General features: G+C 41.6%; 10 protein-coding genes across 15 annotated transcripts in view; 5 read left to right on the top strand and 5 right to left on the bottom strand.

Moving 5' to 3' along the window:
* LOC137613734 (protein LEG1 homolog) overlaps positions 1-4,731 on the top strand; it is a 6,899-nt gene extending 2,168 nt beyond the window's left edge. For both annotated transcript variants that reach the window (XM_068343146.1, XM_068343147.1), the window contains exons 2-9: positions 779-1,137; positions 1,274-1,357; positions 1,424-1,497; positions 3,460-3,564; positions 3,888-4,006; positions 4,093-4,234; positions 4,313-4,409; positions 4,550-4,731. In XM_068343146.1, coding sequence (XP_068199247.1) covers positions 779-1,137; positions 1,274-1,357; positions 1,424-1,497; positions 3,460-3,564; positions 3,888-4,006; positions 4,093-4,234; positions 4,313-4,409; positions 4,550-4,698 — 1,129 coding nt within the window. In that variant the 3' untranslated portion in view covers positions 4,699-4,731. The remainder of the gene's footprint in view (positions 1-778; positions 1,138-1,273; positions 1,358-1,423; positions 1,498-3,459; positions 3,565-3,887; positions 4,007-4,092; positions 4,235-4,312; positions 4,410-4,549) is intronic.
* Positions 4,732-5,700: 969 nt separating this feature from the next.
* On the bottom strand, positions 5,701-23,652 carry dpf3 (double PHD fingers 3). Of its 2 annotated transcripts, XM_068341845.1 has the most exons (12): positions 23,520-23,652; positions 16,841-17,001; positions 15,255-15,362; positions 13,339-13,472; positions 13,067-13,162; positions 12,067-12,139; positions 11,530-11,571; positions 10,328-10,468; positions 10,109-10,237; positions 9,658-9,770; positions 8,177-8,258; positions 5,701-8,048 (listed from the first exon to the last, which is right to left on the bottom strand). In XM_068341845.1, the coding sequence occupies exons 1-12, from the start codon at positions 23,627-23,629 to the stop codon at positions 7,981-7,983; spliced, it is 1,257 nt and encodes a 418-aa protein (XP_068197946.1). In that variant the 5' UTR covers positions 23,630-23,652; the 3' UTR covers positions 5,701-7,980. The 2 variants fall into 2 exon arrangements, with proteins under 2 accessions (XP_068197946.1, XP_068197947.1); XM_068341846.1 differs by lacking the exon at positions 11,530-11,571.
* A 654-nt stretch (positions 23,653-24,306) lies between these two features.
* wdr21 (WD repeat domain 21) lies at positions 24,307-30,608 on the top strand. The gene is made up of 14 exons (XM_068341844.1): positions 24,307-24,459; positions 24,557-24,718; positions 24,857-24,999; positions 26,168-26,325; positions 26,517-26,599; positions 26,936-27,038; positions 27,741-27,884; positions 28,000-28,049; positions 28,155-28,234; positions 28,368-28,460; positions 28,783-28,880; positions 29,025-29,201; positions 29,313-29,427; positions 29,693-30,608. The coding sequence occupies exons 2-14, from the start codon at positions 24,612-24,614 to the stop codon at positions 29,923-29,925; spliced, it is 1,584 nt and encodes a 527-aa protein (XP_068197945.1). The 5' UTR covers positions 24,307-24,459; positions 24,557-24,611; the 3' UTR covers positions 29,926-30,608.
* Positions 30,609-33,167: 2,559 nt separating this feature from the next.
* zfyve1 (zinc finger, FYVE domain containing 1) lies at positions 33,168-38,622 on the bottom strand. 2 transcript variants are annotated; one of them, XM_068341843.1, is made up of 14 exons: positions 38,468-38,622; positions 37,609-38,122; positions 37,273-37,516; positions 36,933-37,193; positions 36,630-36,844; positions 36,412-36,518; positions 35,787-35,895; positions 35,606-35,703; positions 35,381-35,498; positions 35,048-35,218; positions 34,754-34,934; positions 34,549-34,662; positions 33,899-34,120; positions 33,168-33,304 (listed from the first exon to the last, which is right to left on the bottom strand). In XM_068341843.1, the coding sequence occupies exons 2-14, from the start codon at positions 38,095-38,097 to the stop codon at positions 33,267-33,269; spliced, it is 2,367 nt and encodes a 788-aa protein (XP_068197944.1). In that variant the 5' UTR covers positions 38,098-38,122; positions 38,468-38,622; the 3' UTR covers positions 33,168-33,266. The 2 variants fall into 2 exon arrangements, with proteins under 2 accessions (XP_068197944.1, XP_068197943.1); XM_068341842.1 differs by having other exon boundaries at positions 37,609-38,622.
* Positions 38,623-39,300: 678 nt separating this feature from the next.
* pigh (phosphatidylinositol glycan anchor biosynthesis, class H) lies at positions 39,301-41,457 on the top strand. The gene is made up of 5 exons (XM_068341847.1): positions 39,301-39,435; positions 39,607-39,776; positions 40,204-40,413; positions 40,542-40,625; positions 40,792-41,457. Exons 1-5 carry the CDS (start codon positions 39,423-39,425, stop codon positions 40,864-40,866), a joined length of 552 nt encoding a protein of 183 aa, XP_068197948.1. The 5' UTR covers positions 39,301-39,422; the 3' UTR covers positions 40,867-41,457.
* Positions 41,458-50,622: 9,165 nt separating this feature from the next.
* Positions 50,623-54,624, bottom strand: rhov (ras homolog family member V). The gene is made up of 3 exons (XM_068341719.1): positions 53,949-54,624; positions 53,632-53,690; positions 50,623-53,286 (listed from the first exon to the last, which is right to left on the bottom strand). Exons 1-3 carry the CDS (start codon positions 54,433-54,435, stop codon positions 52,840-52,842), a joined length of 993 nt encoding a protein of 330 aa, XP_068197820.1. The 5' UTR covers positions 54,436-54,624; the 3' UTR covers positions 50,623-52,839.
* A 277-nt stretch (positions 54,625-54,901) lies between these two features.
* On the top strand, positions 54,902-59,890 carry vps18 (VPS18 core subunit of CORVET and HOPS complexes). Its single transcript, XM_068341718.1, has 9 exons — positions 54,902-55,332; positions 55,448-55,589; positions 55,819-55,910; positions 56,134-56,384; positions 56,556-56,909; positions 57,017-58,279; positions 58,386-58,595; positions 58,764-59,000; positions 59,088-59,890. Exons 1-9 carry the CDS (start codon positions 55,233-55,235, stop codon positions 59,382-59,384), a joined length of 2,946 nt encoding a protein of 981 aa, XP_068197819.1. The 5' UTR covers positions 54,902-55,232; the 3' UTR covers positions 59,385-59,890.
* A 432-nt stretch (positions 59,891-60,322) lies between these two features.
* ino80 (INO80 complex ATPase subunit) lies at positions 60,323-94,639 on the top strand. 2 transcript variants are annotated; one of them, XM_068341717.1, is made up of 37 exons: positions 60,323-60,727; positions 62,602-62,661; positions 63,035-63,219; positions 63,400-63,551; positions 63,703-63,770; positions 63,964-64,110; positions 65,339-65,459; positions 65,567-65,772; positions 65,896-65,949; positions 66,125-66,328; positions 66,466-66,670; positions 66,844-66,911; positions 66,994-67,215; positions 67,501-67,581; positions 67,979-68,074; positions 68,958-69,017; positions 69,144-69,286; positions 69,984-70,068; positions 70,185-70,302; positions 70,511-70,596; positions 71,875-72,042; positions 72,124-72,257; positions 72,460-72,527; positions 72,724-72,817; positions 72,939-73,140; positions 75,213-75,353; positions 75,869-76,094; positions 83,244-83,371; positions 88,471-88,565; positions 89,067-89,139; positions 89,424-89,582; positions 89,722-89,824; positions 89,941-90,029; positions 90,370-90,525; positions 90,838-91,009; positions 92,580-92,795; positions 93,014-94,639. In XM_068341717.1, the coding sequence occupies exons 3-37, from the start codon at positions 63,068-63,070 to the stop codon at positions 93,217-93,219; spliced, it is 4,698 nt and encodes a 1,565-aa protein (XP_068197818.1). In that variant the 5' UTR covers positions 60,323-60,727; positions 62,602-62,661; positions 63,035-63,067; the 3' UTR covers positions 93,220-94,639. The 2 variants fall into 2 exon arrangements, with proteins under 2 accessions (XP_068197818.1, XP_068197817.1); XM_068341716.1 differs by having other exon boundaries at positions 60,330-60,727; positions 93,011-94,633.
* A 1,724-nt stretch (positions 94,640-96,363) lies between these two features.
* chac1 (ChaC, cation transport regulator homolog 1 (E. coli)) lies at positions 96,364-98,014 on the bottom strand. 2 transcript variants are annotated; one of them, XM_068342356.1, is made up of 3 exons: positions 97,389-98,014; positions 97,203-97,238; positions 96,364-97,088 (listed from the first exon to the last, which is right to left on the bottom strand). In XM_068342356.1, the coding sequence occupies exons 1-3, from the start codon at positions 97,557-97,559 to the stop codon at positions 96,711-96,713; spliced, it is 585 nt and encodes a 194-aa protein (XP_068198457.1). In that variant the 5' UTR covers positions 97,560-98,014; the 3' UTR covers positions 96,364-96,710. The 2 variants fall into 2 exon arrangements, with proteins under 2 accessions (XP_068198457.1, XP_068198458.1); XM_068342357.1 differs by lacking the exon at positions 97,203-97,238.
* Positions 98,015-101,598: 3,584 nt separating this feature from the next.
* On the bottom strand, positions 101,599-110,768 carry dll4 (delta-like 4 (Drosophila)). The gene is made up of 11 exons (XM_068343150.1): positions 110,113-110,768; positions 109,703-109,963; positions 109,356-109,413; positions 108,438-108,701; positions 106,571-106,631; positions 105,395-105,525; positions 105,027-105,196; positions 104,698-104,917; positions 103,520-104,258; positions 103,219-103,327; positions 101,599-102,761 (listed from the first exon to the last, which is right to left on the bottom strand). Exons 1-11 carry the CDS (start codon positions 110,164-110,166, stop codon positions 102,756-102,758), a joined length of 2,073 nt encoding a protein of 690 aa, XP_068199251.1. The 5' UTR covers positions 110,167-110,768; the 3' UTR covers positions 101,599-102,755.
* Positions 110,769-140,903: the final 30,135 nt, after the last annotated feature.

Raw genomic sequence — 140,903 nt, 5'->3', positions numbered from 1 at the left:
TTTTAGATTAAAGAAAAAAACATTATAGGCTGAAAATACTTGATTTCTAGTAAATTTTTTTAGATAGAATCACATAACTTGATAATCAGCAAAACATAATATTCACTTAGATTGTGAGAACTGTACGACTGCTTTTATAAAATACAATGCTCTGTTTTTATTTCCCCAAAAATATATACATGTACATTTTACAGTTGTAGTCTGTCAATGTCAAGACAAATTCATTTGTGTATTGTGTACTAGAGGTGCTCTCCAGACCCACTGCTGGTGCATCGCTGAGTCACATGAAAGACAAACAACCAGTCAAGCTCACAGTCACCCCCAAGGACGATTTAGAACTGATCAATTCATCTGAAGAGAATTTTTCAGATGAATCTTTGTTTCCTCCACCTCCAGCTTGGCTTCCTGTCTTCTTTTCAGCACCACTGTCTCTTATCCATCCATCATGGCTGTCCTCACCACTGTCTCTAATCTGTACATCATGGCTGTAATCTCATCTGTCAGCCTATCCATTACCAATACCTAAATGTAGATTACTAAATCATGGTTCAAGATCAAGGTTGTTTTGGTTCAACATCATGTTTCCATTTTTCATTCTATGTATGTCAATATTTTGAGCACCAACTATAACATCATACAGTATCTGGGTGCTAGCAGGGTTTTTGCTGAACCAGCTTTCACTTGAGGCTGAACGGGTGGACCAGACTTTGTTTGTTTATGTGGGTCAGAACAGGTGAATGCCAACCAAGAGTACATGAACCTTGCATCTGTTTCACAGCTCCCATTTAAAAGTAGGTGCTCCTGACGGCATCCCACCCTGTGGTCCCTTCTGCTCAGTCATGCTGCATTCAAGAGTCGTCTGCCTCCTCCTGGCGTGTGTGGTGTCTCTCAGCAACTCTGCTGTTTTCCAAGAAAATAACTTGCCCCTCAAGTGGGCACAAACCACCAGCCAGGTCAGTGACATACCTATAGAAAATGGGAAGCGGACTGTTGACCCCTGGAATTTTGTCGAACTAATGAGTCTGTACCGTCTGGTAATAGACAGTGCAGCACCCTATATGCAAACCTTGTGGTTAAATGCTACAGATATCCCTATGTGGGGACCACCACTGCAACTTGGATGGTTTTATACATCAGGTAAGGTGCTTCATGGCATGTTTCCTTCCCCAAAAGTAACAAAAGTGAATCATTTAAGATCACTGACATGCTGTGGTTATAAAAATGGAATGCTCAGACATGACATCTTTTTTAAGTGACATTGTTAAATCTGCAGGACGCCTTGCTGACCCCACTGGTAATTCAAACTGTGGCCTGAAAGTCAACTCCATGTGTGTCTCTGCTCAAAGCTGGTGGGCATGTAAGAAAACACTCACAAAAACCCACAAATGCTCATGTGCACTTTAACAACCTGTGGGTCTCTCAGGTGTGAACTACTTCGGCATTGCGCTGTCTTTCATGTCTGCTGTTCAGCAAGGAATGTTCACGGACAATGTTCAGGTAATTGCTGAGACAGCAAAAACACACTAATGTAAAGCTTGTATGATTATAAATGTTTATAATTGATAAAAATATTAGTATGCTAACATTTTTCAGCAGCTGAGAAGGTATTTGGTAAAAAGCCAAAATATATGACAGCTTAAAACCTTTATCTGAGGGTGGTGCCAGATGAAGCCTGAAGGTAATTCAGCTTGATTGAATCAGTGTGTTTGTGCCAAGCATTCAGCTGTTGAGAGGTTCAGCCTGGATTGAAGTAGTTGACCAATTGACTGATAGTTTTCTCCTGTTCTTCTCCTTTTGGTTTTTGCCCTTCAGGGGTCACCACGGCTAATCAATTGCCTCCATGTAACCCTGTCTTCTGCATCCTCTTCTCACACCAACTACCTTCATGTCCTCTTTCACTACATCCATAAACCTCCTCTTTGGTCTTCCTCTAGGCCTCCTGCCTGGCAGTTCAAAGCTCAGCATCCTTCTACCAATATATTCACTATCTCTCCTCTGGACATGTCCAAACCATCTCAGTCTGGCCTCTCTGACTTTATCTCCAAAACTTCTGACATGTGCTGTCCCTCTGATGTACTCATTCCTGATCCTATCCTTCCTGGTCACTCCCAAAGAGAACCTCAGCATCTTCATCTCTGCTACCTCCAGCTCTGTCTCCTGTCTTTTCCTCAGTGACACTGTCTCTAGACCAAACAACATCGCTGGTCTCACCACAGTTTTGTTCACCTTTCCTTCCATTTTACCTGAAACTCTTCTATCACACATCACACCTGACACTTTCCTCCACCCGTTCCATCCTGCCTGGACACACTTCTTCACCTCTTTTCCACACTCTCCATTGCTCTGGACTGTTGACCCTCAGTACTTAAAATCCTCCACCTTCTTGATCTCTTCTCCCTGTAACCTCACTCTTCCACTTGGGTCCCTCTCATTCACACACATGTACTCTGTCTTACTGCGGCTAACCTTCATTCCTCTCCTTTCCAGGACAAACCTCCTCCTCTCTAGCTTCTCCTCCACCTGTTCCCTGCTCTCACTGCAGATCACAATGTCATCTGCAAACATCCTAGTCCATGGAGATTCCTGTCTAACCTCGTCTGTCAGCCTGTCCATCACCATAGCGAACAAGAAGGGGCTCAGAGCTGATCCCTGATGCAGTCCCACCTCCACCTTGAACTCCTCTGTCACACCTACAGCACACCTCACCACTGTCTTACAGTCCTCATACATGTCCTGCACCACTCTAACATACTTCTCTGCCACTCCAGACTTCCTCATACAATACCACAGTTCCTCTCTGGGCACCCTGTCATAATCTTTCTCCAGATCTACAAAAACACAATGCAGCTCCCTCTGGCCTTCTCTGTACTTCTCTATCAACATCCTCAAAGCAAATACTGCATCTGTAGTACTCTTTTTTGGCATGAAACCATACTGCTGCTCACAAATGCTCACTTCTGCTCTTAGTCTAGCTTCCACTACTCTCTCCCATAACTTCATTGTATTGCTCATCAGCTTTATTCCTCTGTAGTTGCTGCAACTCTACACATCTCCCTTGTTCTTAAAGATGGGCACCAGCACACTTCTCCTCCATTCCTCAGGCATCTTCTCACTATCTAAGATCCTGTTGAACAACCCAGTCAGAAACTCTACTGCCACCTCTCCTAGAGTGCCTTTCCACTCTTCATCCTCTTCAATGCCCTCCTCAGTTCATCCTGACTAATCTTTGTTACTTCCTGGTCCACAACAGCCACCTCTTCTAGTCTTTGTTCTCTATTTGTTCCCTGTTTTTTGCTGTTCTCATGGCTAAAATTAAGAAAATAAGAAATGAAATTGATAACTGCACAAATAGAACATTTGTGAGAGCAGTTATTTTAATGTCCTCACACAAATATGTAGCATGGCACTTATTATTTTAATATGTGTAATTTGAATGAGGATTTCTGTGGATGTTTTTAGGTTCAGATGCAGGTGCCTGAAGGTGAAGGGGACTATTGCGTCACATATGCTGACTGTGTCGCTCGCTACCCAGAAGCCATATCGAAGTGGGATGCCTTTTTTCAGGTACATGGAGGTACACACAAGCATACTGCAAAAAATATGACTGAAAAGTATTGAAATTCCCCCTCCTGCATTTCAGTACAGTTTAAATTAATTGAGGACTGTACTTTCACACGGATGAGGAAGTTAACAAAGGGGAAACAGGTGCTGTCACATTTATGCATTCACAAATGCAGGTCTGGAAATAATGGGTCGAGAACCCCACAGACTCTCCTATGTGATGTTTAAGAAAACAAAAAACACTTTGTAGAGTTGACACAATCTTCATGAAAGGGAAATATTAAACCTTCATAATATTCTAAGTGAATGTTCTTTTGTATTTAAAGGCTCTGAAGTCTCTGAGTGAGCTTGATCTTCCTGAAACTGAGAAGAAAGACTACATCCTTGGTTTCTACTGGGAAGCACAAACGGCTTCAAATCTAGCCTCTTCTGTTTGCAACTATAGGTGCAGTTCTATCTGTTCCTCTTTACACTGAGCTAAGCCAACACCTGCTGGTTGTACGTGTGTACATGTCCTCCTCTCTTCTTCAGGAGCAGCCACTACTCCTCTGTGGAGCAGATGTTTGCAACAACTTGGATGAATGCGGGCCATTGCGTCTCAGCATCCCGTTATGAATCCAGTTTACCTAAAGCTTCCATGTTCTTAGCCCCTATGCCCAGCAGACTTTTAAGGGTACGTATTCACACCTTCATCAATCCATTTAAGACATTGCATTTTATTTATTTTTCTGTGTCATATCTGTATAATTAGGAGGACGACAGTGCACCTAACATCGATGATCTGAGTGCAGAGGAGAACCACATACTCAAGACTTTCAGTTGGTTGAATTACATGGACAAAATATTTGGTAGACACACACACACACACACACACACACACACACACACACACACACACACACACACACACACACACACACACCTCATATTACAGTTTCATCTGCTGAATTAGTGAGCATACTCATAATAGTGATGATGCCTTCAACAGGGGGGAGGCTGCGGGCCATGTGGAACCGAGCCATGTGTTCAGTGACGACGAGGGAGAATGGCAAACAGATGTTGGAAGACCTTCTACTGAATCCCTCCTTCCCCGCATCCTCTTTATTAAACATTGTCAGTGGAATGAGAGACTGTTGATAACATCAGAAATAAATAATTGGTCTGGCATTACTTATTGGAAATTTTCATCAACACACTTTCAGTAGTAAAAGAAATAACTGATATGGGATGTTTTATTTAGAGACCATTTTGATTCCTCTCGTTTGATTGTCAATAAACTTAGTGGTAAAGTGAAGACATAAACAGTTCTCAAACTCAACAGCTTTTAAAGATTTTAAATATATTACTTCAAACTACAAAAATGTCTAGATATTTTAACTATTTCCCTTTAAATATAAAACTTAATCAAATGTTTTTTCCACCTTTTTCTGACAACAGTTGTTACAAGTTACAAACAAACAAGCAATCAGTTTCCAAAATTTGTCACAAATGAATGCATGTTCATTCTTTTTTTTTTTTTTTTAATTTCTTTGAAGGTGAGACAGTCAGTAATCTTCTCATATTCAGCTACTTCAAATAAAACAGGCAACTAATATCTGTCTTTAGAAATCTAACACAGTACAGTACTCAGGTACCGGTAACTGTATAACCTACTGTATAATGCAATCCAATAGCGCCCTCTAGTGGTAAAATTCATGTAAGTACTACTTTATCATGAGACGGAGCACAGCACAGGTTTCCACTTACATGATGACGTTGCATTTGAAATAAAAAATAAAAATCAGTGTATTTGGGCAAAAAGAATTTTACTGGCGTGTAACCTAATGTGATGCATTCTGAATCCCTGTTGGCGTCGCAGGAAAGAGCATCCACTCAGAGAGATGCTGGAAAACAAAAAGATAACTGAAATACTATACGATGGAGAAAATGGCTCGTCAAGCCATTAGACTATATTTGATTTCAATTTAACAGGAGTCTGCCTGGTCTTACTTACTTCTCTTATTACTCTTAATGCATTTTTTCAATGTGAGTAACTGATAGTAGACTTTACTGCTTGTGGATCACTGAAGACGATCACTGAGAAGTTCCAGAGTATTTCTGTGAACATGAGCAAAAAGACAGACACGTGGAGAAACAAAATGGAATGGAATAGTCTTTATTTCATCACAAAACGTATCTTTAACAAAATACAACACACAGTTTAACTCACTGTAGGTAATGACATCAAATATGAACAAAATTCAAAAAAGGGCACAATGGCTATTTTACGTTCCATGTAAAAGAACAAAAAAAAACCTGTGCAGAAGCTCATGATTGTCTGTGGAAAAATGAAATACAAACTCACAATAAAGAAAACACAAATGAACAGTGGAATATCCTGTCAAGGCCTGTGTACTCTGTGTACTTTAAGGGAGTTAGTTTTAGTTTATTGTGTTGGTTCCGAATCATGATAAACCTTGTGTTAAGAAAGAAGCTGGTGATTAACATAAAAGGTTTGCTCGACTTTGGGTAACATGATTTATCACCTTAAGTCATATTACAATACAGTCGCAGGACGCTGACAATATTTTCTGCAGTATAAAAGTCACAATTTATCTTAGATTAGGATGTAATCTAAGATAGTATGTAAGACTAGGATGTAAGATTTAAGTCCCACATTAACATGACGACAAAATGAATTTCATTTCTGACATTTAGCCCCCATGTCATTTATGAATCAAGGAGATGCTGATAATCTGATTCATGCCTTGATTTAAAATTATTAAAATACAAATAAAGTTCATTACAATTGCTGATTGATACCTCCATTTTAGGGTTTTGTACAAATGCTGAATAATGCCTGGGATGTTTAAAAAGCTCATAATCCATACGTGATAAACTTTGTCCTCTGATACAAGAATCCTGTTTCTTGATATTGAAGAAGAGGCTGACTTTGGCAAATGATGCTTTCACTGGATATTCACACATCCATCGTGCATATTTAGGATCTATTCATTGGTGTTTTATCAACTCACTGAATTTGGAGTATTTAGCAGATTAGCAATAGTTAATAAAGTGTCAGATCAAAAGTCTAGGAAATTAGAGGCCCATTCAAGGCCCACTGTTTTAATCATGTCTGAAGATTTTGAGTGATAAATATTCCATACAATTGTGAGCTCTATATGTTCTGTGAGAATGGAAACCTTGACAGATGTAGAAACAATATGAGGGGTAAAGAGGATATATAGATGCTGCCGAGGTTTTCATGATCCAGGTCAGTTTGATTTCATTAGAAAGCAAATCCGCGTCTAGAGTACAACCAGGATGAAATGAACTCAACGGGAAGAAGAGAATTAAGTCCAGAGTTTTATAGAGACAGATATTTTGTAAAGAGTTTGTAGAAATATCGTTTATAATTTTAGGAGCACCAAAACAGTATTTTTCAGATTCAATTTGTGCTCATATCAAAGTCATATTAATATATTTTACACTATGTTACCACTAGTTTCCCCATATTGTTACCAGCTGATACAAATGCATTAGGTACCCATGTTTAGGCATCATGGGAGAGAATCCTATCATTTGACCTCATAATCAAAGTGTGATTAAAAAGTCTGTTAATACATTTACAACAACAACATTATCCTTGACAGTAACACTGGACCATTATCAGCAATAAATAAATAAAGATTTTCATTGTATGAAAAAAAAAAAAGAAGAAGTAATACTTGTGTAAAGTGTCCAGTTGAGCTCCATGCTCCAACAGGAATGACAATAAGTCGTCCTGTTTCTTCTTCGCGCTGAATGGAAGTTTCTCTAAGCTGTGAGACGTGACATGAGTGAGTTTGTCCAGATATAAAATGGGAATGTGGCTGTGAAGCATAAATGTTGTACAGGGGCAGAGCTGGAAGGAGGAATTTAAACAAAAGTTAGTTAGACCCACCCAAGAGGAACAAGTGAAATAGCCTCAGCAAACACCAAGGGACTTCCTGAATCCTCCAAATCAAATCTGGGGAGAACATCCAGGGATTTCGGCTGCTCTGCTTAAAACAAGCATGTCTTTCACGTCCACATGTAGGAGACAGTGTCGGCTATTATTTTGCTTTGGCGTTGTGCCATCTGCTGTGTAGTGAGGTAGAGAGACGACTGAGAGGCAGGCCTGCTGTCAGCTGACTAATGGTCGAGATGGTGTTGGCATCTGGAGCCTTTTTTATCTGTATGAGAATTTGAAAATGTCTGTACTTCAGACAGGAAGCTGCCCTGAGCCTGCTAATACACTGGTGTGTGTGTGTGTGTGTGTGTGTGTGTGTGTTTTGCTGTGCATCTGTCTTTATAAGTGTGTTTCAGAGAGAGTGTATTTGCTAATGTGTATGCATGTTAATGTAAGGGTACAAACATATAATGGTGTGTCTATGTGTATGTGGAGAAGTGTTCAAGAAGTTATGCCTCTCCATAGGCTGAAGCCTTGTCCTTTAACAGGTCCAGACACAAGTGGCAGCTCCAACTCCCTGCGGAGAAACAAACATGTAAAAGCAAAGCTTATACATTTTTCCATGTATAAGCTTTTTTTAAAAGCAACACAACATATCTAGGATCGATCCTCTGCTATAGCAAAGGTTGGGGAAGGCTGTCGAACCTTCTGGAGGCTGGGTCATTGGAGGTTTCAGGCAGTACATGTGGTATCCTCTGTCGCAGTCATCACAGAACAGCAGTTGGTCCTGCATCGGCAAAAGGAAATCAACATCTTAAATGCATATCTCCAAAAACCGGGCTTAGGGATCAATATTAACTCGATTGGAAAAAGATTCAAATCCTGTTGGATGAAAGACAGAGCGTTTTGGCTATAAAAGTCTCCTGTTACGCAAGATTTTTGTGCCACAACTGTATCTGTGACAAATAGTCGGTAAAAGAAGGTATGTGCAATAAAAAATAGTATTACATAAGTAGCAGTATTTCCTATACGTAATATTTATTGCTGTGACAGTGATGAAATTTTAGCTAACAATAAAGTTGCATAAAATATGTTAATTAATGATATAGTTTCATTTCTTATTTTTATCAAGGATCAAATAAGAGATGCTCTGCACCAGATTTGGCAACACGTTAGTTTCCATTTATAGTTCCTGGGCAGGAGAACAAGAACATGTCGACAAAAAAAAAAAGGGAAACGCTCTAAATGTAGATTCATATATTTTATGATGGAAAAAAAGTTGTCAAGATGTAAAATTAATCTTGGAAAAGGAAACAATTTCTTAACCTCAACTGAGAGAAAGTGGAAATCAGGGAGAATAACCACATTTTAATAATTTTCTCTTCATCTCATCTCCTAATCACAGTTTAATAATACAAACACACCTCATGAAGGACACATTTATTGGCACCGGCAAATAGATATTTATATTGATCTGGAAACTTAAGAGTAAAGCCGGTTGGCTGGCCTCACAGTGAATCAGGTGGAGTGGTGTAGATGTTTTTAGTGTCTATGATATTATCAGGTCTGTCCGCTATAATTGTGCTGAAAATTCAATAAACGGCCTCCTTCAAGTTAATTGTCTCTTCTTTTTAAAATCTAAATGCATCCGCAGCGTCATCACTAAGTGGTCCAGTAAGTTTATTCAATCAAAGCTCATTGTAAAAGTTTATCATCTAGAGACATAAACAGTCGGCGTGTCCAAAGGCCGCTTTAATTCACTGCTAACAGCAAAATAAATGCAACCAGACGCCGTCAGAAAGAAGAAACAGTCAAACATCAAATGATGGAAAATCATGTGGAAATAGTGATGAAAGTTTCTGTTTGGCATTTCACGTTTAGACGCAAGGATGGAAACGATTTCAACAACTCTGCAAAATAATGGTGGTGAATTAAAAAAAACAACAAACAAAGGAAAACCACCTCTAGGAGATGATGAAATTGTTTACTACTAGAAAAAATGACATCCAGTGATAAATTAGAGGTAATTTATCAAGTATGCTTGGTTGGCACATATAGACATTAAACCATGTAGGTTGTTTTCTATGCTAGGCTGACGACAAGAAATTTAAACAAAGGCAAATCCATTTATCATGTCTGAATATGGACACACATCATGAAGGTTCCCTCTCTTCTGTAATACATACATCGTTCTCCGAGGTGCCGCAGATGCTGCAAGACTTGCACTCGATGCACTGCCACTGGTACGTCCTCACCGCCTGCATCATGTTGTCAGTGAACTGCAAACATGTGGGATGACCTGAGGGCAGGAGATGACCCATAATCATATCACACACGTAGGTATGTTCTCTTCACCTTTGTACAGGAACAGACCTTCTCACCCTTGTTGCAGTCTTTGTGCTAAGCTGAGCTAACAGCCTGCTATCTGTAGCTTCAATTTTGACCCTGCAGACTTGAATATTTGCTAGAATGTACAACTATTATCTATGAGGGTTTTTGTCTTGATGTGACTTTTGGAAACACAACAGTTCCTAGATTCCTCTCATTTGACTGGCAGGAAAGCAAAGCATGACTTGCGTCATTTTAAGAACCTCAATCTTTGATGGAGATCTTTTGTGTTTTGTAGTTTGGACTCACCGGAGCGTCCACAGTCTGAGCAGGACACCAGCTCCTCAGCCTGTCCTGTCTTCCTGTTGGAGTCCTGGTCTCCCAGGCAGAAGTCACAGTAGTCGTTGGGGATGATGACGCCATCTGGGCCTTTCTGAGCTGTCGGGAGGAACACATGGAAGACGAATCAATTGTTTTTCTTGGAACTTTCTGTTGACATGTGCAGTTAAATGCTCATTAGCATCTCACGTTTGTGGTTCTCTGAGCACCGTGGTGGGGGAGAGGGGGCCATCTCTGTCTCTTTTTCCTCCTCACCCTCCTCTTCTGCCAGGTGAGTGTGAGTGTAGTGGTAGCTCAAGCCAGGCCGGTTCTTGTAACGCTTTCCGCAGACTACACATGAAACATTACAGCTTTATTGGAAACACTGGAAACCTTGTGCAACATGTCACAGAACAGCTAGCACACACGAGTAAATCACAGTCAGCTGGATAAACTGGAATGGAACAGATTTCATGGAGGAGACTTGTTCTCACGGTTTGGAACCTTCACGGCTATTTTCTACAAATAAAAAATATATGACAAGAAAATGAAAAGATCCTTGAGGTTCTGTTTACATAAATGTGATTTTCTTCTTAAACATATGGGAACAGAAATTCTATTACTTTGTGTTGGGATAGTATAGAAGGATGTAAAATGTCTGTAATACAAGCTACAGAAAGACAATGTAAACTCAATTGGATAAATAGGTTCACATAGTTCACACTGCACCTACTGTACCTAACAGATTATAATGTGAAGACACCTCTACACCCTACTGTCGTTATAGAGACTTTGTGTACTAGTGATAGGAAAACTACAATCTAAAGCTACAGTGTTATAGCTGGGGTTATAAAGGAGCACACTAGAGTTGTAGCCATCATAGAAGTTTTATATATTGTATAATTCTGCTGCTTTCATTGCTTCAACTTCTTTTGTGGCCAATTCTGTCGAGCCAAAATTGCTAACTTTTACCACAATGCTGCAGAGCTCTGCCTTCTCAGTGTGAACCAAATGCCACATCAAATTAAAACTGATCCACATGGAGTATTTTGAGAAATTCCACCTAGCACTGGGACTTCTACCATGGCTACATCTGTGGATCACATCACAGCTAGTGAGGACTCTAAAAACATGCATCCGTCAGTGTTAGCAGCTGCTAGAGCAGTTTTTGGTGCATGCTTTGCAAAGAGGAAGCGTTAAGGCACACGGCCTAGCAGCGGGGTCATGCAATGCTCGCACTGAATTCAGGAACGGACCCCCGGACAAACATTAAGTCTTTAAAGCTTTAGATTGCATCAAGGGATTAGCATTCAAGTCAGCCATTCCCACACCAGATGCCCATGAGCAAAAATGCCAATCATAAAGACAGTTTGTTGGAGCCTCTAGAAAGACATGGTGACAGGATCAGATACCTTCTTCAGCCTTTTTTGAGTTATGCTTTTGTTTGTATCTATCTGGAACAGAGAAGACACAAAAGCAAATAATAAAGGAAAGACAGGACAAGACACAAAACGAGGATGAGATTCATTTGTTCGAGCACTGGTTATATCTATCCACAGCCCCGTGGCAATTCATTCCTGGGGGGGGGGGGGTTCCTGCCCAAGGATGTAACAAGCATGCTAGTCGGGTGTGGATTAACAGTAAACTCTGTCTTCATGCAGAAGAGGACTGCTCTGAGAACAGAAGGAGATGGTTTCTACACTGGATTTATTCATGTTTTCTTAACAGACATGACATTGGACATGTCAAGAGAGGCTTCCAAATAATTCATCATTAAGGAATAAAGGAAGTCTTTTGATAGGAGCCCATGATAAGGAGACTAGAGTTTGAGCTTCAGGAAAAACTGTGACTCTTGATTGTAGATAAACTAACACAGAAAGCACAAAACTTAAAGACATCGAAGACATGATGGCACACATGATGATGCACAAAGCACTGTTTTCCCTTACTGTCACAAACGTAAGGTTTGTCCTGGTCGTCCGTGTTGACGGGCTCCGTCCTTCTGCGATTGGACCCCCTGTTCTGAGAGGAAACACAAGCCTGACATTTAAACCTCCAACAGACAAATGTCTCAGGACAGATGTCATTTCAGATTGAATACCAAAGGGCATACGGTGTATTTTTATGGTACTTTTTAACTGATCATCAATCAATATATTTCAAAATCAACATTTATTGCGATCATTCCATAGGAAGCAAAGACTTGCAGCTCAGTGTTAAAAGTGCCATTAAGAATGTTTCGGTATATCTGTCATGGTTATCTTTACATATTCTGATATTTTGATGGGCGACAGCAGCCAGAGGAATTCAGTTTGAGGTTTTAACAGTGTGTCAGAACAAATATGGAGAACAAAAGGGATTAAGATGGAGCCATTCCCTTTATTATAGAGGACAGGGTTGGCAGACTTAAGTCGTAATCTTCCTGAGGTGAATTCTCATTTTTCAACATTTCTTTCTCCCAGTAGCAAGAGATTAACAGACCCATTAACACTGTTTCTCGATGTACAGAAACCTTCAGAAATTCCTTCTTCAATGATGACAGATGATGCAAGTTTATTTTCATTTCTGGTGAAAAGTCCCCTACACCTAGAAATTTCTACACATAAGAGTGGAGAAACTTGGTTTAATATATGTGTGATGTGCCAGGTTGTTTTAGAGGAAGAAAACTGATTTTATTAAAAAATATATGAATGCGTATTCTTTAGCATGTCTTATAACCAGACATGTGATCTAAAAGGATTAGAAATAATTTTTTTATTTCATTTAAAATGAAAATCCCTTAATAGATATTTTTCAAACGGTAAGACATTATCTCCGCTACATTCTGGCAATGAATGCCGTGTCCTGACCCCTCTCCATTATTTTACCGTAACCAAATACAAATACCGTCTATGTGTTTTAATCCACCAGGTCTGAGTCGCGATCTGGATAAGAGGTGAACACACTCACTTTGCCTCTGTTCCTGTACTTCCTCTTTGGAGTATCCAGTTCAAAGTCTTCATCATCGTGGAAACCGTCTCCATTTTCCTCGGCTTCAAGAACTCGCTGCAGAGGGCAAACACAGACGTACAGAGAGGTTTGCTAAAATAAAATCACCCTCTTGTGACATTCCTCATTTGCCAGCTCTTTTCTAGTTCTCTGTGTTTCTTTTGCCTCCACACAGAGGAGACCGACACACTCTACACAATAGCATGTATTTATATAACACTGCTATTAATTACCTGGATTTCCAACAATGTCTCTTCCTCTTTACAGAGGTTGTTTTTTTTATCCAGCAGGCTGTCGCCCCTTAGGAGGGCTTCCAATGCTGTGGCCTCCCCAGGAGGAGCCTCACGCTTTGGGGCCAGTTCGGCTTCTGATGAGGAGGCAGCACAGAGAACAACGGAAAGAAAATAATGTTTGACACAGCAGTGACATGTGTTTATTCTTTACAGTTTTATTAACAGTTGCAGGACAAGCCACAGGATTTAAAGTGAAATGAAACCATGAGCAAAAATAAAGACAAGAATACTGCTCATAGGCGTTCATTTTCCTGCCAGGACTAAACTGCAGCTCTCCATCCTCAGATGAAAATAGAATGAAAGAAGGGATTTGATAACAGGATACCATTCTTAATCCTCCTCCTCCTCCTCCTCCTCCTAGCTTTCTCTGCCTATGACAGATACACATTTCCTCCCTCACCATCCCTCCTCGTCCATCCTTCATTTGCCCTCACCCATTATCCTGTCTGTATATACTGTATACCCCCCCCTCACCTCTTCAGGGAAAACTGACTGGCCTGAATGCGCTCAGCCATTCAGGCCACTCCGCTGAATTTACCCATGGCATTCAGTAAAGTCTGTGGAAACAGTTGAGTAAAATCTATCACACCTCTGGATGGCTGTCTGTCAGATACGATATAATTACATGGTGAAAAAAATGGTGCATAAAATTTGACTCTTGCATCTTAAAAATTTGACCTCAAACAAACTACTACATCCAAATCTGTGCTAAAGCAACCATGAGGTGTTGTTAGGGTGTCAAAATTTTCTCTGCAACTAAAACATTTTCATAATTATGAGCATGTGCCTCTTCATAACTGTCATCAGATAAAACACAGATTTAACACAGATGACGAGCAGCGTAGTTGCTGAGGCAAAGCCTGCAGAGCTGTGATACGGAGACAAAGCAGATCTTCTTCAACAGACGGATTTAAATTCTGTTTTCCAAATGTTTCAAAGCTCCAGCCTGACAGAGCCACTGCGTATCTTCACACACACAGACAAACCTCTCTGCTCAGGAAGCATTAAATAAACATAAAGCCAGCCTGAAAGCGGAGCACTCACATTCCTCTGTCGTGTTATGATAGATATCTGGGCCAAATGGCAGAATTGGATCCCTGCAAAATAAAACTGGGGACTTCTACTCTCACTGCATTCTACAAAAGGCTTTCCTGCTCTTGTTAACTAAAGCATATCGGTAGTTTTGTGTCCCTTTTACGTGCTTTGGTTGGTTGTTTCTCTGGGGAGTTGGGTTTTTTTTCTCAGAAATGCCCTTTGCTTTAAGCAGAATCAGTCTTGATGGAAAGCACTGGAGTATTATATTGCATCTGGGAGACAGCGAGGGGGAAACAATGGTGTGGCAAAGTCGAAACAAAGACGTGCCTTTATTTCTCCCCCTTATCAGGTTGCTGGCGCACAACTTCGCAAAAAAAAAAAAATCCCCGATAACACACAAATGCACACTGGGACACAAAGACATATAAGAAATGCACGCACTTCTACCTCATATGACTCACTTACATTCTAATACTTCATGGACAAATGATTATAGAGGCCCTGTTAGGGTGCTTCTATGCTGCAAAAGAGGGCGAGAGTCATGTGTGCGTGTGCACTTATGTGAGAGTGTGTCTGCTGCCAGAGAACAGAGAGAGGGGGCATTGATTCAGAGGAGAGAATGAACCTGGAGACCTGGAAAGAGACGGGCTAACCAGAGCCAGATGGCCAGATAGCGAGCATTAACGTCAGAGAGCAAGCCTAAAGCTCTCTACAAGTATGTGTGACATCGGAGGGCACAAACACTACACATTTTAAACCAGCTTTTTGCCCTTAGATGAAGGGAACGGATGCACCAGTGTGCACTGTGTCGATGGCCTTACCTAGCCGGAGCTCACACAGGCGTAGCTGGGGATCCAGGGGCGGGTGGAGTCGCCTCTTCTTTCTCCAGCAACGGGCAGGGTAGGTGTACATCTGTCCTGCTCCCCGGCCTGGATACACACACAAACACACACAAAAACACACATATATATCTTAATATATAGTAGAGGCACGCACACACGCAGAGCCACAGGCACACTGGAAGAATTTTAACAACCAATGGCGAGCATACTATTCAGAGAACACTTTCATTAAGATCCCTGTATGCACAAACGTGCACACACACACACACGCACACACACACACACACACGCACACGCACACATACAGTGGACTGGGCTTGTTTTTTCCTGGCACTTCATATGTTCTGATTTTGTCCACGTATTCAGGAAACTTGGTTTCCAGAGTCCAGAAACTGTCACTGAATTGTTTGGTTATTTTATCAGATCAATGTGGAAACACTAATTAAAGGTCCAGATTGTAGATTATTAGCATTTAGAAGTGTGGTTGCAACCAGCTGATCACCACTCAGCTCACGTAAAACACTTGAATGGCCCTCTCTATTGGCAGTGTCAGATTAGTCCATTCTTGTCTACTGTACCAACATGCTAGCAGACAATTTAGCCCTTAGATCGTTAAAAAAAACAACCTCATTCCGAGGCAATCAAAACAAAGTTAGTTGTTTTAAGTGAGTTTTCACTAATGAAAACTTAACTGTGATGAATTTCCTGCTGAAACACTCTAAGTTAAATGTTGTAGTTTATGTTAAGTTCTGGACTTTAATTAATGTTCTTGGTCTCTTCCCTTGTGTTTCCTCATGTTCATTAAAGCTAATGGTAGAACAGAATGGCAAACTGGATGGGAAAGAAGATGTTTGGAAGAATAAACGCATACTCTATAATGTGTGTTAGGTCTGCCACAAAGTATAGGGTGTTGTCTGGATGGCTGTGCATACAAGATGGAGAGAAGTCTATTTGTGTCCAGCTCTAAGGAAAGAACAGATTGTTCCCTTCGGCTGTACAGTCGACCCAGATGAGCATAAAGCATTCTGACTCTCAGTCTCAGGGTAAATCAGCATGTGGTACCTCACACAGTATGCAGAGGAGAGGATCTTATAGAGGGAGGAGATTTATAAAGTCATCATCTCTATCAATGGAATTTATGTATTCCTGCTTATTCCCATTCCTGTTGAGAATTAGATGAGAAAATCGACCGCGTTCTGCTCGATCAATACAGGGCCTACCTAACAACACCTCTACAGCCAGCTAAATACAGTAATTACATTTCAAGGAGTCTGCATTGGTGGCTTGGCCAGTCGTAGCCTCCAAGACGACAGGAAATCACTCCTGCAAATGAAGCTCCAAGAAATTCTGGAAAGAAATGTATTCCCTCTTTTTCCCAACCTTATGCTCAACTAAAATAATCCAGTGAGAATGACAATGGCTGCAATCTTTTCATTAAACTCTGTGACAAATGTATTAACAATTAATGTCAAAGTGTTCCTTAAACTAAAGAGAAAAGGTGGCCTTTGGGCAAAAGAAAGATGTACAGTATTTCTACTGTCAGTATTGGCCTTTACACAGGTTACCTGGCTGGCGGTGACACTTCTCCATCCAGATGTAACAGTTGTTCTGTGCGACACCAGTTTGTGAGTCCAGGAAGGGCATTCGCACGCTGCGTTCAGCACAGAGCCTAGCGTTGTAGCTGCGACAGTGTTCAATGGCCTCCCTGTAGAACTGGTCGCCGAGCCTGAACACAGACAGAGGGTCAGTGATCACGGAAGACAGACAATGAGGGACAAAACGCAAAAGATCCCGAGAGGTATTCTTTCTTTATTAAAGAGATCTGGCTTGATTTGTTTGAAAAAAATGCACAAGCTCATTACTATATAACAGCTGCCTATTCACTCACGTTTGATGAACTTGCTGATGAGGGAGTATTAGCTAAATGTTAACATCCCTAAGCCAGTTAATGGAAATAACATATACTGAATGGCTGGTGAAATTCAAGTATGAGCAGGTCTGTTGATCTCTTCAACTAAATATAAGTTTCACCAGACTGTGGAGACTAAAAAGGATCATCTAAACAGGCTAAGCAGGGTAATGAACGACTGGAACAAATGCCATAAAAATAAAAGACATGCTGCCTCCTGACAGCATGATAAATAGGTGAGAGCACTGGATTGAAGGTCACACGACAGAAGAATGCAGAGATACATAAATCAACAAATGACTGACAAGACAACAAAAATCAGTATGCCAGTCATCAATAATCTCCACAATGTCAGTAAGGAGCTCATATTTATGTATATATATGACCAGCAGAGACAGAATAAAACACATTGGACTCAAAGATTATATCTGCAGCATGAGTGGGTCGATCCTGATTCCGTTCCATGAGGCGGTAGTTCTAATGGGGTCTGGTCTTCAGTAGATGAAGTTAACCTTTGGACATCTGAACTAATCAACCATCTTTGGCCACTTTCATTGATCTATTTGCCAGGACCGGATGTATGGTTAATAGAGGTCAGAAGAAGAAGGTAGGTGAATAAAGAGAGGAAACTACTTTAATAAAAAAAAAAGAAATAGACAAGAAATATGCAGGTGATTATTCTCCTCTGGGACATGTGTTATATGTGACGATTGGACTTCAACAGAAGTATGTGTGGTTGTGTTTGTTCTGCTGGACTAAAATCTGACACAATGAGACACTGCAGCTACCTTTCTCTTGACGTACAAGCCATCTGGAGAACAGGTTGAGCTACAAGAAGCAACAATAGGACAAATATTCAAGCACAAAAACCCCAAAAACCATAAACTCATTTTCAGAAGTTTTTTCCAGACACAAACACATCGATGGTACTTTTTTAATCCCTTGGGCTAATTTGTGGTGTACCTGCTAATGAACACAAACAGGCAGCTGAATCAGCAGTACAGTCCACGCCACATGTAGAAAAATAGTATAAAATACAGCAGATCTGCATTGTGTCTGTCCAGCAAATGTCTGAGCTTTAGTATATGTGGCATCTGCTGGCTCAGGGTTTACAGGAAAGCTACAGATGAGATACACAGCTGTGTGTTTGGAGTTTTTTGTTTAAATTTGAGTGTGTGTGTGATGATTCTGCTGTATGACAAACAAGGAGTCGCTGTGAATCTTACAAATCCAAGAGACTTCCTGTCACATACCTCACATTCCCAGAAGTGAGGCACGGTCTCTGGTTTCACTATTTGTTGCCTGGACTGGAGGCAGGTTTTCTCATCCGTCTGGCCCACTTCTCGTTCCTCTCTTCCTCCCTGTATCATCTGTATGTTTCTGCCCCACTTTCGACAACAAAGCCTCTGCATCACATCCCCAGGCGGCTCGGAATACTCTTACATAAGCAAGAGTGTCTTCTGCATGTTTGTGTTGATGTGTTTGTCTCCATAAGAGTAACGACAGTGTGTGTGTGTATGTGTGTGTGTGCGTGTGTGAGTGTGTGTGTGTGTGTGTGTGTCTGTAGCACTGCAAAGACCATCTGCATATGGGTTGCGTGTCCCGAGACTGCCTCCCCACCCCCCAGTGAACTCAGTTCAACCATCAGAAACCCAAGTGCATGTCTGCTCAGAGCACTGGTGCTTATGTAAGTTGAGTTTTGCATGTCACAGAACACATTCCTGTTGGTCAACAGCTTCCTGGATACTGATGGAATCTGTGTTACTCTGTGTTTGATTGTCTCAATCGCTCCCATAGCACAAGAGGAGCCTTGTGGACGACAGCCCCTCTGCCAACAAGCACAGAACACACGAGGATCAATGTTTCCAGGTGAAGCTGGTGGGCCTGATAAATATTCAGACTAAGCGGGGAGTAGAAGCAGCTCCATCAATCAGTCTTTTCTTTTTGGACATCTTCTGTCACTCCTCTCCATCGATCTTCCTGCTACCATTCATGTATTTCTGTCACTTGTACGTTACTCATCCACTACAGTACGTATAATGATTAATCATTGGAATAACCTAGCATTGGCATAATAAATGTCATTTTGAATTTCTCTACTGCGATCACTATTGTTGTGGGTTTTTTTCTTTGTGATGAAAAACCAACAAATTACCATTTGCGTACTGCTGAGTGTGTGTGTGTGTGTGTGTGGAGGGGGGGTCCCAGGCTGAGAATAATTACACCTTTGTCAATCATTTTAATGAGCCCTCTACTTTGAAGCAACATCCAGGCTGAGATTCATATACGTACCCTGGAGACCCCCAGACAAACAGGCATTACAGACGCAGAATATTAAAAATAAAAAACATATTCTATTTATGTTTTCTTCGTGTTATGTGAATCTTGAATGAGGGAGTGTAGCCTTCTACTTGTATCTATCACTTAAGTTGCACGATTTTAAGAGGTATGTTCATTTGGAAACCAGTAACTCCCATTTATGGGAAAAAAAGAATTTTTTGATGTTAATAATTCTGATCAGAGACGCTACGGCTGAGCTGTGTAACAGATTCTATTGTCACAACATTTCTCAGCACGCAGTACGCTAGAAACGTAGTTTGTTTGGTCTCATGTAGCTAACTAAGTCCAAGACAAGATGCATAAAAGACTAATTCATTCACATACAAGCCTGATTAATTTAGGCATCTTTCTAATAAAGCTTTCAATACATAAGAACTCAAAATAAAATAACCAAACCCTGTCAGAAAATGATGGGGCGAATGAAGTAGGCCAATGATCATTTTTAGCAATTGCTTATTAAAATGCCCCAGAGGTGATGCGGGGCAGGACATAGGGGCACATTGTAGGCTGAGCAGAGGGTAAATCAGAGAGGAGGGAAATGAAGATGAGGAGGAGCTAAGGTGGCAGGACGTGAGGGAAAAGGAGGGGACCAATATGTCCCGGGGCACACGTGTTCCTTTTCAAAGCCTGTCACAGTCATTCTCTCTCAAACACACCAATGTGTGTGTGTGTTTGCACGATAGCATACACACACACACACACACACACACACACACACACGCACACACACTTGTCCATGCACAAATAGACACACAAAAGGAATGGAAGGGAAAGGTGCAGAGTGCAGACGGAGGAGGGGGGTCGAGCAAGCAAAGAGGGAAACGGTATTGCAAAAAAGAAACCCACATTCACATGCTGTTGTTTTGTTCTAGTGGAAAGGTGGTGTTTGAAGGATGGGGGCGGGGGGTAAAGACTGGTGAGGTGAAGGAATGGAAGATGGAGACCTGGCCTGAAGTGAAAACTCACTTAGATTCAGTGTGGAATCACAGAGAAAATGTGTCTCCAGAGGAAAGGTTATGGTTTAATATGTGAAAAATAACACCCATGTCATTTCTCCACACGCATATGAAAACACATAAAGAAGGAAATGTGCCAGTTCCATCTGCGGAGCAAGGAAGAAAAGAACAGGATTGATGACTACATGAAGCTTTCTATTTAAAAAAAAAAAATGTTCCTGGCCATTTAACTCCCCGTGCCTGGAAACCATTCCCGGACATTCCCATTAACCAACCTCAGATAGACAAAGGCCAGAGTTCGCCCCTCTGCTGAGGGTGTAGTATAAATGTATGCAGTAAATGCAGCCAGACGGATACCCCCCCAACTTCCATCACTCACTCACGCTCCCTCTCATGCATAATGGGGGAAGGGCAGGAGGCTACACAACCAACCAATGCATACAACAAACATATAAACAACAAAAGCCTCACACATGTTGACCCCTTCACACACACACACACACGCACGCACGCACACACACACACACACACACACACACACACACACAGACACACACACACACATCTCCTTTAATCTCATCTCACATCCTTTCAATCATTTTGCAAATGCAGGGCACCACTTGGGCCTGTTCATAAGAATAAAATCCTACTACTTAAACAAGCTAACATGAACATGAACACATCTCTACACATGAATGACATCTTTCATTTAACAACTGCTCATATCAGCTGTTCATTAAGTCCGGCTGCATATGGCCAACCAGATTTCATGCACAAATCAACCTTTGTAGAAACAAGCATTGGAACAAATCAGATAAATAGGGACGATTAAAAACATGACTGGACATAACTTCTACAGTATGTACTTCTGGCTGATGATGGCTGTGATTCATCATTGGGAGATGAACACTGACAAAAAAAAAAGCAGGCATGATTATAACCACATCCTTATTGAGTGCATATGATTTACCATCCCCGTCCTGGAAACAGATGACAAGCTGGGCCTATTGTTTCAAACACACACTGCAGCCTGAAGACTAGACCTCAGCAGCATTTCCCACGGCAGTAACTCATATGTGACTTAGTATTAGCTCACCACTTCATATAAATGTCCTTACATTTGTAGGGTAGGCAGTGCCCTGCCTGTAATACAGATACAGGCATTATATCCCAGATATTGGATGGGGTTATGTGTGGCATCCAGCCATACATGATAAGCAGATGGGATTCCCCCCCTCTTCTATTCCCTCCCCCTGACCCAGGATCAGTCTGTCCATCTCTGCACCTTTTCCTCTATGAGCAGATGGACTCAGGAGAATACTGGGACGCTCTTAATCTGCTGCTACATGCTTAATGGCACACACACGCATGCACAAAATACACACTCAGCCTATCTGCATGCTCCACATTATAATCTGTTTTGGTGGAATACAGCAGCTAAGAGACTTTTCACAAGTGCTGGGTGTACAGTGAAGTATTTTTAGCTGTCAACACAGAGCTCTATAGAGAGAATCTCATTTTATTTTTCTTGACTTTTCTTTGAATCTCTAAAGACATAATTAATGTTTGAAATATTAGAGGATGAGTATGAGTTCATTACATGTCTAAGAGTGTACGTTGCTACTATTACACACTTACAAAGCACTTATAAGGCGCATTGGTCCTTCAACACTGTGGTGATATCACCATGATGATGTCACAAATTTACTTCCTAGTGAATCTGACAATTTATATTTTCATTAGTGATAGTAGTATTTGAAGTAAGTACCGCAATATTTTACAAGAAATTGGCAAAATTCTTTTTTAAGAGTTTTTTTTCAAGGCGTTTAAGAACATGGAAAAAGTAAAGAATCTCTAGATGGATATAGGTCAAGATTTAATCAACAGTTCTTCACCTCAAAAGAAGATTATCAAAAATTTGGACGGCTTGTCAAGATACCATGCAGACAAAAAGAAACATCCAACGGTGAGGACACAACTGTGCAAATACATGTTATATGCCTCATCTCTACAGAACATGACATAAAACTTTGTCAAGTTTCATTTATTCCTGTCAAAACATGCTCTGTTCCAAACTTTAATAGGACTTGTGAGCAGCAGATTTTGTGATGGTTAAATTGTCTCACTGTGCGTACATCCCATGACTAGTGGTAAACATCTACTGTCGGCCAGGGTGAGGACAGAGATTCATTCATCAGATCGAGCTGGAAGTTAATGGTGCACAAACAGAGGAGCCGTCTATATTGCTAACTGGTTAAAATGAGCACATCTCTGCTCGTCCCATTAACAATTTATGAGGCGTGTTTGCACTGCTTTCTTATTCAAAAAATGTTTCTTATATCCTAACAAAGGTAATAAATCTTTTCGTGCGTCTATTACTAAAATGATCCGTTTCCAAGTGTCACAATTGAATCATAACGCACGTCCCCTACTCTAGTATTGCATTGCAGTTTTCCGGAACATTAATGAAAATGATGAGTACTCCATTGATGCTACAGTATACAATAACCTCGTATGCACAGAGCAGCGTATTCAACATGCGCAGAAAAAAAGCACGAGAAGCACAACTGGAGACGCTCTTTCTATTTGTGCTTAGTGGTATTAATTGTATGATTATGATTTTGTTTTTCAAGTTCAGCCGTCGAGCAATGAAAAAACGTTTTGCTTAAAAAAAACCCCACACACACACACACACACACACACATGCAAACCGTGTTTGCATTTGGAAAATTGCAACTTTCTGCAAGTGCGGCCGTTTACACGCGGATTGGAAGCGCTTTATCTGCAGGTATTGCATGAATACATGGTTTAAACTGCAAATGCACAACACACGCAGTGAAACCAAATGCAGATATCACACACACACACACACACACACACACACACACACACGGGAAATGTCCGAGAACCTGATCAAAGTGTTATTTTTTTTTATTCACTGAAACTTACCGCTCTTTGGACACCGGTATACATTATACACATCAAAGCACGCAACAAGACGATTTAATAATTGCATAGAATGTTTTAAAATGTACTTACGATTTCAGAGGATTATGAATGACAGTCGCCATTTTACTGCTAGACTGATATGTAATATTCAAAATCTCGATGTAGTTTGGGACCCTTACAAAAAAAAAAAACCCACACATACACACGTACGTATACACACATACACACGTCCATGCACACACATAAGACACATAGCCAATACGGTCCTGGGCAATGTGCGTTTGACCAATCCCGCACCAGCATCAAGACCGTGGGCGTGGCGTCAAGGGAATCTGTCAAAATCAAAGTCGTAGTCCTGCAAATTTAATACAAAGCGAAGTATATAAAGTATAGCGTAGCATAGAAATAATTTAATGATCTAAAATCAATTGTGGAATTGATTGAAAGTGAAAGAATCACTGCTTGGATTACTTTCAAATGGTATCAGCCCTTCCGCGGTGCACTGGCGTCGCACGGGGAGTTTCCCCGCCTCACGCCCTAAGACAAGCTGGGATAGACTCCAGCTCCCCGCGACCTTCGCAAGCAGATGAAGCGGCTTGGAAAAATGAGTGAATGAATAGTATCAGCCCTTCAATGATGACCTAAATTGTGTTTTAATTCCTGGTGTCCGTCCATTAACATGTGAAAAAAAATGTTATTTTTAGTTACTGAGAGTTAATAATAATTTAAAATAGGTTAATTACATTAAATAAAACACCGTCATGCAATATTATAGTCAGGCGTGGCGGTTGCGTTCCTAAACATAACAACCAATGAACATCTGTGACGTCATACCCTTATTGTTAGGAATTAACCAATCACTGTTATCTAGAGGCGGGCCAACATGGCTAGTTACAGCTCGATTCTCATTGCTTTAAAACTTTAATTTTATATTAATTTAAAAAGAAATGTATCATTTTTTTCCGTAAGAGGAAACTTTTTATTATGAATATCAACACTTTAATTTATATTTACTAATGTTTAATACCAGGTAACTATAATAAAATGTCGAAAACGATTTGTAGCTTAAGCTAGCTCCACAATGCTATCAAGCGACTAAACAGTAAACACGTTGCCTGTGCTCATAGACGTGGATGAACGACAACGTGACGTGATTCTCACTTTGAGACCTAAACATCAGGAATGAAAAAGTGGAACTGGCGAGAGGGGCAGAGACCCTACCGGAGACATGGTGGTCAACGCACCTGGTATAGAAACAACCGGCATAGATCGACACAGGACGAACATTGGTACGTCCTATCAAAAATTAACGCATTTGGGAAACTTAGTTTAATCAGAGTACGGTAGTCTGGTTGGCAGTAGGGACATGCATAGACCATATATGTGAGTTATTCTGTTGGTTAATATCGTGTTGTGGTCTGTTCAAGGTCTGGACATAATGCAGAGCCATCTTCAAGAGCATCTCATTGGAGACATGACAAGCATACCACTTCTTCCCCCTCATCCTCCTCATCCTCGTACACAGCGTCTTCCTCGTCGTCATCTCAGTCCAGTAATTCTGTTGCACCAGGTCAGTATCAGACTCAATTCCTTCTCACATCAAAGCAATGGATGCTTTAGAGTTATAATGTATACTACATTAACACTGACTTGAAGAGCCAACATTAGATAGATAGATAGATAGATAGATAGATAGATAGATAGATAGATAGATAGATACTTACTTTATTAATCCCGGAGGAAATTGTATATATCCACATGCTCAGGCATTACATAGCAAATAATACTGAATAAACACCAGGAGAAAAAGAAACACTGACATCACAGGACATACCGCAAGACATACACTACACTAACAGACACATGCAGCAGTAACAGGACTTATATACTAAACTATAACTAAAATATAAACAGTATAAAATTAAAAAATAAAATAAACAGTATTAAATTTAAAAAATATAACCGTATTAAATTAAAATATGAACAGTATAAAATTAAAATATAAACAGTGTAAAATTAAATTAAAATATAAAACAGTATAAAATTTAAAAAAATATATAAACAGTGTAAAATTTAATTAAATTAAATCCATTCAACCCCGTGCTGACCTCGCCACCTCCCCCCCGCTCCTCCTGAGAGAGTCATTGTACCCCCTGATGGCACGGGGCACGAAGGAGGACCTCAGCCTCTCTGTGGAGGCGCTGTGTGACAGTAGTCTGCCGCTGAAGGTGCTTCTCTGCTGGGAGAAGGTGGTGTGTAGGGGGTGGCTGGTGTTGTTCATGATAGCCTTAACTTTAGACATGGTCCTGCTCTCCAGAAGCGTATCCACAGAGTCCAGGCTCAGCCCGACCACTGAGCCCGCTCTGCGGATGAGTCTGTTCAGATGGTCTATATCTCTTTTCCTGGCCCCCCCACCCCAACACACAATGGCGTATGACAGCACACTGGAGACTACGGACTGATAGAACATGAGAAGGAGCTTAGGACAGATGTTGAAGGAGGCCAGCCTCCTCAGAAAGTACATCCTGCTCTGCCCCTTCTTGTACACACAGTTGGAGTTGAGCGACCAGTCCAGTCTGCTGTCTAGCTGCAGTCCCAGATACTTATAGTTTTCTACCACCTCCACCTCATTGCCCTTGATGATCACTTGCTGTGGAAATCTTTATCATCTTCTTATTCCTAATGTACACAAGATCTTCATTTATTTTTTTTCAAACGATTACCTGTTTTGTGTCTAGAGTTGCCTGGTTTCTACTTTGACCCAGAGAAAAATCGTTATTTTCGTCTGCTGCCGGGACATAACAACTGCAATCCACTGACCACAGAACAGCTGCAAGAGAAAGAAAGAGAGAAAGAGCGAAACAAAATGCTTGCTGAGGATGAAAAACTCCAAAAAGTGAGTCTTTTATAACATCATTTATTAAGAGATGGTTTATATTTTGGTTGTTAAATGATTCCAGAAAAATAACAACTTTTGAATGACAAAAAATTAATGAATGATTGATCATTGATAAACTTGTTTTTACCTTAATTTGTCATTAAGCCAGAAAGTGTGATTAACATACACACATATTATTATCTTTCCAGAAAGCACCAAGAGCAGGATTGAACATTTCACTACTACTGCAGAAAAGACACCTTGGCTTGTTACCTGAAAACTCCTATTGCAGGTATTTTAATCAAACTGTATGTATGCATACATACATGGACAAAGAGTCGTTATCATTTTATACACGCACTGTATCAACAGCTGGAAAGACTAGTCAAACAGTGTCTACCTACTCAGAATCGGGTTGTTTGTGTGGAGTGCATCCTCTCTGGAAGGTTACTAGCTACAAATGAGGATTCTAATCACTTTGGTTTCAAAAGCATGCTTAGCTCCATGAGTAACCCAAATTATTTGTGTTCATTACCGTGGCAAACACACACTCTAACACATATAGTTTTGATTTTTTTCCCCAGATTGTTAGTAACTTCTGTTACCATGGTTACACTTTGATCTACAGGCGTGTCCACGAGGTTAAGGTCAGTGCAATGAGACGCCACAAACTAGAAATCCAGAGCACAGACAACAGCAGCCCCAACACCGACAACTTCAGACTCCTAGTGGTAAGAACACACACAATCAGCTTTCACCTAAATGCAAAGAACACAGCACAAAAGGCAGGTCATTATGGGTTTTAGGATTTTTTTTTAAATATATAACTCTCGATTCATTCTGACTTTGACACCTGTGACACCTTCCGAAGTAGTTGCAATGTGTCGCATCATCTTTTCTTGCAACACTCGGTAAGCATTTATGAACAGAAGACACCAATTGGCCGTTCACAAAACATTTTCAAAAAGTGCTCTGTCCCATCCTTGCTTAACATGTGACTTCAGTTATACATCAGTACCGGGTCTCCATTTTTGTATTTGTTACTTCATGTGTCACATTTTCAGTGGAAGATAAGTCTGAACAGTCGGCAGGCCAGTTTAAGATATTGTTATATGACTTGCTCTTGGCGTGGTGGTATTAATTTATTTTTACATACAGAAGCAAAGTGTGGTGAGAAAGACATTTTGATACTCACCTTTATATATGGATACAGACATGGGGAGAACATGCAAACTTTGCACAGAACAGGACTCGAACCCAGAATTGCCTTTCTGTGCGGCGACAGCACTACCCACTGAGCCACCCTCTTGCTTTATAGCTTCATCAAAGTATAGTCACATAGGTGTAATGTAATTGGTCCATTATGTGTTGACCAAAAAATACACAATGATGCCATGAATGCACACACAGAGCCACCCTCTTCTTCATCTCAGGGGGACTCAACATCTGAGCGAGTGTTCACAGTCAACGATGTGTCACACGGAGGCTGCAAGTATGGCATCATGAATTTCAGCAGCAGCAGCCGAGGATCTCTGTCTGTGGAAATGTGTGACAACCTCTACTTCACCAACCGCAAGGTAGAAGCGAATCAGGAGTTATAGCAATGAAGTTATCATTGTGCCATTTTTTGATGTAACTTAAAGAAAGCTGTGTTTGTGTATGACAGTAGTTGTCTGCTTACATATGTTTCAGGTGAATTCCATCTGCTGGGCCTCAGTCAACTACCCAGACTCCCATGTCTTGTATCCTTCAGCTTTAGCAGCACTCTTATTTTCAGTTCACCAGTCTTAATACTTCAACATTGTTCCGACCCCGTCTGTATTTCTCTTGACTGAGGTGACTGTCAGGCTGTGTCTGGTGGGCGTGGCAGACACCCCCGGCTGTGTTAGTTTACTTCCTGCTTCTCTTTTCAGCAACTCCAACCCAGGTTAGTTGGAGTACAATCTTCTCACGACTGTCTAAAACTGTCACATGGGCCTCCTATTTTATTACTATTCTTTAAGGAATGTAGCAGCGTTTGCTGTAACATTTGTTCTCTCTCATTTTTCCTCTGTTCTTAGATCAGCCTGGAATGCTGTGCAGCTTTAAGATATCCTCAGCATGGTCATGTGCTTGGTGTCTCAACCCCCAGTTTGACAAGACATTCAGCACTGGTTCGTCAAACTATCATCATTTGTCTCGCAAATCATGATTAAACATGATAATAAGACATTAGCTCTGGCCTCACTAGAGTGGTAGTAGTTTGACCTGTGCTTTTAAGTGTTTGACAGTCAAGTACTCTGAATCATAGTTGCATGATTTCAGTAGGTTCAAACACTACAGTTTCTATCAGGGTTTGTTTTTATCTTTTAATATAAAGCACAGAAAGCTAATTTTCAAACATAAACTATAAGTCTTAAATTTGGAAAAATAAACATTTTGTCCCGACTAACCTCTGTGGACAACATGTTATTGTGTTCTTGCATGTGTTGGCAGGCCTGTCCCGCAGGGTGATAGTGAAAGATGCAGAGACGGGCCGAACACAGACATATAGCACCGGCAGTGACGTCTTAGCTCAGCAGTTTGCTCAAAGGGTGAGTCATCTGTTCCGATCGGTTTCAAAGATTAAAGCACATACAACTTCACTTGAAACAGTTTTATGGATTTTTTCGACTAACAAAGTACCATGGATGGAGGAAAAGAGCATTCAGAAATTTAAGATGCCTTCCCCACCAAAGGTCCCTGTGCTATTCAATGGCTGCCGATCAGGGGAGATCTTCAGTCTTGACCTGCGACAGCGCGGTCGAAGGGATCAAAGCTGGAAGACGAGCCGCTTCCATCAAGAGTCAGCCATCACCTCCGTACGCGTCCTACAAGATGAGAATTACCTCCTAGCTGCTGATATGCTGGGCCAGGTCAGCACATCCACCTGTGTATTCAGTTTTTAAAAAAATGAATATTTCATTCTTGTTCATGCGATCAGATTTACTGGAGAATCTTTGTTTTTATTCAATATGTATGTGCAGATTAAGCTGTGGGACGTGAGAGCGATGAAGCCTGTGCAGGAGTACAAAGGCCACTATAATGAACACGCATACCTTCCAATGCACGTCAGTGAATCTGAGGGACTTATATTAGCAGGTACATTATCGATCTATTATCAGTCAATACTGTCAAACAAGTATGTTCCCTTTTAAAATGATTTCAAGCATTGTTCTGAGTACAGTTGCAATGTTCTGCCAGTGGAACATGACATGAGTTCCAATCACACAGGTGCAGATAAAATCACATTGTGGTCAGTTAAAGTGCCATGACAAAGATTTTCATGACTCTCCTACCTGAGGTGCTTTCTATCCATGAAAGGAAGAACTAAACACTCATTCTGCATTTCCTTTGCTATCCCCAGTTGGCCAAGATTGTTACACAAGATTATGGAGTCTTAAAGATGGCCACCTGCTAAGGACTATTCCGTCACCTCACCCAGTTGCAAACGACCTAATCCCAAGTGTTGTCTTCTCCTCCAAGTTGGGTGGCTGCAGGGGGCTCCCTGGCCTGCTCATGGCTGTCAAACACGACCTGTACTACTTCCCATACAACACTGATTACCAGGATGGAGGAGAGCAGCAGACTGACCTTTAGAAAAAGAATAAAATAATTTCTGTGAAATCACTCATGTTATACACAATATTGGAAATCAGGAGTTGTGTTTTTACACAGCTAATTTCTGCAAAATTGCACTGATCTTTAGATAAATTTCTGCAATTTCCTGAGCAGTTAATGTGTAATTGTTTATATATAACCAGATGTTGATGATATTCATTTACCATTCTAGGCCTATTCCTAAGTGGTCAGAGCTGTGAGCAGATTTAAATCTACACTCACCACTGTCAAACAAATAGGTTTACAATTAAAACAAGCTAAATACAAGGTTTGTAGTTGCATTGTTCTGACTGTATACATTCATTGGTTTCACAATGTAGCAAAAGCTACATAGAGGTATTTTAAGGAAATGCCAGCGTACACAAACTGCTTCCTGGGACATTTGTACTTAAGCTGTGCTTTTGTATATTTTACTGCACTATTTTTCAGTTGATAGTGAGTTACAAAAAAGATGCTACCCAAGAAAATTTACAAGTTAACACAGTGGTGCTTTTTAAGATATTTGAATGTTGCAGACATTTGTTTTTAAGATGATTAGAGAGGGCTTCTGATCAGTTTAGTTTATGTGAGTTAAAATATTACAATCTCAGGCTACAAGTGAATTATTTAAAATCTTTGTATTGTACAATTGTGCTCAAAATAAGTGTTTAAAAATGTGGGTCAAGTTCAAATTCCGTACAATACTTTTTATTTCCATGTATTGAGAACACTACAAATATTTGAAATCAAATCATGAAATACATTTTTTAACATTTTTTAATCCTTTTACAGAAAAAGGGAAAAAAATACCAATGTCAATTTTTCTTTACAAACTCATTTACTATATAAACTGAGAAGACTTAAGGATTTAGCTTTCCTGTGATTCGTTACAATTAATATGTAGCTGTATAACCTCCGTTTCTGAGAACTGCTTCACATTTGTGTTGCTTGGGCTGACCAACTTCTGGCACTTGTGAACAGATATTCCAGCCCAGGAAGATTTGACAACCTTCTACAATGCCCACATTTCTTGGTTTTGCCTCATGAACAGCATTTTTCATGTTACATCACAAGTTTCCTGTTATATGAAGGTCCAGGGATTGGGCTGGCCACTCCACAACTACTTTTGTTGGTGATGCTTCTTGCTGCTCGCTTACCGGCGTTTGTGGTCGTCTTGTTGAAATAAGGGCATTTCCTCTGCAGCATAACACATTCAAGAACATATGCAAACTGATCCACGACCCCTGATATGTAATAAATAGACGCAGCACCATAGTAAGAGAAACAACCCCATATCATCATGCTTGCATCACCACTGTCTTCAGACTACTGTAGCCTGAATTCAGTGTTTGGGGTCTTCTGACAAACTGGCCCTTGGACCCAAAAGGAACAATCGGACTTTCATCAGCCCACAAAATGTTTCTCCATTTTTCTTTGGGCCACTTGACGTTTGACGCAAATTGCATTCTCTTCAACACAACTTCTTTTTTTGACAGATATTTGCTGGGGCTTCTTGCCAATAGATGAGCTTCACTCAGATGACTTCTATGTCAGTACAGATAACATCAGATCTCTTCACCTTTCATCACCCTGGAGATGATCTTTGGCTTAGTCTTTGCCATTCTGGCTTTTCTAAATTGTTTTCTTCCACGTTTCTCTGGTTTTGATTTTCATTTTAAAGCATTGGAGACCATTTTAGCCGAGCAGCCCATAATTTTCTATACTTCTTTATACAGTACATTCTAATCAAAGTACACTTTTCTTTAGAATCAAGTCTGGAAGGACCCATTTTCTCCAGTTTTAAGGGAGAAATGCATGTACAACGTGCTGGCTTCATCCTAAAGTAAGGGGCCACCTAATCGACACGGTTTTTTTTCCCCATACAGTGAATGACCTCTAATTGAACTCCACACTGGTATTACATTTCTTTCAATCATTCAGTTGCACAAACTCAGGAGCATACATATCAAGAATGTTGTGTCTGTTGGTTTTCTGCGACTCCTTTACACCTACTGGTAAATTATTTACCATGTAATATAATTTCTAACAAAAACTGATCTGGTTACACATGTTGCTATTATTTTGAAACACAACTGTATGTACGTTACAGTATTAGTGTCAACACATATTTAGTATCTTGCACAAGGAGGAAATTGTTTTTCTCCAGTTTTCTATAATGACCGGGTGAATGTCATTTTGGGGTGACATTGATGTTCCATCCGTTGTCCTCTAACTCGAGTACCTTAGTGAACAAAGTGAAGATGTTAGCTTAATGATAGGCTATGGCACGACAGCACCAGCTGGTGTCGGGAGTATGGACTACACTGGTGTGCACCGGGTCACTGTCACCAAACAGATGGAAGATGTGGAATGACATGAATAAGCAGCAGTAGCAGACAAATTAGTTTGATCTTCTACTACATTAAATTGAAAGCTGTAATACCACACTAAATGTCTTATGAGGCAAACAGTACTGGAAATGTTTAGCAAAAAATATGCAAAATGGGACACTTATGCCAACTACAGTGAAGTTGTTTTTTGTTATTGTGCTTACATGTGAAATGGAATTGTAATTACACATTGTCTGAATATGAAAAGGTTTGTTTAAATCAACACAATAACTGATGAATGAAAAATCATTGAGTTTCTGCAGTTTAATACATACTGTAAGGGCATACATATATCATTCCTCGTGATATTCTCTAAACGTCTCTTCCTGAGATGGGGATAGCGAGGAGGTCACAAATTCAGGTAAACAACTTATTAACCAAGAACCCGTTTAGTCAGTTACTAAAACAGATAAATCTTGCCATTCGTAGGTGTGCAGCAGAAAACATACCAGCATCATATGTCCTATTCATCACTGTCAGCCATATAGTTTTGCTACAACAGAGGTAACCTCAGATGTTTCTGACTCGGCGCTCTAGCTACAAGCAGCCTGAGTTGAGGGTAAAGGATTACTCTCTTGCTATCTAATGTTTTGAGGGGCCAGCCTCAAAGATGGTTTCAACACCGTGAGCCAGCCACTTTATAAAATGCAGTTTCTGTTGCAAGCCATTCCACTGCACTCAAAGTCTGGATGGTAGTTAACATTTTAAAAACGACTCCATTAAAAAAAAAAAAAAAATCACCACTAATGTAGCAATCTCCCCCTCACTAAGAGGATGTAGTTTCTTCGCAAAGTTTCAATCTGAACAGTTTCGTTAAGGCTGTCGTATTTTCTCATTCAAATACACAAATAGCCACAAAATATTTTGGAATTATCTAAAGAGATATTGCTAAGTAATTAAATATGTTGGAATGCATCTTAATGCTACAGTACATAACTTGCTTGTGATTGTTCAAATCCTCCTGAGGCTGGAGAGTGGAAGGCTGAAAACTGAAACGGAGGAAAAAAAAGGCTAAAATCATTTTGATTCCTCGTGTTTTCCATCCAGACCTCTAAAGCCAGCCCTGAATGCTCCTGCACAGACAACAATAGAATAAAAGTGCTTACCTGGATATCAATTTAAGTTTATCAGTCAGTGTCATCAATACATTGTTTACGCATTTAACTCCAGAGTGCAAATGGGGGGGGGGGCAATCAGGGGGGTGTTCATGTGCATCATTACAAACTATTAAGGATCATGTAGAGGTACATGATAATTTCGCTCAACTACAAGCAAGCATTTACACTCCCTTTCATAAAAACATATTAAGATATTCCTCTCCTCCCTTTCTGATATTCATGTTTCACTGACAGTTTCACAGTGTGGAATATGACCGACTTATTAAAGTGAAATAGCATCAACAGTATGAAGTTATACAAGGATGGCGTTTAAAAAAAACAATAAAATAAACAGAGTCCAACCAACAGTCACTGTCGTTGTGACAATAGTCACAATGCTGCTGAAAGACACCCTCCCAGTCAAAATGATGATTCCAGAGGCCGGGGGTGACTCAGCCATTCCCCTTCTGTCCTGCTAGAGCTCACCGGGTTTCTGGTTGCATCCACTGCAGACCCGGACCGGGTGGTCCCAGCCGCGGGACGGCACGGCACGCCGCTCCTGAGAACAGTCGTCACACACGCCCTGGCCACAGGCGCGGCAGTGGTGGATGGACAGACGCGGCGAGAAATCACGCTGGCACTCACTGCAGGATTGAATGTCCTGATCCGGGACCCAGTAGGACGGACGGGCCGCCTCCTTCACCAGCCCTGGGGAGGAAGAGGAGTGGAAGGAGCAGCTGTTACTGTGGGTCACATGTCAACAGATGGTGACATCTGTGACTACAGGTTCAAAAAATAACTGAAAAAAAATATTAAGTCATCGCGTGCTTTCTTTTACTGAAAGGAAAACACGTGGCTGAATCCTAATAACTGTCCTACATACATGTAATTAAAGATGAATACATGTTTCAAAATGATCTCGAAATGTTTGTTGTTGATCGTCTGGTGGATTTTGAGTTGAATAGCGGTCATTCTGAGTCACAAGCTTAGTCATCAAGTTTATAAATGCTGTGCAAATGGACATTCTGAATATAAGTGAGACATTCTGCTGCAATTTCTGCCACATTTTCCTGTATCAGACTTCCCAGGTGTCCTGCCTGCAACATTTTGGACATGAAAGTAGATCGAACACTCACCTAGAGGTATGTCAATGGCACCGACTACAGCTCCTAACGTGTTCTGGACAGCCTCTCCAACCTTCCTGGCTATGAGAGTGCCTCCCTCCTCCTCCAAGGCAGCATCCAGCAACTCTGCATTAGAGAAACATGCCTGAAATTAGGTTCTCTCATACCTTTAAGAATCAGTAGAAACATATTCACATTAAAATTAGGAAGACTTAACCAGTTGGGATTCCCCTGTTATGAAAACAGGCATCACAGACCCGAACAGGAGCGAGGCCCCAGCCTCTCTCTGGGACCGGCCGGGTTTTGGAAGAGCAGGAATCACAGAAGCCCTCTCCACAGGCACGACAGTGATGCTTGGTGATGTTGGGCTCGAACTCTTCCCCACATTTATGACATTTCTGCAGCACACACGGTGAGGATGTGAGTCTGCTTATTAAATTCCAGTAAATAAGATTCAAAGACTTTTTGTTTTTGTTTTTCCACAGCAATGAAACACATGATGGATGCGTACCAGGATGAGGGAGTTTGGTTTCCAGTATGCAGGAGCAATCTGGTCAGTGAGCCAGGATGTGACTGCTTTGGCAGGCTTCACGCTGAGTTCAGACACCGACTGAGAAATGTACTTGACGCCATCGAGCAGTCTCTGGGCTGCGTTGTTGTTGTCTTTCAAAAAACCATCAGACTGCAAAAGAGAAGGAGGATTGAAGATAAAAATAAATAAATGAGATGAACATGAAACATGCTTAAAGGAGAAGAATTTATAAAACAAACATTTGTATTTATTTCCTGGTCATACATATACAACCTACAGAATGTGATTGAAGCTATTCCGCTGTGTTCTTACCCCAGGCCAGATGTGCTGGATCTCAGTTCTCACCACTGTTTCCACTGGATCCTGGTTTCCATACCAATACTGCCTGCTTCTGTAAATCACTGAGCAGTTGGGGCACTCGATCACATACCTGAACACAGGATACGAGATCTCAACTCCTGAATATGAGACAGATTTTGAGGTTGCAGGGACTTGTGTCACAAAAAGGAAATTAACAGTGATGGTTCTGTGACTTACCCGGACCAGGCGTAGATGGCCAGACCAAACCACGGTGAGTCAGATGAGGCCGTCGTTTTGGGAACCACGATCACCTCCTTCCCTCCTTCATAGCACGCCTGAGACGTTCAGCACAGAAATGCATCATCAAGCAAGTGTGCTTGAACACACACTTGTGAGGAATTGTGGGGTTTGTTCTTGCCTTGCAGGTGTAGATGCGGTTGTCGTACTGTGCAGAGTAGCGGCAGCGATGTTTGGCTTCGTGGTCGAGGCCTTCCTTCAGGTGATTCATGCTTCTTTTACAGCTCGAACTGTAGGGTAACATCCAGTCAGTCTACATTTGGGTTTATATTTGTGGTCCTCTGTGCCTTTGAAGGCAGAGGGGATGAGGGACCTTTTCAGTCTGTCCACGGAAACAGCGGCGTTTCACTAACAAAGCTTGCCTGCTCCAAAATAGTCAGCAGTTCTGGGTTCTGCCAACCTTCCTCTACACACTGCTTTCAGAAACAGCTATGATTACTTCATCTAACAAAGCCCCAAAAGACCACTCCATTTTTTAATTTACAGAAACCTATAAAAAACCCTGAGATCAGAGGAAAAAAATAATACATGAAACCAGGCCGCGTTGCCTCCAGCAGGCACCGCTGACATGCTAGAGGTGATGTGTTTCACCAGACAAGTATTATATGTTACTGACTGAATTAAATAATAACAATAAGGATCAAAAGACAAACTGTCTGGGCAAATAGGCTTGTAAACACTGTGGTTTTTGAACTGTATTTTTGTAAATGAACAAATACACCTGGAGGAAGCAGAGAGACACATACCCACAACTGAGGCAGAGGCAGGAGCAGGTGAAGTACTCATCTGGAAAGAATGAGTTACTGGTCATGTGCTCATCTGGAATATCCCCACTGAAGCTCTCACTCAGGGCCTGAAGGTCAGGTGTATTAACACAAACACATTAACACAACTAACGCATATGTAACAGCATTCTCTCTACAGCACACCAACTATACAGAAGCACACAATCAAGCATCACTACCTGCAGAGCCTTGTAGATGACACTGGCAGAGCGTGGCGAGCGGGTGTTGTTGTTATCCAGCTGTTGCTCCAAGCTGCGCAGCAGACCGCAGAAGTCTGTGGGGGGGTTATACGTCCGGGTACCGCGGTACTGGATGGAACTGAACGCCTCTGGGAACAAGCCCAACTTCCTGAAACGCTCCTGGAGAAGACGATCAACTGATTCGGCAGGTTTGTCTAGACATGGGAAACAGAATCAGACAGGCTCATTAAAGCCCTGCTAAGTACAAAGATGACAACATCAAAAATAGATCTGCTCCTGTACCTGATCCCAGCAGCTTGGTGTGGACAGTCTCATGGAAGATTATTACCGCAGGACCCAGAGTGGATAACGGGACATCCAGACCACAGCGGGTGGTCGTTGCTTTCAACTCCTTGGTGAAATGCTTCAGGTAGGCGTCCGATGCATCACCGAGGAACTTGAAGAGATCGTCATGGAGACGGTCGGCGTGGGTTCGATAGATAATCACATCAGAGATGGCCAGGACTTTAAGAAGCAGACGAGTACGCTGACCTTGATTGGCCCCTAATAAAGGAAAACACAGCCTGTGAAGCGACATCCCATGTTTATTAGATACTAAACAAATCCATCACTTATTTCATACCAGCCCCAAGCAGTCCTTCAGTATCGATGACGACCACCCGATGCATAGGGTCCATCGCTGCCCACACTCCCACAGTGCAGGAATCTTGGGTGGGTGACGTCTTGAACACCTCTCGTCCGAGGAAAAAAGTATGGTTCAGGGTGTGGGACTTGCCCTCTCCGGTGTTTCCAAAGATTGAGACCACCTTGAGGAGCTCATCTGGCTGGCAACCCAGTTTGCTCACAAAGTCCTCCTCATTCTTCACCTGAAAAATCACCCATCATCATCATCATCATCATCATCATCACACCAATCAGCTGCATTCAAAAAGCCCAAAAACAATATGAAGAAGTTTACCTGCATCTCCTCCCTCTCATCCACCAATATGAAGCTGCACACTTTCTCCAGCTCTGCTTTCAACAGCTCCATCTGTGACTCCCCAGCGCTCACGCTGTTCCCCTGGGGGGCTTTGACGGGGGGGTAAGGTGTCAGGGGGTGCTTCCTCTTGTTCACTCCGCTGTGGGTGCGTTTCTGGCAGTCCAAACACAGGTTGATCTTACAGCCCTGGCAGCGCACCGCCGCCCTGAGCCGTCCACCGCTGATGGAGCTGCCGCCGTCACCTTTACACGCGTCACAAAACGGGACGTGACCCCGTGTGATCCGAACTCGATCGTGATTCCTCATCCGCTCCTGGCGATGGAGCTCCAGTTCGCACCGGGAACACTGCAAGCTGCCGCATTCATCACATTCAAAAGTGGCTTCATCTGAACCCCCACAAGCGTAGCTCTCCTGACAGCCCAGGGCTGCGTTCATTCCTTTATCTACAGCTGGACTTTGACCACTCATCTCAAACCTGACAGGTAAACAAGAACTGCAAAAAATAAAATAAAAATAACGCAGTGGGTGTCACAGAGTTATGGCTCAAGAAAATCTCCAGTCAAATCCCATGAAACCTTTGTGGGACTGCTCTGTGGCGTTCAACTAGAATTAACGAGTTTTACTCTCAAACACTTAAAATGACTAAATGTTTTGGCACACTTTGTTAGCTAACATTAACTGTCGTGTCCAGTTGGTACTTAAGAAAGGCCCAAGGTGGTCGCCATAGTGTCTAAAAATACTTTTACGTAACTCTTTTGATTACTAACTACTAAAGCGTTAACGACACAAAGAAACACACAAAGAGACCAACAACCACCCTTTCAGTCGTCTGACCTACAGTAGCAGCTAGTCCGACGGACGACGACTCGTTAACTGAATGCAAATGCAGCTGCCTCATCACAGACCAAAATAAAACTGTCCACGTATCGTGTCTGTCACCATCCTGCCGACCGACACAACAGCTACCGACAGCGGCAAAGTTAGCTAGCCGAGCTATGAATCAGACTGGCTTTTACACCAGCTGATCGGCTTGTTTTTATCCAGAGTTCAAAAGTCATAAAATACAATGCATGATGGGAAGTGAAGGCTTTGGAGTTGCATTAAAAACACGACTTTGGAATTAGTTTTTCTCTTTCTACCTACAGCTTATTATCTTAGATATTTTCGTTATCGTGTTGTTCGTTAGTTTTTGTTGTTGTTTTTTTAAGCCTTTTTTTTTAAATAGACGAAATCAGTGTTTCTCATTTTAAAGCCAAAACGGAAAGTGTAATATATTTCCCTTTTTTTGTTGTTAGAATCAGCAAACCGGAAATAATTCAAATAACGACTTAATGACCAATTCGATTGACATGGTTTCTGAATGTGTTTAATAATAACAGCTTGGCTACTGATTAAACCGGCTGTTTCCCATAATGCTTTGCAACTCCAGCTGCTCTAGGGTGTATTTTTGTCGTTACCGGCGTACACCGTAGTTACATAGTAACAAAAAAAAAGCAACTAATATATTTAAAAAAACCATTCTCATATTAACATTACTAACATAAATGTGTGACTATTGTCATATTGCATTACCATATACGTGAATTTTGTTAGTTTTTGTTCAAAAACCTCTGGCTGTTGGTCAAAAACATGAGTAAATACTATCCAACATGTGTACGCCGGTGTCGGTAACGAGTGCGTCCTAAGTGAGACTTTACACAAATTCAGTGACTGTGCCACATTTTACCTGGGCAGTATTTTTCTGTTACGCTTTTATAATTTTGTACTTAACTGCGGAAATTATCGTCATACATATGACTGCAAAAGGTGCGCTTTTTCTCTTTTTATTTCATGTTGTCCTTTGCGAGTGACCTTGCCGGTTCATCAATGCTAACCTGTTGTCATTGTTAGCTAGCTAAGCTAGCTGTGTTACCGAGACTTCTGTTAGCTAATGACATACTTGGACTTTGCTTATCTTTGTTTGCTTCACCATGGAAGTTGAATCCTCCACTGATATTAATGGAAACGCGTTATCCCTGGACTGTCAGAGTCACTCCGGCTTTTGCAAGGAATTCATCGTGAGCTCCCCGAAAGTGTCCATCGGCAAAGTGATGGCGTACACCTGCTGTGTTTGGCTTGTTGCATACACCGTGTTCTTCTTCACAGAGGTCAGACCACTTTTTCACTGCTTTGTACTTATCGCTAAATAGTATCTGTGGTACCTAGGTGTATGCCTTTGATTTATGATCAAATATAGTGGTTGCACTATTATTATTTATGACGGCTCTTCTTGAATTTGTATACTTCCTGTCAGATTACTTCTTAAATGAAAGCACCAACAATAATTTTGTACTCATCTCCTCATCAGGGCAGTCGGTTGCATAATTTATTTTTATCAATATTTCTTACCTTGCTAGAACTTCCTTATGATTATTTACATTGTGTGAAACCAGATCAAGATACTTCTAGTGAACAGAATATTGATGATGATATGTATTATCTGCACATGTGAGCACAGGAGTATTATTAATGATTGGGAATTAATGTATAGAAATAAGTAAAATCTTACAGTAACTTCCAATGTATGTCTTCCAGAACACAGCAGCCCTCTCCAGTGCTATAATCATTACCCTGGTTGGTATGGTGCTACACATCCACTTTGTGAAGGTGGACCATGAGTCGTTGCTCGTCATCGGCTCCTTAGGCATTCAGATGTCCTCCAGCTATGCTTCAGGCCGGGAGACCACCTCATTTATTGAGATGAGCAAGATCAAGGACATTGTCATCAATGAAGCTATTCACATGGTTGGTTTGTCTCTGTCACCTGTATGCAAATTAACGTAGTTTAAATAATTATGTATTATAACCCAAATTATGTCATCTTGACAATAAATATGTATGGATTGGACTGATTTTCTATTCTGTTATTTCAGCATCAAATCATCTACTACCTTTGTGTGCTGTTGAAGGATCCTAATGAACCTAATGCAGTATCAAGTGTTGTACCGTTGTTTCAGGTGAGATTGATTGCAGCGTATGCATATAATAAAGAAGCATTTCTTTTACTAAATTACATTTTGGCTGCTTATTTCTATGTGCCTAGGTTAAAATATATATACTGTATAATATATTCAGTGTCATTCACTGATGCATTTCTGATTAACTTTCGCTCTTTGTTTTCAGAGTTCCAAGCCGAGGCTGAACTGCTTGATGAAAGTCTACAAAAGCTGTCAGGAGATTCTTTTGAAACACAAATGACACACAAGTCATGACCAATGTTTCAGCTAGCCTTTAATGTAGTCTTCTCTCAGTGGATGCAATTTAATTCAGTTTTCTACTTTTTTCCCTAAATTTGGTAGGTTTTGATTTAATGCAAATAATTGAAAGTTGATCGTTCAAAATTCCTGGATGTATTAATGTGTGTGCATGAGTGAACGTTTGTCTTTTGATGTGACTCCGCTCTGTGTCCCCTTCCTCTCGGCCATAAGTGAGCTTGGATGAGCTCCAGCAATCTCTGTGAACCGCAAAACTGGAATAAGCGGATAAGAAGATGAATGAATGAATAATCCTTGATTTGTCATCTGTGTAAGTGCAGCCAGGATATGAATATTATTTTCTGACTGTAAGAAAGTTGTTTTAAAAACTAATTTTATTGTCATACAGTATTTAATTTATGTTTTGCATTGTTGTGATCTTACTCAAAAAACTTGAAAAGTCACACTACTGTCAGAATTCGGTGCTTCTTTGAACCTGAAGACAAAAACTAGAAACTACCTTTTACAATTTAATATTTTTATGTATTTTGGTTTTAACTGACTGTTCCTTTCTATTTGTGTGATTTCGAAGCATTCCTACTAAGTATTTTTTCATAGCAAATAAATTTAATAAAACATTAAACAAGCGCTATTTCTAAATTATTATCATTTTACAGTACCTACGTAGATACTGTATGCTTTTGGCCAGTGTTTTGAGGCGCCTTTCTTTCTGTAGGCAGTAGGGGGCAGAACCACCCTTATTTCAGCTCATAAATTGAACCACAAATAGTACATTCAGTTCGGTGTACTGCAAATACGCAGGTAATAAAACCAAATGTAGCATTATCTAGACTAGGGTGTCAAATATATTCAACTATGTAACAAGGTTATTAAATGGGATTTTTATAATGTGTCAAATCCACCATACACATTACAGTTTTACTTGAAAGAAAATCTTCCTCATCTATATTCAGTTCCTCATAACTACATCAATCCACATCTCTACCGTCTTTGTCTGACACTTGTTTAGTTAATAGATCTGGTTTCAGAAATGTTACTTGAGGTTATCTCACTCATCAAGTTGAAGACCCTATATGTACAGGATGTAAAATCAAGTCTGCGGCAACAAAATTACAAGAATTTTGTTGCCGTAGATTCTTGCCACAAATAATCCTTAAGAGTGAGTTTATACCTGATGGTTCATCTTTATCATGACATTCATGTACAGGTAAATTTAAGTGAGATGGATTTTATCATAGAGGATGATGTGAGTAGTTTCAACAAGGAGCCAAAGTTCTTCCTATCAGAATGCTGTATGGTCACTACTCCTAAACCATCTGGAATAATAAGATGAAAGTTTAATGGTTCTCTGTTCACTGTTTTAAGGTCAGAGCCCATGCAGATCTGTGTCCCACTCAGACCTGCATGTGAACCCCGTCCTCCACAGGCCAACTAAACAAGCAGGAAGGTGTGATTTTCACTGAGTGAAGTGCTCTGCTGCTGTGAAGACAGACACTCTGACAGGATAATTGTCCCTCCTGGAGGTGTGAAACAGCCAGGACCCACACAGAAAAAAAACCCTGTAACCTGGAGTGACACCTCAGGGCAATGGAACAGACCTCATAAACCAGCGACCTCCACTCCCACCCAGTGCAAACCACAGGTGGCAAGGAGATTTATCGAAAACAGAGAGAGCTTCTCTCAACTCAGTGGGTCGAGCAGTGGGCTATTAATTACCTCTATTAATAGACACTGGGATCGCAGTAGTTCTCTTACTCAAGAAATGACACTGGACTCCATGTATTACTTCATTAAACTCAAATTTCATGTTTGTTTTTTTCTGTTATCCAAATGGTGGAGGTGTGAAGTCATTGAACTGTGTGTAAGAACCTGATAGTTCAGCTGAGGGATTGGAGCCCTGCTGAGATGGGGAGTCAACCTTTTAACCCCTGCTGTGCCCCCCCCCCCCCTATTTCTCACACACACACACACACACACAACTTGAAAATAAATCACGTGAACTCACACGTCCACAGTATGAAAGTTTTATTCTGATGTGCAGGATGAGTTCAATGAGATGAATTTGAAAGAAAATACACAACAACAATATTTGTTACCCTATTTGTGTCTGTCTTATTATTCCTGCTTATTGAGGGAGAAGAAAAGACAGCGGGGCCATGTTGTTTGAAATGTGTCCGTTTTCCCATCCACCTGTCGTACATAGAGACAAGTGTAACTTGATGATTGTTTGGATTTGAATCTCCAAGCATAGCCCACTAACGTTAGGGTTTTCCCAGTCACTGTCATTGAAGTTAAGCCTCATTGCTCTTCTTTGTCACCAACAACCTCTCTGCCAAAAAAAGAATGTTTCTCTTTTATTAATTAAGAAGATGTTAATGTAGTGACTAAAGGAGAAGAGAGCTATAAAGATAATGTATAGAATTAGTGCTTGCAAGACAATTCTGATACTAAAACACTGTCGGTGAACATTTTGACAGATTTTCCGTACCTGACACGTACTCCAGTATCTACACATGTTCAAATTCAGCGCAAACTAAATTATTTAATGGTTTAACCTCAGTCGTGTCCAATCCTAAGTGGATTGTGTTCACGTTAACAGCAGCAAAGAAGGCTGCTGGTAGGTGGTTAAGCCTCATCAGCGGAGCAGTATTGTAGAACCGGTCTTAACACAAAGGAACACTTCAAACTCTTTTGAGGACGTTGTTGGTAACATAATCCACTGACGCTGTAGCTGCTACAAGTCACCATGGGAAAATCCATGATAGGGAAATAAAGCACATGCAATTTTAATTCATTTTTCTTCTTCATCATCATAGAATACTGTAATACGTAAGAAAAGCTTTAAACTCCCTCTCAAATAATCGAGTGCTTCCAAATGTCAAATTAAATATGATTTGGGACCTTTGAATTATTATTCATATATAAGTATTGATATTCTCTGAGATTGTTTTACATGGATCATGGTTCCATATATTACTGCTTTAAAATTTTCAAAAGTGAGGCTGCCAAAATGTCTTCACATCACCTTCCAGACAGTTTGAATTCAAATAAATTTTTAAAAACGTCCAACGAAACACATGAAACTCAATATTTCGCAAAACGTCACCGGCTAAGCGTGTGGGAAGTGAGACAAACTCAACAGACCAGCTGGCGGGAGATAAGATAGAGAGGAGCCGGCTCTACTGGTCCGTCAGGACAGCTGACACACACACACACACACACATACACACACTGCAAACACACATCCGTTTTCTCTGTTTGCTTCCATAGACAAGAACCAAGCCATTGTCATTGGGGTGTATAATTATTAAGTACCTGTATGTATAATCAACAGTTGATTGAAACTGCCATTCAAATTTTATTTTCATATTATATCTGCGCATTTTACTAATATTGGGTATAAATCATTTGTTTGTGCAGTCACATCGCTCTACCTGTCATTTCTGTCATATTCCACTGCTTTGTGATGGGAGCTCTTATTCCTTCACTTCAAAACAACCATTTATGTTTGTTGGTTTCTTTATTTTCCTGTGTTTATAAGGGGGAAGTTGCTGATTTAATTAAAGAACAGCAACTTGTTGGATTGTTTAGTGACATCATTCATTCCAGAATGTGGGTTTTTTTGTTTTGTTTTTTCCAAAACCACATCTTAAACTTTGTGAATCACCCTAACGCTTCCGTTTCAACAATGACTATTCTAATGACAGGGGTTTCCTGATAATAGACAGGCCTATAGAGGTGTGTGTCAAGAATAAATACAGTATGCTTGCCTTACAATCAGCTGCTGCGGAGATGTGAATTTCAGGATTCTATGTCACTTAGTCAGATGTTCCCTTTAGTTACTACAGAACACGTAAGAGGCACAAAGTCCACACGCCAAATGACATCACACCTCACAGACAATGGACTGGACTATTGGCCAAGGATAAGAATGCATTATCTTTTTGGGCATGTAATGTTTTGAAAGAAAATGACTTTAGATCATGATCAAGACTGCTGGGTTTACCTGAAGGCAGCAGCCAATGCCACAGTCTCTGGAAGGTCGTAAAACAGATTTGTGTCAGAGGCCTTCTTTTGTTATCAGCGTGAAACTCCTCAACAGGTTTCTCTTGTCACAGGGGCACTTTTGCAGAAGAGTTACGTTTCTCAAAAGAACTCAGGCAATTTGTCCTGGAACAGTTTATGCTCACCACATACATGCTCAGAAGATGTCACAATCATGGTGTTCATAGCAATGCTGTTTGCAGAGTCACAATAAATCATGTTCTGTAGAGGTATGACTCCAAATGTGAATCTCGTCTTATAATTCTTAATTTTTCTCAGAAATTTTCAACTCATTTATTTATTAACCCTTTCTCACTGTCTTGTATTATTAGATGTGTAATCATATGGTGATGCAGATTATCATTGCTTTATACAAACATACAACAGGCTGCGAAACCTTGTGAAGGAGAGTTTTAGGTTGTTGAGATGACCTGTAGCATCTATAGAATCTAATCATAACCCCATCAGTCTATAAGGACTGTCTAATAAAAATATCTAGCATTAAGCATCAAGCATGGAGCAGCCTGTGAAACCTTTGTAATGTTTGTAGGGAAGAGTGAGACATAATGAAGGTATAACAATCCTGTTTTGTCCAAAAGAGAATGTTCCCTCTGTGTTCTAAACTCACAGCTGATGAAGAAAAGTTCATATTTATCTTTCAAACACAAGAGTCTTGATCTTCTTATGTTACTGAGAAAGTCAGTAAACATACTGTATTCCTAAAACGTCAAACTTTAAGACAAAGAACAGAACACTTTATTGATCTGTACTATTTAGGATTAAAGATAAGGTCTGGTGTTTCAGGAATACAGTAAGTTTACTGACTTTATCACTTAGTTACATAGGAAAATTGAAATTTTCATGTTTGAGAGGTAAATATGAATTTTCCACCATGTATTACACACACAAAGACTCTGTTGGGTTTTGATGCCTTGCTCAAGGGCACCCCTGCAGTGCTCAGGAGGTGAACTGGCACCACTACCAGTTTCCACTTTGGTCCCCGCTGGTCTTGAACCAGACCCTGTTTAATTTCATGTAATTTTAGTATGTTAAAAAGCATGGATCAAAATTTTGCATATAAATCCTACAGTTTTTAAAGAGGTAGCAGATTTTTAAGACTATCCAATCACATTTGATACATCTGATTTCAAAAGGAGAGAAGTTCATTAATTGTTGGAAGGTTCACACTGATGGACATGAACTTTACCTAATGAAGACATCTCACAATCTCCTTTGACTGTGACACATTCAGGCTGAGTAAGACGATTTACACTGAGTAACCGTACAATAACCAGTCGCTCTCTGCTGAACAAGTCCAGACACACCTTATCACTCTGACTGAAACACACAATATCCATTGTCACGAAGCCGTGAGACTCCTTAATGTGTTGGCAGAGAGTCACCAGCGTCTGCCCGTCCCGAGTTTACCCGAATGTTCAGCAGAATTTCTGACCTTATGGTCATTTATCATTTGAGTGTGTGAGTGTGTCTGTCTGAGTGTGCGTGTGTGCACATCTGTGTGTGTGTGTGTGTGTGTGTGTGTGTGTGTGTGTGTGTGTGTGTGTGTGTGTCTGGCTGTCTGTATACACACATGCACATGTACATATGTGCATCTGTTCCAAAGGGGCTGTATTGACTTGCATCATGTCCTCACTTGCTCTTCTGCCACCATGAGTGTCATGTCACCCCCCCCCCCGTCACACACACACACACACACACACACGCACACACACACACACACACACACACACACACACACACACACACACACACACACACACACACACACACACACACACACACACACACACACACACACACATATATACCACCACACCCCAGCACCACTGTGAGAACACCTCACACCCTTGATTCCCAAAAGTAGACACACCCAACACACAGATTCACAACCAATCAAATGACAGACTTCCAGACTCATATGTAAAACAACATTCAGTTTTGGCTCCAATCATGGCTAACTGTCACTTCTTTAAAACTACAGATCTAAAACTCTGACATAGTTCTAATTTATCTGACTATCTTCTTCTTCTCTTTAAGAAGTCAAGCTCTGAATACTTTAATTATTAATATCAGCAATTTGCTTTTTTGACAAATCGCACCCTGCCTATAGCCAATGTTTATCCTACACTACATGCTGATGCCGATCATGAATCTTAGTCCCTAAAGAAGACATTAAGCCTTGGTCAACACTGATAGATTACGTCAAATCTGATCAGAAGGAGGGTTTTTAACCCTAGGGCACTGTTTGGGCCCAAGTGTATAGAATAGCAGATTTTCACTGTGTACAGACAATACCTAAAATGGTCAAAAATGGTCAATTGACTCCCATTATAATTACATATTTTTCATATACTATAAGCATACTGTATGTACTGTATATATATTATGTAATTATATATTATATAATATATAATTATATTATATTATTATATCATTATATTATATAATTAATTATATATGATAAACGGTATATTACTATATACAGTACAATAATACTGACAAGTTTTAATGAAACATGATCTTCATTGTCGCAGCAAGACAATGACCCCAAAATCACCCCACAACCCAGACACAGTCCCACTGTCTGTGTTTACACATTTGCAAAAACCTCCATCCAATAGTTGTAATATCTTTATCAGAAGTATTAAACTGTGCACCAACTTGGAAATATTCCATATTTTGTGTTTTTCCATTGAAAGAAACACAGGGTTCTAATGGCAAATTCCATATAAACATATATAAAAAAAATAGAAATTATATAATAATCTTTATATCTATGGATAGATCTGAAGTAATGGAAAAGATCTGATGCATTGAAAGAAAAAACATGTGTGTGTAGGTAATGTGTGTAGTTTTTTTAAATAAGTCCCTGAGGGTTAAGTGACACAAGTCACTCCCACTCTATTAACACAATTTAACTGATTATCAGATGAATGATGAGTTTACAGAGACCCACATAGTGGACAGTTAGTAGATAAGATTGTAAAACCCTTAGTGAGCAAACCATCACTCATACTAAGATTACCTTGGATTAACCTCACAGAAAAAATATCAGCATCCTACAATTGAAAGGGTTTAGAAATTTCCAATAAACAAGATTAAATTATCCTGTGTAAACAACAAATAAAGAAATTACTACATTAATCCAATAATGGACAATTACTCAAAACAAATGAAAGAATTTTAAGGCTTCATTAATGTGCAACATTAAAATCCTCCAAATATCTTCAAATAGCAGTACAAAATAAACCAGGCAGATTTTATTTTGTGTTTTAAAGGGAAATCTAACTTTCAGGACTAACATGACGCAATAATTCAAAAGAATGACAATTGCAGTGAAATTCTGTGGAGTAATATGTTTTCTATGAATAGCCAAACATTAATACCTGAATCTTCAGTTTTGTACAAGAAGTAAATCTTTATCTGATGTTAGCCTGCGTCACAAATCAGTTATTCCTTTTTGTAAATCCGTGCTATAAGAGCAGCTAAAAGCACCACAGTCAGTAGTGCTCTTGCAATTTTTGGTCCCAAGTGAACTTTATTATAATATGCTTACTTTTTGTGCCTCTATTGACGGTACTTTAAGGATAAAATCATCATCAACAAAGAAGCTCGCAGCATGATTAGAAGAACGTAATAGAAGCTGACCGGGTGACATTTGACCTGCGAAGAGCTGGACCTGTGTGTCTTTGGGTCATCAGTGACATCATTGGTAGTGAAAAGGCATGTCTGAGGTGCTCATCTAAGCGCTAAGTGCTTTTAGAGTGGCATGTACGTTACTGTGAATGACTTTAATCATGTGTGGTCAGCAGTCACTGTGAGCTCATTGTGTCCCTTGATGATTGAGACTACACGATGGTGAAAACTGAAAACATAAAATGAAAATAGGTGGTTTTCGTACCCTTGAAAAGACATGAAAGTCCTGCAAAAATGACCTGACCTGATCCACTACTGGAGATCTTTCTTTACAGGCTGTTTTTTGACCGTCTTGTTCTCTACTAAGCACGAGTGTCGTCCTGATTCATTGAGGTGAGCTAAAGCTGTTGACTGTGGGACAAAATTATCGTTGTTGCCTCCAGGCACAGTCCCAGTCAGATTCTCACCGACTTTGCTTGACACCGAAACTGACAGTTTATGTTTTGATTTTTTTTTTTTTTTGAATCAACAGACTTGTGTAGTCAATTAGGAAAGCATGTTGACTCTCAGAGTAAAAAGATCAGCCCTGCTTTAGTGCCATGACATGTTTGTTTAAGATCTGTTGGCTAAAGCTTTGACTTGCTTATCAATAAATGACAAAATTAATTATTTTTTTGTAATGTTTTGTCTTTTCTATATTTTACCTTAATTTTGAAGACATCATATCTGCTGCAGATTACAAGAAACACATGAATGTCAGTCCTGCAAATTTGCATTTATAATAAAAACCTGTGAGCAGTGCCCCACAAAGCACAACAGAACAAAACTGCCAGCTTTGATGGCCGAGGAGCAGCAGCAGTGAGCCAACAGTCTTTGTCACCAGCCAGGCGGACCTGTCGGTGCACCTGCTGATTCCCAGGCCTCCTTGCCAATCTTCAGCTACACTGAAACCCAGCAACAGCGAAACTGGCTCTGAGCCAGAGGAAGACCTGGCTGACTACTCCTGACACAATCAGTAAAAGTCGGGGATCCTGTAAGGAGGACCAGTGCTAAGCGGATATGAGAAAAAAACAAAACATGACTAACCATGAGAAGAGGGAGGAGAAAGAAGATTTCATTGAACTCCTGGGAACACAAATCCTGTCCTACGTGGACTACGTGATTGCTCAACAAGTGTGTTGACAGCCGGGCTCGTATGAGTGTCTTTGTTTGCATCACTTTCACGTGTATCTGACGTGACATTTCTTGAATTCATCTTTTACTGAACGTTAAGAGGATTATTAGGTTGGCGTGATTTGCTAACTGTAGATATTGTGTAAACTTTTTATTTAAAAGTGACCCTATTTCTTCAACTCTTCCTGAGCCCTTAGATATCTGTGAGCTCAAATATCTTTACAGGATCATTTCACTTAATTCCTTTATCTTATCTCTTTAACTTTCTACATCATTTTTCTTTGTCATGACAGCTTTTCTCACGCTTTTCAGAAAAATTCGACAAGATTTAGTGGTGCAACAGGGAAGAGAAGAAAGGCAAACAATTGAATGATCAGACATGTTGAGAACAAGCAACAGCTTAATCAGACCATCAGACTCACTTTACCTGGAGGTCAAATAGAAATTGGTGCTGATAAAGACTTAGGTGTTTTCAATACATTAAATAATAATAAAATTTCACAATTTGTTTTCAATCTGAAATAAATTTGTGTGTCTGTGTGTATGATAATTTATTTGCTTCCATTACCCTCCTTTTGACCTGCATTTTGATTTTCACAGAACAGCATTTCATTTACAAAATCAGGAGTAGTGATTTGATTAAACCTTCAGACTCAGGCTATTTGTCCACTTCTGGGCAAACTGCTGTAAACTACATAATGAAGTGCCCTTACACAGATATATTTATAATACTCATTAACTCATTGACCGAAACAGTGTGTTGTTTCGGACTTCACTCAAGTCATCCTCGGAGCTAACTAGTGATTGTTCAATAATCACCCTTGTCTTATGTCTGTTTTGATCTCCTTTAATCCCTGAAGGACATTTCAGCCTCTTTGGTGAAAAAATTAAGTTTACTCATAATTTTAATTTGTGTCAGTGATGAAACACTAGTTCCTGTCTTCGTGAACACAGTTTCTAAGCTGCCCTTATTCAAGTCAGTTCAATGATATCTGTTGCTCAAACAGACCACTGACACATGACTGGGTAATGGACAGTGCATTGACAAATGGTAAACAGATTGCTGATGTATTGGGATGAGAATGTGCTTTTTATCCTCTTACTCATGTATGACTCATCCTCGCTGTTCTGAACCAGAGTGGTATGAGGCTGGCAGAAGTGTTTTTTAGCCCCTCTCACTGTGATGTTCACTACATAAAGACCTCTCCTGTTTGTCTTTTTTTACCAAACACAATTTTCCCATGTATACCTCTTACAGTGAAGTCAATGATGTCTTGTACACATCAGTGTTGTGACGCATCAGCACAACATGGCTGTTTATTCTCAATCAGAGCATGTGATTCCATCACTCAGGTGACTGACACTCTCTCGTCTGTTGCATTTTTAAAAAAGGCCCAATCAGATGCGACAATCAGTCACAGTGAAGCACTGAAGAACCCCCTGCCATGCAGTCATGTGGATTGCATAAGAATAGATCAACCCGGATCATGGCTGGAGGGCAGAGGTTACCTATCATGTCTTTAGACATAGAGATGTTTCAGGAACTGTTCCTGGAGTGATGTGTTGGATTGTTCGATTCCCTGCAGAGAACAGTGTTCAATGCTTCTTACTCTTCGTAGCTTTCCTGTGAATATCAAGCTTGAGTGACTGGCTGTGAATTACACATGCATTAACATCACAGTGTGAGGTGTTCTAAAAATACTTGTAACACAGGCGATATAAATGAACTTCATTTATTTGCATCGCATCACTCCGACATGTAAAAAGACACACAGGTTAGAGAAGATGGTAAATTTGAGATGAATAATTTGACATAGTGACATCCCAAATTTCCTTCAGAATCAATAAAGTATCATTCATCCATCTAGTTGTTGATACAAAATGCTTGTGGCGTACATTAGTACATTTAAAAATTCACATCGTATCTTACATTTCATAAACACGAACATTAAGAAACATGAAGGATGACCTGTTTTAAAAAAAACAGAATCATTTACTTCCATAGGAAGCATAACAAAGCTTTTACATCCACCACATAGACACACTGTAGTGCATATGAAACTCAATATCACAGACACTGGTTCTTTAAGTCGAGGCTGATTAATTAACACTTGGATTCAAACAGAGGCAGTTTTGTATTCTCCATCTGTGCACAATGAGCTATTGGGGCAATAAGGAGTGTATTGAACAAACAAACAAAGAAGGGTGGGTAACAAAGGCAGGGCTGACGGATTCAGGGAGGACCTGCGAGCGAGAAAAAGCTCCAACAGTGCTTGCTTTCACAGATGCAGCCTGACATGAAGACAAAAAGTCAAAGATTACCACTCCCATATGACCTCTCACCTTAGGAGAGGAATATAGAAAATGAAGGGGAATACTGGAGTTGTTAAGAACAAGCCGCCTTGCTGTGCTTCATTTTAACAGGTGTTGAATCACACGAAGCAATTTAAATTAAACATACAGGTCCGAGGTGCTGAGGCTAATTGAAGCCTGGATGATGGTGTCAAAATCAGGCAGGGCAGCTTTCACACACAGGTCAGAGTTTGGCACTTGGCTCTGCAGCAGCTCCATATGAAAACACTGCTGAAGCCAGAAGCACAACAAAGAAGTAGCTGACACCCATATGGGTGAAGGCAGCACTGGTGCTTTCTGTTTCTCTCTCACGCTTACATTGAACGCTGCAGCTAGCAGCAAATCACACCATGCAAATTCTCCAAATTTACATGATGTCCCATCCTGGATATGTAAAGTCAATTTTGATTTCAAACTGGAGGATATGTTGTCTTTTTTTTCTCTCCGTCTTCCTGAGACAATCCAACATTTGAATATGATGCAAACAACATTGCTGCCCTAAATCTGCCTGCTGGGGCATTAAATCAGACCCATAATCCTCTCTGATGTCTCTAGATGTTCATTCCCAGCAGTCAGAGCTTGTGTTAAAATATCCCTCGCAGATTTTGGTATCCCAGACATAAACAACAAATTATTTTACAGGTCACTGATGATAGCTGTGCCCAAAAGAAAACTAAAATATTTTAATAAATTAAGAATGTTGTCCACAACCCAGAGTCTATTAATGGGTTCAGATGAAGCAGAAGAATTTCTTCCAGCTACACCTGGAGAAAGCTTTTGTTCCTCTGTCAGAAAATCTCCTTTTCTTGCTCTTGCGGGCTTTGTTCTTAATAGCGGCGAAGATGGCCGCATCAAACGCCTCCTTCAAGTTCTTTTGTGTGAGGGATGAACACTCTATGTAGTCTGTAGCCCTGATCTTTTGCGCCATGTTACGCGCTCTGGAGGTCAGTACTGGCTTGACATTACATCGGTCCAAGTTGATGAGGACATTCACGTCCAGTAAAAGGTCTGACTGGGTCCCAACGAGGACAATTGGGGAGGATGGGTTATGAGACCTGATGTCTGAGACCCATTTCTTGGTGACGTTGTGAAATGAAGTGGGGTTGACCATGCTGAAGCACAGGAGGAAGACATCCGTGTGGGCGTAAGAGAAAGCCCTGAATTCATCGAACTCTTCCTGAATGAAACACAAATAGAGTAAAGCTTACGTCAGTGTCATAAAGCCTTGTTCAGACATGACAGATCGAACAGAGAAGAACACTGACACAATAAAGTGTCTGGATAGGATCATTCAATAACATCCAGAATGAGATATAGTTACTGAGTTGTGTTTTAGAGAAAGCAAAGCCATGTCTGAGTTAACCTGAGTAAAGGTGTTAATGGTGGGGATTCTGAAAGTTCAGATTTTAACTTGAGACAGTGACCTCATAATTCACAAACAGAAAACTACAAGTGACTACAGGGACCTAGCAGAAACAATGTAGTGGTGGTTGTAATGATTTATATACAAAACAAGTCTTACCTGTCCAGCAGTGTCCAGAAGCTGGACTTTCACTGGAGAACCCTCTACTTGGACCTGCCCTGTTAGAAATCAGGTATATAAATCAGTCAGTGTGGGTACACATCCTTTTAGTTATATAGTAGTAAATTTTCTAATATATTTACGTTTGAAAGCTAAAATATGTCATGGCAAGTTTAAAGTTCAGCCAATCAAATATGTCAGCAACAACTACAGCATATCACACTAGATTACACTGAAACTGACTCCACAAATGCAACTGCCGCTCTTTCAGAAAAAAAAAAATGCTGAAAGTCAAAATTCAATAAAGAATCCCTCACCGGAGAAGACGTCAAAACCCGTCTGTTGATATTCTGTCGGGTATCCATTAGAGGTGTAGCTGACAATCATGCTGGTCTTCCCGACGGCTCCGTCACCGACCAGCATGCAGCTGATGACTTCAGGGTCCAGCTCGTCCTCCCGGGTCAGCCCGCAGGCAGAAGGAACTCGGGACTCGTGGTAAAAGTAATCCATGTTTGGTGGCATGTCGAGCGGCGCATGAAACGTGGGAATCAGGCTCGCTTCCGCTCTGACGGTCGTGGGTTTAGATACCCACGGCGAGGCTGTCACGTTACTTCTGGCTGCCTGTACTCCTCTGACTGACGTGCGAGTCGGGACGCTCCACAGTAGTTTGTAGTCTGACAGGTTGTGATTTGCATAGACACGCCCACCGAGACAAGAGATGCGCCCTGCGGGGCTGAAGGGGGCAGGATAGGTAAGAAGTAGGTGAAGTTTAGAATGACACCAAGGCGAATGGCTTCTCTTCATCTAGGGAAAATAAATGTTTGCCGATTCTATCGTGTTAGCACTGTACCAAAATTACATGTGGATTATTTTTTATTAGAGTATGCCAAGTTGCTGCCCAATTATGATGAAAGGATTGAGCCACTGGAAGGGGGGGTTAGAAACCTCCGTAGGCTTCTCAAGTTATGACAGAAAACGAATTGGAGCCACTGTCCCAAGCCAACATTTCTTTTTTAAAAAAAGAAGAAAAAAAAAGGATGGATTTGTATATATGAACAGATTTTGCAAGCAAGAAATTTGCGCATTGAAGAAATCAAAGTTTGGAATGCAAATAGATAGGTAACGAGCATGGGATTTGAAATTTCATGACAGTTTTGTAAACTACAAAATACTGTACTGTACTGTACAATAATCTATTAGAAGCTACAGTATTTAATGTTGATCAAGCTGCTCCCTCTAGTGGTGAACAACGAACACGACACCGAATGTGATCACATGATCGTCTGTCACCTGATCGTCCGGGTACGGGTCCACCCTGTGTCTTACAATCGGAAACTAAGCTAGCTGTGATGATAGCATGAATAGTTTAAATACCACATTTTAACATGGGTTGTATCGTGTAAACATATTGTTTATCTCGCTTGCTAAGGCGCAGGCGTAAAGAAGAAGTATGAGTCGCGCTTGCGTCGGCTTTTAAATTACGATAGCGAGCTAGCTAGCTGTTTAGCCATGTCATTGTTGATTTGATAACGTTTTATGCTCGCTTTTGAATTTATTATTAAGTAGGGATATTAAACGGTGAAATTCGGCAAATTCAAAACATGGCTTCGATTCTTGATGAGTACGAGGACTCACAAAACACCAGGCGAAGTGCGCAGCAACACAGCCGGTTGTCCACCAACATCGGTATAACTCATTCAGGTAGGTCGGCCTCTTGAAGATAAAACAATTACCTTTTGAGGATGGTAAAGCAAATACACTCCTTTTGTTGACTCTGTGCTTTCACTGACCTTACTATACTTTTGACGAACATTAGGCTTTGTGAACGTGAGACTTGAGGAAGAGAAGCCCATATTCAATAAGCAGAGGATCGATTTTACACCGCCTGAGAAGATAAACCATCTCGCTGTCTGCCACAACCAGCTCTGCATGAGTCTGGGGAAGGACACCCTGCAAAGGCAAATCCCGCCATCATAAACGCTCTAAAGTCACTGTTGACAATTACTGTTACTTGGATTTAATTCACTCTGAGTCACTGATTGTACAGTACTTTGATTAGTACTCATCTATTGTTGGATGCAAGCCAAAAGGAAGTTTTTATTGTTGGATGCTTTTTATTGGAGCCTCTAGAGAAACAACAGTGAATGGTAGTACTGATATTAATCTGTAACGTTGTGTTCCGTCCAGGATTGACTTGGGGAAGCCAGATCAGCTTAATCAGATTGAGTTGGGAAGGAAAGATGACAGTAAAGTCCATAAACTCTTCCTGGACCCCACTGGTGAGAAGAACCCAATGTTTATTCAGATTTACATTTTAAAACTCTGCACACAGACCACAATTAGAACCAGAAATATTATTCAACAGAGTGATTTACTTAGCTTTTCATGCCATCCATTACATTATTTTATACCATGCTTTTTTAATGCATATTGATTTACTATTTTTTATTACAGTGTTCTGAAATTCTTGCCAGCCACTAAACCCATGTTCCTCCACGGCAGGTTCCCATTTGCTGATCAGCCTGAGCACCAGTGAGTGTCTGTACTTAAACAGGAACACTCAGAAAGTGCGCAGTCTGTCCCGCTGGAGAGGCCACCTCATCGAGAGCGTAGGCTGGAACAAGCTGCTGGGCAATGAGACCAACACCGGACCCATCCTGGTGGGAACCGGTCACGGTATCATCTTCGAAGCTGAGATCTCTGCAACGGAGGGGAGCCTGTTCAACACCAATCCAGACCAGTACTTCAGACAGGTCCAAGACATGTGCTCTTCTGTTATGTTTAGTTTTTAATTTTATATCAAGTTCCAATATACATTGTTATATTGTGCCTTCCACATTACTGTATGATAATCAAAACCACAAGCAATGTTTCATTTTTTATTTGTAATATGCAAATAAACCAAAAGTCCCTTCCCGGGTCAGGTGCATTCCCTGGAGGAGGATGGGAGGCCTGCACCAGTGTGTTGCTTGGAGGTAGAACGAGGCCTTGAAAACAAGTACTTCATCATTGCCACCACCCGCAAGCGCCTGTACCAGTTTGTTGGTAAGGTGGCCGAGGGGTCAGAGCAGCAAGGCTTTAGCTCCATCTTCAGCCAGAACCAGGACCTGCTGCCCAGTTTCCAGGAGTTCCCAGTCAACATGGGCCACAGTGAGATCGCTTTCTACACCTCGAAGCTTCGCACCTCTCCTAAGTCATTCGCCTGGATGATGGGCAACGGAGTTCTTTATGGTCAGTTAGACTATGTCAGACTTGATTCTTTGCTGAGTGATGTGCAGGTAAATGTTCTTTCAGCATTGATTACTTCTACACTCTCCCATTCTTTTTGTCTTTATATTCATGTAACAGACTTTCTCCATGTTTTGTCTCCCTCGTGATACAACAGGTGTGGGAGTACACCCCTGACATTGATCTTAACACCAACAAGCCCATCTCCATTGTGCTGACACAGTTCCACTTCCTGCTGCTACTGTGTGACCGAGTTAAAGCCATCTGTACTCTGAATGGTCAGGTGGTATTTGAGGATGTTTTCCCAGATAAATTCGGTACCCTTAAGAAAATGATCAAGGATCCGGTTGGTGGGTTGGTGTGGATCTACACTGAGAGGGCAGTTTTCCGTTACCACATCCAGCGTGAGTCAAGAGATGTCTGGCAGATGTACATGAGCATGAATAAGTTTGATCTGGCCAAGGAGTACTGCCGCGACCGTCCAGAGTGCATGGACAAAGTGCTAGCTAAAGAAGCTGAGCACTGCTTCCAGAACAAACGGTACCTTGAGAGTGCCAAGTGCTATGCACTGACCCAAAACTACTTTGAAGAAATAGCACTCAAGTTTATTGAAGCCAAACAAGAGGAAGCCCTAAAGGAGTTCCTGCTGAAGAAATTAAACAATCTGAAACAGAGTGAGAGAACGCAGATCACCCTGTTGGTCACCTGGCTCTCGGAGCTCTACCTGAACCGACTAGGCCAGCTGGAGAGTGATGGTAACAGCATCATCTTCCAGGAGACCCGGGATGAGTTTCGCCAGTTCCTTAGCAACTCCAAGCACAAGGAATGCTTGTTCAACAATCGCAGCACCATCTACGACCTGCTGGCCAGCCATGGCAACATGGAAGACATGGTTTACTTTTCAGTCGTCATGCAAGACTACGAGAGAGTGATATCTCACCACTGCCAACATGATGACTATATTTCTGCTCTGGAAGTCCTCTCAAAGCACTGTGATCAAAAGCTTTTCTACAAGTTCTCCCCAGTCCTCATGCAACATATTCCCAAAAAGGTGGTGGATGCTTGGATTCAGATGGGAAAGCGGCTGGACCCAAAAAAGCTCATACCAGCCCTGATGAACTACAGCCACATGGGCAGCTCCCAGCAGATCAGTGAAACCATCCGCTACATGGAGTTCTGTGTGCATGAGCTGTCTGTGACAGAAGAGGCCATCCACAACTACCTGCTGTCGCTGTACGCCAAATATAAGCCGGGCTCACTGCTGTGTTATCTGGAGCAGGCAGGCACTCACGCATCAGAGATCCACTACGACTTGAAGTATGCCCTCAGGTTGTGTGCAGAACATGGATACCGCAAGGCCTGTGTCCTGGTTTATAGGATTATGGAGTTGTATGAGGAGGCAGTGGATCTTGCTTTACAAGTAAGTGATACAGTATATCATTTTGGGGTCAGAATTGTACAAGTCATCAAAAACTGTGGTAGAATTAGTCAAAAAAACTAACTTGTACTGTATTTATTGTCCACAGGTGGATGTAGACTTGGCCAAGTCATGTGCAGACCTCCCTGAAGATGACGAGGAGCTGAGGAAAAAGCTTTGGCTGAAAATTGCTCGCCATGTGGTCCAGGAGGAGAAAGATGTGAAAAAAGCCATGAATTGTCTGTCAAGCTGCAACCTGCTCAAGATTGAAGATATTCTACCCTTCTTTCCAGACTTTGTCACCATTGACCATTTTAAGGTCTGTAACATGTCTGTGTTGATGTTTGATATTAGAAACACATTCACTTCAGATAATTACATCTCACTGATTAAGATGTGAGCAAAACTAAAAACAAAAAAAAACTACGATGAAATGCTTCAAGGAATGAAATGATCAATATGCACTGTGTTCATCTTGATTTCTCAGGAGGCCATTTGTAGCTCTCTGGAGGAGTACAACCAACATATTGACGAGCTGAAGCAGGAAATGGAAGAGGCCACGGAGAGCGCTAAACGGATCAGGGAAGACATCCAGGAAATGAGGAACAAATATGGAGTAGTGGATTCCCAAGAAAAATGTGCTGCTTGTGACTTCCCATTGCTCAACAGGCCCTTCTATCTGTTCCTGTGTGGACACATGTTCCACTACGACTGCCTCTTCCAGGTATCTCTCAAGGTTGCTTCCACACTGCTTTGCCATTCCCACTATGCACCACTGCACATTCAAAATGTTCTTTTTTTTTTCTTCCAGGAAGTGACCCCTCACCTGACGGCCTATAAGCAGAGTCGTCTGGAGGAGCTGCAGAAAAAGCTGGCTGCAACAACCCAATCCTCCAAATCACGCCACCGTCCATCGGCTAAGGACGAAGGAGACACTTCCAGCTTGGGAAAGAGCAACACGGGCGCAAGCCGCGAACACGTCAAATCAGACATTGATGACATAATTGCATCCGAATGCGTGTACTGTGGTGAATTGATAATTAAGTCCATTGATAAACCTTTCATTGATCCACAGAAATTCGAGGATGAGAAATCCAGCTGGTTATGAATGACTTTTCTCTCAGTTTAAAAATAAATAAATTACAGTCACCCACTGCCCACTGAGACTGAACCATTCAGTGGATACAGACCTTCACTTGATCGCCTGTTGGCCGTGCCTACTGTTGAAAACTGCATCAGCCTCAGTTCTCTGCAGAGCACACTTAGTTTTTTGGCACCATGTTACACTGGTTTAAAAACATTTGCACTTTCGCTGTATGTAGTAAATGAGATGTTATGGTTTTGTGACAGGATTTCCCAGGATGTACAAGTGCACACAATGTGCCTAAATCTCTGATAGAAAATGTTCATATCTGGAATCAGAACTGAATAACTGCACTATTAATTTATTAACTACATCACACCATGCACTTGCTTCGTCTCCTGGAAAAATCAGCTTCACTCGAACAATATCATTTTGTTTTTTCGGTTCAGGCATTCCATCTTTCAAGTCTTTTATTAAATATGTTAAAATGTATGTCGTAGATTAAAACATTGTTCATTGATTTGCAAACATGTTGCTTGTCAGTATTGATTACTCTGGTTGTTGGAAAGTATAACAGGTTTTAAAGGAACGACTACTATGATGAATCAAGTCATCTTGGCTATCGTCTCCTGGGGGCTCATGAAAAAGCACATTGGAAGGATGAAGCGTGATAAAGGCAAGGCGATGTTTACGAGGTATAAAGGAATTAAGATGTCTCAAATGAGCTTTTTGTTTGAAGCCACTGACAAGCATAATTATTTGGATCTAAACAATTATAATCCTCGTGCTGATACGGTCAGATCCTCTGCACAGTCTTCCAGGCCAAACACAGACATGCTCACATATGTACTGTATATATCCATGTGTGTGCGTTATATTATTTTCACAACTAATATTGAACTAATATTAAACTAACTCACCATACCTAAAACGGAGTTCCCTTCTGATGACGTAGAACGTCATTCGGTAATCTTCGCAATAGGCAGGCTCTACTAATCGATATCGAAATCCACCGAAGAATATGTTTCGTTAGACATTTACAGTCCAGGACGATGGATACATTATATATGTAGTTCTTCTATTTGAAAGAAGATGCCGCTTAAATGTTTTGACATATTTAGTTCTACGTAGACACCAGAGAACGAACGTCCTTTTATCTGTGATCGATTACATTCCCTGCTCCTTGCTGTACCCTCGCCATGGCGTCGTGTCTCTGCTCTCTCAGTAACAGAAAGTGGCCGCCTCTCTGCTGCTGCCGACTCAAAGCTCACAGACTCGCACGGCGCCTCAAACCGCCATTTTGGAGTCAGAGAACCGTGAGTCGGCAGCAGCGAAGAGAGAGACGAAAAGGGGGACACGGGGCCGAGGTGAGAGACTCCATGGTGGTTGTTATGGCGAAGGAGCAATGGGGGAAGATGGCCGGGAGGGAGAAAGAATTAAAACATGGGGATCATTCGTTCTCAAGGCAACAGAGTCTCCGCTCGTGGCCGCTAAAAGCGTACGACAGGCGCGGGCAGAGGGCCTTGCTGAGGCAGCATCGTGGTTATCTCGTTCCAATACTTACTATTAAATCAGTATCATATCTTTATACATTGTTTAGGCAGGGAGGTGGTGGCCTTAAAGAGACAGGGCCGATTTCAATACTTCATATTAACGGAGTGAGAGCGAGAACGTGTGTCTAAACGCCTCAGGATTTAAGCTAACGTCTGCTGGCAAGAGAGCAGCCGTCCTGTCGCCTTTCAGCAACGATGTGATGTTACAAAAAAAAAAAAAAAACAACCCCCAACACTGATCCATTTCTTAGGTGATTTTCATTTAAACCCGTTAGCTGTCAGTGTGCCTTGACCCTGTGCTATCATAGATGAAATCCAATGCTACTTGTGCTTATATTAGCCAGGTAGCTAACGGTCATTAGCTGGTAAACTACAGCACAATCCAAGGTTAGCGAGGAAACCACAGCTAGCACTAGCTTGACTCCGCTAGCCGACCAACGTTATGAGTAAAAAGACTGCGTGTATTAAGACAACGATTAATTAATATTATTTAGTATGAAACAGCCCTCAGATTTCCTTCATTAAAAATATCTTCATTTATGCGTTGTTTCAGAGCTTGCACACCCTCCGCTCTGCCAGGTTGTGAACTTGTGTCAGACAGTGAAGTGACCACCGTAACCAGTGCTAACGCCGCTGCTCAAGCGAGTGAACCGTCTCAGATAAGCTGGTCGTCAATCACGTGTACACATAAAATAATAACTATAACATGATTATAAAACTATAACATGATTATAAAACTATAACATGATTATAAAACTATAACATGATTATAAAACATCTGTAAGTTCACCTACCGCGGAGTTTTGTGAAACGTGTCCACTAAGGTGTGTCCAGTCTGATATTTTAATTAGGAACTTTTCTTTAACACTTCAGGTTTAAATTCGAGACCATTCATATTTCCTTTACTTCAGAATTAACTCAGAATTAAAATTTTTATTTTTCTAAACTCATGCAATGCTAAATATATGAAAGGTCTTAATTTATTTTCAGTTTCACAATTTCCACCATTTTCTTTATATATTTACTACCCTATTGCACGTATATATCTGTTTATTGTGTATTTTAGTGTTGGCTTTCTGTGTATTAAAATGTGCTGCTTTATGTCCCTTCAATTGCCCCCTGGGGACAAATAAAAGTTTCTACATCCCGCTTCAAAGCGGTGATTCATTGTAATAGTCAGTGTTCGTGCGTTCGTCCGTCCGTCTGTTCGTATGTCCACCAAATATCTTTGCGACTGTTGCAGATGGAACGATGAAACAAAACGCACATTACTCGGGCAGCAAAGGGGATGAAAATGAGATGATGACCTTGACCTTGAGAAAACTAGGTCAAGGTCAAATTTCAACTTTTGTTCACTCAGGAACTGGAAAGGGAGAAGGCAGTTTGAGTAAGACCGTAGATCAAAGCTACTGCTTTGATATGTGAAAGTAGGTCAGAGCACTAGCTTTGATCTTTGACTAATGCAAGTAGGTCAGGGTAAAATTTTCAATTCGGGTGTCGCGGGATGTTGCAGTCTCTGACTGCATTGGTTCTTGTTTAAATTTAACTTTAAATGAATATTGCTTGGATCATATTGTCAATTATGTAATGAAATGAACAACTTATAAATAAATGTTAGCGAGTGTTAGCTCTTAATTAAAACTTTGTTGTGGTAATATGACTAACAGCTGGATTGTGACCTTTTTTAGGGTCTTCACCTCTTATCTTTAATGTTGGAATCAAGAACAATGGAACCCCTTACTGAAAAAGTAGGTACCCTGTTTATACTGTCTTTTGCTTGTATTTGACTAGCTAGCCTTTTTGGTGTTCATGACAAGATTTAGGATGCAGGCAGCAACTGAGAAGCGTGAAAGTTGGACAAAAAAGAGAAGATCTCCAACATCCAGTACATGATCTAGTTGAGAAAACTTGTGCTGGGAGAGGGAAAGAAAGATTCAGACTCTATTTGTGAATGTCTCATATGTCATTTAAAAATTCTTAAAAGCATCATGAAGCACTGGCCAGCTTAAAACAGCAAAGTCTGACCAGTGCCATCATCAGTAGGGCCCTGTGCTGTTTTCTCTGATTCTGAGCCATAAGCATTTAGCTTTCCTTTGAATTCCTCCCTACGTCTGTCTGCAGTAAAAGTTGCTGCCCTACTGGCGTCTGTGCTGCATGGCATCAGGGCAGGGTGGCCGGCTGGAGGCTGGGGCATCAGGGAGCTCTGCCCTAGCCAAACCTCTCTACCTACAGCGTTTGGAAAGATCCCTGAGGCTGGACAGTTATCTGCGCCAGACCACTGCTATCTTCAATGGAGACATAACAAGGTAAAGTCATAGGGAAAAATAACAGGTCGGTTTTGTTCCTGAGACCATTCTAGAATGCATTTCAAGAAATAATGTAAAAAATGGCCCATAAGTGAATGTAGAGATTAGAACTTTATACAGAGTTGTTTTGTTTGCTAAACCAAGGGTTTACAGCTACACTTTTTTTTTTCTTTTTTGTAGTGATGATAGTGATGACAGCGATGCTGCGTTGGGGACAGAGCTTTCCCTGGACCCTTCGAATCAGCACACATCTTTGAATGTGAAGAATGAGCCACGCGAGCAAGGCGATGGGTTGGCAGAGTGGAAGCCCTTCAATGGAATTTTGCTCCAAGGTATAGTGCATACATAAATGGTAATATTTATGTAGTTAACATTTTATACACTCGACCACCATCACTGATGTCATTAAATTTTTTCTTGGAAGATATATTTCATGTATGTTTTCATTACGGCATGTTTCTTCTCTCTGTGCTGACTTTGAAGACCAAAAGGCAGATAAAAGTAGCTTCTACAATTTCTCCAAACTAAAGAAGAATCGGAAATGGCTGAAGGTATTTTTTACACTTTACTTTCATTCTGCTACAGCTGTTGACACTTTATTCAATTCATTACACAAAAAATAATCTATTAACAAACACATTATTACCACTATCATATCAATATCTTTATCTTCTCCCCTCTTTAAAACAGTTCTCCTGACACCCTGACTCTCATTTACACATTTTCCACTGACGTCTTTTGCAGAGTATCCTGTTGAGTGACGACACCACAGACTCGGACACGGACTCTGATGACTCGGACTTCAGTTTGTCTCGGGAGGAGCTGCACGACATGCTGAGGCTACATCGCTTCACAAGGCAACATCAGAGCAAGTTCCACTCTGACCAGGAGGTACAAACATTAACATGCAGACAATGTTTAAAGGGACGGGAAAGTCAAAATGAACCTGGGGTATTATTTGAAGTACGTAATTAAACATTGTGGTGGCATTATTAGTATTTTTGTATGATCAACAGGGACCTTGTCCAAACAAAATATAAGTTACGATGCGCTCCATGACAGCGGAACTGACGCAATGGTAGACATCGGGGTGAATCCATATCAGCGCTGTTACATAAATATAAAGCAAGCAAAAACATAACAAGCGAACATTATTACACTTATTTATCAAGAAAACATCTCAAATCATGTCATCATCATCAGAAGAGGAGTTCCTTGTGGACCCAGCTGTGGGCGTAATTATCCCCTATAATCACGACCTGATGTTATAACTGCATTATAAATGCAAACTGTACCAATCAAGGAGATAAACCCCCAAAATCTGAAGTAATTGTTGTAAATTAGTAACAAGGGGGAAACAAACCCAATCAGTTGACCTACCTATCACTTTTGATATTGTTTACTTTTAGCGAGTGCGTGATAATCTGGTCCAGACATGAATTAATTATCCACTAAACCTTGGGAATTCAAAATAAATAATGTCGGTTGTCCAAAAATGATCTTCCCTTCAAATCTCTTTCAAAATCATCCGGGGTGAAGTGCTCATGATAGATTCTTGGATCTTTGGTAATTTTGTCCCTGTTTATCCTTGCTTTCTGTTGCTCTCCAATATTTCCGGAAGGTATTTTAAAGAATGATAGGTTCTTATCTTTGTATCTAACTCCTGTGGTGTTGGAACAACCATTCACCTCACAAGTAACCATGGTTTTGTCAGATGTATCGCTTCTTTGATTGTATTGTGTTGTAATGGCTTCCCTGACGGATGAAGTGACGGGCATTGTCGATGACCCATGACCCCACTTGACGGTGCTGCTGTAGCACAGATTTTAAGGTGTCCTGACACCAGAGATGATGCCAGACATCAGAAAAAAATTTTTTTAATTTTTTTTTCATAATGATAAACTAAATATATGAGTTTCCTGTCCCTTTAATCAAAATACCTCTTTAATGTGTGTGTGTGTGTGTGTGTGTGTGTGTGTGTGTGTGTGTGTGTGTGTGTGTGTGTGTGTGTGTGTGTGTGTGTGTGTGTGTGTGTGTGTGTATATATATATATATATATATTTTATTTTATTTTTTTAAATAATATTTTTATTTTACATTGTGAATATTTCTCTTGCAGCTTCACCAATATCAATATTACAGCACTGGACTTCTTTCAACTCAAGATCCTTACTATGAGCAGCACCGCCACCTACTGGGCCCAAAGAAGAAGAAAATCAAAGATGAGAAGAAATTGAAAGGTAAACATAAAAACAAGATTTTTTTGTGTCACAATAACATCAACTGAACTGTTGGAAATAGTAATAGCTGACAAGATTTCAAACTGGTCATGTCTTTTGGTTCACAGCCAAATTGAAAAAAGTGAAGAAAAAGAAGAAACGGGGAGAGGGAGAATTTGTTGATGAAGGGCGTCCTTATGTCAATAAGATCTTCGCAAAGTTTTCCCATGATGCTCCACTTCCCATGGTGAAGAAGAAACATCTAACCGTTGAGCAGCTGAATGCACGGCGGCGAAAGGTTTGGCTAACCATCGCTAAGAAGGAGATTCCAAAGGTTAGTTTGCTTGAAAGTGAATATGAGATAAAATCAGAAATTCACCGTTATGAATCTGAGGTGAAATGTTCACAAGCATTTTCACCTGTAACCCTGTTTACTATGCTTATGTCTCTTTTGTAGTCTTTCAAGCAGAAGACATCTGCTAAGAACTTAGTGTTGACCAATGCTAAGAAGGTATGTTTCAAACTGTGGTTGCTAAATAAATCTTTTTTTTTTGGATGTTTTGATTTACTTAAATATGTACAATTTATTCCACGTATTCCTGTTTCTGCTGGACTCATGATGCTAACTCGTAACAACACGTTTATGTGATGAATACCACATTTAACCTTGATTTTATTTGTCTCAGTTGGCTCATCAATGCATGAGAGAAGTCCGACGTGCAGCTATCCAGGCTCAGAAGAATTGTAAGGAGACATTACCTCGGGCTCGCCGCCTCACCAAGGAGATGATGCTCTATTGGAAGAAATATGACAAAGTGGAAAAGGAGCACAGGAAGAGGGCGGAAAAAGAGGCGCTGGAGCAACGTAAACTGGACGAAGAGATGAGAGAAGTAGGTGGAATGGAATTGGCATGGGCAAATGTTTATGGAAACGTATCAACATTAGATTGAAAACATGAAAAATATCTGTTTTATTCATTTTAATAATGTTGAATTTGATCAGCATCTTCTTTTCTCTACTCTTGCAGGCCAAACGTCAGCAGCGCAAATTGAACTTCCTCATTACCCAGACAGAGCTCTATGCTCATTTCATGAGCGGTAAAGCTAGCATCGGGAGTCCAGACGGAGATACAGCCCAGGAGGAAATACTCCAAAAGCTGGAAGACACGGCAGCACAAAGACAGATTGACATCGGAGGAGGGGTCATGGTCAACATGGGCCAGGAAGACTATGGTATGGACCTTAGTTGAAACCCAGTATTGATGGTTACTAACCTGTTGACTGACAAGTATCAGTATTAAATTAAAAGCCAAATAATTAAGTTATTGTTTGATATTTTGTCTGATATAACAAGATTGGACTTGAGTCCCATTATTTACAAAAAGGTCAATTGTGTACAATTTCAGATAGTGAACACTACAAATCCCAAGCCTTACGGAATGCTAGAGAAGCTTACCAGATTCACCAAGAGAAAGTAAGTTGTTGATAGAATCCTTCACCCTCACTCATAAACACTCAGCATACCCTGTCCTCACTGGTCTAATGCATCCCTGTAGACGAGGATGTTTGATGAGGAGGCCAAGGACAGCCGGAGCGCATCACTACACGCAGCTTGTGGCTCATCCTCAGGCGTCGGTTCTGGGTTTGGAGAGAGCTACAGCCTTTCAAACCCATCCATCAACGCAGGCGAAGACATTCCTCAGCCTACCATCTTCAACGGCAAACTAAAGGGTTACCAACTGAAGGGCATGAACTGGCTTGCCAACCTTTATGAACAGGTACTCGTGTCCAAGTCTTACATCTGAGATTTGGATTCTGGATTTACAGGGAGGATTCATGTGTCGAATGATGACAGTTCTCTTTTTTTATGTCGGACCTTTTCATTTTTATAATTTCCTTTGAGTTATCCTCACTCACACTGACATACATGAGTTGGAGTGTCCTTAGCAGTGTGAGGTGTTCGTCCCTGGTTCAGTGTTTTTGTCATCATGATGGTGTTTTTGGCATTGCATTTTATCGTTTACTTATTTGCACACACTGATAGGTTTCTTTTCACTCTACAGGGAATCAATGGAATCCTTGCAGATGAGATGGGACTGGGGAAAACTGTCCAGAGTATAGCCCTGTTGGCACACCTTGCAGAGGTGAGAGGACATAGAAAGAGCCATAGGATTTCCTATCCAAAAAAGTGTTTTAATGGAATATTCGATTGTTCCCTCTGTTGTTGCTGCATCCAGCTTCTTTGTGCTCCTGCATCATTTAGAGTAGCTCACATTTCTGGCTGCACAGCTAATGGAATGACTGATGACTGGTTTCATTGTTGCGAGGAGCTGATTCATCTATCAACTAGTCTCAAAACACCAAAAGGAGAAAAAGCTGAATTTAAGGGAAATGTGTGCTTTTCACTGTTGAACTGTTGCTGGCAGGAAAACACATTCCATGTTCCTTCAGTGCTTCCTGTTATTGGGTTGCTTACACATGCACACACAAGAACACCTGTTGTGAAGCCTGATGGTTGCTCTCTTCATTGTTCCTGCTCAGAGAGACAACATCTGGGGTCCATTCCTGATCATCTCCCCTGCATCCACACTCAACAACTGGCACCAGGAGTTCAGCCGCTTTGTGCCCAAATTCAAGGTGAGAATCCATGACCCTGCTGAGTGAGCGTTCTCGCGGATGCACCTGCTGAAGCATGTGCACGGGAATCTTGGCACGCTCGTTCCAACTGTTGTTTGAATGGTTGTAGTTATTGTCATTCCTATTGTGAGCCGTGTTTTTTGTTTAATTTAACCTAAATTTAAACCAGGTAAGTCAGTTGAGAACAGTTTTCTTTTACAATGTCAATCTTGTGTTGCTTTTGGGAGAATTTGAGTGTCTGAAAACCTGTGAGGATCACGCATTTCTCACAATATCCTTTAGAGGGTAGTATTGCACCAGGACTCTGGCAGGGTCACGTGCACTCCTTCGCTGATATACTTGCACTCTTCTAACATGTGATAACAAGCCCTTTACAGACTCTGTGTGCATTTTTAAACACATCAATATGTCGACCATGCCCGCACGCACACACACACACACACACACACGCACAGTCACACTCTCGCACGTCCACCATACATCATGCATAACTCTGTCATGCCGAACACTCAGCTATGCCCATTTTTTCTCTACGAGTCTGAAGATAAATCATTTCCAGTCTCTTTTGCTAATGAGGTGTGAAAAGACCCTATTATACAATTATAAGATACGCTTCCTGAACAGTCAAAGCAAGCCCAAATGAAAACAATGGAATACCAACACGCGTTGAGGGATGTACTGACGTGCAAATCTTTTCACATCACATTTTACATCAACAACTGGAGCAGTGATTTATATGTGATGTTATGCTGAAGCATTTCCTCGGGGAGCATCACTTTAAGTGTTTTGGAAACCTTTGAGTACAGCTTGTTTTAAAGTGATTCCCATATAAATCAAAACTTACTATTTCCCCTGGCTTTAACATTACTTGTTTGTCTGTCAGGTGTTGCCGTACTGGGGAAATCCTCATGATCGCAAAGTGATTCGGAAATTCTGGAGCCAGGTATGTGATAGATGTGGATCATGAAAACCTAGTCCATGACGTGCTTTATAGTATTGTTGGGTCTATAAATGTTTTTATGTGCTTTAAATGTTTTTTCTCTGCTTCTGTTTGTCTATCCTTCAATAGAAAACGCTGTACACACAAAATGCACCATTCCATGTGGTGATCACAAGCTACCAGCTGGTGGTCCAGGATGTTAAGTATTTCCAGAGGGTCAAGTGGCAGTACATGGTTCTGGACGAGGCCCAGGCGCTGAAAAGCAGCACCAGGTACATCATGTAGAGGGGCTGCAGTTTACCCAAAACACAGCCCACCTCAGTCCGCTCACTGCAGCAACAAATTCACATTCATACAATCAAGAAAAACTTTCTCTTCGTTGTATAGATAGCAGCAATTTTTCAAACACACATTCACCGATTAATTATTAGTTTTAGAAGATTAACACAGTATCAGGAAGCTTATTCCTCACTAGCGTACTTTACATTTTTAAGTACAAAACAATCATTACAAAATTTTATGCAACAGAAGGCTTAATTTGAATACATAACACCAGCAGAACCAGGTAATACTAGACTTTAGATAAATTTGTCATAAATTGGCTTGAATGTCAAGTAGTGTGGCTCTTGAAAGCATTTTGAAAACAAAACTTTTGAAAACTGAAACATAACTCTTTTATAGTCGCCGCATGTTGATGCTCAGCATTTCACTGCAGCAGCAAAAACAAGAACCGTGGGCTGAAACGAGTAACTTGTGGGTGGTTTTGGGAAAAATGCTACTATCTATAAAACTAAGAGAAAATGTGTGGATGTAAATGTGTTGCTACAGTGAGTGGACTGAGTTGGGCTGCGTTTTGGGTAAACACCAATTGCTGTTCCAGAGTTTGAGTAATTTTGCGGTTGCATAAAGTCAAATAAATATGATGAACTCCATCTCCAGCAGTTAAACATCCCCTGTCTCTGTTTTCAGCGTCCGGTGGAAAATCCTTCTTCAGTTCCAATGCCGAAACCGACTGCTGCTCACCGGGACGCCCATCCAGAACACGATGGCTGAGGTGAGCGTGGCGCATATGTGTGTGTGTGTGTGTGTGTGTGTGTGTTTGTGTGTGTGCGTTCAAATGTGAGAGACACAGCCGTTGACACACAGCCGCATGTTTTTGCTCTCTCTCAGCTGTGGGCCCTGCTGCACTTCATCATGCCTACATTGTTTGATTCCCACGAAGAGTTCAACGAGTGGTTCTCCAAGGACATCGAGAGCCACGCCGAAAACAAGTCAGCCATCGATGAGAGTGAGTACAGCTCTCTGGTCTGGAGGAAATACAGTTCCTGTCAGCAACTGGTTTTCCTTTTTTTTTTTTCCTCGATTTTCCTGCTAACAACACATACTAATTTTCAGCTCATAGAGAATATTTTACTTATTATACCAGCATTGAAGCATTATATCCGCTCAGTGTCTCCTGGTTACACGTTGTGTATTGATTGATGATTGTGTTTCAGACCAACTTTCGAGACTGCACATGATCCTTAAGCCCTTCATGCTGCGCAGGATCAAGAAGGATGTGGAAAATGAGCTCTCTGATAAGGTAGAGGAGCCAACTTTCCTCCCTGTGTTTGCTTAACCATTTTTTACTCTGTACGAGTCTCGTCTGCGCTTTCACAAGATTCTATCCAGGGCTTTTTGTTTTTGAAAAATGCTTTACTTTAGTCATTAAGTTTTCAACATTGTCACCCATTTAAACCAAAAATGTTTTCCTATTTGAAATGAAACCATTCGATCATCGTGTTTCCTTTGCACTGAAATTAACTTGGATAAAAAAAATATCATAATCAAACAAACAAAGTTAGTATTATGGAATGATAATATGCATGGATTGTAACCTGTATAAATCATGTATACCCATTTTATCTTTTGAATCTGCACTTTCTAGTTACAGTTAAGTGATTTTTAATACCACATGACTTTGCGCCCGTCCTCCATATCTCTCCATTCAACTCGCAAAGTGTGATAATGAGCCTGTGAGTGATGCTTGTGCTGGCAGATCCTCTTGACAGATGTTGGACAGCGGGTCTCTCGCTGTCACACGCGGCACATACACACACACACACACACTCCCTCACACGCCGTGGGAGTCTCGACACACACAGTCAAAGTTCACGGCTCCCCCACATCTGTCTCTTTCGCTTTCCCCATCACACCCACGTTCGGCCCTGCCGGCCCACTTCCTCTTTCTTCCTCACTCCTGTCGATTTGTCTTGTTTTATCAACGCGGTTCACTCACGGTTCACGATCTGGATTTTAAGGTTTGTTGTTCGGCTTCACTGCTTCCACCAAAGCGTGACACCCAGATAAATCCAGATATTTGATGTATGTTTAGAGAATGTGAGTCGAGCTGGGCAACGGTGTCTGCACCCATAAATTAAGTTTTGGTTTAAGCTCATGTGAAAATTCTGTATGTGCTCCAGTGGAGGCAGAACACAGCAGTTAATGCTGAGTCATTTGTCTTCACTGCAGCCACACGTCATACATGCAGCCAGCTTTTACTTTTTGAACATCAATCATTTTTACAAACACAAATCCATCTGAGGACATATTCAATTACTCCTGCCGTTGAAACACATCCTTCTTTTTGCTTTATTCATTCTAATATTCAGGAAACCACATTAGATTTATTCATCAGTGTTCAAGCCCAGAAAGAAAAATCATTTAAATCATCGACACCTTCTGCAGACCAATAAGCACACACTTTTCTTGGAATCGTATGATGAAGTGAAAACGCACATTAACTTCAGGCCCTTTTTTACTCTACTAGGAGACACGAGATGACAGAAATGGCGGTAAACATCTGCTCCTCTCTCTTCAGATCGAGATCCTGACCTACTGCCAGCTGACGTCGAGGCAGAGGCTGCTGTACCAGGCTCTGAGGAACAAGATCTCCATCGAAGATCTGTTGCAGTCCTCCATGGGCACCGCCCAGCAGGCCCACAGCACCACCTCCTCCCTCATGAACCTGGTCATGCAGTTCAGGAAGGTATGAACCGAGTATTGAGTTGCTGTTTTCAAACAAACCCGGTCAGTTGCGGGTTCTTAAACTGTCTGTTTTTGTGTGTAGGTGTGTAACCACCCTGACTTGTTTGAGCGGCAGGAAACACGCTCACCTTTTCACATGTGTCTCAAGCCCTTTGTCATGTCAAAGTTCCTCTACCGCCGTGGCCTCATCCATGAACACAACCAGGCCAAAAGCAAGTAGGTTCTGCATTCAGTCTTCACAGGTCTGCCTGACTTTCAATAGAAAACTGTTAATGGGGTAATTTATGTATTTATAGATTACACATAACAACTATTTATTTAATAATTGTCTCAATCACTAATTAAACTGTAGTTATCTCAGATCTTTGTGCTTTAGCTCACATTCACTGGTGTCATTCTGTGTCTACATCCTCCTCAGATTACTTCAAGTGCTGCTGTCTCCCTTCTCTCCAACCCACATTCAGCAATCTCTTTTTCACAGAAAAGGTGAGCACATAATCATCTTTGAGTTGAGATGCACACAAAGGTCTACATCTTACTCTTTTCATTTGGCAGTCAGTCCTCAGTTTTCACCTCAGTTTCCTCTCACTCAGCCCCTTTTCCCTATCTGTTCATATTTTCCTCTTTGTTTTTTTTGTTTAGTCTCATATGCTCCCTTCTGCATTGTGTTTCAACATTCCAGGTGATGACAAAGGAAGCTGTTTCTCCTTTCTGCGCTTCATTGACTTGTCACCAGCTGAGATGTCCAATCTCATGCTGCGAGGCACCTTAGTGAGGTGGGTTTTATGTCTTCACCCATCCTTGGGTCATCCTTGGTTTTACTTGAAAGAACTCATAAACTATGACTAATTTAATGCAGGGTGGTGATGAGCAGTCTTTTCTTTCTTTCTTTCACAGATGGTTAGCACTTTTTTTATCCCTCAAAGCTGCGTATCGGCTCCACCACCAACGCCTCTTCCAGCTTGAAGAAGAGGCCCAGGGAGCGACAGGTGACTTGCAGTCACAGCCCCGGAGTAAATGTTTGTCGCGCAAGGATCTTATTCTGTGGTTGAACACACCCACTAGTTTCCCAAGTACACACACCAGCCCTGTCTTACAGGTAAGAACTTGGAGGACACACATGCACACTGAAGTCATTGTGCAGGATAAACTAGTAAACAATATATTTTCTTACTTCACAAAGTGACTGAATCAGTTTTTCTGTAACTCTTTGGCTGGTTGGATCAGGGGTCAAGCATTCTCACCAGACACGTAGTCGGAGATATGCTTGACACACTGCCATTCAAGTTTGAATTTTTGTCATGTGTATACATTCAGCTGCCAATTCAATCCTGTATATCTTATCTTTGTTAACGTTGAAGGCTGAGACGAACCCAGTTTGGCCAAAGGCTGTTTTTGTCAGCACCTTAGAGGCTCTATTTGCACACAGGAAGGCCGATTGGGAATTGTTATGTAAGTTGCGCTCGGTGTGGGTTAGGTAAATGGTAGCTCTCGCTGGCCACCAATGTGTTGCTTTTGGTTTATAGGTTTGGAAATGAGAGGTCCCTTGTTTTTGTTCCCATCAAACTATTCTGGAATCTTAGCAGTCTGGGCAAATTTAGCCCACCGCAGGTCTTTTTCATCTGCAGTCAAATACTTTCATATGTGTTGGTTTCTCCAGGGCCACATCGTGACAGGACACATTTCCTCAGTTATTTTTTTTGTGTTATTTGGCTTTCCAGAAAAGTAATTACTTGAAAGAGACAATACAAAGCACGTGTGCCAGTTCAAACATGCAGACCACCTCCAAAAATTTGAACAGCTGCAGCCTGCAGATAGACCACAAGGTCAATGCTGCAGGAGAGTTATAGTGTTTCTGCTGAGTTACAAAAGCAGCAAACAACTACCCATTTACCCAGACGCGTATCACACTGCCATCCTCCACCAATGGAACGCAACTTTTCTAGCGGGAAACATTTAGAAGGAAATACTTCTGGGGTAATTCCATCCTCCTCTTCGTCTCCTGGCTTCATCTCTTGGAGTCAAGGAGCTGTCAAGTGTCTTAGGTTCACCCCCGGAGCGGATTAAGCAACGACAGACCCGAGGTGGGGTTTTTCACAAATATGAGGTTAAGCTGGGAGAGCTGACGCTGTACTGTATATGCGCATTGCATGACTGTGCCGACCCCAGACTCCCACTTGCGCTCCCACTCCGGTAGAACTTCTTTTTTTTTTTTTTGACTCCTCATGTTTCCTTGGGAGCCGCTGTGTGCAGCCTCCTCTCCGTTCGGCTCGTGTTCGCTGGATGTTGTTCTTGACAGCGTGATCGACCTGTCCTTCATCTCTCTTGCTACTCGTCTTCAGGAGCAGAGAGAACCAGGAAATTCTATCCCACTTTAAACATGTTTTACTCATGTAGATTGTGCTCATTTGTCCATACTAATGTGAAGCATGTCTAATGATTTACGTTTGGAAACTTTTTGCTATCCTGTATGTGTTGCTCTTGTTGCTCTGGCCTGTCAAATCCAATAAAGTAGAAGGAACAGCCAACACGCGGGGGAGAAGACCAGAGCTTTGGCTTGAAACAATGTTATTTTACAAACACTACCACTAGGTGGCACTGTGTATTCACCATCATATGACACATGGTAACAAGCACATCACTAATCTACTCCGTTCCCTTCTGCTCATAATGAATGCATAATATACACGTTGCCCAAAAGATTACACAATTAGACTTGGAGTTTATCCTGTGATCCTGTGATACCAGCTAAAAGCGCATAAGCTGCACGATGTTCGAATTAGTAGATGTTTTACAGAACATTCATGGCATGGTAGCCATGAAATTTAAATATATCACAAAAGCAGTTTATTCAAACGAAAAAAAACAACATGAGCGCTGCACTCAGTAACCCCCGCTGGTCCCGATGTATTTATCTCTGTTTTGCCTCACTTTTCACATTTGCTGTTCTTTTTTTTGAATATGTAATTTGAACATAGTGTTTTCTTGATAGTCCCCACTTTGGCACCAATTAAAGGAGAAACCAGCTCAGTCAGAGGCTTAACATCAACTGATGTTTTTTGAAAATGAAAGCACTTTAATGCATTTAACCACTCAGATATATTGACTGCTTTGGTCCAAATGAAACACATAAGTAATGTGTGTGTGTGTGTGTGTTTGTGTTTGTTTCAGGACCTGGTGTTTGCAGCGGTTAGACCTGGCGTCATGGGACACGGGGACGCCGTGATCCACAGTCGAAACTCTGCCACCTCCTGGCTGCGGCCCTGCCAGCCGACGCTGCCACCTAAGTTCCTGCTAGCCGCAACGCCCAGGGTGTGTGTGTGTGTGTGTGTGTGTGTTTGTGTGTGTGTGTGTGTGTGTGTGTGTGTGTGTGTGTGTGTGTGTGTGTGTGTGTGTGTGTATATGTTTGTTTGTGTCTGTGGGGCAGTGAGCACTTGGAGTGTGGGGTTAAAACTGTTTCTTGCACTGCGTTTTATATAAAAAGCTTCTGAAATAAGAACTTCTTGATCTGGTTGCTTACCAGTGCTTACGTGAGCAACCAGATCAAGAACCAGAACTCTCCATCCCTAGTAAACACAACAAGATGGGAACTTTCAGCTAGTAGATGTTTGTGACCTAGTAGTGCTAGGCGTACTGAATTCCTGCAGTCAATGCTGTCATGTCAGTAGCAAAAACGATGACAGAAGTGGACCATGAGATGTCTTTGTGCCTGTGTATTGCTTTTTGTTGCTTCAGTCCTCAGCATCTCCTTCCAGGGAGTCTACCAAATCCAGATGCAGTCCCTAAAATGCATCACAACTCATGTCTTCCTTTCTTTTACTCCTCAGGTGACTGCAGTCCCAATGGAGCGCTACTGCAACGACCGTAGTGCAGAGTACGAGTGGCAGGAGACACACAGCGGAGGGGGGACAATCTTCAGACAGTGTTTCCTTTACGGCTCCCCTGAACACGCCTCTGACTGGTGTACGAGGGCCAGCGCCTTCCGCCCACAATGCCCTGGGGGCGTGATGGCGCTCTACCCAAGACACGGCTGGTCCTTCATTCGAATACCTGGTGAGGATAATGTTTTGAGTATTATTTGTAGTTCCTGCGTTTGTCGAGCGTTCAGTGCTGCTGTAGCTCCCACTGGCTAACTCGATGCGATGTGGCTTGAGGTTAATAAATAGGCAAGCGTCCACTAGTTGATTAATCTCAGAGCGATGGAAAAACTTTCTAATAACATCAGTAAATACCACAGTCAGTGGGTTTGCAGCAGTGGTCTGCAATGCAGTGGGAAGTTACAGATGGGGCTGTCAACAAGTCAGCTTTGTGAAGCTTCATTACCTCAATCCCAGAGTTTGCTTTACCTTCAGTTCTGTGACTCATATCTTTATTGCCTAATGGTGCACATCTAAGTTTATGATTGAAGGTTCTCCCCGTGGGAGAATGTAGAGAAGGTCAGCGGTGCAGCGCCGGGCAGATCACCCTCCTCTATCACGGCCCGTCCGTCCGCCCGGCGGCGGATAGTGGAACAACCGATGCAAAGGGCAGAAGCCAGTTCACTCACACAAAACCGCTGGCAGGGGTTTCCATTCGGGTTCGAGTGCAGGATCGTGGGTGTACGTGTGCTAGCGAGCGCTTTTACCAGAAGAGCCCGGGCGCGTTGAGTTAAGGGTCAGCTGGTGCAGAATGGGAACTGAGTCGCTGCCAGGATTCAGATGACTGATGGATGTCCAAGGTGAGAGAGGCCGTTCCAGTTTGATAGACAACACTTCCCTTCTCACTGACCTGCATCTGCCGCCGATGAACTCTCTCCGCTGCGGTTTATGATGACTGCTCTCTTTTCCTATGGCGTTGCAGCAGAGGTTCCTGGCACAGAAATTAAATGTGTGTGTGTGTTTGTGTGTGTCTGTTTCATCTAGTGTGATAAGCCTGCAGTGAACGCAATTTTAGTGTTGGGTTGCACAGAGATACACTTTTACACTCTTTACTACAGTCCTTTAAGACTCACTGATTTTAATATTGTGATGCTTCTTGCCTTTTGCCCATCTGTGTGCATGTGTGCTTGTGAGAGTGTTTGTGTGTCAAAATGAGAAACAAAACAGGTATTTGTGTGTCTGTGTGAGAACCGTCTGAAAGCTCTTGTGAAGTTACACAGAAGCGGACAAAGCGAGGAAGTTTAACTACTGGTCATTGTTCAAGTGCTTAGTTAGGTAACGCTAATAGAAGGTTCGTGTGTGTGTGTGTGTGAGTGTGTGTGTCATCAGGCCCATGCAGGGACTTGTGCAGCTCTTACTCAGGAGCTGCACCCCATCCCTCCTGCAAACAAACTGATCTGAAATCAGCCTCTCAGCCCGTCTGGTCTCCCACTTCTTTCTCAGCCTCAGTAGGAAGGAAGTGACCCAACAGTCCGACACCCGTCCTCCGCTGGACGCATTGTTGCCACATCAAGGCCCAGATATGTACAGTAGCTCAGCTGAAGTTTCCCAGCCTCCCTCTCATCTGCTCCCCCAGCCCCACAACTCAGAGAACAAATGGCCCGAGCTGAATGACTGTTTGTTTTGAGCACCATGGCGTGAGTATGGCTGCCTGCTGATATCGACAGGAATCTAATCAGATGACTTATGAGGAATCAGGGCGCAGAGCAGGAAAAAATGATTAACGCTGTAACGTTGTAATGTCTTAAACCTCAGATTTAAAAAAAAAAAAAAGTTTTTATTTTGGAGGCAGTAGTTTTCCATCCCCCAAAAAAAGTTTTGCCCCACACTAATCACATTATATATGGTGATGACGCTGCACCTTTCTCATCCCCTCACATGCAGTCATCCAGTCTGAAGAGATTGTCACCGTAATTTGTGGGATTCCCAAGACTAAATTACTGCAATTTCACTTAGTCCGGAAATTTTCTTGATTCCCAAAACGGAGGCTGATGTCACGCTGAGAGATGTTATTGGTGTTGTTTGAAAAGAGGAGTTTAAAATTTGCCTGCTGGAGGGGGGTTAATTTGCAGAACATTCCAGTACGACTCAGAAATAACCGTACTCCTGTCTGTGTGGCCCTGGTCTCACTTTCAGTAATTAGAAGGAGCCGCTCTGAATGAAATGATGGCTTTTCTCACTAAAGTGCTTTTTTTTTTTTTCTCCAAACTTTCTCATGAGCCTGGAATCGGCTGTATGTGTGTGGAGGAAATGGTAAACGGCTGTATGTGCCGGTTTAGGCATCAATCAGACGCTCAGAGAGAGAGAAGCCAGTCAAGTCTGGCCCAGCGGCCCACATCAGGCTGTGGGAAATGCGGCACTACCTTCCTGTCCCTTCAAAGAAACTTTGCTCTCCAGCATAAATGGCAGGAAGCGCCCCCACCCCCACCCCTGCCCCCCAGACCCTCTGATAGACGGGCACAAAACAACGCAGACCATCAGCCACGCCACCTCGCCGCCTGACTCAGCCCCTCTCAAGATGCATCCATCAGTGAGCATCTGCATCATTTATCAGTGAAGAGAATAAAACCTTAAGTCGACTGAATAAAAAGATTTTTAATTTCCTAATTTTATTTACGACTATTAATGTGTTCACATTTAAAAAACAACAACACAAAGTGTGTGTCACTGATACTTGAGAAACTTGGATCCCTGCTTAGACTGAAGAGGGAGACATTAGCCAGGGAATTCCTCTGTGGGGGGAGATCTTGGAACATGAAGGCCAAGTCGCATCTAGTGTCGTCCCCCCCCCCCCACACACACACACCCGGTTCTGAGCCAGCCAGCTTTCATCTGCGGTGTCTGACAGGTCAGCACCGGTCAGAGATAACTGGCAGTGATCTCCGGTAATGACAGAGTTCACGTCGGGCTGTTGTGGTGCGGTTAGATTCCCCCGCTAAACCTCCACAGACTGTCTGACTCTGCCCCTGCTTAACGGCTCCTCGGGAAGCCAGAGACATGCATAGATGCAGTCCATCACCCCCGGAAACATTTTTTTTTTGGGGGTGGTGGTGGTGGTAACATGCTCTCCTTGTTTGGCTCTGCTCCAGAGCGGTGACCCTGTGATTTTTTTAAAAGCAGGCGTATTTCACGGAGCTTCCGTAGAGCTTCAACTTGCCCTCACAAGAAGCTGAAATGCTCTCTCTCTCTCTCCCCGTTTCGTCACTTTGGTTCCAGCTTCCAGAAGCTCCCGCCGGCATCTGGCTCTTAGTCGTATCAATGCTGCGTCTGCAGGAAAATTAAGTTTAAGTCTGATTATTTTTTTTATTTTTTTTTGGTCAATACGTACAGAATAAACTCAGCAGTGTCAGGCTAATATGTTCGTCTTCAGCAGAGCTGAACAAGTGTTGCTCATTGACGTATTGATCGCACAGTGTAATGTATCATTATACAGTGAGGAGCCGACGCTCAGGTCGATGGGAGTTTCGACCTGCTGTGTGGCCCCCCCATCTGTCTCTCTTTCTCACATAACCATCCATCCATCTTCTTTCATCAGTTTTTTTTTTTTTTTTTTCATTCCACACTTTCACTGCTGCTCGTCTTCCTCCTTGTCTGTCGCATCTGGCCCGCCCGCCTCCCCTCCCCTGGTAAGGGGGCGACTCCTCTGCCATTGGCTTCTGCAGTAGTAACCGAGAGGGAACAGAAAATCGTAGTGCTGTATTAATGAAATTAGCGCCGTGGTTGGTTTGGGAGCATCAGGCGCCAGGCGCCAGGACTGGGCCGGGGTTAATTAGCTGGCAGCAGGCCTCTAATTGGGTCAGGACCGTGTCAGGCCCCTGGATCTGGCCCTACAGGGATTGGATTACACTGTCAGGGGACAGACAGTAGGGGGAGGGAGAGAGGGTGTGTGCAGGGTGGTGGTGGTGTTGGTGGGGGGGTATGTAGTAGTGGTAAAAAGGGGAGTGAGGTTGGACAGGGGAGTGTAGTATAATCTGCCAGCAGGAGGTCAGGACAGGAGGAGACGGGTGAACGCCACAGTTTGACTGGATTGGGTGTAAGTGGGTGGGTGGGGGGGGGGCTGCTGTGAAAGCGAGTGGGAGTGGGGAGTGGGGGGGATACAGGCCAGGTGGTGAAGCTTGATATGTGTATCCATAGCAACAGGAGAGCGCTGCGACACCACATGGGACTTGTTTGTGTTTTGGGGTGTGGTCTCGACGCAGGGCTTCTCCTCATCGTCTCTCTGCAGATAGAAAAGTTGGATTTTTTGCATTTTAGTCCAAATTTCCCAACATTTCCTGAATTGATTTGAGGACCGTTTGTTCTTTTCCGTCAGCTGTGTGTGACGTGTAAGACACTGTTGCCATGCACAGTATTTTCTGCACTATAAGGTGCACTGGGCTGTAAGGCGCACTTTCAATGAATGGCCCATCCTAAAACTGTCCTCATATATAAGGCGCACTGGATTATAAGGCGCACTTTCAGTTTTTGAGAAAATTAAAGGTTTTTGGGTGTGCCTTTTAGTGCAGAAAATACTGTAATGACATTTTCACCGACTTGAGACTGAGGATGAATCATTTAAAGCTCTGTGATGTTTTTCACGTGTTGAATCCCCTTTAAGCCCACGTTACACGACCAAGAGCTGCATCCAGTTTACTTGCATCTATGATCCTTGGTGGTCATGCACTTCTCTGCAGTTACATGCAGCTTATAATGTGAGCCTTAAGCGTTATATTGGAATGGGACAGGCTACCAACTAACCAACCCCTCCTGAATTGCGAACATTGGTTTTCTTGGCTTTGCTTTATAGGGTATGGCAGCGATGTTTAGAAACAGGGATTTGCTGTGTGCAGCTCTAAATGTTTTGAACTCGGCCACCTCTCCCTGTAAGCCACACGTCAGGCTGTGTGTTTTTCGCCAGTCATCATTTCTCCCAGGTTGACGGGCACCGGGTATCTCATGACGCTTCTCTTGAAGCAAAGATCACGAAGGGAGATGTCACGACAATCGTCAAGTAGAAGAAGGAGCCTCTTAAGGGGGGGAGCAGCTCTCCTATTAATGGTCTCCTTTATCATCCAAGCATGACCAAGAGGATTACCCCTGCCTTACATTTGTCTTCATACAGAAATAATGGTATCCAACTGGTTAATACCGGAGTTTCAGATTTACAGTTTGCGCCCTTTGAGAATTAGTGTAAAAACATTTAGTCCTGATGGGCCACGGAAAACCTCAGACTGGGTTGAATCCATTTTCAACACGGCACTGAAGTCTGGAGGTTTAGACCTAATCTGCTAAACAGAAACAGATTGGTGGCGGGGAGTTAAGCAATATTGCATTATATGAGCATTTGCATCTATGCCAAGCGGTGGTTTGCATCTGGGTCTCTGGCAGAGAGGGTAGCAAACATTTGTCGATGCCCTTGACTGAGTAGAGGCCCTGGTTAGGCTGGCACCTGTGGTGAGGAGGCCCAGTCTCCTCATAACCACAGCATCACCGCCACCGTGGTAACGCAGTTCCCCCTGCGCTCTCCGTCTGGATGCTTTCCTCTTCTGCACAGGCCTAATGGTCTGTATGTCCTGCTCTCTGTTCTGACTTTTTTAATTCATCCACTTTCTTGACGCCAAGCCCAATCATGGGCTTTTGATGGCCGTATAGATTGAGACTCAGCAAATGTGGTGCGCTAGTCTTGGTATGCGCTGAATCGAGCCGCAGCAATGAATAACAACTTCCCTACCTTATAATAAATCTAGCTTGATTTGGATCTGCTTCAGATTCAGCTTATTGTCTTTTCTTATTAGTTTATAATGACATGATATTTCTATTAGTCTCTTATGACCCCTCATATTTTTCCTGAGTCTTGTATACGAACTGTTTTTTTAAAAATCGTTTTTATTCAGTCAGTAAATTTAGCGTAGAATTAGAAAGAAAATAAAACGCCTAAATATTTTGTCATCAGTGGGAGCGACCATCAAGAGGAAACCCAAATGAGAGAAATTAAAGTCAATATGAGCTGTAAGACTGACCGGGGGCCAAATGTAGTTGAGGAGCTAAACACCACTTCACAGTGACCCGTAGGTGAGCCGTCCGGTACCTCCCCAGAGTGTTTCCCTCGTTCATCTGTTCTATTAGTTCCTCTTTAACACCTCAACGGGACCTGACCTTGCTTGGGGGGGCAGCAACAAAGGGTCACAGGCCAAGGTTCAGCCTGAGTACACATTAGCATAGGATTCTATCGGTTAAAAATGGAGATGCACCCATTTGGTTTTGGGAGTTTTGCATCATCACCTTGATTGTGTTCCAGCAAAGACCTCATATCGGGAGTCTGCAGATATTTTGACAGCACAATTTTTGTATGACACGGCTTCAGTTTAAACTTTTCTTACGTTGTATTTGGAGTTGGCTCATGACTTTGACCGACTTGGTTGCATTACTTCAACAAAGACAGGAAATATGATTTAGAAACAGTTTTAGACCCAGATTTTCACAGTACTAAAAGGTTTGGAAACAAGTGTTCCAACCGGAGTGTGAGATGGCCTGACTCCCCCACAGGGACTCTCTAGTAACCCTCTCCTGACCCTGTCAGCTGACCCTGGACGTGGCTTAAGGGTCTCCCCACTCTTAAGGTCACGACCCCTTGGTCAAACACCATCGTGTGCCTGTCACTGGGTCGATGGTCCTTTTCTCATTCTGCCTTTGTGCCAGATGACATTAATTCCTCATCAGCTGAACATGGAGGGAACCCCAAACACTGCGGACCCAGAGTCAGGATTGTCCCTCATTGTGGTTGTCGGTTTGACGGCTCAGTTCCACCTGATGGAGCTGTGACAGGAACGCGACCAAGACCAACTGGCAGGCCAGTTTGTTCGTCTTTGGTGGCATTGTGGGTAAACTGAGGGTAGATGACTTGTCTGCTCAACTTCCACTCCTTTTTGTCTCTCCCAAACTCTCACTGCTCTCATTAGCGGTCCGGTCAATAAGGCCATGTGCTTTATTCAAACATCCACCAGGTTAGGAACAGATTCAGGACGATTGATCCCCTCCAGTCTTTACGAGTGAATGCAGCCCTATTGAAGACCTGTATTGATCAGGGAGGAGTTAATAACCTTTGAATTGAATGACGTGATTTCCTGAATTCTGCTCATAAGCAAATTGGTTGTTGTAAATCCACATCATCTTAACCATAAGGAAAAGTGTGACTTGATTTTTAATTATTTTGTCGTGCTGGACATTCTGACTGTATGAAATGAAATAAACTTGTAGTATCACACATTTCTTCTCTAGATTCACTTCTTGTCTCTTTCTCTTTTAGATAAGGAGAGCCTGATCATGGAAAGCGGTAAACTCCACACATTGGACGTTCTGTTGAGTCGGCTAAAGGCGCAGGGACACAGAGTCCTCATTTATTCCCAGATGACCCGAATGATTGACCTGCTGGAGGTATACACACACATACACACACACACACACACACACACACACACACACACACACACACACACACACACACACACACACACACACACACACACACACAGACACACGGGACAGCAATTTCAAGTTATTTCCTAAACAAGAATAATCTTGTTCTCAGACAGCACACCTTTAATAAGTCATTTGCATACACCCCGATTGTCTGGTTGGTCCGTTTCCACTGGAGAGGCATTGAGCTCCGCTGCCTCTAATCAGCCTGCCTGTTTCTTGTTATTGTGCTCATTAGACGGGTCATTAACAGGGTCTCATCTGCAGGGGAGGCAGCCAGATGGGAGGAATGACTGGAAGGAGTGGGGAAAAAGGAAGGAGAGAACTCGGAGGGGGGGGGGTGGGGGTGGGGGTGGCAAATGGCCTTTGGGTTTTGAAGAACAATACATTTTTGCCAAAAATTCATGATGAAACCAGTTAGAACAGGCAGAAGTGTTAAAGTGACATGAATATTACACAAAGACAGAGTGCGTTTTGGTGACACACGTGGTGTTTTATCTTGACGTGATCAGTGCTTTAATTGGCACGGAGTGAACATCGATGCGTCATGATGTCATCTACTTAATGACCTGTTCAAACCACAGGGACAGACTTTCTGTTATTAATCTTCTTGGTTGGCTGTCATTGGTGTGGAGGTCAGATATAAGTGAGATAAAAAAGTGTGTGAAGCCGGTAGGAAAACAAAAGCACAATTCTACAGGCAATCACACATCGCAAGCCTTGGTGCTACACTCTATTGTTGCCTCCATATTTGGTTCAAGCACCGCTATGGAGCCAAAGCCTCTGGCGTGATGTCAATGGGAATTCCTTCCCCATTCACACACGGTGCAGTGTTGTTTCCACAGCCAAATCTTTTGATGGCAGATGGACACAGCCCAGGTGCTTAAGGACTGTCTTCCTGTGCGTCTGGAAAACAGTGGAAATGCATCATGTTTCGGGCCGTCCATAGGAAAACAACGTCGGTGAGAATGATCAAGGTATCTTTGATCACGCGTCATCCGAGTAAGATCCTCAGAGACAGTCTCACTCGTAGGCGTCCCACCAACGTACGACTTACAGGTTGAATAAGGCACTTGTATTTTTTTTTTCTAATACAAGTGACATCTGTATTAGGAGTGTGAAAGCATCTCTTCTGCTCATGAGATCGGATGAATTCACAGGTTCAACCCATCTGGTTTCTGTTTCCTTTAACTGTATTATCTCTGTTTTAATAGACAGAAATCTCCAAGACTCGAGGTGGTGGGGCCTCTGGGAGAGAAAGACAGATGTGGAGAGAGACAGATGTGGAGTGTAGATGGAGAGAGGGACAGGAAAACACACATGTGACAACACAATAGCGATAACAGTTACTATAATGGAAAGAATAGAATTTGGAGGGCTAGCCAGCAGCAGTGGCTAAAGAATCTTTGTGGTTTACACAGTGTCAACTCCAACGTGATAAATAAGCTGCAGTTGATAAACGCATTAACTACGTTTGTTACACACTGAAATCTCGTATTTAATTGGAAATAACTTAAATTATTTTATTATTTTTTGGAATATTACATGCTGTTTTGAATTTAAAGCCGTCCAGACGTTTCAAAAAGTTGGGACAGTGGGAACTAAACACTGAAAGTTGTGTAAGTGCTGTAATGTCTCAGATTAATCAGGTTAACTGGAGACAGGTTAATGGAATAATGGTGGGAAAATAGCATCACAGAAAAGTTGTTTTTCTGAAGTCAGAATCTAACAGTTCATCAGTTTAAGATGTGGAAAATCTTAGGAGAATCTAACTTAAAGCATTTGAAGGCTCAAGGATATCTTTATTATTTGTTCTAGAAATAATGTTATTAAAAGCTACCTGTTCCACTAAAATCACAGATTTAAGAACTGCTCCCGCTTCTTTAAAGTCATGATCATTTGAAACACTAAATCCAACCCTAACCTGACAGCTATTCTCAAAATTGATGGACATTTAAACAGTTCTAAAAGGAGTTTAAATCTTTGGATATGTCAGCATCAATTTTACCATTGAGGGAGATTTGGAGCTTATTTGTCAGAAATCCCATCGTGAACTTCACACCCTCCCGTGCTGGCCGTGAACTACCAGCACTGAGCATGCCTTCAGTTTCTTAGGCAAAAACGTTAAGTTTGTCACAGACTAGCATCGACGATCAGTGATACTTCTTGTATTAATATTGGTGTTACTTCTGGTACATTGTACTGATCAGGCTCTGCACACAAGTGTGTGACGTTACAAGTATTCTGAGCTCTCATTTTACTCAGGATCTCTTCATTGAAGTTCATTTCAGGCCATCGGGTGCTCTAAATTGTAATCTAACATTATCAAAGGACCCATCCCCTACATTTGAGAATGATTCAATGTCTCAATGAGAAAATGCATGCAAAAGCCATTATCTTTAAGGTTTACTGAATTCAACTCTAAATCTTATAATTAAACCAAAGACATAAGTGAACCTTTTTTTACACTGATGTCACCAACAAGGTGAAATGATAAGCAAAACCAGAAGTTGCATCCACATCGTCTGAATGCTTTGTTCAACTTCAAGGATTAATCATGGCTGTAGGAATTTGTCCTGTGATGGATGTAGCCACGATGTGAGAATCTTCACCTGTGACCTGTTTCATAAAGGAACTCAGAAAAATGACAGAAAAAGAACATCAGACTGTGACTGAGAGCAAAGGGGTGGGGTGACCTGATGATAATCTGACATTAGCATCATTGTTTTCGTCACTGGTTGGCTGCCGTTTCTCCTGGTGACATCATGACATCGGGTGATGGATTTCCAACACCGGGGTGGCCAGGAGAAAATAATATTGTTTGCTTTTTTTGGCTGCAGCTGATGGTGGAACGTGTCCACCAAGACGTTCCTCTCTTGCTTAACTGCACGGTGTGTCTGTGGCTACTCAGGCGGCATTTTACTGGACTGCAAGTCAGCATCTTCAGTTACAGAGACGGCACAGATGCCCACCCCCGGGTCGTTTGCACTGCAGCTTTAAGATCAGTGGCAGCAACAGATAAACAGCTCTAATAATGTGTTATAGTATGCAGTGTGATGCAACACAAAAGATGGGCCATGTTTTGATTATTTGATCACACATGTGGTGTGACCTCTCTCTGCGTGTTCTCTCCATGTCTGCATGTCTGGCTTCCTCCCAGTCTAAATACTTGCAGTATATGTCAGCAGTTGACTCTAGTTTGTCCATGTCAATGTGAGCATGAATGTATTGGCAGGGATGTGTGTGTGTGTGTGTAGTGTGTGTCCCGTTTCTCACCTAATGCCAGCTGGGATTGGCTCCACAAATTGTAATCATTGGTTAGTAGCGGTTTTTATTTATCGTGTTATTTATCTTAAATATCGTCTTCTCCAAACATTCTTCCTTCTTTAAACTGAGCGTCTGCATTTCCCCACAATGCATCCTTTCAATGACGAGCCGTTCGTACGTTTGAGTGTGTTATGGTCGTGGCGGCTGCTCCTCATATGTCAGCTTTTTAGTGAATATCCGTAAATCTTGTGGATTTTTCTGTATTTTATGTCCCAACAGAGATTTGTTGAAGGAAACTAAACAGACCACCCACAATCTGACAAGAAACATTTTGACCGGTAACCATGTCATACAAGCTGGTCTTGCGGTGGGAATGCTCTTCATGTTTTCCAACACATTAATTCTTCACTCCGTGCTTCATTTAAAGTTTTTCTAAATATCAAGTGCCGAGCGAGACAAAGAGTTGGTTTTACTATACTATATGATCCCGCTGACAGTTAGTTGAATGAGCTTAACATTTTTCCTGGTCAGGCTGACCTGAACATGCATATAGTTGATTTCTAACATTTGCAGCGGAGCCTCAGAAGCTTAAAAGCTGCAGAAACACGGCGGTGCCAGTAATGATTAACACCTGCTCTAAGAGAAACGGCAGAAAACGCCCAGCATTTAATGTTGATTTCCCTACAGCAGCCCTTCCCCTCAGCAAGTCCACTGTAGCAGATAAAGTTTTGAGTGTGGTGAATTTGAAGTTTGCTAAGACTAACAGATAATGCCAACATCTGAGGGATCTCTGGTGAGCCTCATAAGAATTTTTTTTGATGATTTGGACTTGGCTGGATCTTTATCCGACGGGGTATCAGATCCGAAATCAAGGAGGACGGCAGCAGTTTGGTGAGGGTTGAGCTAATGGTCCCTAATGCAGTGTTCACTCAGAGCAGATGGAGCTGTTGGGAACAAAGCCAAACACACAGAAAGAGGAGGGCAGGAGGCCCCTTGAGTGTCATGACAGAGGTTTGAGGGGTCACAGAAAACACAGTGTCAAATCCTCAACATCATTGGTAATGACTGAGATGTGAGTTGCGATGTGTGCCAGTGATTGTGACCGCTGTATAGGCGCTGACATGTTTGACTGAGGGGGTCAGGGGTTCAGGGCAGTGCTTATAGAGAGATTAACATGTCACCTCATCACTGCTGCTGCACCCGAGAACCCCAACCATCAGACCTGACACCCACACAAAAAACCAACGCTTATGCAGAAAAGAGTAGCGGGCGTTTTGGTGGGGACAGTCTTTTTCTCTCTAGTTTGGGACGTTTATTACACTCCAGAAAGTGTGTGTAAAATATTTGTTATTTGGGGATTTTATGAGAAAAGTTGTTATCGGATATGGAAATCCTGATTTTTTTTTTTCAGAATTGGAACTTAACTTGCAAAACCTGCAGGGCTTGTCTGGTCATCAGAGAAAGATGTAAATAAATGAAAATAATCAAATCATTCAATTTCATATTTGATAAATTACTTTGCTCAAGAGGGAAAGTCAAGTTTCTTCAAATTTCGATGAAGAGAGTTCAAATTTCACAGTTTCAGTATTACAAATGGAATTGATCCAGGAAGATTCAAGAGCTCAAAAGTTTTAAATTCAGGTTTGTTCTTTAAGGCAGTTTAAGAAGTGCATTTGTTAGGAAAATCAGGAAACAGTCACGGTGTGCATTAACTGATTGTAAATGACAGCCCTACAAATTTGACATTTTGGAGACTGCGTACATTATCTCATCGCATTTCCTCTCTCCAGGAGTACATGGTTTACCGTAAGCACACTTACATGCGTCTCGATGGATCCTCCAAGATTTCTGAGCGCAGAGACATGGTGGCCGACTTCCAGAGCCGGTGAGTAAAGAGTGCAGTTTGCGTATGTGTGTGTGAGTTTGTGCAGGAAACCAAACACCACCACCCCCCCTTTTTTTTTTTTTGGCGAACGACGCAACTGTAAATCTGCCTTTTTTCGTATATTGCAGCAATCAGGGAACAGTTTAATCTTCCGAGTCTATGTCCAAATACGTGCATGGGCTTTTATTTCTTCCACATGCTCTGGTTTACATTATTTTGTGGTTTATTTTGCGGCGTTACATGTTTCATTTCACATGCCTGTCTCCTCTTAAAGTCGTAATAGGTTATAGCGAACTGTGTCATTGTGAATTATACCCAATTTTATTGCCAGTTTTGTGTTGACGTTTTTAAGAAAGTTTCTAAACTTACATGTAACCTAATTGTGTGCATTAAACTGCATGTGGATATTCCCAAAGTTGTAACTGATACGTTTCGATTTCGAGCATCTCTCATTTTCCATCCCTCTTTCTGTCCTGCCCTCGTCTTCCTTTCCCTCTGCAGGACGGATATCTTTGTTTTCCTGCTGAGCACGAGGGCCGGAGGCCTCGGCATTAACCTGACGGCTGCTGACACTGTGAGTAATTAAAGGATAAACACTTCACCGATATACTTTCAACTTTTCAGCAGCTGCAATGTTTCTCATTTACATCAAAAGCCGGTGTAATGTATAATCTCTTATATTATATCAACATTACATTAATGTTATGTTAAAAGGCAGCTGGAGTAACACAGAGCTGTGATTTGCCTGCGTCATGCTCACATGATAAATATGACGTAAGATTAAAATATACCTGACAGTTATGACTTTAGTATTTTGTTGTTTCTAGAGGAGTGAAGCTCTTTGTGTTTGCCTCCCAGGTCATCTTCTACGACAGTGACTGGAACCCCACCGTGGACCAGCAGGCCATGGATAGAGCTCACAGGCTGGGTCAGACCAAGCAGGTCACCGTCTATCGTCTCATCTGTCAGGGAACCATTGAGGAGAGAATCCTCCAGCGGGCCAAGGAGAAGAGCGAGGTCTGAAACACTCATCCATGCAAATCCATGCAAACTATGATGAAAGGATATCAGTCTAGTTCAAGAGCTTTGAAATGACACCAAACAGTCAAATAAACACTGTGGGTTTTTTATTTTTTTTTATTTTCCGTATAATCAGATTCAAAGAGTGGTGATCTCTGGAGGTAATTTCAAACCAGACACGCTCAAACCCAAAGAGGTGGTCAGCCTGTTGTTGGACGACGATGAGCTGGAGAAGAAATGTGGGTTTTTGAGATGAATGCTTGTTGAACACATTTATCTGGATTTAATTCAACATATTCTGAAGAAACTGCAAGGAGGGATGTAATTTTTTTTTTTTAATTGTCTTTTTTTGCAGTGCGTCAGAGACAGGAGGAGAAGAGGCAGCAGGAAGAGAGCAGTAAGGTGAAGGAGCGCAAGAGAAAGAGGGAAAAGTACGCAGAGAAGGTAAAGAACAACGTGGTTGGAACAAACATCAGCAGTCAGGTAGACGTAGTGCCATAGAGAGAACTAAAAATAAAAGATATACGTAATGGGTTGAATGAGGTGGTGGAAGTAAAAGGGCAAGTAGAGATATGGGTAGGGCCTGGGGGGTATTTAGATCTTAGAATGTTTGTCCATCGGTGACCGTGCTTATCAAAAGTCCTAGAAAGGACTTATTGTACCTTTAGCAGCAGCAAAGAATGAAATGAATTGGAGAACGATCAAAAATGAAATAGATGAACCCCAGCCTGTCTCCTCTCCTCATCATCTCCTCCCTTTTTTTTTTTGTGCTTCATTTTGTCAGAAGAAAAACGAAGAATCGGAGAACAAGAGGAGAAAGGAGGTGAACCTGGTCATCTCTCACGCGCCCTCAGCCGACAACTCCAACCTCTCTGCAGACGGAGACGACTCGTTCATCAGCATCGAGATGGACTCTGCCATGCCCAGTCCCTTCAGCGAGGTAGGAGAATCTGGGTGGAATAGAAGGAGATAACGCATGTTGTGCTTTCTTGCATCTCTTTATCTTAATCTTCCTCCTTTTCCTTGGTTATTGATTCCTCTCTGCCCACATTTTTTCTTTCTTCTCATTCACTCTCAATGCTTTACTCCCTTCTGTATTTCTTACTACCTATAACATGCTGACTCCGTACTTCCTGTCCTTTCCTTCCATCGTCTATGGTTTCCTTTGCCACACTGGACCGACTCCCTTTTTCCCCTTTGTGCTGACCCCCAGCCTGTGTGCGTGTCTGTGTGTGTCCCTGTGCACGACCAGATCTCCCTGAGCAGCGAGCTCCAGCCGGGCTCCTTACCCCCAGATGCCGACGCAGACGAGAGCAGCAGCGACATGCTGGTCATTGTAGACGATACAGTGTCCTCTGCGCCGCAATCCCGCGCCACCAACTCCCCCTCGTCTGTGTCCGGGTCGGTCTCCGACAACATGAATGGTGAGAGAGCAGCGGGTTTCAGTCAACCTTTAACTTCCTGTGTGGAGCAGCACAACATATAGCTGCCAGAAACTTATTATAGGTTCATACCAGAATTGATGAAAATGGGATACTGGCTTTTCAGAGTCCCAGAAAGAATATTTGATTTTACTGCAGCCCATACTGTCTATAAAACTTGAAATTAAATCTTTTTATCATCCCTCATGAAGTCCTAAATAGCACAAACATTCGGTTTTATTGCTTTACAATGCTGGATGATTGCACTATATAATAATCTCAGTGCAAAATAAATAATTACATATCTGAAAAGGTTAAATTTAATTTTTTAAATGTTGAGTACAATTTTGAGGTCCTTAAATATTTTCACTTTATGCAACTTTGTTCTTCTGCTTCTCTGTATTTCAGTAGATAAAACTTCCGTTCCTCACACAGCTCATTGTTTTCATATTCACCAACACATGAAGCACGGTGTTCATGTTTGATGGTTTGCTGATGTCAGATGAACTCGGTGCCAGTGATTTGTGCAGCTGCCCAAATGTGTGACTAGCATGAAGCTCATTACTGCATCGTGTGCAGCTCATGTTCACATCTCTAAAGGGACTTGTATTGTTTAAAGGCGTGTGTGCATTGAGACAAGTATTCTGTTACCTCATGTGCATCAGGCACAGGTTGCTTTTATTTGATGTTCTAGTTTGATTTTGTGTTTAAATATGATCCATACTGTGGGAACCAGACACCTACTGAGTCTGTGTTTTATGTTGCTCATACAGAATATGTGCACTTTGGATACAATGCAATAACGTAATCTATCCCAAAACATGTTGCTTCATTGAATCCATTTGGGTTTTTTTTTGCCTTTTTGTACTGGAAGGATCCTGTCAGAGAGATTATTAATGGTCACTGCTAAAAAGGCCCAGCCATGTGAAAACGTGAAAGACAGGATGTGTCTTAGAATATGAGAGCAATTGATGACCTTGGAGAAGTGAGTGAAAAGGGAGGAAGAGTGAGATTAAGAACTGAAGGGAGGGATTTATGGAGGGGGTTTCATCTGAGTCTTGGTGTTAGTGACTGGGTAGGCTCGTCTCCCCCACAGAGAAGGCTTTTATACCACCGTGTTTCTGGATGGAAACACACAAAGAAAATGCAGACACAGTGTCAAGAAAGTGGGGAGTCAAAAAAGAGGGGGGAGAAGTTACAGGAAGGATCAGGCCGTCTACCAGTGAGGCGAGGCAGACGCTGGCTCCAGATCTGCAAGCAGCATGGAAAATTAGAGCAGCATCCCAGTTTCGATTTAAATACTGTACTTAGCTGAAAGATGAGTCAGGATTAACATGCAATAATTCTTCATTATTACAGGATGGATTCCATGTTTGTGTCTTTGAAGTGCTGAGTTAAGACCGAGCCAGACAGAACATTTTAGCCTCATTTGTTTCTGTCTATAATCTGTTAGTGTATCTCTGAAGAACTGGCAGCACATGACCATCCATCTACCTTGTTCCAAAGCAACAACTGAAAACGGTGAATGGTCATTTCCCTGAGTTTTTTGTTTTCCTGTCGGCTTTGCCCTCAGGTGTTTCAGCCATGGACACGTTGAGTCCCGGTAGAGGAAGGTCCGGACGAAGTCGTGGACGGCCTAAAGGATCAGGAGGCGGGGCTAAGTCCGGCGGGAAAGGACGTGGGCGCAAGTCGACAGCGGGCAGCGCGGCGGCTATGGCGGGAGCGATCGCCGGAGCAGCGGCTGCGTCTGCGGCTGCTTACGCTGCTTATGGTTACAGTGTTTCTAAAGGTAGGTGAAGGCTGTGATCGAAGTCCGATCCTGTTGTTGTTGACATTAGTTAGGATGATCGGTTTCACCAAGATTTTGTTCTCAGATAACTTCTCTTTTCAAAAACTTTATTATTGTGTATATAACACAAAATCACAGTGGTGATTAATTGTAGCGTTGAATTGGGTCACACAGCTATAGTCACTAACCCTGCCCTTCTCTGTCCCTCTTCCCAGCAGGCCTCTCTGCCTCCAGCCCCCTGCAGCCCTCCCTGGGCCGGTCTGGTACCAGCCCTGCCTTCAACCCCAGCCGAAGCTCTTCCCCCCATGCCAAAGGAAGTTCCACCACCTCCAGCCCCCACAAACAGCTGGCCCACAGCCACCACCACAGCGGCCACGGCACAATCAGGAAAGGCAAGGGCCCCGGCGGTCCTGGGACTCGATGATACGTGAATTAACACACCCTCACATATGCAGGACTGTCTCTGCAGAGAAGGAAGATAATTGACCTCCTCTCACTGTGATTGCCACTGACGCCCCCTCTGCCCAGACCGATAGAGAACACAATATCTACGTGGAGGACCACAGCAACTTTAAGCACCCTCTCTCAACCAATCACAAAATCTCAAGAAGATCCAGTCCCCACCAGCCTCCACATTCCGTGGTTCAGTTTTATTTTAACGGGTCTGGGCTTGACATCTTTATCAAAAGTATTTCCAACTGCTTTTTGAGAGGACATGCTGTACCTCTCCACGATGTGAAACTCTTGGTTGCGACGTTACAAAAGGCGTGAACCAGCAGGCGCAGCGTAAAGGGCTTCTAAATGTATGATTGCCAGGGTGAGGAGGTGAGGAGTTTCTGTTGAATGCACTGAGCCACGTCTTCCTTTTTAAAATGCTCTTACATGTTACATGTGCATTAGGTTATTTAATTACTTTGTAGATGTGCTCAATGCAAACCTACCATGATCCTGCATTTTTCAGAATGTGAATCCATACCCAGCCAATCTATGCGTTATCATACAAAATGTCCACAGCTTTTTTACTAAAGCTCTTATTTTTGTAACGAAAGAGCACGAGTGCCCACACCAACGGGGATGATCTTGAAAACTTTTTTTTTTTTCTGCAAAAGTTCTTCATTTAAAGGAGAAAATTAATTATATATTTTGTCCAATGGAAAAAGAGTAAATGGATCATGAAAAAAAATTAAAACAAAAAACTAGGATGAGGAGTACTGGATGATGTGGAAGTGCTGCTAAATAAATTTATTAATCTTTTCTGTTCTAAAAGATATCAAAATAATTATTTGGTTGTATAATATTTAATTTATTTGAATTCTATCAAAAAAAGGAACAGTTATTAATTGCAAATGGACGTTCACCTATAAAACAGTGAGAGCTGTGCTGAATCCATTTTTCTTTTTTAGAAATTGTTTCTTTTTCTTTTTTTTTTGTGGTGAGAAATCTGTGGTTCTCTGATTTCAATGTTTTAGAAAAGAAGGTTTGCATCAGTATTGAGCACTATATCTGTTATAGGTTTGTTTTGTGTTAATAGTGTGATCAGAATATGATGTTCTATATTGATGTACATAAACATGAGAGTGACATTTCCTCTGGCTTTTCCTCATTTGCCTGTCTATTTTTATAGCTCGTGTATATATGAAGAAATGTGTCAGATCCGTTTTGCTAACAGGAGGAGCTAACTGAAAATAAAGGAGTGCCCAGTCGATCTTCCTTCTCATTTTCTGTGCTTTTGTTTTTTCCCTCTTTGCTCACATTCATGTGTGTGGTTTGATTAGCATAGCGTATCTATACGTCATCATTCAGCCACTTTTTTTTTTTTTAGGATGAGTAAAACAACAGAAATGTGGGTGATGTCAAAATATGGAAACCATGGTTTGGAAGGAGGGCAAATATTTACTTCAACTGGTATTTTTCATATCCTCAGCTGAATTTTGACATATTCAACTTCTCAAATACTGGAAATTAAATGTGTTAAGAGACTTTAAATTATAGAATTGATCTCACTTGCTTTTGATATTAGTCTAGATACAGTATTATGGTTTCATATTGCATTGCAATTGATAACTCCTGTGAGTGGATCCTAGCATCAGGAGCTCAGGTGAGAACATGAACTTCAAAACTGAAGAGTATAGTTGTTGAATCATTTGGCTTCTTGAAACAATTTTATTTGGTCTGTGGAAAATCTGGAAATCCGCAGGTGCTGCTTCGTTACCTTTTCAATGGGCCGCACTTATCCTCGACAACCAATGACATCTGCATTCACGAATATTCATGAAATATATTTTTAAAAACTAATGTTGAAGTTTGCGATACAACTGTCAGAGATTTGAAGGTTATCTCTGCACCCAGTCTTCAAAGTATAATCACAATTTCACTTGATATTCATTTTACAATTTCATACAGCCATCCACATTTAAGTCTACCAGTGCACCCAGAGGTCACAGGTAGCACCATTTTCATTTGATTTCAGCATTAAAAATTACATTATTTGGTCCTTAAATGAACAATTTCCACTTCCTAAAAGGAAGAACTGTACTTCTATTATAAAGATTCACAAAGGGGCAAAGAAAACCCTTACACATTTGAAAAGATGTTGATATTGAGATTTTTTTAAAAATGCTTTGATTAGCAGAAATCAATTTCTATTTACCACTGTTCTGAGGGTGGGTTAGGAAATTGCAGATGTCTGAAATCCTGTTGTAAAACCGCAATGATTGAAAGACATGTAGGTTTGTGTGAAAGATGTTAATTTTTAAAATCAGTCAATATACTGTAATTAATTTCGTACACCAGAGGCAATAATCTGTTAAATCAATATTCTGACGCACACGTGATCTAGTGTGAATATATTTTCACTTGGTTTGGTGTCAAGCCAGTATGATTTCATCTCTATGAGGGCATCAGCAGCTTGTTCTTCCTCTTAACATGACCACTGAACAGACTGTAAACACAGGACATCCAGGTCTGGGCTTGTTCCCAGCCAGCGGTTATACAAGCCTCTGCACCCAGACTCTTAACTTGAGTCATATCCAAGGTACAAGCTGCACCGCTCCGTGCTGGGAGTGTCCAATCTATGCCTGGGAATGTATGTATGCTCCAGGAGCCAAAATATAGATGGATAATAATGCTGAGTGCAATCTGCATCTCAGTGAAATCTGGGACAAGGATTAATGTAAAAATGGATGTTCCCATTTAACATTTGGAATGAACCTCAGGCCTTGAATGATTTAAGGGAATACATAGCATCAAATGCTTCACCTAAAAGAATATTTTCTCTTATTGGTTCCCAAACTTTTCAGATTCTGACCCCTTAACATAGTCGTCTTCCTCATCAAACATATCAAAATGTTATGAAGTTAATAAAGGCACAGACTCTACATCTCACACCGCTACCCGATGAATCCCAAAGGTGGTCTTAATCATTGGTCTAATTCACCAGAATTGTGCCATTTCAAATTACCAGTGCTCACATCCCCACTTAGAAATACCAAGAGGAAGAAACAAGGAATTAATTTACCATCAAGTTTATAGTTCATACTCAGAAGAGAACTCAGTAAGACACAAGTAATTCTTGTAACCATTTTTATTGGCATTTGCTTGAACAGTGGATGGAAAAATGATCACAACCAACTTTTAGACTCTTTGTACCATCACAACAGCTTTACCGTCTGAATGAACTAGCAGGAATGTGAACCGTGCAAATAAAGTGTTTGTGTGCCTTCAAAAATCTGCACAGAACAATTCAGTAACATTACAGAATAGTACAAAAAACTTACGTTACAATATTAACATATCATAGATGATATTTCCCAGCTCAACTTCACAACGAAACCTGGATGGAGTGCCTGATGGATGAAAAGCCTCAGTGTGTGTGTGTGTGTGTGCATTCATCCACTAATAGATGAAGGGTACAAGCTACCGCACTGCTAACAGATGGGACACCACGGTCAGTGCTGCTGCCTCGATGGAGAACAGGTGACTGTCCTCCACATGTGGGCAGCTGCTCCTCATAAACTCTGCCAGACGGAGCAGATACTCCAAGTTGTGACCAGTCTTCCCTCGGCACACGGCGATCTGAGTGCCGATCTCCTCCGGCGAGGCCGGCCCCAGGTAGAGGGGGTTGTCGCTGGTGGCGATGTAAAGCAGGGCCTGAACCGGAGGCTGACCATCAGTGAAGAAGTCAACCAGTTTGGTGCTGTAGCCTCCGCAGACCGTCTCACGCAGGTTGAGGTACCTCAGAGACTCCTCCACTTGGTGACCAGTCACCTCGAACGCCACACCCCAAGTGGTCGCCTGTGGGGGGAAAAGAACATCAAGTCCAATTACTATCATTTCTGAATCCTAGGAATTCCATTGTAGCTGTGCAGCATCAGTAGCAAACCAGTGGGATGTGCAGCTTCTACTTACGTCATCATCCTGGATCAACGTCACCACTCTTCCGGGCTGCGGAAAGCGGAAGAGAAATAGGTGACGTCACGGATAACACAATCTGATACGATCGGTTTTTTTCTTTTTTTTTTAAATTCAGTTCACCATCAAAGCAGCTAAAGTGACTGAAACACATAATATTAATATTAAAGTCAGTCCACTCACCAGCTGATCGCTCCCCCGGTGGAAGTTGTCTCCATGCCAGAAGCGCCTCTTGTAGCCCTGGATGTAGCCCACCTCGCTCCTCTTGAACTTGAAGTCCGGCTTCCACACCAGCGAGCCGTACCCGAAGATCCACAGACTGCTCTTCCCCGCGGTGATGTCTTGAGGCTTCATTTTCACGACGTTAAAATGAATTGATGGAACTCTTTTGATTTGGCCTTATTTCTTAAGCCGGGGGGGGGGGGCGACTAGCTAGCTAGTGTTAGCTTCCTCCGGTCCAGGAGCAGCGGGACCGGCTGGCTCACAGGGATACCGCGGACGGTATTCGAGCCCAACTGCTTGGCAGTTGCGAAGATGGAGTTTCGCGGTTGGTTTCGCCTTGCACGATGCATCGCCATTGCATTAGAGGTGCCGCATTATGCCTTAAAAATCCATGGCAGCCGCTTCGGCCTTCAAATCTAGACGAAAGAATTCAAAAACCGTTCGGCCAGCTTCTCCGCTGGCCGGTACCGCTGTGAAAAGATGAAAAACAACTAAAATTAACGATTGGTTAATAATATCGCCGTTTCACGCTTCCTTTTTCTTCGTCACCGGCGTTTCGAAGCGTTTTTGCAATAATATGGCGAAGACGTGCCCACGTATTTATAGAGTTTAGCATGTGTGGGCGGGTCCATACTAGCAGTTTAAACCAATAACATTTGAGTATGTTTGTCGTAGAGTAAATTTTATCCAATCATATTTCTGTGCGCCGAAAAAGGCGGGATGTAAATTCAAAACAGTCCCATTATTGGCTCAGTTTATTCTTGAGACGCACGGCCGGAGTTCAATGTAACTGGAGGATGAGCTGTCACTCCACACGGCTACATTTATAATTGGTCATCCACTTTGTCCTTCTTTAAACAATTCCATAGGGGTCACGCTTAATCTGGCTGATGCAATTTCCAGCAGCATTTCAGGGCTACATTGTCACAGGGCAACACACAAAAACGTTGCATCAGATTTTATTCTTGGGTGGATGCAACTCTCCAGATAGGAAAGACATAAAGTAAAGGAAACATTTTTGACTGATAAGTGAACATACTGTACTACATACATACAAGTGATTTTACTCATGAGGATAGCATGAATTGAAGACTGTACGTGTACAAATCAAATTGTTCCTCCAGTAGGGAATGAACAAATATCAGTGTTCAACTGTGTTAGGGCAACATGCTGTAGTCTAGTCCCACATTTTAAAGTTGTAATTATAAGGCAAATATTACTAGAAAGAGTGGATGCCTCGTCTACACCATCCCATTCATCACAACTCTTCTAGTTAGAGAAAAATGCTGAAAGGTGAACAGGTTCTCTTCTATTCTATTCTTTTCTGTGTATCATCACAGTTTCTGTTTTTTGTTGAACGTTCCAGCAGACCGAGCCATTTTTAAATGCAATGGGTGAGTAGCTGTCACCACCCTTGTGTATGATGTCTGTTATTTCGACTGTAGACACACAGATTTCCTTTGAACTCAACAATGATCCTGCCCTGATTGCGAGTCACGGTTGAGTTTGATAATGTGCCTGTGTGAACGCAACCCATGTACAGTACTAATGGACCAAATAATTACAGAAAGTGAACATTGAGAATCAAATTTATTTAACAAAATACTTTGGATCCAACAAATCAAGAGAGGATGATCAAGACTTCATCAAATGTACAAAAATGCCCACACCTCCAGCTGGATCAGATACAGGAATAGCAGAGGCTCATCTGTGCTCAATAGATAGATTATCTATAAATAGCTAGCATTATCTGCCTTGATAAGAGGTCAGACAACTGTATCAGCTCCTCATAAATCTAAAGCACCACAGAATCCAACCCTTTGAGTGACTGTGCCATGTACAAACTTACATCCTATGATGCCACGGCCATATATGCCCATTTACTCCACAGGCCTGATGTGGGTCAAACCGCATCGACTAAACTGCATGCAATCCAATCAAATTCATTTCTTGTTTTAACATGTCGATTGATCAACTAGTTTGCTGTATCTGTCAAAGTATTTTAACTAGAATTGCAGCCCTTGTAACTAAATGGTCAGTTGATATTGAATATCTGCACCCACATATCCATATCTCTGCTTGATTTCACTTTTCACAAGATATAAATACAGAAAATCAAACAGACTGCACAAACCACTCCTGCAGCAGTAAAGGAGGGGTTCACTTTGTGGGTGTGATGAAAGCATTCTTCAGTTTCAGCTTCTGTCTGCCTTATTGACAATAGGTTGTGGCAAAACTGAGCACATGTGCACTTGTTTGGGTTTTTTTTTTTGGGTGGGTGGGGCAGTGGCCACTTTCTTAGAGTGTGTGTGGGTTTCTTACTGACACCTAGTGTTAATTAAAGAGACATCAACAAGTGCATTGCAGGATGTTAGCAAAACCTTCATGTTTTGTGCAAAAGCGTACAAATTTGTTTTGTTTTGAATAACATTGTAGATGAAATAAGTTGTAGCTATAAAACAAAAACCTGAACTCATTCCTTGTTGTGCTCACTTAATGAAACCGATGATCTCAAATGTATTCTAGACAGGTTTCCTACATTCTTCTTGAAGAGATCGGAAGATTGAAATTTCCAATCTGTTTCCTTATTCTCCAATTATGACATCAGTGTCACAGACTCCCCCCTCTTCCTTTGTCAGAATAAATAATGCTGATTGGCTTGTTTGTCTTTGTGCTGTTTTGAGTTTCCTGAAAACCCCATCATCTGTGAGAGCGAGTGGAGATTGAAGAGAGTGATGCGTGAGAAAATCCACAGTTCTGCACCGGCATGTTCTGCATTTTTTAATCAGGGAGGAAACAGGAACTGATGTCACAGGGTCACAAACAGGATGCTGTGATTATAACACAATGAAAATTGCCTGGCCATACTAAGGAGACCCAGAGGCCAAAGAGCAAAACCCCAACATGTGTTTGTCACTGCCCTCAAGTGTGAACAAGGATGTGTGTATGCCTATAGGTATGAGTGTGATGACGGTGGGAAGAAACCCTCGAGCACTAACAGGTCAGGTAACAGACCAGAGTGTGATGGAACTGGACGTCCAACAGTTGCGATAACATGTATGTTTTTCTTGAACCTGACATCCTTTTTCAAACTTTTTTTTTTCCATACACCCAACACAAGATGAGGATGCTTATGTCAACAGGCTAACAGGATGTGTATAAGGAAAACGCCATCCAGATTCGCTGCCTGGTGTTGATTGCTGCTGATTGGGAGTGACTGTCGCAGAATTTCTGTCAACTGGAGGCGGGAGCGGTTTGTATTTATTAGATAAAGAAGAATTTCAGATACTCTGGAATAAATATTACAAAAAGGGTAATTAAGATTGACCAGATTTCTCTAAGAAGTCCTTTTTTATTTATAAGGATTCACAACAAATCCACTGGCTCCCATCTGGTATCTCCTCCCTTTTGGCAACAGCCCAGTGCCAGGCCCTCTCCCCCCAGCTTTGTTTATGGGAGTCCGTAGTACTGAACCGGGCATTGAAATATTGCTCTTAACCCCGAAGGCGAGTGAGGCAGTTGAGCCTGTAAGTGCTAGAGTGTTTTTTTTTTATTTTTTATGGGAGGTCTGTGCACTCTATGTCATACACACGGGGTGAGAGGCCTGGCATATGCTGCTGTTTTTATGGCACTACAGACTCACTCCGTGCACCCCCCACGGCATCTGTTTGGTTGACTGGTTGTGTGTGTGAGAGCATTATGAGACTTGGGGTGGGGTGGGGGTGTTCCCCTTTGCCCTGTGCCTGGCTTTGTTTCGCCATTTCCAGCTTGAGGGGGAGGTATCTGTGGAAACGGATTTGAATTTCAAGCCAATTTAGGACCAGAGAGAGAATGAGTGGGGGGGGGGGGGGGGGTGAATCAGGCGGGAGCCAAAAACGTTTCCAGGAATTACTTTAAGTAGTGATGCCACAGTCAAGGAGTCTCTTTCTAATATCCAAGACATAAAACATGATGTGTGAATGTAGGAGAGCAGCTGGATTTCATATTCATAAACCTGCTCACACTTCGAGGGGCCTGAGGGGATGAAACTTTTAAACTTCAACACTCTCCCCTCAAACTGAACCCGGATGAAGAACAAATGAATGCAAGACACATTTGTTAATTTGTACTCATTTTCATTATTTTAAAACACCTCCAAAATAATTTCCTTTTTTCATTTACTGACGTCAAATTAAAAACAGTTTTCAAAGAAGTTTTATTCTTCAGAAGTTTGGTCCTTATAAATATGCATTATATACAAAATAATATTATAAAACATATAAAGAGCAGTGTGTCATATTTAAATTAAACTCTGGAAATAATAATTTTAAAAAACATTACATTATTGGTTCTTTATTTTTGAAATTTATTATAGGCAGGCAGTGGTGTGACAGTCCCTTCTCCTTGTTTTGAGTCTTTATTCTTGCATGAAAAACATTTCATTGCAAATTTTTCCTTTCTCTTGGATCTTGCTGGCACGATGCTGACTAATGCACTCCTGTGGTTTCGTCTTCTTATCCCTGTTGATTAGCACATGATTTCCCCGATTTAGTTCCTTAGTGCAAATGATCCAAGAACAGACAAGGGCACAAATTTAGCATTCAAACCCCCTCTTTTTAAGGCTTCTAGTGAATTTGGGCTGCATACAATCTTCACCGTTGCATGGAAAAGTCCAGCAGGTCAGTTTCACGTGATGAAGATTAATTTCAGACATTCATGATGTTCAGTGTTTGTGAGGTCGGATTGTGACGGTGGGTGAGTTCACTCGTCTCGACCCTGAGTCTTGCATAGCAGGCGAAGATGGCAGGAGTGAATGTGTTTGTGTGTGTGTGTCTATATGTGTGCGTGTCTGTGTGTGTGGGGTGGGGGTTAGGGGGTTGAAGGGGTCAAATCTTAGGCACCGTATTTGAAAGATTGGTTGGCTGTCAGAGTCATCATGATTATCACAAAAGGCCAGGTCAGATATGAGGGGCAATAATCCACCTTCATCTCCTTCAACTGTCCAGGATGGCCAGGATTATAAATTAAAATTTCACAGATGCTCTGTCAGTCTTCACACCTTGTGTAGCCAGTCTATTCACCAGTCCATTACACCATTGTCACGACTGAGAGAAGCCCTTCACTGTACATATTTTGCATACAAACACTTGGTCAACATTAAGTTTCTCAGTTCTGGTCTCTTTTCCACGGAGGTTTCTCTCCTCTCCAGTTCTCAAGTGTTCCAGAGCAGCAGTGGACATGTTAAACAATCTCCAGTCTCCCCTCGGCATTTGTAAACAATCCAGAATGCGACATTCTGCCTTGATTGTGTCTTTTCCTCGTTCCCTCGCTTTCATACCCCTTTAAAATTTATACCTGTTAGAAAAAAAGAGAAGATTTTATTGTAGAAATACAAGAAAATGAAATAACACCATGATCCCAAAGATAAATTCCCTCCTAAGTGTTTTGATGGCAGATGTGAATTATTACTGGGCACACACTCCAGCATTAATATTTTATTTTCCTTGGAAAGGAACATCTTAAAAAGACTAAAACAGTAAAACACAGCACCCTTGAGATTAAGTTGAGCCAAACATGTGTGAGGAATCAGTATAAATTCACACTTTACCAAGATTAAAGAAGAACCACTGAAATTTACAGAAATAATTGAACATGCTGAGCTTTAACAATCTCACATACTGCAGGGCAAAAGTTTTCTACAAAACTGCATCATCATCTGCCATAACTGTTGCTGTGTAGCGCACTTGGGACAATGTGATACATTTCCAATGAAGCATCTTCTAATACAGGATTGATTTTATTTTTGTCTTACCTCTGTTGCTATGACGCATTCCCTCCTCTCTTCTGCTATAACATATACCGACTGGTACATGGAGTCTCTTGAGGAACATATCGTTGATATTCTACACTCTGGCTTTTCACTGCAAACACAAATCACACTGTGTGTTAACACAAACTAGAAGCACATGGCAGAGCTGTGCACTAAAGAGTACAGTGAGGCAGTGCAGAAGATGGAGGCATAGCAACTGTCAAATATGCATATAAGCTCTAAACTTGGGATCATTATTGGGATCAAATTCAATATAATACAACATTAATATTGCTCATCTCACCTGTACATTCGACTCAAGGGTTCTTTGTCTTCTAAACATTTTTCATAAATAAGACTTTTATCCTCTTGTGACTTTTCATCCTTGAACTCCTTTGATTTAGAGTTGTAAGAGTCCAAGTGATAGTTTTTGTGGATAAAGTTCGATTTTTCTGAATCACAGTCTACCTCCAGGCCGATTTTCTGGTTGGTGTTTTTCAACTGGGAGGCTGGAATCAGGTTGTCTCTCTGAACATTGGACAAGTTGTTCATTGTCTCTGTGTCCTCCTGTTCCCTTTCGGCCTGCCTGCGGATGTGCCTCAAAGCCAAGCCGACCATGAACAGAAGGATGAGCAGGGCCACCAGCCCCACTGCCAGAGACACCGCTGCCCACTGGAAGCCGTCTTGAATCTCTCCATCGGTCACAGGAGATGTGACGGCAGCGAAGAATTCGCAGTGAGATCCGGTGAAGCCCGATGTGCAGGTGCAGGTTGCTGGGGCCTTTCCCGGACCACCTCCCCCACTGCAAAGACCACCATTGAGGCAGGGCCGAAGAGAGCACTCGTCCAGGATTCTGTTGCAGTTACGTCCACCGTACCCAGCTGGACAGACGCAGGTGTAGTCGTTAATTCGGTCTTTGCACGTACCACCGTTCTGGCAGGGGTTACCTGCGCACTCGTTGATGTTGATTTCACAGCGCGATCCGGTAAATCCAGCGCGGCAGCTACACATACGCACGCCGCTGTGAATCAGACACAGACCACCTAGAGGAGGAGAGTCGGGATGAGCAAACAGCTAACATCAGCACGCAAAATAAAAGAAACTGGCATTTTAAAATGGCATCTAAACTGGCATCTAAAATGAACTGTAAAATTTCCCATGATGCAACAGTGCGACTCGACTACAGCAGTGTGTTGGTGAACAAACAAAAACCAATCAGAGCTCTCTTTGTTGACAAGAAACAAATGAAGCTTGTTGGACATTTGTCCCTTTCATCAACAACCACAGTGAGCCGAGGAGACGTTTATAAGCCGCTGCTCTTAGTTGCTGAGTGTTTATATGGAGGACAATAGACACCAAGTTCCCACCAATTCCTGTTGTTCCTCACTGCTTCCAGTTTTAAGAATTTAAAGGGGGGGAAAGAGCAAGGGGAAGTTCAGGAAAAGAGGTGGGGCGGGGGTAAAGACAGGAGGAAGACTGTACCATTAAAACAGGGAAGAGACGTGCACTTGTCCACTCTCTTTTCACAGTTCAGTCCAGTGTAGCTGCGGGGACATTCGCACATGTAGCTGCGGCCATTGTCCTTCTCCCAGCATTTGCCGCCGTGGAAACAGGGGGAGTCAGTGCACGTCTGCAGGCTGACCTCACAGTGGGTGCCCTCAAAACCTTGGAGACATGTACACTTGTAACCACTTTCCAAATTCTGGGAAAATTGATAGAGAGGGGAAAAATGATTAAAAACCGGAGAGAATTACATAGAATAAATATGCATATTAGATTATAATATAAATTTGCATCTCATTCCAACTCACAGTGCATATTCCGCCATTCCCACAGGGGTTACTGTCACACTCCTGCATCTCCAGCTCGCAGTTGACCCCCGTGAACCCTGGCAGGCAGGTACAAGTATAGCTGCCCTGTCCGGTGTTCATACAGGTGGCGCCATTCACACAGGGAAGGTGATGGATGCAGAAGTTCAGATCTGGGATAGAGAAGAGTGTTTGTTTACAGTCAGGCTGCTAGGAGAAGGGGGGGGGGTATCTAACCTGTCCATTTCCAAAGCTATGAATAGAAGAGTTCAGAGGGAACCTAATTTACTAATGCTTTCAAGTTAATTCAAAGGAAAACAGTCTGCAAGTAATCTGAGAAGAGCAGCAGTGGTCCAACTTGTGTGTTGTACCTTGGTCACACAATAGGCCTCCCCAGCCCTCCTGACAGTGACACTGCCATGGCATCTGGCAGGTGCCGTGCTTACAGGCCGGGTACTTCTTACACTCGTCACAGAAGGTGCCTTGCCAGCCGTCTCTGCAGCTGCAAAATAAAAAAAAACAGGTTCTTTGTTCAACCACTTCTTCATCAAATCGTACATTTCCATGTATAAAACGTATAAATCGCTTTGAAACTACATGATTTGACGTGACATCAGTCGATGTTATCACTTCGAGCATCAAGTTATCACTTGACGCTCAAATGAGTGCATCATTAAAAAATAATCACGTTTTTTAACAGAAACAACCATGTTTTACATGAGTTATTACATACAAAAAGAATAATGATTTAAACACTATACTGTACTATAGTACATACAACACATTCATGAACTGCGGGATAAAAAGATGCAGTAAAACAATCTAGAAGTCATTTCAGTATATTAAGAATGAGCAATGACAATTATGTAATAGAAAAGGTGAAATATTGCTTTAACAATAAATATCCCAAAATAAATATGTATTTCTTACTATAAATATTGTTATTAAAAAATGTGCAGCAACTTGTGGAGCCATGAGATTGGGTGACTTAAGATGTACTTTTAAGGTTTCAGCATTTTTTGCTGGGTTCAGCGCGTCAATATGGGGTTGCAGATGAATCGAACCTATATTTGGTAATTTCCAGCAGTGGGGATGATGAATTTGTGTCTAAAAAGAGGGAAATGAATGGATTTCTCACAGTCAAAATGAGTGCATGAGAATTATCCATGCTTGTGAGTAAGTGAGTGAGACAGGATCATGACAAGGAAGGGACTTGGGAAGCAGAGAAGAAACATGAGAGGATATTGACAGAAATATGTTGATTAATAGAACGTCAGTCTCTTCATAAACGCTTCTGAGGCAACACTAGCTTATGTAAATCTAAGAAGGACTAAATATGATTATTATCATGTGCATTTATGAAAAATACAGATTTATTTCCCAGGACTCAGAGTTTCTGATAAAAATATGAAACTCAACCTGAGAATAAAAACTGATTTAAAAGGAAAAGAACCACAGCGATCCTCAATAATCACACTGTTCCCTTATGTACATTCTTACACAACAGGTAACACACACTTCCACACTTCATTATCATTAACACTTACACACACTCTCCCGGTCTGGAACAGTTTCCATTCCTTTCGCTGCATCCCTCCAGACAGACAGCTAAAGCAAAGAGAAAAACACATACAGTCAGTCTGCTGCTCTTCTGCTGTCATGCCAGTCAGCATTAACAGTGCGATAGTGACAGGATGAATAAAACAACTAATATTAGGAATCACAGTTTTACAAAACACGAAATCAAATAAAGAAATAATATATTAATATATTAAAAAAAAAAAAAAAAAAAGGATCTACATCTTCAAAATCATTTTCCCGGACCGGCCTACAATGATCCGTTTACTGAAGTACATGAGGCCTCAAATCCGAAGCCTCCATTTGATCTCAGCGTGCGCGCCACGCCCCCCGTTAGGGATCGTTTGGTCCGTTTCAAAGTGCGCTGGTCCAGCCTGACACTGATTCTCAGCACAACATATCAGGCGACTGACGGTAAGCGGCCGGTTTAGTCCAGAACAGATGCTCGCTCTCAATAGCAGACAGCTGTCACTATTGTTGTTTGTGGTCTGCCACAACCATATTTGCAGCTGCCACAGCCGCGCGCCCAACAATGGAAGGGGGACTAAAACATCGATGGCGCGTGGCGGATAATAATGCCGCGATTAACCTTGGCGCGTGCAGTCGCCTGGTCTCCTCCTATCAGTGCGCCCCTCCCTCCCTCGCGCGGATTAAGTTGCCGGGCACGCGCCACAGTAGTTTATGATGTGCAAAAAAAAAAAAAAAAAATTATAATAAAAAAACCCTCCAAAATTTTAAATTAGCTCAAACTTTAAAATGTAATAAAATAGTATTTGAAGGCACACCTGTGTGAGCAAACTCTGAGGCCATGCTAGCACAGTCAGCTATTATCATTAGCAGTTTGTTTCCATTTTAATTTAACATTTAAAATACAACCTATCCTATAATGTGTGTTTCTGTTTGACTTTATTCCACGTGAACAAGCCTGTTTAGACAGATATATGGTAGTATGAAAGAGAGAGAAGGGGGATTATAGTGTCTGAAAGATGTCTAATCTATCTTTCTTGTGTATATTTTCTGTAGTCACTGGCGATTGATGTGTCTGTAATTGCAACATGTGAGCCCATCTGGTTAGAATTTGGCGCCACAGTCAAAATAGCACATGACAATTTCTCTTTCACCACCGAGTGACAAGGATGACAGATCCACTGTCACCCATGTGGTCGCATATTCAGCACATGTTAACCATTACTCTCCTGGTGCCTCCTTCCAATGTACTCCATGATTAATTTGTTTTGGTGAAAAGGGTCCTTGGTATTGAAGGGCCAAATGGCATTCGGCCTCCTAGTAGGCTCATTGAGAGCTGTGCCAAACATGAGAGTGTGGCCTATGATTGAGCCAACTGGGTTAGCACAATAATAATGTGCCAGTTGTCATGCTAAGCCGCCTCTCTCTCCACCAATAGTCACAAGGCCAGGACCAATCGCAAATCAGAATTTTCTTATTACAAATTATATGAGGCAACACCAGATATCATCGTGTTATGTCTATATAATGATGAGCCATAGATAATCCTGAATTACGCTGACAACTTTTTCATATGCACATTTTGTTTCCATAACGATACTGGACATCTACAACAGGAGGAGACCCCAAAGTAAAGCCTGTAACAAGGAGAGCGCTTGTCCACCCTAAGGCTATAGTGTTAATATCATAGCAACAAGCTATGCAAAAACATATTTAATTAGCTATAAGTGATTTGATTGAGCCTTTTATATAAATAGACAGACACAGACATCATTCACCAACTTCACAAAGCAAGAGCAGACTGATATCCTGCAATCATCCAGGTGTGAACAGATCAAATAGAAGAGAGTTATACTGTTGATTGCTTACGTTCTTCACAGTATTTCCCCTTCCAGCCAGCCATACAGGTAAACTGTCCGTTCCGGTTGCAGGTGTAGTGGCCAAAGCGGTCATCCCTGGGCGTGCATTTTTTTGAACAACTTTCTCCGTAGTAACTTTCATTGCAGATGAATCGGTAAGAATAGCTGAGCTCTGTCTGTTTTTCGGTCTGCATATCCTGAGACCAGTCGGTTCCTACAGCCAGCTGCCTTTGGATGGCAAAGAAGCTAATCAAAAAGTCTGAGTTGTTGGTATCTGAAAGTAGAAGAAAGTGGAAGTCAGATTAATTGTAGCATGTCTGGGCTTGTTTTTGCACTGGGATCATTACGTTGTGGTGTCAACAACTGTATTGCAAAATGGCTCGTGCCATCAAGTCATTCACTCTCACTTCCATCATCTGCCTAGTACCAAGTTACATTCCTTATCAAATCAAATACGGCTTTGTTAAAAGACAAACTCAGGTTGAAATTTCCTCTTTCTTTTCCGTCAGCAAAAACATTCCCAGGCCCAGTCAACTCTTCCAAAGGGCGGAACAGAGCAAGGTGTAAAATACAGGAAGATGTAGTCAGGGGTTTTTGGCAGGCACTGTGTATTCTCACCAAAGCCCACAGCTCTTTCCCACGCCAAAAATAAACCAGAGGAAGTTCAATTGTATTGGGTATAAGAATGAAAAAGGTGTTCTGAAGTTCATAACAAAGAAGTGAATAGGCGTGAAAATGAACAAAATTGTAAATAATTAAAAAGAAGTGGAGGCGGTCATGTTGAATAACTGAGCTGAATTTAATAGCAAAATGTTTCCTTTTTTTTTTTTTTTTTTTTTGCATGACTGAATGCAAAAGTAGTTTCAGACCCCGGTGTGTTAAATATACAGATAGAGCTCCCTCCAGTGGCAAAAACTCTTTCACTTACCTACAGGTAGGTTTCCATATGGTGCGTGCCAGGCTTCAATTATTAATGAAAATGACCCCTAGGAGAGAACACATAGAGTTAATTAATTAACTGTTTCTTGAAATTTATGTGGAAAGTATTTTTCCTAGTCTAGTGGAAAGATGGAAAACTATGTTTCATTGATTATGGGTTTTTTGTATTTTGAAATAAACAACGCAATACCAGTCCAATCTTTTGACACTGCTTCCTAATGATATGGATTAGATGAGCTGACCAATAACCAGTGCGCTCCCAAAATGCATTGCAGTTGCTTAAAACTGCATGATGACGGTCACTATAATAAAGCTAAATAAAGTGGACGCACTTACCGGCCATCCGAAGTTGAATGGTATTTGGATCGGTCTAGGTAATGTGCCAGTGTCTTTGGCGCTGAAAGAGTTTGTTCCCAGCACATCTGTCATTGTACTTCCAAAGATGCAGTCACCTGGAGAGACCACTGCCTGATAGTTCTTCAAACAAATTCTGAAATAAGTCCTGCAGTTCGGCTTACATGCGTTTCCATTTGCCAGCAAGCCTTTGTGGTTTCTAAATTCGTGGAGATCGACCTCAAAAAAACCGGATCCGAATACCTAAAAGAGAAGGAAATATGTTTTAGGAAAACGTAGGTGCGTTTACATTGCGTATTCTTAAAAACAAAATAAAAGAAATAGCTCTCCATCTGTTTTCGCCGAGGTCTCTGTACCACCGGGGGCATAGTGTGTATTATCCTCCTTCATACCTGTGATATCAACGTGGTGCTGAATGCGATGGTAAAGGTGAACCAGGCTGCCATCCTTGTCGCTTCCCCAGGGCAGCCGCGTCACCAGCCAATAAATAAGCAAAACCTTCCAATTCCAAAGTATTTACACCAAGGTGAGAAAACGGGAAAAAAAAAAATCAAAAACGTGAATAAATCCTTCTTCACTCTACGGGAGTTGTCCCGTAGGTCCTTGTTGTGCGTCAAAGCCGAGAAACGAAAACGTTTCCAATCTCCAAGTTATCCAAAGGTGAGGGTAGACCAATATCCAAAGACGTGCTTCTTTTTTTTTTTCTCTTTTTTTTTATCACCAGGCGTCCCCTCCTTGCATGGTACTGTACTCCACAATGATCGCTCTGCGTTGTGTGCGTGTCTCACTGGTTGTTTTGGTGTTGAAGTTGGTGCGTCAGAGCGCCACGGATGTTCCTCGCTCGTCTTATTACTCGTGAATGAACCGTAGTGTATCTCCTCTCAATATATAGACTTGCTTTGCGCCGCTCATTACATAAACTGCCAATCATTTCATTGGCACCGCCCACTCTACATATTCAACCCCCTTCTCTTCTCTTCCCTTCCCTTCCAACCCAACAACAATTATCCAGATTTAATACCCACTGGCACTCTACAGACTGACCAACATGGTTACTGGGCGATTATTAACAAGCCCTAACATCTGTTGACTTATTTTAGTGCACAATACGCCGGACGCACATTTGCACATTGAGCATGCTGCGTAAAGACAATGAATGAGTCCCAAAACTGAGGGGGAAAAATGCCAAACAAATAGAAAGTAGAAATGCAATCACTTTCTTACTCCTTGCATCCGTTTGGGCGCGGCTCCACCCAATTGTAGCTCAATTAACTCATAAGTCTGCACTGAAACCACGCGTCATACTTGGTTTTTAGAACCTCTGATCACTATTGTGGGGGTCATTCCTCGGCCTGCGTAACAAACAATGAAACTAGAATAAAATAAAAATAAAAGTCTCTCCATAATGTCCTAATTGCCGTAGAATTTCTCAGCATTTATTGACGGAGAAGATCAACACTGGTAAATGCAGAATAGTAATGTACCTAATGTAACCTTGAAATGTGCATATACTTTCAAATTGATCACAGTTTTAAAGTACTGATCAAATTAATCACACACACGCGCACACACACACGCGTGCGCGCACACACACATACACACACACAGAAACAATAATTTCTTTTTACGCGTGGACGCCCAGGGACATGCATGATGTCCAAACACACTTTTGTTCTCAGATGTTTTCCTGGGTGTCCCGTCTCGTTAGTGTCGTGTGCCATTTCATACCCACCCAAGCGTTTTACAGTTCAGTGGCAGGGTGCCTTCTATTGTTGCGGCGCGTGTCCCTCTCTCCCGCCCTCATGCGGGTGTAATGTGCGGGACGGAAGACGTAACTATTCAGCTGTATGCAAATGAACTCCCCTCTCTCTCCCCCTCTCTCATTCTCCCTCTTTATATCTACACACACACACACACACACACACACACACACACACACACACACACACACACACACACACACACACACACACACACACACACACACACACACACACACACACACACACACACACACACACGCGTGCGTACATCCGTGCGTAAAATGTTCCAATTCTTCCTTGTAACCTTTAACATCCAACAGGAATGAGAGGACTGGCGCGCTTGGAGTGCCTCTGTATTAATCTGATGGCTAGAAGTCGACATCGCTGATGCGCGCAATTTGTCCGTTACTGCTTGTCACCACGACAAAAAAAATAAAAAATCTTCAAGATTCGATCTTAATAGTAAGACGAATTAAACGAGTCTCTCCGCTTTTGCGAATTCAAACCAATCTAGCATCTTCAAGGTTTTTCTTGGTATAGATCGGTTGTGTTTGATGGTCTGATTAGTTGTATTTGTTACTCAATCGTCAGTGTCTTTCATTTACCATCTGGTGGGAGACTGGCAGCCCGACCCACCGTTTTGTATCGTCTGTTCGCGGAGGGGACAAGCCAATTTCCTCCAACCTGTTCATCTAAATTCTGCTTGGCATCGGTTTTGCGCTTGTGGAGAAGAACTACATTCATCCTGTGAAAATATTCAGAAGGATGTGTAATCTCTCAAGCTGTAAGAAAAAAAAAAGAAATGTTAGATGTCAACATTACAGTATATGTCTATGACTGTTCTGCATAAAGACTTCTGTAAAAGATTATAACAAAGATATATTTAAAGACCAAAACTTATATCCAATACCACATCTTATTTTATATTGATGATATTGAATTCAATTTGTGATTTGAATTCGAATTTAACAATATATGAATAAAAACAATGTGATTGATTTGGAAATTAGCACTAGCACATTAACAATTTTCATCTAAAAAAAGTTAGTTGTTAAAGACAAACTACATTGCTTTCATCCCTCATATCATGATGGTTTCTGCACTGGTTTCTGCATAATGGACAGTATAACCCTTCTAACTTCTATTGTAAAACCTCTCTTTGTTATTTCCCTTGAACTCTACATGATCTGTTTGCATGTCATCCCTTGCTTTTATATGGTAGCTGTGCACTGCTGAGAGTGAAAATGGAAAGCATCTATATTTATTCAGCGTTAATGTGAGGCTGACATTGTGGATTGGTTGAATGCTTGTCATATTGACACACCTGTTGTCTCCCCAATGGGTCCACAGGGACACAATGGCATTGTGGCATGAGGCTGTATGCCACACTGCTCTTCTTTGTATCTATATGCCCTCTGCTGCTAATTATACTACGTGTTGAAATTACATTGGTAATGATTCTTTAAAAATTCACACTGACAGCAGAAGTTTTGGGCTCTTGAACAGCTTAACGTTAGCTTTAATCATCTGCATTTTTGCGCTTTTGCTTCCTGTCCTGAATGGATGGATGAAGAGAGTTGTGATTCACTCATTATTGTATGCTTTGTCCTGCCTGTAATAGTTTGTAATGGTGAATATTGCCCCTCTTATCTCCTTTATAGCCTTATGTCCCTGTCCAGCTAGCATTGAACTGCCATAAAAGGGGTGACAATCGGAGTTTATAGCAGGTTTAACAGGTGAGCACAGCTGATAAAACAAAACTGTGTTCACCAGAAGTAATAGTGAATGACGTATGTATGTTGTTTTACATGCAGCTGAAGCAAACCATACACAGCGGGTACACTTTATCATAATGCTGTCAGATGGCCTCTGCTTTTATTGTCCTGCTTGCACAGAGCCACATTTCATAGTGGTTTACCTTAATGGCCTTGTCTTTCTCTAACAAATACTGTATATGTTTGGTCGAAACAAAAAAATTAAAAGATTTTCAGCTAAAGAACTCAAGAATCATTTATTTGAATAATAAAGTCAGAAAAGCAAACAAAATTAAACTTTACGAACTTTTTATAAACGTGGTGGGGTATTTGCACCCGCCAACATTTCCAGTGGAGCTGTGGGCAAACTGAGCTGCTGTCAACAGATGCTCTCTGTGGTTTTATTTATAACATGCCTTGCTGAAAAAGCATTGTGTTATTGCATTCTTATGCAATACCAGGCAGCAACTGGAGCCTATAACAAACCCACTGCCCTGCTCACAGCAATGCTATTTGGACTCATTCACTGAACCACAAGCTGGGACCTTGCATATATTAAGATTCTGCATCAAAGTGCTTTGCTTTCCAGCAACGCAGCAGGGTCTGAGTGACCAGACTTCAGTTCATCGAGAAGCTTTGATGTTATGTGTGTGAGAGTCATGGAAGATGAAGGACGCATCTCATCTCATGTTTCCTCTGCTTCCCCTTTTACCTTGTTCTCTCCAGAGGAAAAAAAACCCCGCGGTTTGCAGGTTCAGAGGATTCCGTCTGGTTGACAGATGCCTTCCCAATTGTTTCTGGATTTAGAGAACGTTGCAGAGAAAGCCGCATTTCCTGTTCTCACCATTCTGACTGGTTCTCATGAATAAACTGTGATCTCCTGACAAGGAAGTGTAAATAGATTGATTTGTCAGAGCGAGCTCGAGAATATCTATTGTTGTCAATGGAATGCAGAGAATGCTGCTGCATTAAGTATGAAGCAGGAATGCTGCCATGACGTCAGGCCCTCGCTATCGCCATCATCTTTTTTAGCTTTTAATGAGTCATCTGAAAGAGAAGTGTTGTATGTATGAACACATCAGAAAGGTAACATGAAGTGAAACTTTTAGACAAATATTCCATCTGTTATGTAGACATGCTATTTAACTGTCAAATTGAACCAGTCAGAGGTTCCATCCCGGCGTTGGGAATATTAAATATTCAGGGTTCCAGCCATGCTTTAGGGGGTTGACTGGAAAGGGATGACGGAGGAAAATTGTGACAAGTAATTGTGGTTACAGAGGAAATCAATGACTAAATTGACATTTATGTTGATACCATATTTTATTCTGCAAAAGAAATTTTTTAAAAATTGTTTTACGTTGCTTATAAAATAATGTTAAAAACTCTTTAGAATAAAGGCATTAAGTTTATTAACCTGAGTGCAAACAAAGAAGAATCTAACAGATCTGTGATGTTGGATATGCATGGATGAATTTAAAACTTGATGGTTCTTATGCGTTGAAACAACAAGTGCAACACACATGCGGTATGCACATTATAGAAAAGTAACAGAAGCACAGCAAATGAAAAGCATTATAGGAATATGAAAACAGACACAGATACATTCATTTGATCCTGTTCAACTGGTTGTTGGAACACATGCTTTTTTGGTCAGTAGGCCCAGGCCTTATTTGCACTCCTGAGCACACCTTGTGTTTGAAGTTTAACTGGGCTTTGTTGCAGAGGTAATATAAATCTTAGTTTAAGTGAAGGGGGTCTGAGTGTGTTGCAGCAGACTGACAGTCACGCTGCCGTTACAGCGGAGCAGGGAGGCAGATTTACAACCTGCTCCTCAGAGGCACAGGTTCAGTTCCAGGATGAATGCCAGGTCCGTCTGTACCACACCTGAAACAGCTCCCTGAAGGAAGCTGCTGGTGACCTACATTAAAGAAAGTTGGAGCAAATCAGCCGTCAGTTTGAACGCTCCCTGGATTTCTCATTTACTCCAGTTGCAGGTGAAGGAAATGACCCATAGAGGTCGGCCAGTTAAGACTCGCTGGTCTCTTTGATGAAAAACAAGTGAATGTAGAAGTCTAATATCGTAAAAGTGAAACCTGAAATTGCCGTCGATATATTTGATCCGATGGAAACATCTTTTTTCTATTTTGGACCAATAGCATGAAAGTCTGTAAAATTGAAGAAAGTGAACTGCAGTGTCGATAGTGAGGGTGTATGAGCAGCCACATGCTGAAACTAGAAACACATCTCAAGTTAATGTTTCGTATTGACATGTGGGCTTCACAGGACCACGTTGTCCCTTAAATCTCATCTGTCTACACTGATCATGTTCTCCCTCATGCTCTGTTATGGAACTTTCTTTTCCTCTCTCTGACTTTTTCATGTTTACTACAAACAACGGAGCACCAGCACCGGCCTGGCCTTTTGACGAGAACACTGGCAACATAAACCGAAAGGAGAATATCCTGGTCAGGGGGAAGTCATGCCAACTTTAGTCAATTCACACAGGTTAAACAGGGACTTTTTGAGGTTCAAGGTTACTTTAAACACAGTGATGCTTTACTAGGAATTACAGATGTCTTTGATGTCCGGCAGTAAATAAGGGATTGGGTTTGGGTGTAAGTGAGAGAATGGCCTTACAGAGTTGACTCAGCTTACCTTTAGTGAAAATGAAGTCAAACAAGCCAAACAAGAATATAAGCAATAATTGAATTTTACTTCCATTTTTCTTGAGTCAAACTGAAAACTCTAAGACTCTGCACAAAAGCCTAAGACTACTTCAACTCAAAACGTATTCTCAAATTTGTTTAAATCTGTTCCTGACACTTTTTCCTCCGTCATTATAATCCTACCTGACAGGCGTAGCATGTCAAGCTTCTGATTAATACCTTGTGCCTTGGGCTGCTCACAATGAAAGCCCTGTAAAATGTACAATTTGAAACATTTATTGCTTGCTTTGATATTGATCTCACATGACTTGGGGAGATACAGATACTGGTATCTGGTGAGAATGGCATTTGCCTGTTCCATTGTGATACCTCTCCAACGCATAGAGTTGATCAGATTGTTGATTGTAGCATTTTCCCACTTACTGTATGTCAGTCATGGCAACAGGCTACACACAGACCCTGCCGAGGAAGACAATCATGCAGACAAGCTTCCATCCAATGGTTCCTGACAAGTTGAGCTGTCAGCTGTCTGGGTGGCTGGTCTCTGTCAGATGTGGTGGTCTTTTGCTGGTGTGGTTACACATGTCTTGTGGCCATGAGGCACATTAGATGTTCTGCCAAGTTTTTTGAACTGATGTTTTCTGATGGCTTACGACAGAGAAATGGACCTTCAGCTTCTGGTCAACAGCTCTGGTGGACGTTTCTGTAGTCAGCATGCGGTTTGCACGCTCCCTGGATATGCAACATCTGTGGCATTGTGGTGTGTGATGTTAAAGCACATTTTAGAAGTTTGTGACCATACCAAAGCAAACAGCAACAATCATGTTGTTCAGTCAGTGTCTTGGTCTGCTGCACTGTCAGGTGGATGGATTATTGTGATTAATGGCAAACATTGCCTAAATCAGATTAACACAACTTCTGTGAACAAAATTTGAGGGAATCAGCATTTCTTGTGTGGATAGACAAAGATCATTTACTTCATATCATGAAAAACAGTAACAAAAATAGAAAATATAGCATATTTTTATTATTTAGCATAACATTTTTGGGCATTTCAAAAATGTGGTTGAAGTGGAGAGTTTTGGAAAACCCGTTTAAATTAGATGCAGCATGTGGGTAAATTAATGACAGAGATTTTGGCTGGAAATGACTGACAAGTCACACACCCATGCTGTGATTACTGACATGATATTAGAGTATATAGAATGTATAGATTCACTGCCTTCTCCACACTTCAACACTTGTAGCCATGGAAACACGGGCTATACAGGCTAAATTTAGTGACAGCGGCTCCTGAAGTTGATAAAAGCATTGAACATCATTTAGCACCAGAACCATTATTCATTCAGATGAGTGGAGCACTCATGTCCCATGGAAATTAGTGCTAAAATCGTATTTTTGAAGAGTATAGAGTAATGGTTAATAATTACTGATTGAAAAGTGAGTTATTTTATAAGAAACTTACAGTAGATATCTCTAATCATTGTTTATTGTGTTTATTACATCCTGCAAAGCGGGGATGTATTGTAATTGTCGGTGTTTGTGTGTTCGTTTGTCCACCAAATATCTTTACAACCATTGCAGATAGAAAGTTGAAACAGAAAGCACATTACTCGGGCAGCAAAGGGGACGAAAATGAGATGATGACCTTGACCTTGTGAAAATTAGGTCAAGGTCAGATTTTAACTCCTGTACATTTTTTTGCACATATCTCAGGAACTAGATAAAATAGAAAGATGAAACAAAAGGCGTTATATTCAGGTAGGCAAGGGGATGAAAAATGGATCACACCCTTGACCTTGAAAAACTAAATCAAAGTCAAGGTCAAATTTTCACTTTTATACTTTTTTAGGTACACTTCTCTGAAACCTGATGAGATATAATCACAAAACTAAAAGTAACATTTTCAGGAAGCCAGAGGCACAAAAATGTGATGATGACCTTCACCTTTGGTGAAAAGCCAAATACTCGATAGTACAATATAGAATTCATTGCTGTGACCATTATGAAAGTAGGTCGGGTAAAATTTTGAATTCATGGGTGTTGCGGGATGTTGCAGTTTCTGACTGCCTTGTTATAAAACAGAAATTGCTATGGAGTTATTTGATTTTCTGTTTATATTGTGCACAAAGCAAACTCATTTATTCGTATCCCATTTCAGCCTACATGGCAGTTTGTTGAATATAATTCATTTTAAAATCAGATCAAACCACCCATAAGGTGGAGGGTGAGTGTGAGAATCCACAACACAAATCCCTCCTGGGGCATCTACGTCCCAGCGGATTGGTGCCACAAATGTGGGTGTTTAGGAGTGAGAGTGAAGTGGATGTACACAGTCTCTCCAAAGCCTTAACTACAATGAGATTAGTGTCAGTCGGCAGCATTAATCCCAATAGTCTCCCAGCAGCAGCACCATGCCTGCCTGCCGTTAGTCGAGGAAAACACCACAGGGAGACCGAAGGGAGTGGGGTGGAGGGACTTAACCAAATAATGGATTAATCAGATTCGACTAGTGGAGGGCACTTTTTTTTTTTTTGCACAAGATGTTAAACAAAGCAAATACTGGGATATTAGAGATACAATTTCAGATGCGGCAGGTGGAGTAAGGTCAGGGAGTAAGGTTTGGTAGGGGCAACTTGCTGTAGTTTGTGAGCCTAAAATAGATTAACAGATCCGGACTCAGCCTGAAGAGGTGCTGGTTATACACCCCACATTGGTTAAGTGATGAGTTGATTATTTTATGGAGGGAAAATCTGTTTGTCCATGTCATTTTCACCTCAAATGTGAAGAAGCCTTTCCAATAATTTGTCTTAAAGCAATTTTCATTGATAAATTGAGGAAATGATTATAAAAAAAAGGTTTTATTTATAGCTGCAGTAGGATCTATTTATCCTCTTCTGTCTCTTGATTTCGAGTCTTTGATTTGGTTAACTCTATTTAAGGTTAGGGTTCAGATTAGTGTTATTCAATAAAACAAAATTGTTTTGCATCTGACGAATATCTATCTATCTATCTATCTATCTATCTATCTATCTATCTATCTATCTATCTATCTATCTATCTATCTATCTATCTATCTATCTATCTATCTATCTATCTATCTATCTATCTATCTATCTATCTATCTATCTATCTATCTATCTATCTATCTATCTATCTATCTATCTATATATATACAGTATATTTGTATGTGGTGCACTGGCGTCGTGCCCGGGAGTGTCCCCGCCTCACGCCCTATGCCAGCTGGGATAGTCTCCCCGTGACCCGCTACGGCGGATACAGCGGCGGTACATGAGAATGAATGAATGAATACACACACACACACACACACACACACACACACACACACACACACACACACACACACACACACACACACACACACACACACACACACACACACACACACACACACACACACACACAGATACGGATGGTACCGTACACCTCACGGTACCATCCAACTGAAGTATACAGTATATATATCTATATACTTCAAAAGAATGAATTCTTGTAAGAAGTGTTTATTTTTTTCTGTCAGTGTTTTTGACATCACAAACATTCCTGTCTGTTTTTTTCGCAGATTAAACTTATTCTGCTCTTCCGGTAAAGCAATAACTCTATTGCAAAAACACTTTTCTGCCCACTGATTCCCCATCAGAGACATCCCCAAGCTCCCGTCCCCTCCCTTCCCCTCCGACGTTGGTACGATCCAAAAGCCCAGCGGTTTGTTTGCTTGGGAAAGGAGAATATCCTCTGAGGTCAAGTCAAACAGGATGTGCTAGAGTGTGGTCCTTCGCTCCTATTGGCTCTTTGTAATAACGCTCTCAGAGGGGCTAACACACACACATACACATGTACACACAGATGAATCTGCACACGTGCGTACGCACACCTCTAAAATGCCATACCTGTCAACTGCAACGCTGGCTGTGTGGAATACCAATCTGACAAGCTATCAAGTGGTATTTACCTTAAGTAAAGAGTTTGTGATTTGAGCAGCGTGCTTAGGACAGGCTTGTTTGAATAAGAACTTGTGTTGGGAAAATGTCAAACATTTAAACTAATAAACAGAAACTGCTGTAGATGAAGACACAACCAACTGAGACCAAGAGTGGGACATCGCAATCAGAGCAATCACTGAATCAGCATCCCGTCGTTGCTTACTTGAAGTATTTTTCCCTTTTGACCTCCTGGCTTAATCAGCAGTGTTGGAAGTATTTGTTATCTCCAGTTTGTCTAAGCAAATATCGCAATGATGGTTTTCATAAACCCTCCCCTGAACATTGAAGGAGGAGGAAGGCACAAACAAATAAAAATATGTTTTTTTGGTGCAGTTAATTTGTTTATCAAGCAGATTGCACACTTTTGCAGATGAAGCATTTTTTGTATACATTATTGATGCTGTTTGTCAAATCATATGAAAAATACATTAGATACACTACTGATTTTGCAAAAGGAAAGACAAAAAATTATAATCAGATATAATGCAAAATAGAATGCAGTCTCCTCCAATCTGACTAAATACCGTCAAGCAATGAGGAAATGTGTCACTCATCCAGATTTATAAAAGCAAATCAGCGTTTTTGGTTGAAATATCTAGGCCTCATAATGATTTCCAAATTAAAAACCTGCCCTGGGCCATTATTGTTTTCTTCGGAGTAACATCGGGATGTATTGCAGCCATCACAGGCTTTGCGATATTTACATGACAACAAAAATAGAGTGAATAAGCAAACACTGGATCAGACAGAAGGAGCCAAGTCTGGTGTACTCATAACTACTTTAATTTCACTAATGTCATATGATGTTTAGATGCACACAGAAAACACCAATCTGACAAATGTTCCGACACGTCTCAGTATTTTCTGGATTAAAAATGACCTGTTGTGGAATAAGAACACTGCTGTCAGGCAGGAGAGGGAAATAGAGAAATTTTAAAGTTAATCACAATCAGGAAACAAGACAACATTATTAATGGGATGTATAGTGTTACATAGCAAATCTTTACTATAGGAACAATAATTACCTCAACAGCTTGTCTTGAGAGGCAGTCAGCCTGGAGCGTTGAACTGGTAGCACCTGAAGGTAAAATCGTGGTCACATGGTTCCCACCACTGCAACATACTGAATCTATGAGACTGTGTTTGGTGGGCAAATGACAAGAGTTTGCACAGATTTGATCATATTACAAAGTATTGATGATTGATTGATAACGGCTTCAGTTGCAATTTAATGATTGACAATTGCAAGCGAAAGTATTTTACTTACTTAAAAATGTAATTTATGTAATATATGAATACATATTTAGCCACATGCTGTTCATGTCCCAAAGAATATTGTACTTTGGAACTCATCAGCTTAATTTTTTTTTTACACTTGCATACAACAGTTTTGGAGTAAATGGAGTTCAATGAGCAGTAAAAGCAGGAAAAACCCTCCAGATTCAGGATCAGATATCTACTTTTAGAGTACATAGAGTAGTTACATTAAGAATGGAAGGCAGCAAAATTTGTCCTGTTTTGGAGACAAAAGAAGAGGATATTGAAAAGGAGGTATGAGTGTATTAGAACACGCTAATAGGAGACCAATGACTAGGAAATTGAATCAAATAGGAAAAAGAGGTCAGAGGAAATGACCTCAGGGTCACTGAACCCGACCTCTAAGCTACAGGAAAGGCTCCATCACAGTACCATCCAACTGAAGTCTGATGTAAGAGGCAGATCTTAATGGAAAGTTAACACTAGTTTATATCCATTAGGTTTGTAATCCAGTCTATTTGCAGTACTACCACTACTTTTCTCCCCATCACTTGTTGACAAACTTCAGTAGGAGAGGCAAGCTGCAATCTATTGGAATTTAGAGTATTATTCCACGTACTAAAGAGGCAAAAGGCAAATAATAAAACAGGACAGCTAGCTACAACATAAAAGAGAAAGATAACTCTTTTCCTTCCATCAGAAGGAACCACTAACTGGGGTTTCCTGTCTCCCATTGCATGGTTCAATGGGCCCAGCTTGCATTAGCTTAGAGGCTAATTAGGTCTATAATTAATGTTTTTGCATGATTTCACTGATCTGTTTGAGATCTGAGGAGCCATCTTCATTTTATCAAATGTTACGCTGTAGTAAAGTTTCCGCGATGTTGAGTTGGCAGTCATGGTGCTGGGAGGCAGCGGATAGAAGAAGGAAGTATGTGAGGAAAACTGTCCTGAGCTAGAGGATGAGAGTAATGATATTTCTGTTTATCTGCGGAGATGGTCCTAAGGTATTTTTGGATGGCCGTTGTTTTTTCCTCCATAAATTCCAGGTTCCGGCTGTTTTTCCTTCTCCTTGTTCCCAGCCTGTGAATGCAGGGCTGCTTCCTCTCCCTCCTTCCTATTCTGAGCCTCTGATTACATGGAGGTGGGGGTGGTTCACAGGATAGCGTATATGTGTGTAAGAGCGGGAGGTAGTTGTGCGTGTGTTGTGGATCCAGGGGAAGGAATTTTGTAATATGTATTTTTTCTGTCAGTCGGTTTAAGGAATGAAAGCGTGTGAGTGTGTGTATGTCTGCTGTTGGGCGTGGAGGATGTAACGATCAAAGAGATCATCGTGTCAACTGTTCCCCAAGTGCTGCTTTCTCCGATCCAGCTGGTGATGGGAGGTGTGTGTGTGTGTGTGTGTGTGTGTGTGGGTGTGTGTGTGTGTGTGTGTGTGTGTGCACTGTATACCCCACACGCTCCTCTCAGCAAGGAACAGACAGATGGATCTTTGCTTTGGCTGATACTGTCTGAGTCTGGTTTCTGATCTAGCTGCACAGTCCTGCTGCAGACCAGATTACTCCAAACACTCCAATAAGAATGACCAAAGCATGTAAATAAAATAAATAAAATATTTGGATCTAAAGACATGGTTAAATGTGATCCTTTCTGTAGCTTTGTACTATTTAATTTGAACTTGAATCGTGTGGTTCACGATTCAAGTTCAAAGCAATAAACATCGCATTCACGACAGCTTTCATTTGTTTTGTTGCTTTTTGGTTGCCATGCAATCGCACATGTACAGACAACATCGATCTCGGTGAGGTGTTTTATTTGACACTTTGGAACGTCATTATTTGACCGTCATCTCAATTACCATACTTATGACTTCAGTATGTTTTTTTCTAGTTTGTAAAATCTGAAGTCTAGTTTATAAACTCAAAGTGAATAAAGTAAATAAACGGTTTGAAAAGGTCATAAAACAATAAATGCGTTGAGTAATTCTTTGTAGTTCTTCCCATTACTTATGTTAGATTGGCGGATGTTCTTGTAAACATTTGACAGAGTTGCAAAGAAACCCTTTCTAACTTCTACTCTAGTTCTAGCCTTTCAGTCACTTAAGGATTTTTGTTCCTGCTGTTACACAGACAAGAAAGGAAGATAATACATTAGTCCTACTGCACAGCCACCAATGTGGAAGTTTTATTAGCCATTCAAGGATCTAAATTTCAAATGTAACTCAGGACTCAAATAAAAGTGTCTCATTCATTCTACATCTGGACTCCAGTCAGAATTAGATCACTTACATCAAGTTCACCTTCACTAATGTTTCTTTGCATGGTCAGAGTAATCCAACTGTTCTCAATGCTCTTTGTCTTGTGTTTAGCTACTAATTTTATTCAGCTGCATTTAATTTTAAAAGTAAAGTATTGCTTTAAATAATTGATAAATTTGAGCACAGAGAATAACAGCAAGGAGGAAGCGCTGGGCTGGTTCTCTAAAAAGATCTGAAAGGTGGATTTGTTATCGTTGGATAATACAAGGTTAACTGTGTGGTGCGCTAAGCTAACCAGGTGCTACCCTTAAAAGGCACAATAATGATAGTGGAGTGTAGTCGATCTTTTAGTTTAGCTCATTAAGGGAAGGAGAAGATCACAAAATGTAAATGTATATTCATACATTTTTCAGTTAGTAATACAGATACTCGGAGCAGGTGTCATACAGTAGTTAGTTTATTTGTGTGTCCTCTGATCAACAGCTCAGTGTTGACATAAAAACAAAGGGACACCGCTGCCTGCGCCTGTGTTTATTGCACAACAATTCTCCAGAACCAGAGCCATATTGGATTTTTCCTCTGTCTGCATTTTTTAGCTTCAGGACCATATGTGGTTTAGTGTATTATGTAAAAACATTGGCATGCACATAAAAAAGACTGTCAGACTTGTGTCTCTGCAGGGGTCTACCAGTTATAGTCCAATTCTTCCAGACTACATGGAGGGTCTAATACGGCCAACCTATCAGCTTTGGATAGACGTTTTTCCTGAGGACAGCGTTGTTTCCTCATTTCTGTTTATAATTAGCTCTTTTCTTGGGTCTTTCAGCAATTCTGAGTGTAGAGATTGAACTCTAATCCATCCTAGTTATATCTTGATGGCAGATGTCGCTTTTATTGTAGGATTATGACATATGTTTGCTCTTTTGACAGCTAAGAGCTTTCTGCATCAAAAGATATGTTCTTATCCTTTCCACCCAATGCGATGGTTGCCTGGATGCTCCAGCTGAAAGCAGCGATAGGGGTGGTGTTATCTTTGTTTAGACTATAAATGTTTATGAGATATATTTTTCAGTGTAGCAAAAAACAGACTTTGTGTGTGAGTGCATGTGTGTGTGTTGTATAGTTTTGCAAGCATGCAGAGAGTGAGGTCTGAAATAGATAGAGAGGCATCACCACTGCTAAGGTTTGTTTTACAGGGGTTAGAAGGAATTTGTCTTTTCCTGGATTCATACATCAATATGGCAGATGTTTCCTAAAGGCCTTTCAAACAGATTCACAAACTACATTAATTGCTGTTTGTTTTGTCTCCCTGCACTCCCCCCCTCCTGCCTCTCTCCATGGTCTTGCGTCAAACATCTGAGGAGCATTTTCAAGAACAAAAAGGAACACATATTGCTGCATATTTAGCTCTCGGATACATGGTGTATTGTTTTCGAGCTTTTATCTATTCACCATTTGATCTCCCTTCTAAGATAAAATGTGCCCAGCGTGTTTGAGGCGATCTCATTTGAACCAAATAGTGAATCCCATTCATGGTGTTTTTCCATGCCTGAGATGGGTATTCGGCACTGATAGGATATCAAGCACACCTAAGTGCTTCCCTTTCCTCCCTCTCTTTATTTTCTTTCCTTTTCTCATCGGCCTCTGCCTCTCTATCAGGCCCCCCGCACATGTTCTGTGTCACGTCCTGTAGCGAACAACAGCTCTACCTTCCCTGCAAAGGCACGGTAATCGCTGCCATAGATCAGTCATCCACATGCATCCACACGATTGATGGAAAGCTCGGAGAGAGATTTGTGGAGGATGATTTTTGCAAGGTAGCAATATTAGACAGGTTTCATTCTTCTAAAGTCCGTGATCTCTCCGAGTCTCCACCTTTTTCCTTCTCATTCACCACGACACGCTTATCTGTGAAAATGTTTATTTTTTTTGCATGCCACCCCATCCCGTGATAATTTACCCTGAAATGAAGGACTGTAAAGATGCTGTAAGCTCATTCTCTTATCTCCTCTTTCCATGTGTTCATTGACCAGCAGTTGTGTTTCAGACCTCCTTGTCATCAGGTAGGACCATGCTTGTTGATGTTTGTCAGAATAAGGGCCAAAACTCCCCCAAAGCTTTGTTTTAAGATACCTTTAACTCTATTAAAATACATCACAGACATATTCACATTACTTTTTCTTAGGCTGCAGTAACAGATCCAAGACCGCTCCATCTCGCTCCAAAAAAAGTTCAATTTTGACTGGGATCTTGAATTCCCATCCTGGGAAGCAGAACAATGACTTCATGAACAAAATACTCAACATTTGTCTAATGTAATACTCTAATGACAGGAAATTAAGTGAATGCAGTATGACAATGAAATTAAGTCCCAAAATCATACACAAATGCATGTGACCAGCTGGCATCACTTTACGTGACATCCAGCAGAGTATGACGACCAGAGCAAGTAATTTGATCTCACTTGAGTCAGGAGTACAGTTTATAGCTGCCTCCAACCCGTCGCCCTCTGTGGCAGCGGTGATTCATGTGATTCAGAAGAGTGTGGGAGGGGAAGTGGGGTGGAAGGGGAGGAAGAGAGGCAGGAAGTAGGGGGGAAAAGCTGGTCTATCAACGAGGCCTGATAATGGAGACCCACAGGAAACCACTGAGGAGGATTTTCCACGATGTCGCACAGGAGCCCTGGTACTAAAGCTGACTAACAGGCACGCATACACACACGCAAAAACACACAATTACACACACATATGTGCACACGTATACACACACTTTATTATACCCTTTCCCCACCCCCACTGCACCTCTAATCCCACACAAACATGGCCACCCACACCCACATGGTTGGCGTACCCTAATACAAAAGGTTGGTGTCGACCCTCTCAATCAGTGTTTTTAAGTTGATGGGCAGATTTGTCAGCATGTTCTCCTTATCGTCTATGCTGGCTGCACCTGCTCCGGCTGGGGCACGGTGCCAGCTTCCATCCCGTGTCACTGCCTCACGGCTCCCTGGTCCACGGGGCATGTTGGCCAATAAACAAGATGAAAAGCCAGTGTGTTCAGAGATAGACGTGGCTCCCGTGTCATTCCTGAGTCGAAACTCTGGATGTTTGAGTTGAGCTGAGGCGCTCAGCGTCTGATTCAACATCAAAACGCTTTCTTCAAATGTGAGACACGGCAATCCAAGCATGTTGAAAGAAAGGTGTTGAAAAAGATCCTGGCGTCTCTCCAGGTCAGCCTGAAACGAGGAGCAAGGGGGCATGTGTCCTGATGTGTGTGTGTGTGTGTGTGTGTCTGTGTGTGTGTAACCTGTTTGTCCCATACTCGGACAGGGAGGGGTCCTTGTTTTCCTTATGCTCTTCCCTTTGGTTACACTGTTGTTTCCCAGCCCCCCCCCCTGTATACAACACATCCCATTAGGAAGGCTGTTGTGGCTGAAACCTCTTCCACACACACACACACACACACACACACACACACACACACACACACACACACACACACACACACACACACACACACACACACACACACACGTACCCAGGAGGAAAATCATTGCTGAGAAGACCTTGCCTCTCTTCCTATGGTGCAGTCGTTAGGGAAATGGAGAGGCAGTTCCATCTGCGTGCTTCTGCTGCTAACGACATCTTTAGGCTTCCATCCCTGTTTACCTGCTGCTGGTTTTCCATCCGCTGCTGACGTTTAAAGTGTCGGCCCATCATTAACATAAACACCTGCTTTCTGAACAACTGATTATGTCTCCTTTTATTGATGGCACGTACCTTTTTTCTCTCTCAGTTGTCATGATGTTCTGTTATTCTTCGGGGGGGCGTTAGGATTATTTGCCATGTTTGTACTACGTATGGCTCAACGTGATGTACGAGTCGTTTCAAAAGCTAGCCATTCTCAGGACGTCCTGTAGAGGCGACCCCCATCCCCCCCCCCCACCTTGGCTGAAGAAAGAAAAACACACACCAACAGACACAAACACGCACACACATATTTCATCTGAGCGACCCCCCTCGTCTCTCTCACAGCTCCAGTTCCTTATCTTCAGCATCCAGACAGCTGTGTGTTTGTCTCTGTTTGTGTGTGTGTGTGTTTGTGTTTGTGTGTGTGTGTGTGTGTGTGTCCACTGTGTTTAAGTGCATGTGATGTGTAAAGGCAGAGAAATAGGTGTGAAGTACAGTCACAGAGGTTGCCTTTCATGTCGCCTCCTCCGTCTGTGGTCAGTAGTAGGAGCTGGGAGGGAAGAGGATTAACAGCTGCTCAGGCTGGGGGGGGGGGTTCGGAAGCCTCGGATGAAGGAGGGTTCAGTGAGCAGGTTCATTACCAGAGTTCAACCCAGGACCTTTAGAGCAAGATATGAGTTCATAGAAAAATAAAAAGATAAATAGATAAAGATAAAAAGACATGAGCCAATGTGATCGTATAAATAAAATCTTTTAAAAAGTGTTTAATTTATGTACACATTGCTTTTTATTTTTTATCAATCAATCCTTCATGTAAAAAGGAAAAATATGACATTGACATACAAAATTTTCTTTTGTGAGACATTCCTGGTCGAGACAAACAGAAGAAATAAAAGGAATTAAGGCATATAATTTATGAAGGAAATGAAATACAAAGACGAAGAAAAATCATCATACTTGGCCATAAATTATCAACATCAAGGGATGAGTAAAGGCTGCACGAGTTACAGGATCCATTTACAGTCGAGGTGAGAAACGGGTTGAGCCCACGCACCCAGCAGTGGCAGGAGGCTCGATTCCCTTCCCCATCTTTCTCCCAGATTTCGTCTAATCCAAATATAGAGCAGAGCATAGATAGAAATAATGTTGATAAATTACAAACTGTTAATGCAAAAGCACAGCAGGCCAGTTTGCACACCTATAGAAAGTTGATTTTGCTCATGCATAGCCGACCTTAATCCATCAGTTTTGCAAAGCAATTTTGTGTAGCTGTGTGATACCCTGCATATGCTATGCTCTTATGACCAATCATAACAAGTGGTGGGAGAAATTGTCTGCAGATGGTTTAACTCATTGACAGGATGGAGAAAGTCTGGGACTCCCTACAGTATGTTCCTCTCTCTCTCTCCAAGTGTGTTTTTAGTGCATTAAAACATTGGCTCCAGCTGTTTACAGGCAGCAGCAGCGGTTCATAGTAGATTTATATGGCCTTGACACCGATTGGGTGCTACAAGAGTTGTGTTGTGGTTGAAATGAGCCACAAAGGCAGTCCTAGGAGCTGTTTGCCTTTAATGATACGGAATATTGGTGCTCATATTTATTAGAGTTAATCATAATAAATCAGAGCATCAGTTGTTTTCAACTACAGCATATACAATAGTGTGTTTGCTCGCCGTTTCTTCTACAATGTTTGGAACACCATCTATTGTTTATGCCTGTTTGCATCATTCTCTGCACACATCTCAAGTTGTTTTTCCATGTCCGATTCTCTGTTTACTGGTTATTTAGGTTTGGAGGGCTTTGATTTTGTAAATTGGTGCATGTGATGCTCTCTTTCATCGCCATGAGGCTCTCTGTGTGACTGAAGGTTGTTTGTATTTCTCCTACATGTTGTTTTAGGGGTTATTGTAAGTTTGTGTAGAGATGTGGGGTGGTTTGTCTGTGTTATCTCTCACTTTGTGTCTTGCTGTGATTTGAGATTGTTTCTATGTGTTTTTGTCTTGAATATTATGGGATGCAGCTTGCTGCTGAGCTACTTCCTGTTTATTGTCCCCATCCTGGCCTCAGGATCATCACTGACATCACAAGGTTGTTTACGCTGTGGGAACCAAGGTAATCTATATTTACCATAAGTGTGAAATCATCTCCTAACCTTTTACTTAATGAAAATTAGCTGGAGTGTTTTTTTTTAAATCTGAAAGCAAGGCTAGAGAGGAAACATTTATACAGGTTTTTAAATGTGCTTCATCTATTAACAGTAAATGTATCCGCGTTGTGTGTTATGGATTACATGCATCTATGGATTCATTATGTCAAGTGATGACATGATTGTGAGCAGAAATTTTTTCTGGAAGACAGTACATTTTGTTTGAAGCACGGGATTGTGGTGTAGTGGGTCGCATTGTGATCTGAATATTACCAAGAAGGACCTGAGTTCAGATGCAGTTGGGACTTTTCAGTATGAGTTCACATATTTGCATGGGTTCCCGCCTGATTTTTTTTCCAGCAACCTGCCATCACTGAAAACGTGAAATATACATGAATGGATGACTAGTTTGACTGCAGATATGAATGTGGGTGTAACTCTTTCCATGTGGTCCTGTGGTGGACTGTCGACTTGAAAAGGGGGAGACTCGCCTTCAGCCCAGTCAGATGACATTGGCTCCTCCCTCTGTGACCCTACACAGAATAAGCAGGCACAGACAATGAATGAATGAATGGCGTTCAGGCAAACCCAAATTAATAATGTATTTTCTAACACACTGTGAAAAAAGTCAAATGTGAAAACCAGGATTTTGCTTAAGAAGCCCACTAACTACTGTAAATAGTGTTTCAGCAGCGGTCAGTCACGGCAGTTTGGAATCTGAATACTGTCCAAAAAACACTGGAGCAGATTTACAGCTCAGAGATATTAGAACACAACCATACAGTTTGATGTCAACCCTTCACGAAATATAACTTTGCAGTGTTGACCTAAACTGTCCTCTGTGGAGTTTTTAGTGCAGTTACTGTAATATAAAGCAGTGATTTATAGTTAGGACATGACACATATTTACTGAAATGAAAAGATTGATGGCTAGCTTTGCAAAAAAATGTGAAAGCAAAGGAATAGGGGAAATAACTAGCCTACTTTTATAGGGTGCAGTTACTTCCTGGACTCTCTGTTCGTTGCCTGATAATAACGTGGAACATTACCTCCCAGCAAAGCCACAACTTGTTTCTTCACTAATACTTTACTGCAGATTAAAAAAAAAAAGAAAAAAAAAAAAAGAAATAATTGAAGAAGAGAGAGATCACTCTCTAATGGATAACACTAAATTTACAAATATCCTAATCTATCCTAATATCCCAATAAAATTTTTGGAATTCAAGACCAACCATTTGATATCATACAGAGAGAAAAGCCTGTACAGCTGTGCGGTTGTAAAAGACAGGATGAGATTGGACTGTGGCAATGAGAAGGAAGAGGTAATGCGAGAAACTTTGGCAATGTAGCGTTCACTTGCACTCCAGTGGGGTGAGTCACTGCAGGGTGGAGACTCGCCGCCTCAGCAACAGCCAGGCTGGGAGGCCGTGCTGCCAATTACTGTTTAAACAAAGCAGAGGAGGGGATGCAGGCAACCTCCTCATTTACTCCTCTTTTTCTCCCCACTTTTATTCCTCACCCTGTTTGTCTGAGGTCAGCCAGCATCACTTCTCATGCCTCGATCTGATCTCATCCACTTCTTTTATTGCGTGGTGTGAAAGAAGAATTCACCTCTTAGCTGGTTAATCAATCTTTTTGAAACTTTTGCTTTTTTGCTTCTCCCACCACTTGTTATGATTGGAGTTTAAAGATTCAGTGTTACACAATTCAAAATAAACTCCCCCTCTTAGATTTCTTAACTGCTCTGCCTTTGTTACATCCCACTTCAAAGCAGTGATGTATTGTAATTGTCAGTGTTCGTTTGTCCACCAAATATCTTTGCAACCATTGCAGATAGAAAAATGAAACAAAAAGCACATTACTTGGGCGGCAAAGGGGATGAAAATGAGATGATGACCTTGACCTTGAGAACACTAGGTCAAGGTCAAATTTCATATTTTGTACACTCAGGAACCGGTTACATCCTGCTTCAAAGCGGTGATGTATTGCGATTGTTAGTGTTTGTCTGTTCGTTCATTCATTCATTCGTTCATTCATTCGTTTGTCCAAATATCTTCACCACCGTTGCAGTAGGTTACAGTCAAATTTCAACTTTTGTACACTCAGAAATCGGAAAGGATAGAAAGACGAGGGAGAAAGCCAGTGTGAGTAAGACCCCAGATCAAAGCTATTGCTTTGGTCTACCTATGCACGAGCTTTGATCTGTGTTACCCACATTGGCCTTCTCCGTATGCCCTAGTCTATGTACTAGTCAGGTACGACTTTCAGGGTACCCTGACCTACCCTGAAAGTATGTCAGGGTAAGTTGTGGGATGTTTTAGTCTCTGACTGCCTTGTTGTCCTTGTTTCTGTCCAGCTCAGCATGTTTCGTTGTGTGCCTCTGAAGCATATCTTTCAAGTGATGGGCGGCAAACCAACTGGACCTGTTGTACTGCTGTTGTTCAGGTCACTTTCACCGTGAAAAAGTACACAGAGACACACTGATTCTGATGCAGTATAGGGGAAATTATACCCGGTAATGTTGCCAGAAATAACAGATTTACTTACCTTATTTCCTGGTAGCAACACCCTGGCATGGAAATCAATGCCTGATTCAATACACATCATCTAAATTGTTTCAAATCATATTTAAATGTTTGGATAAAGTCCTTCCAGAGAGATCCATGAATACAGTGTCATGTTTTGCTGCATTCACCACGATCTTTCTGCTTGGGTTTTATGCCAGCAGTTCATGTTCACAAGGACACAGAAAGTGCTTATTGTATGTAGCAAGCAGTATGTTTGCACTGCGGGTATAATGTTACCAGCAAGACTATTAAATCAGCACAATAGCATAGCTGTAGCTGTATAAGTGAATTACTGCCTAATGCTGGTTCCCGTGTTTCTCTTCACCGTCAAATAAATCAGCTGCTTTAATTTTCAGCAGTCTAGAGTTAAACTCAAAATGAATTGGCCTCAATTAGACATAAAGGATCAGTATATTCAGTTGAGGCTAGCCTGTAGGGAAATAGGAAGGAAGCTACATGTTAGTACCTGGTGCATTTCATACATGACAAAAAACTGGAAGTTCTCATTCAATAAACCAGTCAAGTTTTATTCTTACACATTTCACTGATGTCAAAGTGCTCTACATACAGTTGAACCAGCAGGCTCTTATGTGGACAGGACAAGACAAGACCTTATTAAAGTTGAATAAAAGCTATGGTGTATTGAGAAAGTACTCAGAGAGAACAAACTATTTATAGAGTATTAATAGGATAAAGAGGGTGCTGTTAATTAATAATAATTTATAAATAATTTATAAATAAAAATATATCAAATTTTGATATATTTTTTACATAAAGAGACACACTGACAGCCAGTCAGAAATACAGACAGAATGGTTTGTTGGACAATCTGTAGTTGGATATGCACTCGTCACATTTCCACTGGAACACGACATCTCAAGTCACAACTAACTGTTCAGAATTGTCTTGCCAAATTAAAGAAACTTAAACTTGACAGTTTTTTTTCAAAAATTGTTGTGATTTACCATCAAAAAGCACATATGTTAGATTGTTGCATCCTACAGCAAATTCTAACTAAAGGGTATTTAAGTTTTTTCATAATTTCTTTCAGATATGTTTACACAAATTTCACCAGATGTGGGATTGATTTGAGATTTGCTAAAATGAAGTCTGTCAGGGCAGGGACAAGGGACCAGAAAGAGAGTCAAATGTTTGTCCAGGTCATCAAAACAGCAATTTGGAGGTCCAATTGAAAGTGAGTGTGTGTTAGCCGTTAGCAGCTCACAGAGGGTAATATGAGCAGCGAAGTAGAGTACTGCAGTGTGGCTCTTTCAGCTGTGGAAGTTTTGCGTGCCATTGTCACATCTTTTATTGCGTGAGCTGATTAATCTGATTAGTTTTTACACAAAGAGCGGGAAAGGGCAACAATGTAGTAATGAACAGGGCAGAGACCTAAAATGGGCTGGGAGTGACGGTTGAAATCTAGGAGGCCGAATTTGTAGTTCTTCAGTCTGGGCACCCAGCTAGATAATGTGACTTGGAGTTGGGATACATGATTTAAGGCCACGCCCCTCCTTCCTCCATCAACTAATAAGCTTCAGGACTCGTAGTTTAGGTCGCCATGGCTACAAATGCTCCTGGTAGCAGAGGTTTCCTCTCCCCACTTACCTTCCCTGACATCCCTCTCTCTTTTGCTCTCCCTCCCTGCTCTTGGCCTTATACCTCCAAGCCTGGGAGCGGAATTCTGGGAACATTTTTCCATGTGAAACGGCGAGGGTCAGTGCAGGGGTGTGACGCCACGGCATTGTTCCCGCTGCGAGGATAGGAACCATGCGCCGTGAGGCCAATTCCTGTCCGTTCCAAAAAAACAGCCACTTTCTCACACTGCTTTCCTTCCTCCGCCAGACAGCTCAAAACAATCCCAGTGTTTGTGGGTACGAGATACAGCAACGCAGGCCAGAGAACAAGTGATCAGAGGGAGATGCAGAAAAATTTAATTACAAGAGGAGGAAAAATAGGGATTTTTTTTTCTTCTGTTGGTTTATCCAGACTGTTTATGGGCTATTGAAAACAAACAAAAGAGGAAAAAAATCCTACTGTGCCCAACTGACACCTACCCAAAACAAATGGGGGGCTGACATCATATCACAAGTGGGCCTGAACAGCTGGCTATTAGCCCAGCAGCCTGGGTCTCAGCATAATCTGTTTTGTTGTAAAAACAATGAAACGTTCTTGTCATAAAAATTCTCCCTCGGCACTTTGTCATTCTCTTTGTCACCCAGAGTCTCATAAAAATTCATCTGTGTATATTGAAATAGCTCCTTGGGGTAAACCTTGAGTTTGTGTGAGAATGAGAGCGACCAAGGGAATATCTGAAGAATGTTCTTTTGATCGTTTTCACATTTTTGGTGTTGTGCTTTTTCACTTACAATCCCCAGAGAGCCAAACTGGTGGATGTAATGATATCCTTGAGGCATCACCAAAACCCAAAACTCCATGCCAAGAACTATTTCTGTCACTAGCAAGCTACTATTAAAGTTACATGATGACATGACAAAAGGATGCAGGTTCTGTTATCACCTATAATTAGTTATTTCCGATGATTTGGTAAATTACAGCATAGGTTTTAGACATACATAGTTTCAGTGAGACCGTGAGGACATCCATCCCAGTTTAGGCCAGAATGAGCAGTTACTCTTCTTTGGTTGTAGCCGTCCTCAGTGCAGGAGTTTAACAAGTTCCAAATGTGTGTGTGTGCCGCTCTGAATGTGCACTGCATTTTTAATAGGAGATGAAGCCTTACATGTGTGTATGTCTCAGTGCTAGTTCAGACTGTATCTCTCCCTTCTGTTCTGGTTCCTGACCCCCGTCATCCCCTGTCTTGACCCTTTTGAGGGCCGTGTTGGTCCCGCTGATTTATGATATATTTTCTGCTCGTATTGACACTTCACCTTGCATCATTGTGTTTTATTCAAGGGATGCAGCTGATACAGACCAGACCGGCTGTGTTAATTTCCTGTAGGCTAAAAGGAGGTAACTTGATAGGAAGGATGAACCATGTAAAATCCCTCTCATACGTAAAATGAGGAACATTCCTATTTTTGTACTCCGCTTCTTTTAAATACTTTCCTCAAGTTTATTAGACTTTTTCATGGTGCTCCAGTTTTTATGACTCTCTTGTTTTTTTTCTCTCCCCTACCTGTTTTGTCCAAAATGGAAACTCAGCGCATGAAGGAGGAGAGAAAATAGCAGCGCCTGCTCTCTAGAGTTTCCTGCCTGTTGTCGGGTTTGTCTGCGTGCGTGCCCTGTCCTCCGTCCTCCTTGGCCTGCTTGTCCTCCCCCCAAACCCCCCTCTTGTCTGAGGATGCATGCGTGTGTGTCAGCGTGCAAGCGTGGGCTGGATGTCTGGGAAAGCCTCTGACACAGCTGAGGGAGGAGATGAGCAACAGGCCTAATATAGTTTGCAACTGTGTGTGTTTGTGTGTGTGTGTGTGTGTGTGTGTGTGTGTGTGTGTGTGTGTATGTGTGTATGTGCGAGTGTGCTATTAAGGAAGCACCTGTCCCGTGTGACCATCAGTTCTGAAACATTTATCTAACCGCTCTCACATCAGGTGGCTTTCTGATTTGCGTCAGATGCTCCCCAAGGCCTGCTGGGATTGGTTGAAATTAGCTCCTCCCATTCCTTCACTGTTTTCATTGATCTTTAGAGGATTGTTGGTGGCCTCACACATCTTCCAATATTAGATGCATCTCAGTGGTTTCTTTCCATTCATACTTGATGGAGACTAAACTTAAGCGAATGAAGTATTGTCAGATTTTATTAATTTAATTGCAGCTACAATTTCTATAATCTGAAAATTACACATTTGTAATCTGAAAATAATGTCATTTCGGCCAGGTTTTAGAAATACTCTTAAGTACAAATGTACATGTCCTGAACAGTTTATGCTTTCAAAAACCTAAATTATGACAGGACTGCAAACATTGGCAGGGTCCATGTCAGAATAAAATGATTTTGCCCGGCCCACAAAAAGTCATACTGCAAGCAGAACATCCACTGTTTTGACAATTACACACTGATTTGCTCAGTGTGTAGGAGCCAATCCTGTGTAATGCAGAGGTCAGAAAACTTGTACTAACTTGTCCTGGTCTTAATTAGATTTGGGAAAAACATTATCTTAGTGCAATGTTTGTTCAAGCTTTAACTTCACAGAAGTGTAGTTCATCACATGTATAGGATCTGAGCTGAATTGGGGTTATGTCAGTATTATTATCATGTCTGTACTGCGGCTGACTAATCCTGCAGTCCAAGAGAAGTTCTGATCATATACTTCATTTTGTCCTCAAGGAAGATGCTCAGACATGCAGACATGCACCCGGTTCAGAGGCATTACAAGAAAAAGTGTCATTTAAAAAGCCAGAGATAGTGAGTCCAACTTTATTTGGCTTCTTGTAATATTAGTAAAGAGTGCTCCGAAATTCGCTCGGAATTGTAACTGGTTAATCATTATTATTTATGAAGCCTTCATATGCGGTACAAGAACAGATTTACAGGAGTAGGACTAGTGACAATGAGGGGCTGAATTAAAGCAGTTTTATATTTTGTGTTGATATATTTTTTTTTAACAATGACAAAACAGAAATACTGTGCACCATAGTCTTTATAGCTGTACTCACTCACTCAAACACTTCTCAATGTGTTTGATCGCTTATAATGTTGACTCCCCATCAAAGTCTGTCTTCACCTGGTAAACAGGAAACTCATCCTGTCCCATTCTTCCTCCTGCTGATTGCTTGGCTGTCTGATTTGCCGGCTTTTTCCCAAATTGCTTTTCCGATCCCCAAGAGTACTGTTTCCCACACGGAATGAAATTATCCAGCTTAACTGTCTAATGTCAAATAAATTCTTATTCTGTTTTGTACTGATCATAGTATAACAAAGTTGAACCATGAAGTAAGTGAAATCTACTTTCTTTCTTTCACACTCTTAATGTCTGTGGCCTCTAAATCACCTTTGCGTTTCTTTTCATTGTTATATTGATCCTGGGCACATTAATCTTTTTTTTTGGTCCTGCTTACAACAGCACTACCTTGTTTTTTAACCTCCAACCAGGAAGGTTCAGAACTCTGTTTGTTTACCAGCAGGAGTCCTTTCCTTGATCCCTTCAAAGGCAGCCTACTGTATTCTCTGATCCAGGCCCAGGACCAGACCAGCTGGGTTACGGAACACATAATTTGGGGAATTAATGATGGTGGGAGCACAGAAACAGCAAACACATACAGAGCAGCCCCACCATCTCCTCTCTCCTCCAACCTCTGTTCATTAGACAATCGGTTACTTGTGTTACACGTTTCCTCTGGAATCAAATGTACTGTCTGCTCAATATTACATTATCGATTCGTACAATTAAACTCCTTGGTTATTGAATTATTCTAGCATAGTTAAATACTCTTGTGCAAATGCTAGTGTGTAAACTAGTATCCTTGAAGAGCATTCAGTTGCTTTATCAAGTCTCAAAATACTGCATTTTCTTTTTCGTAAAACAAACTTTGAAAGCAGTGACCTTCACAGTGCCTTCATTGTCTCTCAGAATATATTAATTTTAACTTCAGGCTTGAATTCCTGTGCAGGTGAGCTGCAAAGAGCTTCAGACTGTGATGAAGCCTCTATAGCAATAAGCTGTCAGGTTAACTTCAAGGCTAGACAGACAGAGAGGAGCAGATGTGAGGAAGCAGCAGTGATAATTGTTGAAAAAGCGATTTTTTTTCTTCACTATCCGTCGTTGCTCAAGGACGAACCCTGCCCTTCACCAACTAACCACGTATAAAATACCAGAGTGAAATGGTATTTTGACAATAACTGTGCCCGGACTACCTAACATTGCTAAATTATACCCACTGTTATTTCTTAAGAGCAACCTGACTGCTGCTCTCTCAAGATAAATGCACCCATAGGACAGCTAACCTAAGTGCATTTATGAGTGACAGTGATTGAATATGGCTTAAAGGAAGTGATTCAATTGCTTCTGTATGTGACATGAGGTGCCCTCTCTTTTTTCGCTTAGTCTAATGGTATGGTGCTGGTAAAGAATGCAGGCAGAACAGCTCCTCATTGCACTTAAGGGATCTATATTTTGGAACTACAGTGCGTTTCAATAGTCTTAAGTGCCCCCAGCCTAGTTTCTCCCTTTATAGATGAGTAAATGCTTACTCTTTGTGTGTATTGATTATAACATATTGACACATTCTCTGTGTTTAGTATGTGGTTAAAACTCTAAGTAAATCAGCTGCAGAATGTGTGAAGTCTTCGTTGACAAGACTATTGCTCTTTGCTGTAGCCAATGGTTCCCCTGTTGGGCTGACTAAATATATTCATATAGGGCCAATATTCTTTTTAAAGGTATTTTATAGAACGTCTTTGCTGTCATAGTGAATTAGAGTGCTGGCTGAAAAGGAGGGTTGAAAAGGGGGACAGAACTTACAATAAAACAACTCTTTGACTTCATTTGAACTGGTGATGTTTTTATTATACAGTCATTGTCTTGGCATATGCTTGCAGTATACTGCAAAATATAGCAATTTATGAGGTTTTTACATACTGTACAAGGATTTTCTAGGTTTTCATGTACTTGGAATTTATATCAATAAAAACAGTAACACAAAATATTGAAAGAAGGTCCTGGAAAGGTCAATAGAAATACAGACATTTTAATAAATATGTTCAAATTATCTTTTGAATGCTTTAGAAATCACTTTGTAGCCGTTTTCATGAATGGGCTAATATATTGATAAATTAATGTGGAAAAAGAATAAAAATATGGACGGTGTACAAAGTATCAATCCAAAGGATGAAACTGAAGACAAATAATGTAATTTTGACATTGTACACTAACCCCTGGGTGAACCGGACATGATCTCAGGCCAGAGGATATATAACATAAGATGAGTTTTGGATTTACCTCAGGGCCAGTGCTCAGTTAGCTGGTGCCTGGAAAACCTCCAAAGGGAGACGACACCAAAGAGGAATCCTAACTATATGCTCCAACCACCTCCACTAGCTCATTTTTTTGGCAGTGAACAGCAGGTCTACCACAAGTTCTTGGTCTCTCTGGATTTTCTTGCTTCTTGCCTTCTAAAAACCCAATAACATAATAAAGGAATGCTTATTTTGGCTGCTTGTACATGGCTCCTTATTCCTATGGTCACCTCCTGCAGCTCATGACCACAGGTGAGAGATGGAATGCAGATTGACAGGTAAAGTGAGAGTTTTACCTTCCAGCTCAACTACCTCTTCCTCACAATGATCCACAATGCCTGCATGCCTCCTGTTGTTGTATAACCAATTATAGAGAAGCTTTGGAGCTGCTGACTGTCATGTCAGCCTCTTGACCCTTGGCTGCAAACTGTTCTGATGAGTCAAACACAGCCACATCATCAACAAAGAGCAGACACACACACACACACACACACACACACTCCTCACCCAAAGTCCTGAGATATGGCCCCAAAATATCAAAGCGTTTCACAGATGGGGGCAACCTTAGCAGAAACCAAGACCCTGTGAACAGATGCATGACTTTGTGCTGAGAATATGGACAAAACTTTTACACTGCAATTAACTGGTTCCACATTTATATTGCAGTGATCCCTACAGGACTACCCAATTTGTGCTGTCCTCAGGTCCTCAGGACACATGTAGGCTGGTTGAGCAACATTATATGTGTGGATATAAGTACATGTAACTGCATATTTCCTGTAAGATGACCTGTTTCCTGGTACTTCCTACAACATTCAGGTTTGTGCCCATGTTTCTATCCAGCAGGTGTTTCAACCCCTCCTCATATCCTCCTGTTTTGACCGCCTGTGAAACACTGGCTGAAATAAATAACCATTAAATGTGACTAATTGCTTCGTGGTACATGCCACAAACCCCTATCCTGAATGGAAATAATATTCCTAATTGACTTTGGGGTGATTATCAAGTAATTTTCTTTTTAATGGGAAACAGTTTAATGCCATTTGTTTGGCAAAAAGCATGTGCACTTAATGATCTCCCTGTGAATGAACACCACTAATGTAAACCAGGCCTGTATTCTTAAATGGGATGACAACAAATGTCACAGCGACTGCCAATTGCACACTTTAGATTAGATTTCAAGGCAAGCTGATTTGGAGTCAAGATGGTCACCCCTGCTAATGCTTTCTGTTGTCTGTGACTCATCGAGTTTTGGATGGACTGTGATGTTGTGTGATATTGTGAAACCAGTATTTGTATCACATATGTTTCTGCACTGATGTCATTGGATTTTTGTCAGTTCGGGGGTGTGGATACATATGTGTGTTTTGTTGCATAGGTTCCCAGGGATATTTACTCCCTGAGGCAGAGCGGTGACATTGTCCAGATTCTAATGTGGTGGGAGAAACACAGCACCTTCATCATACAATGGAACACAGGGCCTCTCATATACAAAGTCACACACACACGCACACACACACACACACACACACACACACACACACACACACACACACACACACACACACACACACACACACACACACACACACACACACACACACACACACACACACACACACAAACACGCACACGCACACACGTAGCCATCTGGGCAAGGCAAGAATCAATTATATCCACTTTACCTTATGTCACTTATGCATTTACGCATCATTAAAACAATGATGTATACTGTAGTGCACTGACAGACTCTGGAGACATAAGAACAAAGTATTCTTTCGAAGCTGACCTGCCAAACATGAACGATGCTTCCTCGAACTGTAGGAGACAAATGCGTAATTGAATTTTTGTCAGTTAGCATAATTGGGGTGTTGTTGGGCTTTTTTCTGTGTGCTGACAGAGAATTTTTTGTTCATTGATATATAAATTCAGTCATCTAGAAATAATCCAGCTGTGGCAAATTAATATTACTCCAGCTTCATGATGTCAGAATTATGTATGGGGTAAAAGGGAGTCTTCTGGATTATGTACATCTCGAGGAAAATGTTTATGAATTACTGAAAGCAGTAGCTGCCTTTTTTAAGTGTAATGTCGTGTTTAAAATCCATTTGAATTGTGTAGCTGGAGATCAAGCAAGCCTGAACGTAGTGGGTGCCTGCATG

The sequence above is a fragment of the Antennarius striatus genome, chromosome 19 (genome assembly GCF_040054535.1).
Source record: "Antennarius striatus isolate MH-2024 chromosome 19, ASM4005453v1, whole genome shotgun sequence".
NCBI classification, from domain to species: domain Eukaryota; kingdom Metazoa; phylum Chordata; class Actinopteri; order Lophiiformes; family Antennariidae; genus Antennarius; species Antennarius striatus.
This window is presented reverse-complemented; position numbering and strand designations above follow the sequence as displayed.

What these genes read in the sequence shown, in the direction of transcription:
- dpf3 (XM_068341845.1), bottom strand. Translation starts at nt 23,629, where the DNA reads ATGTGTGGGTTTTTTTTTTTTGTAAGGGTCCCAAACTACATCGAGATT. An exon ending in CCTGTGTGAGCTCCGGCTAG is followed by an intron (nt 13,473 to 15,254) that starts GTAAGGCCATCG and finishes CCTCCTCATCAG; the next exon opens with AAGCCGAACTGGCCCCAAAG. An exon ending in CAAACCTTACGTTTGTGACA is followed by an intron (nt 11,572 to 12,066) that starts GTAAGGGAAAAC and finishes TCTCTGTTCCAG; the next exon opens with ATAGATACAAACAAAAGCAT.
- wdr21 (XM_068341844.1), top strand. Translation starts at nt 24,612, where the DNA reads ATGAAAAAGTGGAACTGGCGAGAGGGGCAGAGACCCTACCGGAGACAT. An exon ending in CAGTAATTCTGTTGCACCAG is followed by an intron (nt 25,000 to 26,167) that starts GTCAGTATCAGA and finishes TTTTGTGTCTAG; the next exon opens with AGTTGCCTGGTTTCTACTTT. An exon ending in CCTGAAAACTCCTATTGCAG is followed by an intron (nt 26,600 to 26,935) that starts GTATTTTAATCA and finishes TTTGATCTACAG; the next exon opens with GCGTGTCCACGAGGTTAAGG.
- zfyve1 (XM_068341842.1), bottom strand. Translation starts at nt 38,097, where the DNA reads ATGAGTGGTCAAAGTCCAGCTGTAGATAAAGGAATGAACGCAGCCCTG. An exon ending in ATGAGAGGGAGGAGATGCAG is followed by an intron (nt 37,517 to 37,608) that starts GTAAACTTCTTC and finishes GTGATTTTTCAG; the next exon opens with GTGAAGAATGAGGAGGACTT. An exon ending in TGCCTCTGCCTCAGTTGTGG is followed by an intron (nt 35,896 to 36,411) that starts GTATGTGTCTCT and finishes GTTACCCTACAG; the next exon opens with TTCGAGCTGTAAAAGAAGCA.
- pigh (XM_068341847.1), top strand. An exon ending in CCGTGTTCTTCTTCACAGAG is followed by an intron (nt 39,777 to 40,203) that starts GTCAGACCACTT and finishes TATGTCTTCCAG; the next exon opens with AACACAGCAGCCCTCTCCAG. An exon ending in GTGTTGTACCGTTGTTTCAG is followed by an intron (nt 40,626 to 40,791) that starts GTGAGATTGATT and finishes CTTTGTTTTCAG; the next exon opens with AGTTCCAAGCCGAGGCTGAA.
- rhov (XM_068341719.1), bottom strand. Translation starts at nt 54,435, where the DNA reads ATGAAGAGAAGCCATTCGCCTTGGTGTCATTCTAAACTTCACCTACTT. An exon ending in GGGTTTTGACGTCTTCTCCG is followed by an intron (nt 53,691 to 53,948) that starts GTGAGGGATTCT and finishes GATTTCTAACAG; the next exon opens with GGCAGGTCCAAGTAGAGGGT. An exon ending in TTCTGGACACTGCTGGACAG is followed by an intron (nt 53,287 to 53,631) that starts GTAAGACTTGTT and finishes TGTTTCATTCAG; the next exon opens with GAAGAGTTCGATGAATTCAG.
- vps18 (XM_068341718.1), top strand. Translation starts at nt 55,233, where the DNA reads ATGGCTTCGATTCTTGATGAGTACGAGGACTCACAAAACACCAGGCGA. An exon ending in CAGTGGATCTTGCTTTACAA is followed by an intron (nt 58,280 to 58,385) that starts GTAAGTGATACA and finishes TATTGTCCACAG; the next exon opens with GTGGATGTAGACTTGGCCAA. An exon ending in ACTACGACTGCCTCTTCCAG is followed by an intron (nt 59,001 to 59,087) that starts GTATCTCTCAAG and finishes TTTTTCTTCCAG; the next exon opens with GAAGTGACCCCTCACCTGAC.
- ino80 (XM_068341716.1), top strand. Translation starts at nt 63,068, where the DNA reads ATGGCATCAGGGCAGGGTGGCCGGCTGGAGGCTGGGGCATCAGGGAGC. An exon ending in CTAAGAAGGAGATTCCAAAG is followed by an intron (nt 65,773 to 65,895) that starts GTTAGTTTGCTT and finishes TCTCTTTTGTAG; the next exon opens with TCTTTCAAGCAGAAGACATC. An exon ending in TGTTGGCACACCTTGCAGAG is followed by an intron (nt 67,582 to 67,978) that starts GTGAGAGGACAT and finishes GTTCCTGCTCAG; the next exon opens with AGAGACAACATCTGGGGTCC.
- chac1 (XM_068342356.1), bottom strand. Translation starts at nt 97,559, where the DNA reads ATGAAGCCTCAAGACATCACCGCGGGGAAGAGCAGTCTGTGGATCTTC. An exon ending in ACCGGGGGAGCGATCAGCTG is followed by an intron (nt 97,239 to 97,388) that starts GTGAGTGGACTG and finishes CGCTTTCCGCAG; the next exon opens with CCCGGAAGAGTGGTGACGTT. An exon ending in CGTTGATCCAGGATGATGAC is followed by an intron (nt 97,089 to 97,202) that starts GTAAGTAGAAGC and finishes TTCCCCCCACAG; the next exon opens with GCGACCACTTGGGGTGTGGC.
- dll4 (XM_068343150.1), bottom strand. Translation starts at nt 110,166, where the DNA reads ATGGCAGCCTGGTTCACCTTTACCATCGCATTCAGCACCACGTTGATA. An exon ending in GCACCACGTTGATATCACAG is followed by an intron (nt 109,964 to 110,112) that starts GTATGAAGGAGG and finishes CTTCTCTTTTAG; the next exon opens with GTATTCGGATCCGGTTTTTT. An exon ending in TCCAGACCGGGAGAGTGTGT is followed by an intron (nt 105,526 to 106,570) that starts GTAAGTGTTAAT and finishes TTTATTTTGCAG; the next exon opens with CTGCAGAGACGGCTGGCAAG.